We start from the raw sequence: 121,896 nt of genomic DNA on the forward strand, positions 1-121,896 counted from the left end.
AGCTCACAACCATCACAAGACCCCCCCACCCCCCCCCCCCACACTCAAGGTGAGCGCCACTATCCAACACATGCCAAAAGACAAAGAACTGTACGCATTGCACAAACACGGGGGAAAAAGGGGGAAATTACAGATCTTTTGTCCGAAATGCCAGTTCGCTTTTTGTTTCCTGACAGAGAGGGACTGCTTCAAAGATTATCATGACATGCACAAGCTATGGTGAAAGTGAAATCGAATCATCTACACCTGGGATGTAAAAATGAACAAATGCCCTTTGTAAATAGTTCAGCTTATTTTTGCACCTTTTTTAGTGAAGGACACATGTGTAAAGAAGTTTGTTTGAGACATTTTTATATATTTTTTTAATGTATAGTACCAGTCAAAGGTTTGGCCACACCTACTCATTTCAGGGTTTCTTTATTTTTACATTGTAGAATAATAGTGAAGACATCAACACTATGAAATAACTCACATGGAATCATGTAGTAACCAAAACAAGTTTTAAACAATCTTAATTATGTTTTATATTTGAGATACTTAAAAGTACCCACCCTTTGCCTTGACAGCTTTGCACACTTTTGACATTCCCTCAACCTTCAGGAGGTAGTCACCTGGAATGCATTTCAATTAATAGGTGTGCCTTTTAAAGTTAGTTTGTGGAATTTCGTTCCTTCTTAACGGGACGCCTATCCCGAAGAAGTTCTAATGCGTTTCAGCCAATCAGTTGTGACAAGGTAGGGCTGGTATACCAAAGATAGCCCTATTTGGAAAAAGACCAAGTCCATATTATTGCAAGAACAGCCCAAATAAGCAAAGAGAAACAACAGTCCATCATTACTTTAACACATGAAGATCAGTCAATCAGGAAAATGTCAAGAACTTTGAAAGTTCCTTCAATTGCAGTCACAAAAACCATCAGGCTCTATGATGAAACTGGCTCTCATGAGGACCGCCACAGGAAAGGAAGACCCAGAGTTACCTCTGCTGCAGAGGATACGTTCATTAGAGTTACCAGCCTCAGAAATTTCAACCCAAATGCTTCAGAGTTCCAGTAACACACATCTCGACATCAACTGTTCAGAGGAGGCTGTGAATCAGGCCTTCATGGTCAAATTGCTGCAAAGAAAACACTACTAAAGGACACCAATAAGAAGCAGAGACTTACTTGGGCCAAGTACACAAAGGACATTCGACCGATGGGAATCTGTCCTTTGGTCTGATGAGTCCAGATTTGAGGTTTTTGGTTCCAACTGCGTGTCTCTTTGTGAGACGCAGAGTAGGTGAACGGATTATCTCTGCATGTGTGGTTCCCACCATGGAGGAAGAGGCATGTTTGTATGGGGGTGCTTTGCTGGTGACACTGTCTGTGATTTATTTAGAATTCAAGGCACATTTTAACCAGCATGGATACCTTTAACGTCTATTCCCTCTCCGGCGCTCGACGTTGCCAGTTTACTCATCATTACGCCCACCTGCGCCTCACCTGGACGCCATCACCTTTTATGGTTACCTCCCCTATATCTGTCACTCTCTTTGGTTCATTCCCCAAGCAATATTAGTTACGTTTTTCATGTCCAGGCGCTACTCTTGTTTTGTATTGTTCCATGTTTATTTTATTATTAAATTCACCCGCTGTACTTGCTTCTTGACCCCCAGCGTCTGCGTGACAGAATACTGCCTCAACAATTGGAAGTAACAGGGATTTTTCAGCTGGCTCGACGGGCCCCCGCCCTCAGCTGGCTCGACCGGTTCCCTCGCCTCAACAGAAGCGACCGGCCCACTCCTGGCCCTCGGGACTGTGCCTCTGGTCGGCGGTGTCCTGCAACTGGAGCCGTGCTTCGGCGAGGGGTACTGTCACGTCTACTCCCTCTCCAGCGCTCAATGTTGCCAGTTTACTTATCATTACGCACACCTGCCACCATCGTTACACGCACCTGCGCCTCATGAGATTCATCTGGTCTCCATCACTTTATGATTACCTCCCCTATATCTGCCACTCCCTTTGGTTCATTTCCCAGGAAGTATTAGTTGTCTCATGTCCAGATGCTACTCTTGTTTTGTATTGTTCCATGCTTATTATATTATTAAATTCCCTCCGTACTTGCTTCTCGTCTCCCAGTGTTTGCGTTAACTACCACAGCATTCTGCAGTGATACGCCATCCCAACTGGTTTGAGCTTAGTGGGATTATCATTTTGTTTTTTAACAGGACAGTGACCCAAAACACACCTCCAGGAGAGTGATGGAGTGCTGCATCAGATGACCTGGCCTCCAGTGGCAGCCGAAGAACTCAGTGGCCTCCATCATTCTTAAATGGAAGAAGTTTGCAACCACCAAGACTCTTCCTAGAGCTGGCTACCCGGCCAAACAGAGCAATCGGGGGAGAAGGGCCTTGGTCAGGGAGGTGACCAAGAACTCGATGGACACTCTGACAGAGCTCTAGAGTTCCACTGTGGAGATGGGAGAACCTTCCAGAAGGACAACCATCTCTGCAGCACTCCACCAATCAGGCCTTTATGGTACAGTGTCCAGATGGAAGCCATTCCTCAGTAAAAGCACATGACAGCCCGCTTGGAGTTTCCCAAAAGGCACCTAAAGGACTCTGACTATGAGAAACAAGATTCTCTGGTCTAGATGAAACCAAGATTGAACTCCTTGGCCTGAATGCCAAGCGTCACGTCTGGAAGAAACCTGGCACCATCCCTATGGTGAAGCATGGTGGTGGCAGCATCATGCTGGGGGTATGTTTTTCAGCGGCAGGGACTATAACACCAGTCAGGGTTGAGGGAAAGATGAACGAAGCAAAGTACAGAGCGATCCTTGATGAAAACCTGCTCCAGAGCGCTCAGGACGTCCGACTGGGGCGAACAGGACAACGACCCTAAGTACACAGCCAAGAGAACGCAGGAGTGGCTTCAGGACAAATCTCTGAATGTCCAGTCAGAGCCCGGACTTGAATCCGATCGATCATCTCTGGAGAAACCTGAAAATAGCTGTGCAGCAACGCTCCGCATCCAACCTGCCCGTGCTTAAGAGGATTTGGAGATAAGAATGGGAGAAACTCCCCAAATATAGGTGTGCCAAGCTTGTTGCGTCATACCCAAGAAGCCTCAAGACTGTTATCGCTGCCAAAGGTGCTTCAAAGTACTGACTAAACAATCTGAATTGTTATGTAAATGTAATGTTTTTGTCATTATGGGCTATCTTGTGTAGTTTAAAGAAAAAAACTTTTAATCCATTTTACAATAAGGCTGTAACGTAACATGTGGAAAATGTCAAGGGGTCTGAATACTTTCTGAATGCACTGTAGATGCAGAATTTCCACAAATCCACATACAGTATGTGCACTAACACTACAAACTACTTTATAAATGATGCATGTAAGAGAGCGCAAAGAACAATGTGCAGTTCTGGGATGATAGAGCAGAGTGGATGACCGTATCATCGTGGACCAGGTGGCCGGTTGGTGAAGGCAACAGAAGAAACTGTTCAGATGACGGGAGGGTTTTGGTCGTCATTGACCAGAACCTTTGGAAGAGGATGAGGAAGGGGTTTGACGATCTTTATTGCTCGCTTCCTTGCCCTGAAGTCGTGCATGACCTCAATGGAGGGCAGGTGGCAGCCGAAGACTGTCTCAGCAGACCAGACAATCCATTTCAGTGATGGAGGAGGTGAGGATGGACTCAATGATGGTCGCTTAGAACTGAAACAGAACAAACAGCAGTCAAAGGAGGACTAAGGACAAAACAATATCATGCATTCACCAAACATTGCACTGTGGGAAACCGATCTTGTTTTATAGTAATTGTCTGATTGGGAACTACCATTGTCTATCAATTACAGAATCTTATATTATTTCAATTTGTCATTGGAAGTTTTATTGAATACAGTCAGTAATACAGGAGTCAAATCACATATGGAGTCTCATCAGATCAGATGTTTCCAGCAAGCCAGAGCCATCAGTGGAAAGAGCACAAGTCGAACAAACATGTGAGTGAAAACATAATACATGTATCATTCAATGTAAGTTTCTACCTAAAACAATATTATGAGCTTGGTCCCAATTCATCTCTGCCCAGCTCCTCACATCCTTCTCAAACCCCATTGGAGGAGTTCTGAGGCGTGGAACCTTGGGTTGTCTCCTCCAATGGGGTTTTATTAGGCACAATGGTCAGACCTTGCATCCCTAGCTATGTCTTTGAATTTGAGTGGTTACATTTCTCCAGCCAATCCCTCAGATCTTTATTGAAACCGGGGTGGGGAGGTGTTTTTGTTTCAACTGCTGATTTCCACTTTAAGAAACACGTATGTTTAAACATACTTGTATGCTCATTTGACTGTTGGGAGTGCGGTGATATACCTTTAGCTCCCAGGTGCAGCAGAGCTGACACACTATATAGATGAATTTTCAGCAAATGTATTGACCATCCTCTGGCTGTTCTCCAGACAGATGTCTTGACCACCCTCTCTCTGGCTGTTCTCCAGTCAGATGTCTTGACCACCCTCTCTCTGGCTGTTCTCCAGTCAGATGTCTTGACCACCCTCTCTCTGGCTGTTCTCCAGTCAGATGTCTTGACCACCCTCTCTCTGGCTGTTCTCCAGTCAGATGTCTTGACCACCCTCTCTCTGGCTGTTCTCCAGTCAGATGTCTTAACCACCCTCTGGCTGTTCTCCAGACAGATGTAGCACTGGAAGGTGTCCCAGGCATTGTTTGTGGACACATCACCTCCCACAGTACCAGTGAAGATCTCCAGGTTCTTACAGAGGGGCATCAGCATAATCTATAGAGCGTACAGGAGATGGAATTAGATTTGCTATGGAGTCAAAGTCCCAATTTAAAATCATTGTACAATCCATACACGTTGGTGAAAAGGTAAGCAAAAGTAGGGCAGTTGGAGGAAGGTGGAGTGATACATATGTGCTTGAGTTGTGTAAGGCATAAGACCAGTTGGTGACTCACTGGTCCAAACTTGGCGTCCTCTGCCTCATTGGTGTAGTGGTCCAAGGCGATGAAGTAGAAGCCTGACTCCACCTGGTCAAACGTGTTCTCTCTACACATAAACTGACCTCTATCCTGAGAACAACTGGAGTGACCAAGCGGAAAATAAGACGTCAGGAAATGTCTGACGGTTCAATTGTTTTGAAATGTTTTAACATCTTAATGTTGCATTCAAATAAAAGTCCATTTTTAACTCTGGATAATAATTTAGCCAAATAAGTGATGAAACACAATGTGATACTGGACTGAGCACAGCTGTAGGGAAATTCCACGGTACCAGTCATGCTGACGCTCAGTTTCTTATCTTTTAAAAACCAACCTTTGTGGAGAGCTATCCTCCTGTAGGTGTTCACTTCATCCTTTACCTACACTAATGTATTGTTTAGCAATGACTATCACATACATTCATTAAAGAACCATCTTTCTAACCAATAGACCGCAGCTGGTCATCAACGTGACAAATGTCCTATGCACAATGCCTTCACAAATGGAATTCTCAGTATCACTAATGATTAGATTACAGGGATGATTGGTGGATGTCATGGTTACCTGCAGGAAGTCCCCAGAGTGGTGTGCCTAGTGGAGAGCCAAGGTAACCTACTTGGAACAGAATGGACTCCTGTATCTCCTGTCTCTGTCAGCTGAGCAGATAACAACTTCTATTATTAGTGACAATGGACTTGCATGGCAAGAGGGATGGAGAGAGCGAAATGGTTTGAGGTCATTCTCAATTATTTAAAAGTGATCAAATCTTTATTTCAATCAGATTGTATCACAAAGTATGCGGTTTGTGGTTTGGTTCAGAGTCTGACCTCTTGGCTCCCCCTCCTCAGTGAGGGTCTTCCCTGTCTGTTCTCCCCCTGCCTCTCCCTTCTGCCACCCAGTCATGTTGGTCTTCCAAATCCTCCTCTACTAAACCCCCTCCTCGACTTAGGCACAATGCTCTTAGTTAAACCAGAGATGGTATAGAAACCCCCTTGGCTTTGGTTAAACCACATGGTTAGCTTCCTAGCTACCTGACGTTAACCTAGCTTGCCTCATCAATAGCCTGCTTTAATAACAAGATGAAATGACTACTTACTTCAACTTCAAAATTGAAATCATAGTCGATTAGCTAGCTAGTTGGCTAGCTTTATTGTAAATTATTGTAATCAGTTGCAAGAGCAACATTTATTTTGAAGAGATCTCGAAAATTGGTGTGGGGACGTGGTGTTTCCAACGCTGGCCTGCGCTCGCGGGACCCATCCTCTGCTCATTATTCTTTCTCCACTCAAGTGTTTGCTCACACAATGTTTCATTATGATTTTTTTTTTGAACGGGCGCAATCTTGTGCCCGCTGGACTTTTGAATCGTATTTAACACCATAATAGTGCATTAAATTAAACATTAAGAAAATCTATAGTGCATAGCTTTAGCACGGACTACCTCATGAAGCTGGTTGAGAAAATGCCAAGAGTGTACAAAGCTGTCATCAAGGCAAAGGGTGGCTACCTTGAAGAATATAAAATATATTTTGATTTGATTAACAGTTTATTGGTTACTACATGATTCCATGTGTGTTATTTCATAGTTTGATGTCTTCACTATTATTCTACAATGTAGAAAATAAATAAAAACCCTTTAAGTAGGTGTGTCCAAACCTTTGACTGGTACCTACTGTACAGTACATGTATATTTTACCTCGATTAACCTGTACCCCCAAACATTGACTCTACCGGTACCCCCTGTATATAGCCTCACTACTGTTAAATTTTGTAAAGAATGTTTTGCTAATCTTTTTTTTTTTTTTACTTAACCAACAATGCAGTTTTAAGGAAAATAATGTTAAGGACTTGTAAGCATTTCATTGTAAGGTCTACACCGGTTGTATTGGGAGCATGTGACAAATACGATTTGATTGACTGTATATGGCTTTTCAGGGATTGCAAAAGCCAGTACCTGGGGTTTAGTGAGGCTTTCCAGGTTCTCAAAGTCCATTTCACACTTTTCATGCCACCTAGATCTGAAGGGTTTTGAGGACTTAAAGTACACCTAGTATTTAACACGTTGTAAAATTGCTGGTGCTCCAGACATACCCTGCGGCATCCTCTCACACCGGTTAGAATTCAGACAGAAAGCAGTCCTCTCTTTGTCAACTTCACTCATCAGAATTTGATCATATCCACTTCTGAGATCCAATACGCTGAGCCATTTGATTCCATTCAAACTGGTCAGGGAATCTTCAATCCGTGAAACTGTGTATTGGTCTGGAACTACGTCTGAGTGTCCTGTAGTCCACACACATCCGTATGGTTCCGTTCTTCTTCCTCACCACCACAATCTGCAATGCATAGATCATTTCAGCATTCTTCGGGTTCTTCAGGAGTTTCTCACTTCCTCCACATCAGCCGGGGCCAGCTGTCGAGACCTCTCCCTAAACAGTGTGTCATCAGTGACTCTGATGGTATGGTGAGTGCTCTTAGAACAACCAATGTCAAACTCATGAGTTGAGAAAACGCATCTTGTCAGATATAACCTCTTCCATTCTTCAGATACACAGTTGAATCACCAAAGTCGAATGAAATAGGAGTCAGCTTCTCAGGTAAATTGCCCTTATCCCAGCAGGATCTACTACAGTACACATCTACAGGAAACTAGTAAGCAATGGGCATGCTACATTTTATGGTGAATTCCCGTGATGATACATTCATGAATGCAAATGTTATTCTTAGAGACGACACAGCAGTAGACGTCTGCGTTTCAGGTCTCACAAGATGTTATCCTGGAAACTGGGAATCTTCTGGAAACTGGGATTCTTCATCCCTATCCACCAGGAAGGTCTGGGTACATGGTGATCCAAGTAACTTCCGAATTCCAGTTACTCTTGCTAGTCCAACAGGGGGCAATGTTACAGGTTTTGTCTGCGAGAACCAAACTGTTCCTCTTTTCTGGTCATCAACATCAGTTGGGGTCTCTTTCATTTTCTCATAAACCTCTTTGATGGCAGGATGAACTCAGAGTGTGCTCAGGAAGTCTTTACCTCCTTTTTCTTCTCAGGCTGCCATCAGCCTTCTCACCACAGAAGTCTTCATGCCAACCAGCATAGAGACGTCACCTTTTAAGGCCCGGGTCTGGACATACCAACACAAGTGCTTCAATGGTCGCTGCTACCCCGACTACTGATCCTGTGAACTCCAACTTCAGCAACAAATACCCATTTTTGGTTGTTTTTTCTGAACTAAGCCCCCAAATCTCCAAGTGTTTAATGACAAATGCGTCAAGTATTTGTTGTAAAAGGACTGTAGAGTTGAGTAATCTGAGACCCACTACCTAGTAAAGCTTTAGCATAGACTCCTTCAATCTGTAAGGGAAAAATAGAGCTAGAGCCCATTAAACTGGTAAGTAGTATTTATTTTATCTATTCACATTTCTTTTTGTACTTGGTGGAACATACTGTATCATCACCGGGACTTCAGGACGCTCCTTTACTGGGTCCATCTGTAGTTTCCCATCGACTGTTTCTGGATGACGAGACACTTGTTGACTTTCTTCAGATTTTCCAGAACCTCAGTCTCATTTCAAGTATCCATACTCTCCACATATATAGCAGAAGATACCAGGTCTGCCTTCATCCTTGGTAGGACCTTGAGATGGATCAGTGTTCTTCTTTTTGACAGAGGAATCTGACTTTTGAGAGGGCGTGTCATGCTTACTTGTGGCGACAACAGCAGACCTAAGACGAGTCATCTTAATTTTCAAACCATTCAGTTCTTTTCTCAGCAGCTCCATTGCACTGTTCGCTTCTGTGGTTGCAGCAGTATTTGTAGTGACAGCTGGTGACATCACAATACTCGTCTAGAATCATGTCTTCCTTCTCCCTCACCTCGTGAAGCAGTTCAGAGAAAGCAGGTGGCGCACGCAGCTTGTACATAATCCATATGGTTTCTAATTGGCTAAACCAAATCCGGCCATTCTAGCTCGCATCAATGCAAAAGGTCAAACTAATTACGTGGCTGGTACATTAGATAATTCAAGCAACAAAGACTCTCAATGATTGACAGGTTGTTTCTTTGAAGTTTGCACATTAAAGAAACACAAGTATTTGATGCATTGCAAAACCACATAGGCTCAACAGCAAAGGCTGTAGTAAAAACGTGTTTCTAATGTGTCACGGTCATCATAAAGAGGAGACCAAGGCGCAGCGTGGTAAGAAAACATAACTCTTTAATAAAAGAGAACTCAACAACAAAACGAACCATGAAGCAACATGGCTAGTGCAGAACAGGCAACTAAACATAGAATAACAACCCACAAAATACCCATGGAATATGGCTACCTAAATATGGTTCCTAATCAGAGACAACAATAAACAGCTGCCTCTGATTGAGAACCAATCTAGGCAACCATAGACATATAAACACCTAGACTAGAAAAAACCCTAGACAATACAAAAACTAAACAAACCACCCTTGTCACACCCTGACCTAACCAAATAATAAAGAAAACAAAGATAACTAAGGTCAGGGCGTGACATAATGCATGGATTTATCAGGGTATTACAGTTAGTAAATGTGGGAGTAATGATTAATAAGTGGTAAATACACAATTGACAAATGCTTTATAAATGGTTTATTATGGACCGTTACCATGGGTAAATACATGACCAGTTACTCACTGCAACAACAATTTGACAAAGAGAACAGTCCCTGAGCTATATGCGTCTCTGCCAAGAAGATTCCCAGAATGACATCATGTTTCTTGGCACATATTGCGCCTCTATCAGACTTCATATCTACGACTGTTATCAGGCTTTATCTGATTTCCCGCTATTGATCAATAATCTTTTACTGGTTTCTTTCACAACCCCAGGCTCCCATTGTAGTGACATTCATCCACTAACCCTCTAGACAGGAAGCGAGGTTGGAATTTGACTGTTGATGTTATTTCAGACACTTGTTTTCCATTCCAAAAAGCATCCTACTGCTACAGTTTGATGTTTTAAATTCTGTCATTTGCCCCTGGTTTAAAGTCATCCTAAACTGCCATCATACAGAACAGATTTATAGCACCATATTTTATTGTCCAGGGCTTTGCCAGTGCCACTACTCTGGGTAATACCATTGATGTCTATCTATTTCAGAATGTACTGTAAATGAAAGCTTGGTTTTAAGTATCACTTCATTCTAAAATGATCTTTCCAACTCCTTACTTACGTAACATAGGCCCACTAGTGAAACATATTTACAACTAAACTGCATATGTACATTCAACACACTATATTCAATATTACAGAGGACATTTGAGATTAAAGTCTGCAGTAGATTGAAATTCACGAGGTCTATCAATAAAGGTTTTCGTTACCAAGGTTAGGGTGTAAGATCATTTGGTCAGTGGGTACATATTAAGCACCCGAAGATATTCATGGCCCTGAAATAAGAGATGGTGTTCTCAAATTGCACACAGGATTTTTTTTCTATTTTCAGTATTTGAATGACAAATGTAGGATCTGGAAGTCATAGCTCTAGGCAACTCAAACACATTCCATCTCTGTTACCCACACACTGACCCTGGCCTTAACTCCCTCCCAACCCCAAAGGTGATGGACCCTTTTTCAAATAAAGGCCAAGTTATGCATGGACACACACACACACACAATGTCACAAACACGAACATGCAAACAACACACATGCACACACTTGAATAGCATTGCTTACCATATGACACTTTAATAACATAAAAAGGGCAAAGTTCTCAGCTGTTTCAGAAAAATATAGAGCAAACTTTTGCACATTTCCTTTGTTCACATAACTGCTGGTAAAGGATATACACTGTTAGTTAGACTACCAGAACATTGTTATGTCTTGATGTTTACTCCCACCTAGTGGACCCAGGAGGCAAACACTTCCAAAGGGTCAGCTATACTGATGGACTGTAGGGCAGGACAGTCGTTGGTGGTCTGTGGTGGGCCTCTACAGCTGTAAATAATGTCCTGACACGTGTCTGACCACTCCTGTGTCTCTGACCCCTCACCCCTGAATGCTTGGCTTTTCCACCTGGTGGCAGGTTGCTCTTGATCTCCCATCACCTCCCTCATATTAACTGAGAGAAGAGAGCTCACTCCATCTCCCTGTAAAGATTTACAACATCGACCTTATGACACATGACACACAGACAGCTCCTTGTACAGTACCAGTCAAAAGTTTAAGAACACCTACTCATTCAAGGGTTTTTCTTTATTTGTACTATTTTCTACATTGTAAAATAATAGTGAAGACATAAACTATGAAATAACACATATGGAATCATGTAGTAACCAAAACAGTGTTAAACAAATCAAAATATTTTTTTTATTTGAGATTCTTAAAAGTAGCCACCCTTTGCCTTGCTGACAGCTTTGCACACTCTTGGCATTCTCTCAACCAGCTTCATGAGGTAGTCACCTGGAATGCATTTCAATTAGCAGGTGTGCCTTGTTAAAAGTACATTTTTTGAATTTCTTTCCTTCTTAATGCGTTTGAGCCAATCAGTTGTGTTGTGACAAGGTAGGGGTAGTATACAGAATACAGCCCTATTTGGTAAAAGACCAAGTCCATATTATGGCAAGAACAGCTCAAATAAGAGAAACTACAGTACATCATTACTTTAAGTCATGAAGGTCAGTCAACATGGAACATTTCAAGAACTTTGAAAGTTTCTTCAAGTGCAGTCGCAAAAACCGTCAAGCGCTGTGATGAAACTGCCTCTCATGAGGACCGCCACAGGAAAGGAAGACCTAGAGTTACCTCTGCTGCAAACGATAGGTTTATTAGTTACCAGCCTCAGAAATTACAGCACAAATAAATGCTTCAGAGTTCCAGTAACAGACACTCCTTTTAACAGTTGATTGTGAGATGTGTATCAGACCTTCATGGTCAAATTGCTGCAAAGAAAACACTACCAAAGGTAACCAATAATAAGAAGAAACTTGCTTGTGACAAGAAACATGAGCAATGTGGAAATCTGACCGGTGGAAATCTGTCCTTTGGTCTGATGAGTCCAAATGTAGATTTTTGGTTCCAACCGCCATGTCTTTGTGAGACGCAGAGTAGGTGAACAGATGATCTCAGCATGTGTAGTTTCCACCGTGAAGCATGGAGGAGGAGGTGTGATGGTACTTTGTTGGTGACATGACACACATAACCAGCCAAGGCACACTTAACCAGCATGGTTAAGCAATCTTCACAGCATTCTGCAGCAATATGCCATCCCATCTGGTTTGCACTTAGTGGGACTATCATTCAACCGGACAATGACCAAACACACCTCCAGGCTGTGTAAAGGCTATTTGACCAAGAAGGAGAGTGATGGAGTGCTGCATCAGATGATCTGGCTTCCACAATCACCCGACCTCCTCCCAATTGAAATGGTTTGGGATGAGCTGGACTGCAGAGTGAAGGAAAAGCAGCCAACAAGTGCTCAGCATATGTGGGAACTCCTTCAACTGTTGGAAAAGCATTCCAGGTGAAGTTGGTTGAGAGAATGTCAAGATTGTGCAAAGCTCTCATCAAGGCAAAGGGTTGCTACTTTGAAGAATCTCAAATCTATTTTGATTTGTTTAACACTGTTTTGGTTACTACATGATTCCATATGTGTTATTTCATAGTTTTGATTTTTACTATTATTCTACATTGCAGAATATAGTAAAAAGAAATAAAGAAAAACCCTTGAATGAGTAGGTGTCCAAACGTTTGACTGGTACAGTATTTAAAGGGGTACCACTCTCAAAAAGTGGATGGTACATTAGAGGTTAGGTTGTGTTATTCATTTCTGACCTTAAAGGATATCATATGTCTAAGTATTTTACACTTGTTACACACGCCACACATGTCCTTCATAACTTTGTTTAACAGGTTTGTTGTAATCCTAAGTAACTATGTAAAACACTGTTACAATCAGTTACACTAGAGTTTGGTCAAAACCAGGAAAATATCCTAATAAAGAAATGTTTTTGCTTGATATGTAAGATAAGAGAGGACAGCTCTCTCATTCAGTACACACTAATTGCTCTCATTATTTCAGCTGATATCTCTTGATCATTGAGATGAGTTTCAAAAGGTGCCCTCACCATGCCTTGCCCTATAGTTTGCTCAGACTGACTGTATTTCGCCAATCATTGTAAATCTTCCCGAAACAAATACTATGGACTGTAGCTGTTGCTCATTTTGGACTTAAAACACACACACTTCGAGGCCCTCAGCAGACCAGCTGTTTCCAAGTTCACCTTAAACTGACCAAAGACACAGACATCCCCCTCAAGACCTCCATATGTTTGTTCAGGGGCAGGTGATGGTAGTAACAGGTTTGGCAATGTAACCTTCCTATTGAGGTCTGGTCGTACGGCTAATATGGACAGCTACATGCGTGACTGTAGCTGGGCAAATGGCTTCACTAAAACGTCAAAGAAAAGTATTTCTTTGTTGCAGGGGGACTCTTGCATGAAAGCGTATCACAAAGTATAGATTCTAAATGTCTTTGAATATGGTGAGATGGTGATAGGTAAAGAATAGGTTGTCAAAAGTCAAAAGAGAGCGCAGGTGCTTCAAGGTAACTGCACGTAGTCCAGCCATCAATTTTGTCCTGTAGGTGTGTCTTTGTCCATTGCTAATGTGGATATTAAAGGACGACGGGTGAGCAATTGATCAATCTCCAACACTTACATGGTCTGCACACCGCCTTTACATTGCTTCAAAGGAACGCCACCTCCGCCGTGCAACATGTGCAGCCATTCGATCAGCTTTATCTCTCGGTTTATACAAAGATACATCAGCAACAATGGGACAAGGCTCACTCCCACCATCTGCTCTATTGTCAGGAGCATTGTCTCGTCTCTTTTATTCCCCAGCCCACATGCACTATAGTACAATATAGTGCAGGGGAGGACTGCTCTTCACAAGGCTGGTAACATGATGACCCTACAAAGGAGAGGTGAGTAAAATCACCCCCCCCCCCCCACCCCTGCACTGAGACAGTCCAGTCCCCTCTCCACCTTTCTTGTGGTCTCCTGTCTGTGTCCCCCCGCTCTGTGTCTTCTTGCCCCACGGCCACAACGATAAAGCCCCATCTGCTTAAAAGACTCAGGCCTTTCTCTCTCTGTAATGACCCCTTACAGCACATTCCCTTTGACACACACACAGATCACGTATCGCATTTGAAATATTGCTTTCTGGCATGCGGACAGTTGAAGGGATAGCTCTTTTCAGTTGTAATAGCAATGTGTAGAAATAGAAAATAATTGCGCTCCTCATCGGTTTCACCAACAGGGCCCGGTCTGTGTCTGTCTCTCCAAAGCTTTTGCCTCTGGGTGGTAGTGACACCAATCCCCTGGTGAAAACACACAACATTGACATGCAGAAGAAAAGCAGAAAGGAATGCATGAATACAGCATGTTGATCCTACCTGGGAGCTGCATAATTGACCCCTTGGTTGGCTGACCTACACCTGTCTTGGAAAATAAACAGAAATAACGATTTAGTGTTACAACATTCTCTGAAACACAAATACAGTATCTTAAATGTTCACAACATGCATCCAGATTACTCCAGTGCATGCAAATGAAGATGCTGTCAAGTATTTGTTGCCAGAGTATTCCCTCCACTCAGATCACTACGAAGCTCGCTCTCCATCTGCCTATTCATCCATCCATCCATCCCTCCCTTTCTGGACCACAGAGTAATCACAGGTCATTTTTATCATAGTATTTTTCAGCTGTTTCTACACGCCACATAACAGCTGTGTTGTAGGCTACATACAGGGACGCCCCTGATTAGATAGGACTACATAGGTTCAGGCAGCTAGCTCTGCACCGCAGACACCAACTGTTTGACACATGAGACCACAGTTCCAACCCTCTGTCAGTCTGGTCTTCTATCACAGGTCATTGGGGCAGTGGTTTGGGAAATTGACTGGTTACAAACAACGTATGGGCACCGGAGCTGTACAGAAGTACTGTAGCAGCTATAAGTACATCTATATCCTTAAGACGTTCAAGGTTCAGAACTTCAGATTCGCCGTGAGTAATCTGTGACACCTGAACCTTGACCCCTGACTCTAATTCCCTAATCAGTTGGTCAGGTTCTCCTTGCGGTCAGAAAACATGTCCGATACAGTACAAGTGTGACTGCAAACTCCCTGGTGATTGGCTGCTCTTAATCATGGTTTTTCCTCGGGTTATAGTCAGGGTCATCGTCCTTTTAGAGCATGCAGCGATCAGCCTGACGTCCCTGTTCAGATAAAGTAAACAGATGTGGTAATAAACCAAGCCTGCATCCCATTCATTTATCTAATTACCAGACTACATTGTGTTTGTTGTTCCTTTCATCAACAAATGTATTTAGATTGTCCAATGTTGGAGCCCTAATCCCCTTTAAGACCCAGACCCAGCTACTGCGGTTTAATTCCATGTCTAAATATTATCCCTGTGAAATTCCATTAAAGGGGTTTCATGTTTCCCAGTCTATTGTTTGCATGGGGCTGTAGTTGTTTGGTGTGGGAGTCCAGTAGCAAGCTAAATTAACCTGGCCTAGCGACTCCTATTACAACATCTAATTAGGCCACGTCTGATCCTTCCATTCCAGGTGATTTACTACTGTACAACTCCATGGCCTCCAGATTTATCGGAGCCACTTGGAGAGATGCCCATCAAAGCAGTAGGCACTATTTCCCCCTGTACTGAATTGCAGCATTGCTGTCTATATGTAGGCTGTCCCTAACAGTTACAGTCCCAAAAGTTACAGTTATTTTAATTGTTTCTTGGCAAACGTCATTATGAATGATGTCCAAGGCTGTGGCCACATTTAACCCTGCATGAACATTCCATTGACCCATCATAAGCATTCCATTGACCCATTTTGAACATTCCATTGACCCATCATGTGCATTCCATTGACCCATCATGAGCATTCCATTCGCCTATCAGGGGCATTCCATTTGGCAGAACACTAAGGGAAACGCAGGGAGAATCACACAAGGGCTGATCACACTGAGCTACAGTACTGTATAAGGCTTCTGTCTCCACCCAGAACAACAGCTCTGTATTGGAACAGCAGGTGCAGAAATGACCTAGAAATACATACATTTCTCTCCTTTTCAAGTACCCAGTCTAGGCTCAAGTTAACCCCACATACTGTATATCCCCAGTATCCACCAACTTGTAAAGCCATACATGACCAAAGTTACTGCTGGTAATGTGAGAAGCTCATACTTGCAGATTTTTTTTTCTTCATTAATCCCTCAGCTCTTTTCCTTTTAGGTAATTGTAATTTCACATAATTGTTGCTCACCTAATTTGAACGTGTAAAACAACATTCCCATCATAGCGACTGCCAGGATATACAGCAGGGAAGGACATCCAGCTGTAACAACACTGGCATTAGGGCATAATGTACCTTTCTGGTTGGGATCAAAGTGTGTTGAGGTTTCCCAATTTAGCCTATGAAGTATAGATAGGAATGACTGGTCCCACTGTTGTTCTGTGTCAGTGATTTTATGTGGACTAGTGACCCTTTTGGATTGGTGTCAGGTCTCCTCTTTACCCGGTCTCCTCACTGTGATAGTGAGACAAATTTAGCCCTGTTATTAATAGATAAAAACGGACCCCAACTAGAGCACTAGCAATGATATACAGATGGGCAAATTAGTCTCAGAGTGTTACCACATTGGTGGTCATGGACTGTACTGCTGGCTGCAGAATGAGTAAATACAATTTTCTGCAAGTACTCAAAGATTTAGGGTAACCAGGTGCAGATCCACTTATCTAAAACAATGTTGTTTTTCCTGCTGATATACAGTAGTACATTGCACCTGGAAGCATTGTTCATTTGCTGAAATATCTGATTTTGATGAATGTAACCATAACAGTGACTGTAAGCAGCATGTAGTCTGATTGACACCAGTGTTACTGTCATGCTGTCATGACCTGGGGGAGCCAGCTGCTCACTCTGCTGAGAGAGAGAGACATAATATCCTCTGGGTATAAACTGACATGGAGGTTTGGAGGTGTGTGTGTACGAGTTTGTGTGTGCCTGACATCCATCAGGTGCTCTCTGTGTCCAGTGTGAGGGAAACGTTGGAGGAAGTATGGCGTTAGCGACTCTCTTTGCACTGCCACCGGATGGAAGCACACAGCCAATGGCCCCCACCCTGTTCTCAACACATGCTAGGCTGGATTAGAAAGGGGAACCAGAGCAGAGGTGAGCAGAAACAGGATCCGACCCCCTCTCCAATTTCTCGCCGGGGCCACTACCCCTCCCCCAAAAACATCCTCGGCACTTCCTCCTCCAATTAGTGCGACCTTGTTACATTCGGGACGGGTACGCGTTGTGAAAGGTAAGACCGAGCCCCTCGCCTGTCCAACGCTTTTAGCCAGCAGCAGCAGGCCAGCAAGCCTGAAGGCTAGAGGTTATCATTAAAATAGCACTCCTCAGCTCTGTAAAGCGATAGTGTAAAAAGCAGCAGGACAACAAGCAGCGTAATCATTTCCTTTCCCCAGGGGTGTTTTACTCTAAGCCCAGTGAGGCTACTCACTGCTGCTCAGCGCTCTCGCCCGTCCATGTTTGTTTAGTAACAGCAGTAGGAAGAGGGGCCGGCACGGCGACTCTCTTTGAATGGTCAAAGTCATAAAGCCAACGTCGGTTCTAACACGGTGCCACCTCGGGGACCGTCCCACATGTCTCCTATGAGATGGTTCCTCACACTGACAGCTGCTGAAGGTCAGAGGTTAAGCCCATCACAGGTACCGTATCAGCCCAAAGGCATGCTGGCGGCCCATAGAGACCCTCTTAGGGCTGGCTGTGGGCTGAGTTAAAAGGCCCTGCTGGAACACTATCAGCTCTACCACAGACGCGTGCCCTTGACTGCAGCCGCAGGCCGGTGTGTCTGACGGCCTGAGGAAGGCTTAGAGAGCCGGCACACAGCGGACCAAACAGTAGACAAACTCAGCACAGACGCCACTCATTGCCTCCCTGCCGTACAAACCCTGCAGAAACCTCCTGGGAGTCCTAGTTTGACTAATTGATTATGCATCAATTAACAGAGCTGCATTACTTATGACCAGACTAGGGTTACATGGATAGGGTATATTACCGGTAACTTTCTGAGTTTACCAGTATACTACCGGAATTTTGGAAACTCTCAGGATTTTATAGAATTTCCATAACATATAAAGTATATAAAATAATAAATGAAGACAATTTTAACATCCTAAATATAACATCCCTGTTAGTGAGCATTTCTCCTTTACCAAGATAATCCTTCCCTTTGACAGGTGTGGCATATCAGAAGCTGATTAAACAGCATAATCGTGACACATGTGCACCTTGTGCTGGGGACAATACAAGGCCACTCTAAAATGTGTAGTTTTGTCACACAACACCACAGATGTTTCAAATTTTGAGGGAGTGTGCAAATGGCATACTGACTGCAGGAATGTCCACCTGAGCCGTTGCAAGAGAATTGAATCTTAATTTCTCTACGATAAGTCACCTCCAGCATAAGTTTAAAGAATTTGGCAGTACATCCAACCGGCCTCACAACCGCAGACCATGTGTATGGCATAGTGTGAGCGAGCGGATTGCTGATGTCAACGTTCTGAACAGAATGCCCCATGGTGGCGGTGGTGTTATGGTATGGGAAGGCATAAGCTACGGACAACGAACACAATTAATTTTAGCGATGGAAATTTGAATGCACAAAACTACCGTGATTAGATCCTGAAGCCAATTTATTTTTTAAGGTATCTGTGACCTACAGATGCAAATACAGTGGGGAGAACAAGTATTTAATACACTGCCGATTTTGCAGGTTTCCCTACTTACAAAGCATGTAGAGGTCTGTCATTTTTATCATAGGTAAACTTCAACTGTGAGAGACAGAATCTAAAACAAAAATCTAGAAAATCACATTGTATGATTTTTAAGTAATTAATTTGCATTTTATTGCATGACATAAGTATTTGATCACCTACCAACCAGTAAGAATTCCGGCTCTCACAGACCTGTTCGTTTTCACAGCCCTCCTGTTCTCCACTCATTACTTGTATAAACTGCACCTGTTTGAACTCGTTACCTGTATAAAAGACAACTGTCCACACACTCAATCAAACAGACTTCAACATCTCCACAATGGCCAAGACCAGGGAGCTGTGTAAGGACATCAGGGTTAAATTGTAGACCTGCACAAGGCTGGGATGGGCTATAGGACAATAGGCAAGCAGCTTGGTGAGAAGGCAACAACTGCTTGCGCAATTATTAGAAAATGGAAGAAGTTCAAGATGACGGTCAATCACCCTCGGTCTGGGGCTCCATGCAAGATCTCACCTCGTGGGGCATCAATGATCATGAGGAAGGTGAGCGATCAGCCCAGAACTACACGGCAGGACCTGGTCAATGACCTGAAGAGAGCTGGGACCACAGTCTCAAAGAAAATCATTAGTAACACACTACGCCGTCATGGATTAAAATCCTGCAGCGCACGCAAGGTCCCCCTGCTCAAGCCAGCGCATGTCCAGGCCCGTCTGAAGTTTGCCAATGACCATCTGGATGATCCAGAGGAGGAATGGGAGAAGGTCATGTGGTCTGATGAGACAAAAATATAGCTTTTTGGTCTTAACTCCACTCGCCGTGTTTGGAGGAAGACGAAGGATGAGTACAACCCCAAGAACACCATCCCAACCATGAAGCATTGTGGTGGAAACATCATTCTTTGGTGATGCTTTTCTGCAAAGGGGACAGGACGACTGCACCGTATTGAGGGGAGGATGGATGGGTCCATGTATCGCGAGATCATGGCCAACAACCTCCTTCCTTCAGTAAGAGCATTGAAGATGCGTCGTGGCTGGGTCTTCCAGCATGACAATGACCCGAAACACACAGCCAGGGCAACTATGGAGTGGCTCCGTAAGAAGCATCTCAAGGTCCTGGAGTGGCCTAGCCAGTCTCCAGACCTGAACCCAATAGAAAATCTTTGAAGGGAGCTGAAAGTCCGTATTGCCCAGCGACAGCCCCGAAACCTGGATCTGGAGAAGGTCTGTATGGAGGAGTGGGCCAAAATCCCTGCTGCAGTGTGTGCAAACCTGGTCAAGAACTACAGGAAACGTATGATCTCTGTAATTGCAAACAAAGGTTTCTGTACCAAATATTAAGTTCTGCTTTTCTGATGTATCAAATACTTATGTCATGCAATAAAATGCTAATTAATTACTTAAAAATCATACAATGTGATTTTCTGGATTTTTGTTTTAGATTCCGTCTCTCACAGTTGAAGTGTACCTATGATAAAAATTACAGACCTCTCCATGCTTTGTAAGTAGGGAAACCTGCAAAATCGGCAGTGTATCAAAAACTTGTTCTCCAAGTCATGTGAAATCCATAGATTAGGGCCTAATGAATTGATTTAAATGGTTTGATTTCCTCATAAGAACTGTTACTCAGCAAAATCTTTGAAATTGTTTCGTGTTGCGTTTATATTTTTGTTCAGTATTTAGTTTCAGCATAAAATATCTTTTTTTTTTTACACACTTTTCTTTATTTTACCTTGTCAATATGTATTTTGTTGTCAATGTTTTAGTGCCAAACTGGTGGCAGTTGTGATAAAAGTAAAAAGTTAGAGGATTTGCAGAGTTAATTGGAAATTACGTAATGCTTTCATCATTAATTATGCTGTTTTCTCTTGAATTATATGGTCTATCTACTAGAAACTGTTGGACAATATGGACAGGGATATAAAGTTAGAATACCTATGAAAGTTATTACGAGTAGTTATGCAACCCTAGTCCAGACTCTACGTCCACATTTCTGTCATTGTTATAGGACATGCTACTCCAAAAGGAAGGCACATCAATCAACACCCTGTCATGCCCTGGCCATAGAGAGGCTTTTATTCTCTACTTTGGTTAGGCCAGGGTGTGACTAGGGTGGGCATTCTAGTTTCTTTATTTCTATGTTTTCTGTTTCTATGTTTTGGCCGGGTATGGTTCTCAATCAGGGACAGCTGTCTATCGTTGTCTCTGATTGGGAATCATAATTAGGCAGCCTGTTTTGACACCTTAGTTGTGGGTAGTTGTCTTTGTTAGTGGCCTGTATAGCCCTAGGAAGCTTCTCGTTTGTTTTTGGTGTTTCTTGTTTTGTTGGCGACATTCTTAATAAAGGATCATGTACACTCACCACGCTGCACCTTGGTCCGGTCATTTCCCTGACGACGTTCGTGACACACCCCTTGATTATAAACCACATTCAGCACACTCCACCACCTTAACCAAGGACCTTAAAAAATGTCCATCAGAAGCCTATGCGCGCCATAGAATTTTTGCCTTGTATTAAGCTCCTTTGATTCTCATGAGGTGATAATTCACCCTTGACCAATAATGAGCTGTTCCCAGACCTGCCCAGCATGCTGCTCTATAACAGTCAGACAGATCAATCACTGACCTTTATCTCCACTCTACAATCTTCCTGAGGCACAGCTAGAAGACAACTGGACAAAAAGTGAAAGTATAGGAATGGTGATCTTCACCCTCTTGGATAAATGTGTCAATTGGATTCTTTGACACATTTCATCTACAGTATATCGCATTAGAAAATAGAGACAGTATTTCACGGAGTGGTGCGTAGGTTTTTAAAATGTGATCTCTCTCTATATGTTACATTTCTTCGTTTGAAGGATTTAACCTGCACTTCCTCACTTCTATTAATAACGGTGTCATAGTCCTGCCTGCAGTGTGATACTGTGTACTCACACATACATCTCTCTCTCTCTGCAACACCTCAGCTGTTTCAGCAAAGCACAGATGATACTGGGTGGTATCTTACTGTAAGTGACCTAGACTGTTTCTCATAGAGTAACAGTAGATTGTGTCAGTAATACCTGTACACCATCTTGTGTGTATGATCAAAATAATAGGAGAGAACAGGTGGAGATGAAGCACTGTATGGCACTGTATGGCACAGTGAGCAGTAGTATAAGAATCGCCTACTGCTCTAACTGTTACATACTGCTCTCTCAACAGGAACCTGTTGGTTCCACGGGTTATCCAGGGTGGGTTCCTGTGGCAGCTGGGTATTAGTGGAGCCGAGACACTGCCCTCCAGGGTATTAGTGCCCAGGCACACCGCAGAGGATAGAGACTCAAATTCCACCCTTGTCCTGGCTGATCAAGAGTTCCAAAGGGGATTTAGAGACAGGGCCACTATGCAATGCCATGTGACTGTCCCACAGCCACATCAAACAAACACTGCCTGATACTATCTGGCTAGGGTGGGACCAGGTCAGGGTCGGCTCGCTCGGCAGCTCAGAGAGTAGGTGGAGGTACTGTCAGTGATCATGCCACGTTGTTTCACAAGCAAGTAGTTCAAATGAAGCCTACGAACTGCTGAAGCCCCCAAACTGTGCTTTTGTTTTCATCACATGATATGGATGCAGGTCAATCCACCTGTCTCAACTGATTGAATTAAGTCAGCACCATCAAAGGCCTACTGAAGTTGGGACAGAAATGCACACTGCAGTGGCCTCGAGTTCTGTCACCGTATACAGTGTCACGGATCACATCAGAACATAAGGTCCACTCCATGGGTGTAGTGGGAGCGAGGGGTGTATGATGTGTGTGAATTCCATATGCTAGCCTGATAATCCTGCGAACATGCCGACCTTTTAGACAAGCCCACATATCACTGGAGTGGTTACTGTGGTCAGGACCGTAAAACACACCAGACAAAACTCTCAAACAGGCCGATGAGTGGTTAACATGTCAGCCATGTGATAAACACAATGGTGGATCATACTAAAGCCTTCTAGGAATATCTTTAATGTATGTCTGTGACATGGTGATTGTTCATTGTGTATTTGATTCAAGCAGATCAACATTGACATCATGAGTTATCAACCAACTACAGAGTTTAGTATGATGACCCCTGTAATTCCGCATTCCTCTGTCCTCTATGACACACACACACACGATGACACCCACCACCACACAACGAGACCCAAAGCTGTTCAAGAAAAAAGCCCCCAAACTCCCAGTGACTAGCACTATTTAACCCGGGGGTTGAGTTTGAATACTAAAAGGTCAACCAAGAGTCACCCTCATCCTCAGACAGATAAGGCTGTTTGTGTGCTCTGAGGGGTTGGCATTCAAAATAAAGTGGTTTGCCCCGTCGCACTGCACGCCTAATGAGAGAAGAAGGCACTTCCATCTCAGTGACTAGTCCCTTCTGCGAATGACACCCTCAGCCTGTGATGTGTTCTCACACAAAGGAGCTTTCTAAAACAGGGACTATGTTTGGAAGCCATTGCTACCTCGTTTATGTTAGTATCAGAGGTCCAGAGAAACGGTATTATGGAGGGAGTCTTTGGTGTCACCCCAGTTTACCCCAGTGTGGTCCAGTGTTTACCTATCCAGTCCCCGAGTACCCCCAACAGCACACATTTTTGTTGTAGCCCCAGACAAACTCACCTTATTCAACTCACTGAGGTCTTGACGATTAATTGACAAGTTAAATAATGTGTGCTTGTCCGGGTCTACAACTAAATGAATGCTGTTGGGGGTATTAGAGGACTGGAGTTGGGTAACACGGGACAAGTCCACATAACAAAACACACTCTGTCTGGGCCATGAGCTGGCCATGTTCAACTAGTCTGTGACATCAGAGAGCTCTGTGACACACTCCCTTGTAAACGCCGCTAAAAGGAAAAGACCAGTCATCACTGAAAAAGAGTGATTGCTTTTTATGATATGGATGGATTGGATCCCAGTGGAGTCATTACTGGATCTCTTTCGCTCAGTTCTCTGTGACAAGGTTTTGGTATTCCCTCCCTTCTAACCCCACTGGCTCTGTACACTGGCATGACCATCTCCAACCATAAACAGTGTTGTTACATGTACTCACGCCAGTCATGCAAACTTTTGACACAATTTCCCAGTGCCAGCCAGAAGAAGCAATTTTGATATTTCCCAAAGATATCATTCCCTGCGTGGTTGTTTAGTTATCACATCATAACAGCTCCTGAGCTCTGACCCTAGTCTCCTTAATGTCTCCCCCCCCCCCACCACCACCACCACAGGGGATAGCTATTCTCTCCAGTACAACCCCCCGCCTGTAGAATTCTCAGCCCCTCCCCTTAAAAAATGCTCTCAATGTCAGCACTTTAAAAAAAATATATATATTAAAGACCCAGGCTGTAGTTCAGGACCACTGTTGGCTTTATATGTTGGCTTTTTGTCCCCATCTGTTACTGGACATGACTATGACAGTACTGTGCTTGTTGGTAGCAGACAGTATGTTAATCCTTGTTGTCATTACTGTTGATATTCTCATTGACCGTAAAGTGGAAAAGGAGAATTATGCAATCCTGTTTATTCTTGTTTTTATGGTAGTGTTTATTTGTCATGGTCTGTTAGTAACCACTAGTAACCGCTGCTTCCATAAAAGATGAGTGATGCATCTAGGTGTCCATAGCCAATGGGCATCCTTCCTGGAGACACCAGCGCCAAGCTAAACATTTGGACAAACACAGAGAATCAGAGAATCACAGAGGCACACACAGCTTCGACTGTCACTAACACCCAGAGGATAGAACAGTAAACCAACAGTTAAGTTAATTCCTTATGACAAGACCAAAATCAGAGAGGCTGGGCAGAGCACCAATTATGACTGGACCGCTTAAATATAACCCCACTCACATATCTCAATGGAGGAGCAAGAGATAGGACTTCACTACGGAATGAGTGCCTCCCTTCAAATGTCAACTGATTCACCCACGGCAGACACATGGTTCTTCTATCAGCCTGCAGTTAAATGGTTCCGACAGCATTTACTGTCAATATCACTACAAGTTGTAGTACTGTAACCTGACTATCAACCGTTCCTCTATTGACATGACATGAATCAGTTAGTGAATCTGATGGCATCTAACAACCATTTGGATTACCAACAGAAACAAGTAGTGAATACAGATCATCTGGAGACAGGACACATTTTGTCGAGCTTGTGGATGGTAGACTAGACTGTTCAGGTCCGTTAAATTGATCCAGAGTGCAGATTAGTCCATGATTTCTCTCAGGGTTAGAGTAAGTACAGGCAGAATAGATCACATTTGACCCCTTCCCATGAAATCCTAGATGTCAAAGGTCCTAAACCACAGAGGAAAAGCAGGTCAATGGAGTTGTGCAAATCCCTTTTAGCTAACACCAAGAGAGGAACAGAGGAGAGGTGATACTAGGAATGTAAAAATAGGAGAATCCGACCCATCCACCATCAATTCACTGTCGTTTTGTAAAAACAAAAACTAAATGCACATGTCATACTGTAAACTCCCTTAGCCTGCACCTGCACTTAGAAAGTACTGGCTGGTCAAGTGTTCTGTTGTGCAGGACATCACCTCTCTTGGCTTTTAAAACATCTGACATTTTTTACACAGACTGACAGACAGACACTACACTTCGAAGGGATTCACAGAGGAAAAATTGTTATGCTGTGTTACAGGCATGATTATGAGACGCAACATAAGCGGAACACAGTCAGCCAGAGGTGTGCTTTAAAGGCATGGATTTAGACAATTGTATACCTCTCGACCGGTTATTGGAGCGCCCATTAACTCACAGAATGTTACTGATCCAGTAACAATGAAGTGGATAGCTTCTGAAGAGAACACGACAGTGAGGAATCTACAGTATTGTGTACGTAGAAAGGAGTCAATAACAAGAGGAGGCAGATGGTAACCAAGGCAGACACACAAAGAAACGTATTAGAGAATAGATACATTAACGTGTGATCCCAGTCCCGGAGCTAACAAATATGCCCCTTTTAATACCAATGAATGATAAAAACGAGCTAAATCACATCACCAGTCACCTTAGATTGACAGTGTCAACCGTTGAATTTGTATCCGTTGTTTGATTTTTGAATGTGTAAAATATCTGGGTGTATTCTAACTCATCAACACTGAAATGAGTTAAATTCATAAACAGTTGGGTAAAACCATGAAGAATGTAGCTATCCTGAAGATGAAAGAGATCTAGAGTGTAAATGAGGAGGGCTAATGGACAAGGCCTCTCAGGTACCACATCACAGAGGGTTTATAGCCGCTCTATTGTGGGCCACACAGACCCCTGCAGGCAAAACGACACCAAACACGGGTTATTAAGTGACCATTTGCTCCAAGCTATAGTGTGCATCTGAATACTTCCCACTGGCCACAGACTTCAATTCAAAGTCTATTCTACTTTGTTCAACATAATGTCATTGAAATGACATGTAAACAACGGTTGATTCAACCAGTGTGTTCCCAGTGGTTATGTAATGGGTATTCTACAGCTGCTGCACTGCATACAATTTTGGAGAATTATATCGTGTGCCATATGCATAAAATATTAAAGGACTTACATATTTACACCTTTACCCACAAATGCCCATCACACTTATTTTCAAGTCTGTCCTAGTAAATAAGTGTGGTGGGCATCCTAATTTGATCTATGAGTAGCTGGAACCCGACACCCAGTGCGCGCGGTAAAGATCAGTGTATTCAAGGAACATGTATAGCAAACGAACGTCTCCAAATCGCCTTCCACATTACTGAAATCTAACCCCAGGACATTAGGAGAGTGACATACTCCTAAAGAGATCCCAAAACTGCGACCAGCAAATGGAGCGCCAGGGGTGTTTTGGAGATGTGAGTTTGCGTGTACTTCTGTTTGTACTTGCTGTTTGGTTGTGCAGAGGTCGAGAAAAGTAGGGCGGACTCTTCGAAACGTCAGCGCGCTCAAAGCTATAAATCTATCCAGGCGGTCTTCTGCGACTCGTACAGCGTGATGCGCAGACAGCTGCACATCTGTACTGACAGTGCCAGTCTGGAGAGAATATACAGAGCCCGCATGTGGACAACCATCTCACTCCTTGCACGGACACCACTTGGATATAATGGAGAATACACATTGCCCTCGTTTTTTATTAGAATACCAAGTCCATTGGGGATATGAAAACATCAAGTAAATCTTCTTGACTCTATGTTGGTCCGGTGGATGATTTGATTTTCTCTCATTGAAAAAGTTTAAGGTAACACGTAATAAACTGTCTCTCTAAAGCGGATTCGGTGCCGGTAAAGCAATTCGGGGTCGGTAAAGCTGATGTCTTCATTTGACTCCTTGCAGTTGATGATGGTGGATCTCTCTCGGATTTCCAATGTGGAAACCAGCATCCAATTAGTTTGCGATTGAGCGCCTGGATAGACAGCGCAGAGGCTCTTTGGCCAGCTAGCCACTTAAGCGTGTAGCCTACCTGTGGGCAGACGCATGGTTGGGCGCTCTGTAGGGTACAGAGTTCCATTAATTATGAGTGGAATTTTTACTTATTTTTAATTTGTTTTACATTGTCATTTAAATTTAACGCATCGGATCTTGTTTATGTGATCAGATAAAACTGTACAGTCTGAATATATAATTTGGATACAAGTACTTTCATACTCACCACGGAACGTTAAATGCATCGCTGTGTGTTGGACTTTAATACGGATACAATTGCAGGTCTGCAAGGGCCAGATTTAAGGTAAGCACATTCCAATCAGTTATTGATTGTGCAATATTATGTTTTTGTAAATGAGACGCACTTGTGTAGGCTATGTAGGCTGTTAACCTACTATAGTATTGATGAAGGAATTTTGAGGATATCAGAACTATTCTGAATGTCGATCAGCCTACAAAGTAAGCATTCACAATGGATAAAACACGTACAAAAAGGGAAAATAAACATTCTAACACGCATTAACAGTGTGCCAAATGTTCTAGGTATTAGTTGCAAATCGGAAGTCGTTTATTTAATGCATTAAGTCTATTCAAGTACACCCTATGGACATACTTTAGCTGCAGCCAAATGCTCAATTAACAATAGTCACATAAGCAATAGGGATTCACCATCTGGCAAATTTCTACTGAACACAAGCCAATGCTCTATGCATGGTGCGTCCATAAACGAATTTTGGAGTAAAGGCGCACCCTTTGCCTGTGACGGCCATCCATTTCAGTAACACGCACTCGTAAATAATCACTCAAATAGGTCAAAAATGTGTTGTAATCGATGTGTTTTGGATCAGAATGTCCATCATATACAAAAACAATAATTAAAACGACATTATTGTAATATCAATATTTTGTATCATGTAGAAGCTATGGAGGTCCCTAAAAGTAATAGGATAGTTCAGTATGAAATCATATTTATAGATTATATCTAGACCATGTCAACCTAAAGACCATGGGCTAACAGTTTATATTTAGCCTACATATAGCGTTTATAACTTTCAAGCTATATTTGACCTTTTTGTTGAAAGATATACAATTTGATACAATGTAAATAATGGTCTCTGAAGTTTGTTAATTTGGATCCCCAATAGCTGTCCCAAAACACAAAAGCCAACAAAACATCAAGCAAGTTGGCTTGCTTCACTGTTGTTGAATGGGCATAACCTCTTGACATGAAGGATGGTTGCTATTGCCAAATGAATTTCGAAAGATGTCATCATGACTCAAGACTGTTTTCTGCACTGTATCAAAGCAGGTCAACAATGTGCCAGTCAGGAGCTACAGTATCTATTACACCTTATTCCCATCCTTCATAGAATCAACATCAAATATTCATGCTTGTAATATTTTCTTGCAATTCAAAAGATGACCAAACTATGCCCATTTTGGCACTATGTCCTATGTTTCCTGTGTTCACAGCCTACACATATCTTTTAACATTTTCATCTCATTTGTAAATGTAGGATTATTTCAAAGGTTGATCACACGCCTGTTTTGTTTTCTTGCAGCTTCCTTCATAGGAACTGAGTCTAAGATGAAGTTATGGAATGTTTTGGCCACGTGTTTGTTGCTCCTGAGCTCCGTCTCCACACGCCCCCTCTACCAAAACCTTCAGCCAGCCAAGAGAGCTCACTACTCGGATCGGTACAGTGATTCTCTGTCCCTGTCTGTGGAGGAACCAGAGCCAGAGTTCCAGTCAGAGTCTCACAGCCTGCAGGAAATCTCCATGGAGGATAAATGTAAGTCAAGACTCTGATAGTGTTTTATCACCTGCTAAAGTGTGAGTCAAATATACTTTCTTCTGATTAAAGCTCAAATTCTTGGTTGCTACATCTATTTTTGGACTTGTGATATATACCCATTGATTAAATCAAATTTGATTTGATTTGATTATTGGAGAATATAACTTATGAACTGTCGTACCCCATCAGATCCCCAAATACAGTTGAAGTTGAAAGTTTACATACACATACATACACATTAAAACTCATTTTTCAATCACTTCACAAATGTCTTGTTAACAAACTATAGTTTTGGCAAGTCGGTCAAGTCAAATCTACTTTCTGCATGACACAAGTAAGTTTTCCAACAATTGTTTACAGACAGATTATTTCACTTATAATTCACTGTATCACAATTCCAGTGGGTCAGACGTTTACATACACTAAGTTGACTGTGCCTTTAAACAGCTTGGAAAATTCCAGAAAATGATGTCATGGCTTTAGAAGCTTCTGATAGGCTAATTGACATAATATGAGTCAATTGGAGGTGTACCTGTGGATGTATTTCATCCACATGTTCATCCTTATGTTTGGAGGAAAAAGGGGCAGGCTTGCAAACCTGAAGAACACCATCCCAACCGTGAAGCACGGGGGTGGCAGCATCATGTTGTGGGGGTGCTTTGCTGCAGGAGTGGATGGTGCACCTCACAAAATAGATGGCATCATGAGGTTGGAAAAGTATGTGGATATATTGAAGTAATATCTCAAGACATCAGTCAGGAAGTTAAAGCTTGGTCACAAATGGGACTTCCAAATGGACAATGACCCCAAGCATACTTTCAAAGATGTGGCAAAATGGCTTAAGGACAACAAAGTCAAGGTATTGGAGTGGCCATCACAAAGCCCTGACCTCAATCCTATAGATAATTTGTGAGCAGAACTGAAAAAAATGTGTGCGAGCAAGGAGGCCTTCAAACCTGACTCAGTTACACCAACTCTGTCAGGAGGAATGGACCAAAATTCACCCAACTTATTGTGGGAAGCTTGTGGAAGGCTACCCAAAATGTTTGACCTAAGTTAAACAATTTAAAGGCAATGATACTAAATACTAATTGAGTGTATGTTAACTTCTGACCCACTGGGAATGTGATGAAAGAAATAAAAGCTGAAATAAATCATTCTTAAAATAAAGTGGTGATCCTAACTGACCTAAGACAGGGAATTTATACTTGGATTAAATGTCAGGAATTGTGAAAAACTGAGTTTAAATGTATTTGGCTAAGGTGTATGTAAACTTCTGACTTCTACTATATAAGTTTGTTTTACATTGTTTATAATGTAAATGTAAACAAACACTGTATAGCCACAAAACATGGTTAAAACTATCATTTTTATATCTTGGATGGTCAGTCCTTGTATCCATTGCTCTGCATATTAATTTGAGAGTGCTTACATTTCTCCAGGCCAATCCCTGAGCTTTTAACTAAAACAGAGGCGGGGTGAATGCCTTGTTGTTAATTCAATTAAGGACTCTCGCTTTAAGATCAGAAGACTAATAAAGTGGCTTGATGAGGCCCTGTTGCAAAACCATAGCAATAACGTGACTGCAGTACTGAGTAGTCAACTGGTTCTCAGTTCCTTGAAGTGTGTATGGGTTTGAAGAGGGTGACAAACACGACCGCTGGAAAATGCACATTCAACATACCATTTATGGTTTGGTACCCAGTTTGTTCAAAGGCCCGATTATCAAAACAAACGGGGTATACTCCGCCCAAACATTTAACACAAACCTCAGAGAGGATACATATGTTTATGTGATGGCCATAGGTTGCCATGTGTTCCGTATGGCACATACAGGATTATGTGTTTTAAATAGAGTCGGGGGCGCTCCTTTGGTAGGAACACACTTGGGTTAAAGTCTTGCAAGCCATGAACTTTTGCTATGGATCATATTGTAGCAACTAGCAAGGCAAGCTTATCCCATATAAAGGGACAGCAGTCAATGTAATTGAGGGCTGATTGTTTGAGTTTGAGTTGATTATTATTTATTTTTTACAGGGACAGTGCACATTAATCAACATTTCAGTAAAAGTGATGGTTTAGCCAGCCGGCTAATTTTCAACCGCAAGTTGCTGGGCAGATTATTAAAAATAATTACAATAACAGTACAATACAATACAGACAAACAATGAGCAGTGAGCACATGCAGAGCCGCATAGGACAATCAACATGTAGCACGCAGACAGAACAACATAACACAAAAAGCAACAAAACAAAATCCATAAAAGCAACAGTGTTTCCACACCTCACAAGCTACAGACAACATGGAAAGATACAATACACAGCTAGGGAATATGATCACAAGTCTGACTGGCCTTTAGCCATGTCTTTATGTTTTTTTGTGAAGGTGCTATAGGTGGTGCAGTTGATGGCATTGTGTTCCAGACATGGGAAGCTCTCACAGAGAAATCAGATTGACTAAAGGTGCTTTTCCTTAAGGGAACTATACAGTCACCTCGCATGGCAGACCTTGTGGATCTGCTGCCATGGGTTTGGGTTTTCTGTTGAAGAAAAGTACTAAGTGGAGGGGGAGGAGCCGGGCCATTTCGGATCTTGAATACAAGACATGCGTCAGTGTATTGCACAATATTTTTGTGCTTTCTGAGGATGTAACAGTGATGATGGCTATTGGTCTTTCTATCAAGCACTTTGAGAGCCTGTTTGTAGACAGACTGAACGGATTTTCATGTTGTACAGCAAGCTTGGGCCCAACTAGTCAAGCATAATGTTAAGTGGGGGAGTATCATAGATTTGAAGTACAGTTTTGCTACCTATGTAGTCAAACAATTTTGTCTGAATCGGAAATTAGCTAGGTTGAATTTGGTTATTTGAGTTACCTTTTTCACCTACTTTTTAATTGTTGAAGGGCACTTCAACTGAGGCGCCCATGAGGCCAGACTAGTCATTGATAAATCCTGCTGACTACCTACTTCAGAGCAGTTTGTCTAACAGTAGGTTTAATTAAACAGTTCTCTCTACTGCTGTGTGCAGCATCACGCTGATGGTAAATACATCTTCTGCTGTGTGCAGCATCACGCTGATGGTAAATACATCTTCTGCTTTGGGCAGCATCACGCTGATGGTAAATACATCTTCTGCTTTGGGCAGCATCACGCTGATGGTAAATACATCTTCTGCTTTGGGCAGCATCACGCTGATGGTAAATACATCTGCTGTGTGCAGCATCACGCTGATGGTAAAAACATCTTCTGCTGTGTGCAGCATCACGCTGATGGTAAAAACATCTTCTGCTGTGTGCAGCATCACGCTGACGGTAAAAACATATTCTGCTGTGTGCAGCATCACGCTGACGGTAAAAACATTACTGCTGTGGGCAGCATCACGCTGATGGTAAAAACATCTACTGCTGTGGGCAGCATCACACTGATGGTAAAAACATCTACTGCTGTGGGCAGCATCATGCTGATGGTAAAAACATCTACTGTTGTGGGCAGCATCACACTGATGGTTAAAACATCTACTGCTGTGGGCAGCATCACGCTGATGGTAAAAACATCCATGCGGCAGAAGGAGCAAGAAATAGTGAGTGCGGCTCCTCAGTTCCAAACATAGAGGCTAGAGCTGACATTCCTCTTGCTTGTTTATCTTCACCCCCGTCTCTTTGGGACTGCAGGACCTGTGCCCTCTCCCTGTTGTGTTTTATCCCGAACCAAGTTAGAGTAAAGGAACATGGAAACAGATGCAGATCACAGGAGAAAGACTGGACAATACGGCAGAGTCAAAACCAACAAGGGCAAAATAGTGTTTAGGCTCATTTAAGCATCTTCGAGGGCAAGGAATTCCATTTGTTTAAAATAACATAACAGTCTTGACTTTACACAGTAGTAAACTGTGCAGCGCTCTAGATAAGGCATGGAACATTTAGAACAGATAAATGTTTTTCCCCTCACCTCATATTCAGTTAGCGGCGGTGAGTGACATCACCTCAGCCTGTTCTGTAACTTAAGACCGTTAACAATGCACCAAGGTGTAAACAACCCTGGAACTCAATGGGAGGTTTGGCCTTTTGTTTCGGGTGCGATGTCTGTGGTAAGCGATGAATCTTGTACCAGTTCCAAGAAACCTTTGGAGCCAAGTGTCTCTGCAGCTGATCCACTGCCTCTAGAGATACTTGTGTCTGGCTTCTGGTGCATGCTCCACTAGGCTAGAAAAACTATGTGAAGTGAAGTATTTAATACAAACATCTTTTTGTATGCCTTGTCAGGACTTCACTTTGTTCTCAGTGGAGCGTTACACCCGGCAGACGTCAGAACTGATCTCTAAATCATAACAAACGTGATTCTGGAGAACATTTGAAACAGGTGCACGGGGAGAGCCGGGAGGTGTTGCTGTCGTTTGGGCTGTGGAACAATTGTGTCTGACAGCTGGTGTAGAATAGGTGCTATCCCTGTCTGTCTGTCTACTCTATCGTCCATCCGCTGATAGCCACACAATAGAAGGTGCTTAAATCAAAGGGCACAGGGTGTCTAAACAGATTGGTCCCTGGCTCACCCGATCGGTGGTATCGGGTGAGCCAGGGACCAATCTGTTTAGACACCCTTTAGACACTCTGTTTAGACACTCTACTCTATCGTCCATCCGCTGATAGCCACACAATAGAAGGTGCTTAAATCAAAGGGCACAGGGTGTCTAAACAGATTGGTCCCTGGCTCACCCGATACCACCGCGACGGCCCAATCAGCCGTGGAGCTGGGTGGATCAGATGACCTGCACGCTGGCAGTGGGACAGGTAGGCGGGTGACTCCCAACGGCAAGAAGAGGCTGGGCTACTGACACCTCTACCTGGCAGATAGACACACTACACAACCTGCCTGGGTGCCCTGTGCCCGCCACACACAGGCCAGTCTACTGAGGCCTGGAGTAAATCATGCCAAGGCTAGCTTTAAGGGCATTCCTTCTCTACTAACCCCACCTCCACTGAACGAACACACATTAAAACAGAAAAAAAACATCATACACCTGACATTCATATTGGGTAATATGATTAGTGTCATACTAATTGAGTCATTTCACAATAATATTTTCTGTGATCTTCTGAGTGGGTTGCCAGACGTTTAAGCGATGCGGAGAAGGAGGAGGGAGTTTACACTATAATGGAATCACCGTGTATTACATGAGGATCAAAGGGCTCTCTGGGGTTTTGTTTCCCTCTGCAGATGGCGGAGGGCTTCCTGCATGTTTTGAATTTGAAATAGAATAAGTGCTGAAGAGAGATGAAATCGTCTCTCTCCATATCACAATCCATATGATTCCCTTCTAGCGGTGCTTTGAAGCTCTGATTCAGTATTTTAAAAAGGGAAAGAGAAGGTGGTCTGTTCCAAGAAGTATAACTAGAATTACTGAAACAATCTTCTGTATGGAACTGTCAACTGTAACAGTTATTGAAGCATCGCTACATTGTCACAGGGAAACTCTATATTGATTTAACATTCAAATGGATGCCATCACTATTTTTACTTCTATTGTTTATTACTACAGTATATGTTGTCACTTTAATGCATTGACTTTACTATTGCATTAATCAGTCATTTCCTCTATGCATCCTCTCTCTTACAGATGACATCACAGGCCCATATCCGGACCAGTTTGATGACGTAATGGATTTTATCAAGGCTACCATTGGCAGACTGAGGAGATCATCGGAGCCCGCCGGCGGCTCAAGGGAAAGGAGGGAGCAGAGAGAGCAGGAGAGACAGAGAGGAGCAGCAAACACGGACCGAGGAGGAGGAGGGAGAGGAGAGGGGAGAGGAGGACGGGCAAGAGGAGGACGCGCGGAGAAGAAGAAGGGTCGGGGTCGAGGGGGCAAAGGGAGGAGCAGTGAAAGAGGGGAGCAGCGGACGAAGCCGGTTGAAGGCCGTGGCTGCTTGCTAAAAGAGGTCCATCTCAACGTGACCGACTTAGGTCTGGGCTACCAGACCAAAGAGGAGCTGATCTTCCGATACTGCAGCGGCCCCTGTTCAGACGCAGAGACCAACTATGACAAGATCCTCAACAACCTCACCCACAACAAGAAGCTGGTCAAGGACATACCTTCCCGCACCTGCTGTCGACCAATTGCCTTTGACGACGACCTGTCGTTCCTGGATGACAACAACGAGGACTACCACATTCTGAAGAAGCATTCCGCCCGCAAATGTGGTTGTGTTTGACTCTGGGACAGATGAAACGAGAGAGAAAGGCAAAGTGCTGACAGACATAAATGAAGCAGGCAGTGACATAAAGCCTCTCGGAGGCTGGCACTGCCTTTTCAAGGGAAGGAACACAGTGGAAAATAACAGAACGTGAGACGGATAGTCCACTTCAGTGGTGTCCATGGCCAGTGTTAGCGTGTCCTGTCCTACTCCCGAGAAGCTGCAAAGGGGTGAACAGGGATGGTGTAGTCCCCAAACCTCCAGTGATTTAAGCTGATCCAGAGCCCAAGTCAGGTCACAGTGGAGAAGGGACTCCTCTATGTTCTAATGCCAATTGATGACTGACATGAACTTACATTGGAATTCAGTGTAACAGCCCATTAAAGAGACATTGTCAATTCAGCTCAGTATTCACTTCATGGTTGGATCCCGTCCTTGGAGGTCTACACGGATACTGTCTCATTTACCTGTTGAACCATGCTGTTAGACTCAAAGGCTTGCCTGCAATGGAGTTGGTGAGACAGAACCAGACAGAGGAAATCTGGATATTGAAAGCTGGTCTGTTCCTCAAAACGTATGATTCTCCTGGGAGCATCTATTTTCCCAGGAACGTAGTCAGCTCCTGAGGCTCACAGTGAGAACAGACTTCGTCCTGATGAGTATTTTTAGCTGCAGTCCAGTGTGTTCTGGTTCCACTGCACAGACTGGAGCTTAAAGTTTACATTCACAATGAACGGGAGAAAAAAAAGTAGAGAGGACTCTTCAACCTGTTGACTGGCTTAGTCCTACAGCAGAGACTGTCTGGTGCTACACACCAATGTAAAATCCCAAATATTTCAAATTATATATGAGATGTATTTATTAAGATTGAACTAATTTATTGTTATTTATTGCAGTCCATTTGTATGATTTTCCTTATTTATTTGAGCTTTGTTTTGTCCTGGATAGTGCCACAGCAGAGCATGTGTTTTCTAAGGGAAATCAGATTGTGCTGAAACAACTGGGTTCAAGGTGCAGCCATAACCAATCAAACTCATCCTTTTGTTTCCAAACGCTGTACAGTTTGTATCTGAATTCCATGGTAGATAATCCTAAACCCACTGCCGATTCCAAAACATCATGGATTTATGAGAATAACATAAGGTATCAGGTTTAGGGAGGGAAAGCAGAGAGAAAGACAGTGTGGAGTGGACCAATTTCAACCTTTTTCTAAACAAAAAAAATCTTATCTCTGCTTTCCGATCATTTTGAAGGATGCCAGGTTTGAACGTCTTTGACAGTGTTCCTCATTTGTCACTAATGGAAAGCAGAGAGGATGGAGAGGCCTGGGACGTTAAGGGCTGAGGGCTTGGGAGAGACCAGTCAGCTGCTCCTCACTCCTAACTCTATCAAAGTAAAGGGGTAAACAGACTTCTGACAAAACCATGGCATGTTTACAAGGAGCATTCAAACCCTGCATTCTCGTTTTTTTTTTTTAGGACAGAATAAAGTCGTACTGCCGGTGGTTATCCCAGACAGCTGTGCAGCCTTCCCTACAATGATACTCCCCACATTAAAAGAAGACTACGTTGAATTATAGACAAAATAACAAAAGGACCTCAGGAGGTACAGGACAGGTTGGTTATGGGCAGCCTTCAGGACCACTGCTTTCAACGCACTTTCATTCCCGTTCAATCACACCATTTGCAAAGTAATATTTGACTGACCGCTTTACAAAAGACCACAAGAAAATCTCTGATATCATAATGAAAACCTTGAGGGACTAGACTGTGGAAAATGGACCCAGTGTCCTTTGGCCATCACAGTGCAGAAGTTGATGGTATGCATGTATGCTTGGCTGCCAGGATCTTATATCTCAACCCTTCAGCCTGGTCCTGGCTCTACACCAAGTCTGGGCAAAGGCTTTGTAGTGGTTACTGTCCCAGTAGGCTTTAGCGTTCCTGGGAGTGTCTCTGTCTCTGCTGTCTCTGCTCTGACATAGGTCTTTCTCACTGATCTGGGGTTAGTTTGAAAACGATCCTCTAACATGCAGCTTAGCCCACTACTCCCACTGGCAAAGGCACCCTGGTGTTTAAAACCATTTAAGGGAGATCTGGCTCTGTCACTCTTAGCCAAGCCGACATACATGTCTTAGGGCCAGACAGTACAACAAAGAGACGGACATAGATTGTGACATTACTAAAGGGGAGAGAGGGGAGCACTGGGGTAACCAGGCATGCTCAGTGTGAACACTATACAGCATACCATCAATCCTCACCCAAAACAACTACTTAACAGAAAAGAACACGAACAGAGGAATCTTCAGAGCATATTACTATAGTACTATGCCCTTGTCCATATAGAAGAGCTTTTGAGTAAAACCCAGAGAAAGGGAGCCCCAGAACAGGCCTTGATGTTAGCATGGATTATGGACCAGAGTATCTGTGCTCACCCAACAGAAACCAAGCCAGCTTTAGCCCCATAATCTCCCCCAGCACACAGAACAAATCCACGGCATCAAGATGAATTTAGGCCAAACACTGTCGGAGAAAGATCGACCCCTTTAATCACAGCATGCTTTTATCAATCATCATCCCCTTTAATAACTGATTTCTGTGTAAGCCTTTCCGGCAGCCTCTTGGGCCCTTACCTTTCCGTATGTTACTTTTAAGTGTGTGAACTGTGTCTGACCACTCCCCCTCGGTCTTCACATATGGTTGTTTCCTCAACTGTCAGTGTTCCTTTTCCTGTGTGTTCATAACGCTGGCAGTTATTTTGTGAAGGTAAGGTTTGTGTAAAAGCAGAGGAATCTGCAGTGCCAACACCAGGCAGAAAGGATTGCATTTTTTCGTTTTCAGACCCATGTTTGTGTTATAATCGCCTGCGAAAGAAAAGGTGTAATGTTTTGTGTTACTGAACCAAAGCCCTCAACAAACTTTATTTTTGTACAATACTCATTTTATAACTTTTTACAGAATTAAACTCATTTTTATCAAAAATGTCTGTCTGATGGTAATTGAATACTAAATGCTTGTTGCTTCAGTGAGCTGTAGAATCTGAAAAAGATTGCTGGGTTCTCGCCAGCCAGAAAGGTCTTTCATAACATAAGTAGTCTCTCCCCGACATACATTTGTGGAGAAAATAAAGAGAAAAGGAGACTGTTCTAAGACTGTAAGCAAGGCGAGTGCAAAATAATTTCTCATTGTGGAATAATGTATCATCGTGCTGGAGGTTGTCATCAGCACTCGAAGTTAGGGCGGGTCAGGGGAGAGGGTGGTTGAGGGTTGTAGGTGTGTGTAGGGAGTCGTAGGACCGGATTAGAGAGAGGAGATAGAGGCTCTCTAGTGCTTTACTCCTCGTGTTGTGCATTCCTGAACGCTGGCCCAGGGTTGTACGCTAAACAAAAGCTTGCTGTAAAGCGACACCATGCTGTAAATCGAGGCACTCAGCGGGAATGTTTCCACCGTGCAGAGAAGATATGTAAACGCCGATGAGAAAATGGCACAGTTGGCCAGGCGGAGTGAGTCAGTCAACTTCTGCCGGTGTGTATACACCTCAAGGTTGATTTTTTTTCTCCAGTGGATAAAACGAAAGCACTGATTATGTACACACAACTGTCCTGTGAGGATCAAGACTTCACGCCTGGACTACCGGCCAAAACCTGCCCCTCTCTTGAGCTATTGACGGCAAGGAGATGGGGACAAACTTGAGACTAAAACAGAGGAGAGATTTGATCCTCTGACTCCTCCATGACTTATACGGGCCGTGGTGCCAAACAGAGCCCCAACACACCCGTTGCCCACTACTAAAGGAGGCAGATGATCACACTGGGCATGGGTGGACTGTGATATCACCCATAGCTCGCCTGCATTCTAACATTGTGGCATTCCCGGGCCGGTAACAGACACTGCTGGAGCCAGTGGCTGGTGACGTCAGCATTTGGAATAGTAGTGCTGGGCAGGAGGATTGGGGCTTGGCTAAGCCACGCTCCTTTGGGAGTTGTTACGGCCTTCAGGACGTTTGAGGCTTTTTCATGGCGATCTGGCCACAGCCCAGATAATGAGCAGCTTTCGAGGATTTGTGTTAAGAACACGTTTTCTAGTCCAGATCTCTTGGGATGATTGTTTGTGCAGGCCAAAGTGCAGCACACCCTTTGCGATTTCATTCACTAAGAAGGAAAGACAAATCGAACCCTTTCCATGCCTGTCTTCAGTCACACCAGTGAAAGACAACTGACACTTTCTAAAGGCACTATAGTAGAACTGGTTGAAACTGAATGGTCTTCTCAATCCCACACAACTGTTTGGTGGGTTAACCAGAGGCTACATTCCGGGGGATTGTAATGAACACGGACATGTGATCCATGAACTGTATGGCATAGCTTTTTCTGTCACACTAACGTAATTATAGACACTACAGGTTGTACAAGAGATTTAGGACAACACTGCTGACTGTCGTCACTATCTAGTTTCCGGGTGAGGTGAAAGGAAGCGATTCAAGTATATTTAAAAAATGTCTAGCTATGCAGCAGCTTGTTACCCATATAGTTCTATTGGGTATGTATAACAGATATATTACCTGCTGATATGGACAGAAACATAACCTTCTAGTCAATTCATACCCCCCAAACTATTCTCCAACATGATGGATCGTAATTTACACCACATGGCATGGGGTTGTCTTGGTATTTCCGAACACAATCATTCATTTTCATGCAAAATGTTCACTTTTCCCATCAATATTTAGGAATGTTTGAGTCCTGCAAGTGAAACTGCGCACTAGAAATAACATCTAAATAAATATTTATTTGAAGGAGTGACTCACTGAAGAAAACACATGCACGTCCTTCAGTCCATGACTAAGACTGAGTGGACGTCCAAGAGGGTGAACTCTCTGATAGAATCCACCTTGATCTATCTGGTTTCTAAGTGGAGCAGAATGCATCACAATAAAATCTTGATCTGGGTTGATCTTGGACTCTACAGGTCCAAAGACAATGCTATGAGCATCAAAGAGATGAGGTAAAATGAGGTAAAAGAACTGCGAGTGTGACTTGGATGGACTGTCCCTTTTATTACGGTTTCTCAGGAGATCATAAACGGCACTACATTTGATTCAAGTACAGTAAAGTACAAAAACATGCACATATCCAAACACACCAGTGCACACTCGCACAAACACACACAAAGGGGTTGCTGCGGCTCAGATCTTGCGTTTCTTCCACTCTGGTTCCTTGTCAGCTTCTTCATCAGACTCCTCCTCCTCTTGAAAGATGGCATCTGGTTGGGTCCTGGCAGAAGACAGGGAGAAGGGGAGACAACTTACTACACATCTTTTACTTTGGTACAGTACAATACAACCATCCTTATTCAATCCAAATAAGAGGGTCGAATTCAGGGTCAAACCTCAACAGACAATGAAAACAGATGCGGGAGATGGAAGGGACAAGATAAAGAGAGAACGGAGAAGTAGTGAAAGGACATAAACCAGTGCGGCGGGACAGGATGAGATTAAACATTCCTCTATTTTTATCACTGTCTATTCTGAGCAGTGATTAAAAACCAACATCTGTCCTGTGTGAGTTACGGAGGGGATGTAAACACACTCAGTGAAAGACACACACATAAGGTTAGACTATAGGAAGGAGTACGGGAATTAAGAATATGCTCTTCCAAAACCTTCACTAGTTCCAGCACCTCCTAAAACACCTGCAGTATGCCTCCTACTCTGTGACTCTTTCCTAAGGATGTTTTATAGACAACACCCACTCTTCCAGAACTTTCATCCAGGTCATTCAATGATCAGGTGAGGGAGTTGTAATGCAATATCCACTCTGTTCTGTCTCATGTGTGTTCTGATACCAGACGGAACCCATTAAAACAGCCCAACAAAGGGAGTAACCGGTTAATTTGATTATGAAAGTCACAGTACCCTGATCGGAGCTGATCGTGGACTACAGGAAAAGGCGGGCCAGAGGGTAGTGCGAACGGCCCAGTACATTACTGGAGCCAAGCATCCTGCCATCCAGGACCTACATAATAGATGGTGTCAGAGGAAAGGCCATAAAATTGGCAAAGACTCCAGTCACCCAAGTTATAGACTGTTTTCTCTGCTACTGCACGGCAAGCAGTACCAGAGCGCCAAGTCTAGGACCAAAAGGCTATTCAACAGCTTCTACCCCCAGGACAATTTACATTGACCCCCCCCCCCCCCCCCTCTTGTAAACTGCTGCTACTCGCTGTTTGTTGCCTGTGCACTGTCACTTCACCCCCACAGTCGTGGCCAAAAGTTTTGAGAATGACACAAATATACATTTTCACAAAGTCTGCTGCTTCAGTGTCTTTAGATATTTTTGTCAGATGTTACTATGGAATACTGAAGTATAATTACAAGCATTTCATAAGTGTCAACGGCTTCTATTGACAATAACATGAAGTTGATGCAAAAAGTCAATATTTGCAGTTTTGAACCTTCTTTTTCAAGACCTCTGCAATCCGCCCTGGCATGCTGTCAATTAACTTCTCGGCCACATCCTGACTGATGGCAGCCCATTCTTGCATAATCAATGCTTGGAGTTTGTCAGAATTTGCGGGGTTTTGTTTGTCCACCAGCCTCCATCAGATTGACCACAAGTTCTCAATGGGATTAAGGTCTGGGGAGTTTCCTGGCCATGGACCCAAAATATCGATGTTTTGTTCCCAAAGCCACTTAGTTATCACTTTTGCCTTATGGCAAGATGCTCCATCATGCTGGAAAAGGCATTGTTTGTCACCAAACTGTTCCTGGATGGTTGGGAGAAGTTGCTCTCAGAGGATGTGTTGGTAGCATTCTTTATTCATGGCTGTGTTCTTAGGCAAAGTTGTGAGTGAGCCCACTCCCTTGGCTGAGAAGCAACCCCACACATGAATGGTCTCAGGATGCTTTACCATTGGCTTGACACAGGACTGATGGTAGTTCTCACCTTGTCTTCCCCGGACAAGCTTTTTTCCGGATGCCCCAAACAATCGGAAAGGGGATTCATCAGAGAAAATTACTTTACCTTAGTCCTCAGCAGTTCAATCCCTGTACCTTTTGCAGAATATCAGTCTGTCCCTGCTGTTTTTCCTGGAGAGAAGTGGCTTCTTTGCTGCCCTTCTTGACACCAGGCCATCCTCCAAAAGTCTTCGCCTTACTGTTCGTGCAGATGCACTCACACCTGCCTGCTGCCATTCCTGAGCAAGCTCTGTACTGGTGGTTCCCCGATCCCGCAGCTGAATCAACTTTAGGAGACGGTCCTGGCGCTTGCTGGACTTTCTTGGGCGCCCTGAAGCCTTCTTCACAACAATTGAACCGCTCTCCTTGAAGTTCTTGATGATTCGATAAATGGTTGATTTAGGTGCAATCTGACTGGCAGCAATATCCTTGTCTGTGAAGCCCTTTTTGTGGAAAGCAATGATGACAGCACGTGTTTCCTTGCAGGTAATCATGATTGACAGAGGAAGAACAATGATTCCAAGCACCACCCTCCTTTTTGAAGCTTCCAGTCTGTTATTCAAACTCACTCAGCATGACAGAGTGATCTCCAGCCTTGTCCTCGTCAACACTCACACCTGTGTTAATGAGAGAATCACTGACATGATGTCAGCTGGTCCTTTTGTGGCAGGGCTGAAATGCAGTGGAAAGGTTTTTTGGGGATTCAGTTCATTTGCATGGTAAAGAGGGATTTTGCAATGAATTGCAATTCATCTGATCACTCTTCATAACATTCTGGGGTATATGCAAATTGCCATCATACAAACTGAGGCAGCAGACATTGTGAAAATTAATATTTGTGTCATTCAAAACTTTTGGCCACGAGTGTACATGTACAGATTACCTCAACTAACCGGTACCCCCGCACACTGACTCGGTACACCGGTGCCCCCTGTATATAACCTTGTTATTGTTATTGTGTTCATTTTTATTATTACTTTTCATTTTAACCTACTTGGTAAATATTTTCTTCTTCTTGAACTGCACAGTTGGTTAAGGACTTGTAAGTATGCATTTCACGGTAAAGTCTACACTTGTTGTATTTGGCGCATGTGGCAAATAGAGTTTGATTTTATATTATGGCACCTTGGAGTGTCTTACCCTACTGACTAACACTAAATGCTTGCTAAGCACACATACAGGTAACTGCCAAAATAAAGGAAACACTTGAGTAAATGAGGGATACAAAGTATATTGAAAGCAGGTGCTTCCACACTGGTGAGTTAAGAAATTAACTTCCCATCATGCTTAGGGTCATCGTGCTTAGGGTACTGTATACAAATGTCCAGTTGCCCATTATTTTGGCTACCATGGCTAAAAGAGATCAGTGACTTTGAAAGAGGGATCTCAAAGGAACATAGGGGGTTTAAAGTGTGTGTGTGTCTCAGTCACCAGATCTCAACCCAATTGAACACTTATGGGGGATTCTGGAGTGGCGCCTGAGACAGCGGTTTCCACCACCATCAACCATAATTTTCACCCCATTCTGGAACTTTGAGGATTTAGAAATATAGAAATCCTACTAATTACTAGAGGGGCTATGGTCACATCCCTCCAATAGAGTTCCAGACACTTTTAGAATCTATGCCAAGGTGCATTGAAGCTGTTCTGGCTCATGGTGGCTCATCGCCCTATTAGGTTGGCGTTTCCTTTATTTTGGCAGTTACCTGTACCTGTATGGATGACGATGAAGAGGATGATGATAATGATGGTAACATCTCCATCACTCATCTCTGCACCTGTCCACTGGTGAGGTGATAAGCTATTGACAGACAATCAATTGGGATTGTGTCGCTATAATTAGACTGATGCATGATGCATGTGAACACCCAAACAAGCAGAGACCAGGGCCAAGAGAGGTGTGACTGTTGCTGTTACTCCCAGAGGGCCAAACCGGGGCCAGGCTACACTCCAACCTCACTCCCAGAGGGCCAAACCGGGGCCAGGCTACACTCCAACCACCCCCAGAGGGCCAAACCAGGGCCAGGCTACACTCCAACCTCACTCCCAGAGGGCCAAACCAGGGCCAGGCTACACTCCAACCTCTAGAGCAATAGCATCAACACGGGGAAATCTCTCTCAGGGGAGTGACCTATTCTTACACCTGGTCATTTTAGACTTCGATCATTCAATTGAGTTAAAAGGTTATATAAGGTAAAACTGTCAACCTCAATAAGTTCATTCACTCATTTACTGTTCCAACTAAAATACGATGAGCTTATCTCCTGCCAAACACCCTGCCATGAATTACATTGATATGGGCCTGTTCACACCATCAAGAGATCCGATACGTCTACAGAATGTGGAAGTTCTCCTTCAACACCTTTAGATCCTCAGCCAAGAATAGACCCGTTCTTTAGCCAGCGTGTCTGTGGACACTGAGGTGAAACACAAGCCCTCTCAGGTAGCTGATTGGTTGTTGGTGGGCCTCCAGGCCTAGGCTGCAGCTCTTTAAACATTCATGTGTCACCAAGCCAGCCAGGCAGGAAGGCTGGATCCTTAGCACAGCCACACTGCCATAAACTACACCCAGTGCAGACTCACCTTACTGTCTGTCTGCGTCATCCCAGGGGTGTGTGTGTGTGTGTGTGTGTGTGTGTGTGTACGTGTGGCCAGTCTTACTTGGTGTAGGCAGGGGCGACCCAGTAGGGGTTTTCGGAGGCCTCCTTGGCGTGTCGGAGGATGGCCTGGCGAGGATTGCTATCGTCTGTTTTGTCCAGAGCAATGTTCTTCACAATAAAGGAGGACAGAGTACCTCCATGGGCTGCCACGCGACCACCACGACCTGAGAGGAGACGACAACCACTGGATTAGGAACTCATGCACAAGCACAGACAGACACACTGGCAAAAGCATACACACCACCAAATATAGATGACAAAAAAAAGTTGACCACAAATTTAGTGACATGCAAGGAAACACATTCCTCTTGCGCCAAAACATACACACATGAGAACGTTGAGAAAAACATCCTCATCTCCGTAAGAGGGTATTTATGTTGTGTTTAAACATGGACTGGCACACACACACACACACACACACACACACACACACACACACACACACACACACACACACACACACACAGTGAGGCCCAGCTGAAAGAGGAGACTCCAGTGATATCCTGTCTCAGTGGGTTGGTGTCAGAGGTAGCTGTTAGGGGAGGGTTGAAACATTGCACAGTACTTTTAAAAGGTAGGTTAATCAGGATGATAAACAAATGACAGTGAATTAGCCAACAAGTCATTCTCTCTACCTCTTTCTTCCACTTTCTCCGTCTCGAGGAAGAAGATATGGGACGTTTCAAGAGGAAAACTGGGGTGTAAACTTTCTCATAGCATCACAGCTAAACAGACAGCTGGGAGACATTTAGTCAAGAAAGGTTGTGGCAGCACCTCAGCTTATTTAGGGAGGGTCAGGTAGAGCGTAGAGGTTGACTGTATGCAGCGTGGACATAGGAGTTCACCTTAGTGCAGCAGTATGACTAGGCAGTTAGGGAAATGACAGTGGCCAAACGTGTTAGGAGTGAAAATCCCACAGGGGCTTAGAGTGAAAAGTATTTGTCACAGCGTGAAAATCTATACTGCTTTGTGACCTCGAACTGCTGCTGTATTACTGTAGAAAATATAATGTAGTGTATGAGTGGCTTTGGATGAATGTGTCTGCCGTCTGGTAAGCAAAGAATGATGGAGTCAATTCATTTCAAGAGGAAAACACTTCCAACAGTCAAGCCCCTGGATGCACCTGCCTTGGGTAAAGAAGTGTTCCTACCACCAGTAATAACACTAGTAGACAGCTATAGTGGCGTTATTGGTTGTGTAACATTAATAACAGTAGACATATGTAGTGGTACATAACTGCCAAAATAAAGGAAACTCCCAACATAAAGTGTCTTTATAGGGCGTTGGGCCACAACGAGCTAGAACAGCTTCAATGAGCCTTGGCAAAGATTCTCTGTCTCACCAGTCTCCCACAAGAAATTCCATCATTTGGTGTGTTTACGATGGTGGAAACCGCCATCTCAGGCACCTCATAATGACAAACATGTTTTTATTTTTTGTACATTTATTGAAAATGAAATACAAAAATATACGTTTTCACACCCCTGTCAATAATTTGTACAAGCACCTTTGGCTGTGATTACAGCTGTGAGTCTATTTGGGAAAGTCTCTAAATGTCAACTTAGTGCATGTAAACTTCTGACCCACTGGAATTGGGATACTGTGAATTATAAGTGAAAAAATCTGTCTGTAAACAAGTGTTGGTAAAATGACTTGTGTCATGCACGAAGTAGATGTCCTAACCGACTTGCCAAAAGTATAGTTTGTTAACAAGAAATTTGTGGAATGGTTGCAAAACTAGTTTTAATGACTCCAACCTAAATGTATGTAAACTTCCGACTTCAACTGTGTGTGTATATACAGTGCCTTGCGAAAGTATTCGGCCCCCTTGAACTTTGCAACCTTTTGCCACATTTCAGGCTTCAAACATAAAGATATAAAACTGTATTTTTTTGTGAAGAATCAACAACAAGTGGGACACAATCATGAAGTGGAACGACATTTATTGGATATTTCAAACTTTTTTAACAAATCAAAAACTGAAAATTTGGGCGTGCAAAATTATTCAGCCCCTTTACTTTCAGTGCAGCAAACTCTCTCCAGAAGTTCAGTGAGGATCTCTGAATGATCCAATGTTGACCTAAATGACTAATGATGATAAATACAATCCACCTGTGTGTAATCAAGTCTCCGTATAAATGCACCTGCACTGTGATAGTCTCAGAGGTCCGTTAAAAGCGCAGAGAGCATCATGAAGAACAAGGAACACACCAGGCAGGTCCGAGATAAGGTTGTGAAGAAGTTTAAAGCCAGATTTGGATACAAAAAGATTTCCCAAGCTTTAAACATCCCAAAGGAGCACTGTGCAAGCGATAATATTGAAATGGAAGGAGTATCAGACCACTGCAAATCTACCAAGACCTGGCCGTCCCTCTAAACTTTCAGCTCATACAAGGAGAAGACTGATCAGAGATGCAGCCAAGAGGCCCATGATCACTCTAGATGAACTGCAGAGATCTACAGCTGAGGTGGGAGACTCTGTCCATAGGACAACAATCAGTCGTATATTGCACAAATCTGGCCTTTATGTAAGAGTGGCAAGAAGAAAGCCATTTCTTAAAGATATCCATAAAAAGTGTCATTTAAAGTTTGCCACAAGCCACCTGGGAGATACACCAAACATGTGGAAGAAGGTGCTCTGGTCAGATGAAACCAAAATTAAACTTTTTGGCAACAATGCAAAACGTTATGTTTGGCGTAAAAGCAACACAGCGCATCACCCTGAACACACCATCCCCACTGTCAAACATGGTGGTGGCAGCATCATGGTTTGGGCCTGCTTTTCTTCAGCAGGGACAGGGAAGATGGTTAAAATTGATGGGAAGATGGATGGAGCCAAATACAGGACCATTCTGGAAGAAAACCTGATGGAGTCTGCAAAAGACCCGAGACTGGGACGGAGATTTGTCTTCCAACAAGACAATGATCCAAAACATAAAGCAAAATCTACAATCTACAAACATATCCAGGTGTTAGAATGGCCAAGTCAAAGTCCAGACCTGAATCCAATCGAGAATCTGTGGAAAGAACTGAAAACTGCTGTTCACAAATGCTCTCCATCCAACCTCACTGAGCTCGAGCTGTTTTGCAAGGAGGAATGGGAAAAAATGTCAGTCTCTCGATGTGCAAAACTGATAGAGACATACCCCAAGCGACTTACAGCTGTAATCGCAGCAAAAGGTGGCGCTACAAAGTATTAACTTAAGGGGGCTGAATAATTTTGCACGCCCAATTTTTCAGTTTTTGATTTGTTAAAAAAGTTTGAAATATCCAATAAATGTCGTTCCACTTCATGATTGTGTCCCACTTGTTGTTGATTCTTCACAAAAAAATACAGTTTTATATCTTTATGTTTGAAGCCTGAAATGTGGCAAAAGGTCGGAAAGTTCAAGGGGGCCGAATACTTTCGCAAGGCACTGTATATATACTGCTCAGAAAAATAAAGGGAACACTTAAACAACACAATGTTGACTCCAAGTCAATCACACTTCTGTGAAATCAAACTGTCCACTTCGGAAGCAACACTGATTGACAATAAATGTCACATGCTGTTGTGCAAATGGAATAGACAACAGGTGGAAATTATAGGCAATTAGCAAGACACCCCCAATAAAGGAGTGGTTCTGCAGGTGGTGACCACAGACCACCCCACACCATGAGGCTGATGTTTTGGTCACTTTTGAATGCTGGCGGTGCTTTCACTCTAGTGGTAGCATGAGACGGAGTCTACAACCCACACAAGTGGCTCAGGTAGTGCAGCTCATCCAGGATGACACATCAATGCGAGCTGTGGCAAGAAGGTTTGCTGTGTCTGTCAGTGTAGTGTTCAGAGCATGGAGGCGCTACCAGGAGACAGGCCAGTACATCAGGAGACGTGGAGGAGGCCGTAGGAGGGCAACAACCCAGCAGCAGGACCGCTACCTCCGCCTTTGTGCAAGGAGGAGCAGGAGGAGCACTGTCAGAGCCCTGCAAAATGACCTCCAGCAGGCCACAAATGTGCGTGTGTCTGCTCAAACGGTCAGAAACAGACTCCATGGGGGTGGTATGAGGGCCCGACGTCCACAGGTGGGGGTTGTGCTTACAGCCCAACACCGTGCAGGACGTTTGGCATTTGCCAGAGAACACCAAGATTGGCAAATTCGCCACTGGCGCCCTGTGCTCTTCACAGATGAAAGCAGGTTCACACTGAGCACATGTGACAGACGTGACAGAGTCTGGAGACGCCGTGGAGAACGTTCTGCTGCCTGCAACATCCTCCAGCATGACCGGTTTGGCGGTGGGTCAGTCATGGTGTGGGGTGGCATTTCTTTGGGGGGCCGCACAGCCCTCCATGTGCTCGCCAGAGGTAGCCTGACTGCCATTAGGTACCGAGATGAGATCCTCAGACCCCTTGTGAGACCATATGCTGGTGCGGTTGGCCCTGGGTTCCTCCTAATGCAAGACAATGCTAGACCTCATGTGGCTGGAGTGTGTCAGCAGTTCCTGCAAGAGGAAGGCATTGATGCTATGGACTGGCCCTGCCCGTTCCCCAGACCTGAATCCAATTGAGCACATCTGGGACATCATGTCTCGCTCCATCCACCAACGCCACGTTGCACCACAGACTGTCCAGGAGTTGGCAGATGCTTTAGTCCAGGTCTGGGAGGAGATCCCTCAGGAGACCATCCGCCACCTCATCAGGAGCATGCCCAGGCGTTGTAGGGAGGTCATACAGGCACGTGGAGGCCACACACACACTACTGAGCCTCATTTTGACTTGTTTTAAGGACATTACATCAAAGTTGGATCAGCCTGTAGTGTGGTTTTCCACTTTCATTTTGAGTGTGACTCCAAATCCAGACCTCCATGGGTTGATAAATTTGATTTCCATTGATAATTTTTGTGTGATTTTGTTGTGAGCACATTCAACTATGTAAAGAAAAAAGTATTTAATAAGAATATTTCATTCATTCAGATCTAGGATGTGTTATTTTAGTGTTCCCTTTATTTTTTTGAGCAGTGAATATATATATTTTACACCTTTATTTAATTAGGCAAGTCAGTTAAGAACAAATTATTATTTACAATGACGGCCTATAGATTTAAGTAAAAAATTTAACTCGGCCACTCAGTAACATTCAATGTCGTCTTGGTAAGCAACTCCATTGTATATTTGGTCTTATGTTTTAGGTTACTGTCCTGCTGAAAGGTGAATTAGTCTTCCCAGTGTCTGATGGAAAGAAGACTGAACCAGGTTTTTCTCTAGGATTTTGCCTGTGCTCATAGCTGTATTTAGTTATTTTTTATCCTTGCTGATGAAAAGCATACCCATAACATGATGCAGCCACCACCATGCTTGAAAATATGAAGAATAGTACTCATTGATGTGTTGTGTTTGCTCCAAACGTAACACTTTGTATTCAGAACTAAAAGTGAATTTTTGCAAACGAGATGCATGTTTTTGAATATTTGTATTCTGTACAGGTTTTCTACTTTTCACTCTGTCATTTAGGTTAGTATTGTGGAGTAACTACAATGCTGTTGAGCCATCCTCAGTTCTCATATAACAACGATTAAACTCTGTTTATAAGTCACCAATGGCCTCGTGGTGAAATCCCTGAGTGGTTTCCTTCCACCCCGGCAAATGAGTTAAGAATGAGGCATTGGAAAACCTCCCTGGTCTTTGTGGTTGAATCTGTGATTGAAATTCACCACTCGATTGACGGATCTTACAGATAATTATATTTGTGGGGTATAGAGATGGTGTAGTCATTCAAAAATCACGTTACCCTCTATTACTGAACACGGAATGAGTCCATGCAACTTTTCATGTGATTTGTTAAGCACATTTTTTACTCCTGAACTTATTTAGGTGTGCCATAACAGAGTGGTTGAATACTTATTTACTCAAGACATTTAAGCTTTACATTTTGTATTCATTTCTAAAATGTTCTACAAACAAAATGCCACGTTGACATTATGGGGTATTGTGTGTAGATCAGTGACACAAAATCTAAATGTAATCCATTTTAAATTCAGGCATTATCACAACAAAATGCGGAACAAGTAAAGGAGTGTGAATACTTTAAGGCACTGTATAATATAGATGTGTGTATGTAGTGGAATTTTCCGCATAATCTTACCTGGTCCAGTGACAGGGGGTTCAGGCTTGTGGGACTTCATTGGGTCCAGTCTGTCTTTTTCCAGCTGTTTCTTAGTGCTGCGCTGCCGGGCCTCGCGGAACATGGGAAGAGCATGGGCTGGCGGGAGAGAAGAAATGATAAAATATGAGAGAGCGAGAGAGAGAGGGGGGAGAAACAGAAAACGAGTAGAAAACGTATACATTAACAAACACTTCAATAAGCCTAAGTGCAGAGCATAGCGTAAAAGCCAAACACACCAAGTGACCTCTAGTGAGGTCTATAGCACTCTGCCTACTGCCTTGTTGGACACCAACACTATCACGTCCATGTTTATATTTATATTTCACAGTTTGCTGAACACCAGCACAATGCATGTCTTGGGCACTTTACAGTGTAAGTGTGTATTCTATGTCTGCACCTGAGTTATTGCGTGTCCCCAACAGTATGTGTACGCTTGTATAGCTGAGTAAGTACCCGTGTGTGTGTGTGTGTATATGTGTATGTGTGTGTGTTTCCTCAGGGGTTACAAAGGGACACAGAGTGGGCTAGATGAAGTGATTTTCCATTCAGGAGCCCCTGTTGTCACTGCTCAGTGTTAATTCTTCTCCTCCATGCTACATTAAGCAAAAAGGTTACTGTTAACAGATTTCCACTCTTTTCTCAATGGGCCATCACCACGCTTCCTGTCCCCTCTAATTTTCCAGCACTAGGGCACAAGTGCGTCACTCAGCGACCGCGGCCATCAGACACCGGCCAATAGTCTCTCAGCTTGTCGGGGTGGCGGTGAAATCACATGATGGATATTAGAGAAGGGTTCTGTCACCTAAACAATAAGCTGTGTTTCCCTCCTAGTCTATCACGGCACAGCCAGGTGCCATCCAGTTACTGTTCACCCATTACCTCAGTGATAGTGAGAGAGTCTTCTGTATGAGGTTGAGAGAGCCACACGTCGTCCATGCACCATGCAGCTGAGTGACTCGTGTGGAAATGACAGACTGGCTGGGTTAAAGAATGGTCAAGTGTGGTGGGTTGTAGGGAGGGGGGAGTGTGTTGATTCAGGAGAGGGGTGAGTGGGAGTATGATACGGGAGTGTGTGTGTGTGTTAGCGGGGGTATCACGCTGCCGGGGGTGGGCGAGGTGGCTGTCCCTGGCGTGACTGGAGCCCTGGTGGCTGACTGTGGCTGATGCGTGGCATCATGCCCTGTGGCTGTCTGTTCACTCACTCTCACCCCACGCCATCAGCTAATGGCAAAACTCGCTGATGCTGCCTGCCTCTGAAAGCTGTGTGTGTGTGTGTGTGTCAGGGTTTCCGTTAGCTGGTAATAGACGGCTTGTGGATGATAAAAATTTGAAAAGCAGATAAATAAATTTGCCGCCGGACAATTATCTGGGAGACGGAAAAAAATCCCATTGCTAAACAATGCTATTTTTACCTATTCATTAATGGAAATCCCAGTCGATGGAAATACATTTGACATGTCATGCTTATCTGTCTACAGGTTCATTTGCATCATTTTGTGGAATAAAAATGGGGTATGTGTACATTCGGTATGCATCTTATCATATGCGCACAGCGTTACAGCCTTTGAGCGGAAAATCTGTCAAACAGCTCTTCGTTGCTGCTAAGCTCCTCAAACAGCTCTTCGCTGCTGCTAAGCTCCTCAAACAGCTCTTCGCTGCTGCAAGCTCCTCAAACAGCTCTTCCCTGCTGCTAAGCTCCTCAAACAGCTCTTCGCTGCTGCTAAGCTCCTCAAACAGCTCTTCCCTGCTGCTAAGCTCCTCAAACAGCTCTTCGCTGCTGCTAAGCTCCTCAAACAGCTCTTCGCTGCTGCTAAGCTCCTCAAACAGCTCTTCGCTGCTGCTAAGCTCCTCAAACAGCTCTTCCCTGCTGCTAAGCTCCTCAAACAGCTCTTCGCTGCTGCTAAGCTCCTCAAACAGCTCTTCCCTGCTGCTAAGCTCCTCAAACAGCTCTTCCCTGCTGCTAAGCTCCTCAAACAGCTCTTCGCTGCTGCTAAGCTCCTCAAACAGCTCTTCATTGCTACTTAGCTCCTCAAACAGCTCTTCGTTGCTGCTGGAGTGAAACGTGTGCTTTATAAGCCCAACCATTGCTCAACAATTTTAAATGAGTGTTAAAAACTGTTTTGATGGCTATGCCTAAAATAAGCTACTATTTTTATTCCTCAACTAGTAATTGATGCACGCTTCCATTCGGCTTCATCAGCACGTCACACAGCACTTTGCAATGATCTAAAGGCCGTATGGATTTTGAAAACATACTTGTTTGAAACCTGAACGTTCTACTACATATTTTTTTTATTTTACCTCTATTTTAGTAGGCAAGTCAGTTAAGAACAAATTCTTATTTTCAATGACGGCCTAGGAACAGTGGGTTAACTGCCTGTTCAGGGGCAGAACGACAGATTTGTACCTTGTCAGCTCGGGGATTTGAACTTGCAACCTTTCGGTTACTAGTCCAACGCTCTAACCACTAGGCTACCCTAGGCATGTCTTACCTTTCTTCAAAGTGCCCTAGCCAAAATTCGACCATATCTGTGCCGGCAATCATTTTATAAAAGACTTCCATATGACATCGAAACCAGTAGCCTATTTCTCTCATGTTCTATTGGTTTTCAAATCAACTTTCTGTCACCGTTCAGTAGCCGAAGGCACAATCCTGGCCATATTAGCAACCCATGCTAGTTCTTACATCTTTAGATCTCCCCTCTTTCTAGCGGATATTTTCATCTCTGTCACATGAAACCGCTAGCATGTGCAACGAACATTCGTGCATAGCCTACTGAAGACATAACAGTTTATCAACATTTTAAGCTAAATGTTGCATCAGCCTCATTGCTTTTTATAGTTTTTTATATATTTTAATATATATAGCCGAGGCCTACTGGTTCTACTAATTCGGAATAGGCTATTTCCTTCTCAACAAGCTGACCAAAAGAATAGGTCAACTGTTCTACTAAGAGGAATAGTAGATTGACATAGGCTAGTGATTTTGCTGATCGTTACTGGTCTTGTTGTTTGAGAAAAGGTACATGTGGACAGTTTTTCTAACATCTTCAATGTGTGCATGGGAATTCAGTAAGAAGAACGGTCAAATGTCCAGCGCTACATTTTCCTGACAGAAACCCTGGTGTGTGTGTGTATAGTGTTCCGATTGTCTAACAAGCTTTCACAAGCCCCCCCCCACTCCACATCATGCAGTGGCTTTCTGTGTTCTGGTGCAGCGCTTTTTAGACTTGGATGGCTGTCCTTCCTGGAACAGTGACACAGTGACCAGATGGTTGTAGCTGTTTCAAGGTAGCTCCTACCGCTGTAGTACCCTTGAGAAAGGCACTTAAGCCAAATTGCTCTGGTAATTGTCCACCTCGTAAACGGGACTACATTGTATGCCTTGCACAACGACTTACCCTGAGGGAAAGAGGGTCTATAATGCCTATATGACAGTGTTAGGATCGACAGCTACTGTTGAACTTGAGTTATGACTACAAGGAGCTACTAGCTAGGAAATAATTCAGTGATCATGGATGGTATATGGTAGGTGTGTTGTAGATCTCATACTAAATAATGCACAGGTGTGTGCTGAGGTACTTACGTGTGATGATGTAGTCTTGCGTCAGTGTCTCCGCTTGCCTCTCTTTCCTCTTGCTCTTCACCACACACAGCTTAGCTCCCCTACACACAGAGAGATAGAGGAGACACCATATAATATTTCATTATGTGGGAGACACGGTCAGCTTTATACACCGTTCTCAAACGTGGGTGACTGTAGGTTAGATACAGTACCGGCCAGTCTTTTCTGATCGGCTCCTAACAGGATGGAGTCTAGACAACCCACTTCCGACTAGTGTTGGAATATTGACTTCCATACTGATACCAGGTTGAATATCATGATACTCGATACCAAAATGATACTAGATTTTTAAACATTGAACAATATGTATCTTCCGTTCTATATTAAATTGCTTGAAAAATAAAACACCTTATTAAATAACAGAAGAATCTTACATCTTCCTTATGCAAAACCACACCAGACAACAAAATCATTTAAAAAGTACATCTAAACAGTTTTAAAATATAATTTGATACACGTTAAGCTGAAGTTGCTCATCTATGGCCTTAATATGGGGTCAAATGACATTCATTATACCCAAATCATTTAATGTATTATATGAATAGTTTGAGCCAAAACGACATAAAAAACACAGTTTGAAGCTTCTATTCATTTTTTCACCTTTATTTAACCAGGTAGGCCAGTTGAGAACAAGTTCTCATTTACAACTGCGACCTGGCCAAGATAAAGCAAAGCAGTACGACAAAAACAACACAGAGTTACACAAACAAACATACAGTCATAACACAATAGAAAAAAATCTATGTACAGTGAGTGCAAATGAAGAAGATTAGGGAGGTAAGGCAACAAATAGGCCATAGAGGCGAAATAATTACAAGTTATCATTAATACTGGAGTGATAGATGTGCAGATGATGATGTGCAAGTAGAGATACTGGGGTGCAAAAGAGCAAAAGGATAAGTAACAATATGGGGATGAGGTAGTTGGGTGTGCCATTTACAGATTGGCTGTGTACAGGTACAGTGATCGGTAAGCTGCTCTGACAGCTAATGCTTAAAATTAGAGGGGGAGATAAAAGACATCAGCTTCAGTTATTTTTGAAAATCGTTCCAGTCACTGGCAGCAGAGAACTGGAAGGAAAGGCAGCCAAAGGAAGTGTTGGCTTTGGGGATGACCAGTGAACTATACCTGCTGGAGCATGTGCTACGGGTGGGTGTTGCTATGGTGACCAGTGAGCTGAGATAAGGCGGGGCCTTACCTAGCAAAGACTTATAGATGACCTGGAGCCAGTGGGTTTGGCGACGAATATGTAGTGAGGGTCAGCCAACGAGAGCATACAGGTCGCAGTGGTGGGTAGTATATGGGGCTTTGGTGACAAAACGGATGGCACTGTGATAGACTACATCCAGTTTGCTGAGTAGATGTTGGAGGGTGTAACAAGGTTATGTATCGCATCATGAGTGAAGGAGGCTTTGTTGCGAAATAGGAAGCCGATTCTAGATTTAATTTTGGATTGGAGATGCTTAATGTGAGTCTGGAAGGAGAGTTCACAGTCTAACCAGACACCTAGGTGTTTGTAGTTGTCCACATATTCAGAACCGTCCATATTCATAAGTCAGAACCGTCCAGAGTAGTTTATTTTATTTTTTAATTTACCTTTATTTAACTAGGCAAGTCAGTTAAGAACAAATTCTTATTTTCAATGACGGCCTAGGAACAGGGTTAACTGCCTGTTCAGTGGCAGAACGACAGATTTGTAACCTGTCAGCTCGGGGGTTTGAACTTGCAACCTTCCGGTTCCTAGTCCAACGCTCTAACCACTAGGATACCCTGCCACCCTGTGATGTTAGTCGGGCGGGAGGGTGTAGGCAGCAAAAGAGCATGCACTTAGTTTTACTAGCATTTAAAATCAGTTGAAGACTACGGAAGGAGTGTTGTATGGCATTGAAGCTTGTTTGGAGGTTTGTTAGCACAGTGTCCAAAGAAGGGCCAGATGTATACAGAATGGTGTCGTCTGCATAGAGGTGGATCAGAGAATCACCAGCAGCAAGAGCGATGTCATTGATATATACAGAGAAAAGAGTCGGCCCAAGAATTGAACCCTGAGGCACCCCCATAGAGACTGCCAGAGGTCCGGATGGGAGAACAGGCCCTCCGATTTGACACACTGAACTCTATCTGAGAAGTAGTTGGTGAACCAGGCGAGGCAGTCATTTGAGAAGCCAAGGCCATTGAGTCTGTTTGTCAACTGTTTGTTAATTTTCGAAAGGCAGAGCAGGATGAATATAGGTCTATAACAGTTTGGTTCTAGAGTGTCTCCTCCTATGAAGAAGGGGATGACCACGGACGCTTTCCAATCTTTGGGGATCTCAGACGATACGAAAGAGAGGTTGAATAGGCTAGTAATAGGGGTTGCAAAAATTTCTAGATTGTCTAGCCCTGCTGATTTGTAGGGATCCAGATTTTGTAGCTCTTTCAGAACATCAGCTGTCTGGATTTGGGTAAAGGAGAAGCGTGGGGGGGGGGGGGGGGGGCTCTTGAATTATTCCACATTTTGTTGTGTTACAGCCGGAATTCAAAACGTATTAAATATACACAATATACACAGTTTGGGGTCACTTAGTAATGTCCTTGTTTTCCATGAAAACATACATGAAATTAGTTGCAAAATGAATAGGAAATAGTCAAGACGTTGACAAGGACATAAATAATGATTTTTAATAATAATTGTGTACTTCAAACTTTGCTTTTGTCAAAGAATCCTCCATTTGCAGCAATTACAGCCTTGCAGACCTTTGGCATTCTAGTTGTTAATTTGTCGAGGTAATCTGAAGAGATTTCACCCTATGCTTCCTGAAGCACCTCCCACAACTTGGATTGGCTTGATGGGCACTCCTTACGTACCATACAGTCATGCTCCCACAACAGCTCAATAGTGTTGAGATCTGGTGACTGTGCTGGCCACTCCATTATAGGCAGAATACCAGCTTCTTCCCTAAATAATTAATGCACAGTTTGGAGCTGTGCTTTGGGTCATTGTCCTGTTGTAGGAGGAAATTGGCTCCAACCGTCCACAGGACATGGCATGGAGTTACAAAGCGGAGTGATAGCTTCTCCTTCTTCAAGATCCCTTTTACCCTGTACAAATCTCCCACTTTACCACCATCAAAGCACCCCCAGACCATCACAGATGGCGTCAAGAACTCCTCCAGCATCTTTTAATTTTTATTGGGTCTTACGAAAGTTCTTCTTTGTGATCGCAAAACCTTAAACTTAGATTTGTCTGTCCATAAAACTTTTTCCAATCTTCCTCTGTCCAGTGTCTGTGTTCTTTTCCCCATTTTGATCTTTTATTTTTATTGGCCAGTCTGAGATGTGGCTTTTTCTTTGCAACTCTGCCTTGCTGGCCAGCATGTTTCAGTTTTCAGCTGCGCTAACATAATTGCAAAAGGGATTTCTAATGATCAATTAGCCTTTTAAGATGATAAACTTGGATTAGCTAACACAACGTGCCATTGGAACACAGGAGTGATGGTTGCTGATAATGGGCCTCTGTACGCCTATGTAGATATTCCATTAAAAATCTGCCGTTTCCAGCTACAATAGTCATTTACAACATTAACAACGTCTACACGGTAATTCTGATCAATTTGATGTTATTTTAATGGACTTTAAAAATATATTTTCTTTCAAATACAAGGACATTTCTAAGTGACCCCAAACTTTGGAATGGTACTGTATGTTTTTTCTCACCCATCTCCACACAATATCCCATCATTTAAAAAAAATGTTTGCAAATGAAATACAAAAATAACTAATTTGCATAAGTTTTCACACCCTTGAGTCAATATGTTGTAGAAGCACCTTTGGCAGCGATTACTGCTTTGACTATTTCTGGGTAAGTCTCTAAAAGCTTGGATTGTGCGACATTCGCCCATTATTCTTTTCAAAATTCTTCAAGCTCTGTAAAATTGGTTGTTGATCATTAGACAACCATTTTCAGGTCTTGCCATAGATTTTCAAGTAGATTTAAGTCAAAAATGTAACTCGGCCACACAGGAACATTCACTGTCTTCTTGGTAAGCAACTCCAGTGTAGATTTGGCCTTTTAGGTTACTGTCCTGCTGAAAGGTGAATTACTCACCCAGTGTCTGGTGGAAGGCAGACAACCAGATTATCCTATAGGATTTTGCTTGTGCTTAGCTCCATTCCATTTATTTTTTATCCTGAAAAACTCCCAATTCGTTAATGATTACAAGCATACCCATAACATGATGCAGCCACCACTATGCTTGAAAATATGGAGAATGGTACTCAGTAATGTGTTGTATTGGATTTACCCCAAACATAACACTTTGTATTTAGGACAAAAAGTTAATTGCTTTTCCAATTTTTTTGCAGTATTACGTTAGTGCCTTGTTGCAAACAGGATGCATGTTTTTGAATATATATTTATTCTGTACGGGCTTCTTTCTTATCACTGTCAATTAGGTTAGTATTGTGGAGTAACTACCATGTTTTGATCCATGCTCAGTTTTCTCCTATCACAGCCATTAAACAAACTATTTTAAAGTCACCATTGGCCTCAGGGTGAAATAAAAGGGATATACAATGTCTGCTTTTTATTTTTATTTTTTACCCATCTACCAATAGGTGCCCTCTTTGCGAGGCATTGGAAACCTCCCTGGTCTTTGTGGTTGAATCTGTGTTTGAAATTCACTGCTCGACTAAGGGACCTTAAAGATAATTGTATGTGTGGGGTACAGAGATTAGGTAAAAATCTGGTCAAAAACTATTATTGCACACAACTTATTAGGCTTGCTATAAGAAAGGGATTGAATATTTAAGCTTTTTTTTGTGTGTGGGCCAGTGAAAAAAAGTCTAAATTTATTCAATTTTAAATTCAGGCTGTAAAACAACAAAATGTGGAAAAAGTCTCAAGGGGTGTGAAAACTAACTGAAGGCACTGTAGTTACTAGTAGAATAACGTTACAATGCAAATGTCATGTGTGAATATATATATATTTTTAAGTCATTTTGGAACTAAAACTCCCTTGCACTTGACGGCTTTTGCATAGTTGTTTGGGTGGGCTGGCCCTCATCTGCTCTGCAAGGAAAGAATTCCCATATTTCGCTTCAGGAGCCATTTTTGTCAACAAGCTGTGGGCATGGAGGTATGTTTTCGTTAGAAGAAGCCATGCTGTCGGCATTTTCTCTCCCCTCGCTTGCTTCCCAAAAGTGGCACTCGCTGTGTCAGCTGCATGCACAAGCGCAAGTAGCCTGGCTAGCTTACTACTGCCCCCTTGAGAAGACTCAGACAAATTACTAGACAGACTCAAACCTTTCAATCCGTACATGACGTGAGACTTCACATATGACAGAACTACGGAAAGTAACAAAAATTCTAGCGCCGACCCGTTTGTCATGTTCTAGTATCAAAAAAGCACCGACGTTTCAGTATACCGTGCAACACTACTTCAGACCAATTATCAAATGTGCACACTATCATTCCTCAATGGGAGTTTGTACAGTGAAGTCAGAAAAAGACTGATATACAGGACAGCTAAAAACTCGCCATGTAAAAACACAACTTCCGTCCGCAGCTACCGTAAAGGTACGCATTCTCAGCGCAGCGTACCTGTGACTCTTGACAGGGTCGTAGTAGACCTTAGCCAGTCCGTTTCCAGTCCCCACCATAATCTGATTCAGCTTGGGATGCCAGAGACACCGCACCACACCCTGAAAAAGACACAAAGAGAAACAGACAGGAGATGAGCTTTTCAGAAACATGGTGAACATTCGATTGTAACATGAGATTAAAACAATTCTTAGTGATAACCGCTGGAGCGGACACAGGCAGGTTTTTAACTGTCGGAGTGGTCTCTGCATTAGCTGACTATATTTGGTCGTCAGGACGCGGCCTGGATCCTTCAGTCTGTGTATGACAGATGGCTCGCTGCCAAGGGCAAATGTGACCATGCTCATCCAGAGTGTGTGTGTGTAGTGTTTGTGTGTATGCAAAAGTGTTTAGCAGTGATGAAGCACCTACGAGTGCATGTGTGTAGAGACTTCCAGTCGATAGGTTGAAATTCTGAGAGTTGCAAAGCAGATGTGTGGCAGCTAACACAGTAGCGACTGGACGTTGTGATTTTTCTGAATGTAGAGCAGATTCCTCAGGCTATTTTGAGCTCTCTTCATCCCTCTCTCGAAGACCCTATTTGTAACAGCGGGGCCAAAACAGGGGCCAAAACAGAGGAATGGAAGAGGATGCATTGCTCTCATGCATAGGGATGGCACAATTAGCGTACAACCGTGTAACCGACGGTTGTAGACGAAAACCTTAATGAAAATAAAATATCCTTCATAACAGTGAAATGTCAAGTGTTCCATGAGCTGAAATAAAAAGAACCCAGAAATGTTTCATACGCACAAAAAGCTTATTTCTCTCAAACTTTCTGCACAAATGTGTTTACATCCATGTTAGTGAGCATTTCTCGTTTGCCAAGATAATCCTTCCACTTGCATATCATTACACAGATGCATCTTGTGCTGGGGACAATAAAAGGCCACTTTAAAATGTGCAGTTTTGTCACACAACACAATGCCACAGATGGCTCAAGTTTTGGGGGCGTGTACAATTGGTATGCTGACTGCAGGAATGTCCACCAGTGCTACGGCAAGATAATAGAATGTTAATTTCTATTCCATAAGCCGTTGTTTTAGAGAATTTGGCAGTACATCCAACTGGCCTCACAATCGCAGACCACATGTAACCACCCCAGCCCAGGACCACCACATCCGGCTTCTTCACCTGTGGGATCATCTGAGACCAGTCAACTGGACAACAGACAAAACTGTGGGTTTGCACATCAACCAAAGAATTTCTGAACAAACAGAAACCATCTCAGGGAAGCTCATCTGTGTGCTCGTCGTCCTCCTTAGGGTCTTAAAATGACTGCAGTTCGGCATCGTAACCGACTTTAGTGGGAAAATGCTCACCTTCGATGGCCACTGGCATGCTAGAGAAGTGTGTTCTCCACAGATGAATGTATGGCGTCGTTTAGGCGAGCGGTTTACTGATTCCAATGTTGTGAACAGAGTGCCGCATGGTGTCGGTGGGGTTATGGTATGGGCAGGCATAAGCTACGGACAATGAACACAATTGCATTTTATCGATGGCAATTTGATTGCACATAGATACAGTTGACATCCTGAGGCCCATTGTCGTGCCATTCATCCGCTGCCATCACCTCATGTTTCAGCTTGATAAAAGTTCTGTACACAATTCCTGGAAAATGGCCCAGTTCTTCCATGGCATGCATACTCACCAGACATGTCACCCATTGAGCATGTTTGGGATGCTCTGGGTCAATGTGTATGACAGCATGTTCCAGTTCCTGCCAACATCCAGCAACTTCACACTGCCATTGAAGAGGAGTGGGACAACATTCCATAGGCAACGATCAACAGCCTGATCAACTCTATGCGAAAGAGAGGTCGCGCTGCATGAGGAAAATGGTGGTCACACAAGATACTGACTGTTTTTCTGATCCACACCCCAACCTTTTTCATAAGGTATCTGTGACCAACAGATGCATATCTGTATCCCCAGTCGTGAAATCAATAGATTAGGGCCTAATGAATATATTTCAATTGACTGATTTCCTGATATGAACTGCAACTCAGTAAAATCTTTGAAATTGTTGCATGTTGCATTTATATTTGTATTCAATGTACATAGACCGTGGCCATTTGTCTGGCCAATTCCCGTCATCCAAAATTCCATGACCGTCAGAGCCCTACTCGCTCACACTGAGGTGCAATTTCCTCTATGCATGACTGTGTGTGTGACAGAGAGGGAGGAATAATGATGATTTTTTTAGTTCACAAAGGATAGCGTTTTGTATTAAAATAAATCATGAAAACGGTTTATGAATTATGCTGGGCAGTGGGCAGTACTACAAGCAGAGACCATGGATGGAGTATTAGTGTGGATGTGGAAATCAGTGGCCCAGTGGGGGATGGGACAGGATAGGGATGGTTAGGACTAGGGGTGGTGTGCATTGGGGAGGGTCTGTGACAGGTTGAAAGCTGCTTAACGCCCAGCTGTTCAGATTCCCACCGGGCTCCAGTTGATAAGGGGACCAACACACAGCAACCAAAACACACACATACTATTAGGAACTCACCTATTCCCACAATACCTATGCATTACACAACATTCACTTACATAAACACAGTCAGCCAAACAGCCCCTCACCACAACATCCCAGATCCTCAAACACTTGCCTAGCAGACCCCCGAGGCACCTCCAGCAGCTCTGTGGTGACGGATGAGTGAGTGTAGTGGACATGTCAGGGTTAATCTACCCCACTGACCATGTGGCGAAGTAATTGATGATTTAGAAAGATCTAGAAAATGCTCCCAATCAGAACTTTAAGAAATGTGTAAACATGCTGCACAAACGTATCTGGACAGAACTGTGTCAGTGTGTGTGTGTGTATAGCGTAATGAACCAAAGCGCCCCTTGTAGAGATGCTTCAATGACAATCAATGGGCAGTGTGTAAAACAGCCTATCACGGAGCACATCATTCACATCACATGCATAGCATTGAGGAATTCCGTTCCACTCCAGTGGAGCTCAATCACAGTTCAGAGACTTGACCCAGCAGCATCCCAACACAGGCAAGAACCAAGTAGAACCGAGCCTAGCAGAGCTCAGCCCAACACAGGCAAGATCAGCAGAACCAAGACCAGCAGAACAAGTCCGATCCAACCCAACTGACTCAGCCCAGCCAGGTATGGCCCAGCCCAAGCCAGCAGAGCTATGCGGTAGCCTCGCTGAGCAGTAGAGGGTTCCAATGTGGATATTCAGAGCCGTGTGTTTACAGTGTGGGGAATACACTGTTTACACTCCTACTGCACACAAGGTTGTAATGACACATCCATACAAAGCCTAACTATCATCCCCCCTTTTCCCATGCCACAGCTGACTATTTACCCACAGCAGACAGAAATATAGCGCTGGTGCCATCAAATGGGAAAATCTCTATGAAAGTATCCGAGTTTGCCTGAGCACCCCATAACTGAAATCAGAATGACCTCCAGATAGGCCCTTGTGGAGGAGCAACGTACTGAGCCACAAAGAGGAGAACCAGCATGGACATTGTCCCACCTTCCACCCTCCTCACACTAAAGTTGAAAGCATCTCTATCAAAGAGCAGGAGAGGAAGGCTACTGTTTGAGAGCAATCAAGCGTGAGAAGTGAACGTTTTGCGAGTGCAGACATCAACACACAGATGTGACACACACTATGAGAATGTGAGGCTGGGACAACGCCTCACCGACACACAACACCCAGCCACCAGAAATAAATACCCATTACACCCACGGGGTCTTTACCATTTCTCCCCAGAGGAATCTACCGTAGGGTTCCCGGGACTGCTACATCCACCAGTACTCTCACTGATAGGTATGTGATAGGTATATCTCAGAGGTATTTCCCACTGTACCTCAGCTGGAGTGAGTCTGTGAGTCCTCACCTGGTTGATGCCCGTTGTCATCGACAGAGATAAGCTTAGAGTGACTGGAGTATTTACCTAACCCAGGCTAAAAACTCCTCCACGCCATAGCACAGCCTATGCCCCTGGTCCAGGGGTTATGAAGACTGTTTAGTCGGAGATGATTGGTAGCCCTGCCTTTCACTCGACCGTCTGGTACACCGCTTCACATAGACAGCACTTAAATTCTTAACCCATCTCAGAGCGGGGACGGCTGGTGTAAACACAGTAAACAGCTCATTGGTCAGGTCCCTCGAGTGCACGTCGCCCCAGAAATAACTACATCTGCTGCAAAGACAAACGTTTAACACCTCAGAGCTTTGCTTATCTGATTTGGAATGGGGTAGGTACTAAATATACATGGGTAGATGCACTTAAGAGTTGTGTCTCTCTCTCTCTGTAGGATGTGCCAGGCCGGCTGTCAAACATACATGGAGAGGAGACGGCAGCCGGCTGGCAGGTAGGGTGCAACGCGACCGCTGTAAACCCCCAGAGGATAGGAGAACCTAGCTGTCCAGCCTGGACCAGAGGGATACTGAGTTAGCCTCTGTCAAACCTCACTGTTTTGACTACACATACACTCTGATAAATCCACTGGAGGGCCGGGGTGGGCGGGAGAGAGAGAGAGAGCAAGGAGAGGTGGAAAGGGATTGGTAGAAGAGAGGAGAATGGAAAAAGAGCTGCGCTGCGCATACTTCACTGTACCACATGACACAGAGAGAACATTCTTTCAACCTGGGGCTGGCGGTGTGGTTTCAATTCTCCACAGACAGAGCTCTCTCTCTCACAGCAGCCTTCTCATCTGGATCCCCATCTACCCTGGTGAAGGGAGCTATTCTGATCAGCTAATGCTAGACAGACGCTGCAGTGGAGTGTCGGTGAGAAGAGCGTCTGGAGCTGCTGTATCTCCAGAAGATCATTTTTACAGCTACATGCCCTTTGCCTTGGCAACAAGTAGCATGTACAGAAGGTTCCCTACATGCTAGATTGCAGAAGACATTACTTCACATGTACGTTAATATGTGTATGTGAATGGACTATACAATGTTTTGCTAGTTAGACCAATTAATTCTCTATCCAATGTTTAATGAATCAATTGGAAAAGCATCTTCTGCCAATACTTGACGAGGTTGATTGGCAGAGAGTAGGGTTACATTACGCCTCTCTTTCCTGGCTTGGCTCGGCCCCAAACCGTGTTGCTGACTCTTTTCTCCGGGCTTGGATGGGTTGAGCTGGGTTTTCCAGTTGTCCCTGCACTGAAAGATGATCGTGCTACTGGCAAACCACAGAGTTGGGGGAAACATCAGAATTCTGCTCTCATTCAGAGATAGCACAGGTGGCCATGTTTAGACCCACAGCCATAACTCAAGGCAGATGCTTAAAGAGAAAAGGCTAACACTGTTGAAATGTAGCAAGGATACTTGTAGGCTAATTCTGATGTTCAGACACACATGCATGGCTTGAATTAAATGACGTGATACAAAGGTGAAACAAAGCTTAAGGTCACTTGTTCCATGAATTGTTCATAATGAAATCTACATATCAACAGGGACACCTATTGGAGGGGCTGTGTGAGCCTCTATAATAACACACATTTTCAACCAGCAGGACTGTTAAAACAGAACTTGGCCATCAAAAAACCCTCACTGCTACTTACACAAGGCAACAGAACCAGTAGACACCAGGCCTGAGGGATTAAGTTTAGTGTTCAGCAGTATCAGAACATACTAATAGAGTTCAGCAGTATCTACAGGATCAGAACATACTAATAGAGTTCAGCAGTATCTACAGGATCAGAACTTACTAATAGAGTTCAGCAGTATCTACAGGATCAGAACTTACTAATAGAGTATCTACAGTATCAGAACTTACTAATAGAGTTCAGCAGTATCTACAGTATCAGAACATACTAATAAAGTTCAGCAGTATCTACAGTATCAGAACATACTAATAGAGTTCAGCAGTATCTACAGGATCAGAACTTACTAATAGAGTTCAGCAGTATCTACAGGATCATAACTTACTAAGAGTTCAGCAGTATCTACAGTATCAGAACTTACTAAGAGTTCAGCAGTATCTACAGTATCAGAACTTACTAAGAGTTCAGCAGTATCTACAGGATCAGAACTTACTAATAGAGTTCAGCAGTATCTACAGGATCATAACTTACTAAGAGTTCAGCAGTATCTACAGTATCAGAACTTACTAAGAGTTCAGCAGTATCTACAGTATCAGAACTTACTAATAGAGTTCAGCAGTATCTACAGGATCAAAACTTAGTAATATAGTTCAGCAGTATCGACAGTATCAGAACTTACTAATAGAGTTCAGCAGTATCTACAGTATCAGAACTTACTAATAGAGTTCAGCAGTATCTACAATATCAGCACTTACTAAGAGTTCAGCAGTATCTACAGGATCAGAACTTACTAATAGAGTTCAGCAGTATCTACAGTATCAGAACATACTAATAGAGTTCAGCAGTATCTACAGTATCAGAACATACTAATAGAGTTCAGCAGTATCTACAGGATCATAACTTACTAATAGAGTTCAGCAGTATCTACAGTATCAGAACATACTAATAGAGTTCAGCAGTATCTACAGGATCAGAACATACTAAGAGTTCAGCAGTATCTACAGTATCAGAACTTACTAATAGAGTTCAGCAGTATCTACAGTATCAGAACTTACTAATAGAGTTCAGCAGTATCTACAGTATCAGAACATACTAATAGAGTTCAGCAGTATCTACAGTATCAGCACTTACTAAGAGTTCAGCAGTATCTACAGTATCAGAACTTACTAATAGAGTTCAGCAGTATCTACAGTATCAGAACTTACTAAGAGTTCAGCAGTATCTACAGTATCAGAACTTACTAATAGAGTTCAGCAGTATCTACAGTATCAGAACTTACTAATAGAGTTCAGCAGTATCTACAGTATCAGAACATACTAATAGAGTTCAGCAGTATCTACAGTATCAGCACTTACTAAGAGTTCAGCAGTATCTACAGTATCAGAACTTACTAATAGAGTTCAGCAGTATCTACAGTATCAGAACTTACTAAGAGTTCAGCAGTATCTACAGTATCAGCACTTACTAAGAGTTCAGCAGTATCTACAGTATCAGCACTTACTAAGAGTTCAGCAGTATCTACAGTATCAGAACTTACTAATAGAGTATCTACAGTATCAGAACTTACTAATAGAGTTCAGCAGTAACTACAGTATCAGAACTTACTAAGAGTTCAGCAGTATCTACAGTATCATAACTTACTAAGAGTTCAGCAGTATCTACAGTATCAGAACTTACTAAGAGTTCAGCAGTATCTACAGTATCAGAACTTAGTAATATAGTTCAGCAGTATCTACAGTATCAGAACTTACTAATAGAGTTCAGCAGTATCTACAGTATCAGAACTTACTAATAGAGTTCAGCATTGTGCACTATTCCCCAGGATAACCCTCCTATCCTGCCTGTACAGTCACAGTAGTGGTTGTAAAGTAGCTCTAACCCCTGCTGGGGATAATTAATCTTGGGTTAAATGGGAAATTACCTTAAACCCTGTAATCTGAACAGACAAGACTTATTTCCTGCCCAAATGAGAGCTTACACTGATGTAGGAGAGTTTTAAGATGGAACACAAGGACAAACCCCAAATCCTGAGAGAAAATGACATTTCAGGGACTTTCTAGGGAAGTCTGCAATACTGCCTCTGTTGCAATCTACATAAATGAATGTTGCCCCTTCAACCAATTATTACGGTTTGATTATCAATGTACATGTTTTTATTTTAATGTCTGTGAACCAACACAATTAAATTAAACCTGAGGATACGATGTAGTCATTCTGGTCAGTTATTATTAGTGTTGCAGTCAGAGTTAAATAATGTTTCTCACCGCGTTGGTGACATCTATCTCATAAACCTTCTGGAAGGAGGCTCTGTCAAAGAACACCAGCTTCCCGTTGCCCTCGTCCTTCTTCACCGACGTCCCCGTCACCAGCAGCTTGTCATCAGGGCTGAAACAGCAGTCTGTCCTGTTCGGGACACAGTCACACACCACACTTCAGCCAGCTGATACTAGACAAGCACATTATTATTTTTTTTTAAGTCATGTCCTTCAGTTGTTCTCAGGAACTGTACCCTGCACATGTAGGTAGTACCAACCAGTTATATTAAAGTAATCACAGGAAATCCCATAAAGGGTGTTCAAATCACCAATGATTAATCAAGGGAATAACGACAGGAGTACTCACATGGAGAAGAAGGCGGAAAGCCCTGTAGCCACATTCAGAGGCTTCTTGAAGTTACGGATGTCCCAGGTCTTTAGAGTGTCATCACCTGGCAGAGAAAATGGAAGTTATTCAAGAGGTATTGTAATTATTTCACGGTGCACTGATGTACAACTCTCTCCTGTGTTACGCACCATAGGTCACACAGTCTGGTCAGTCATGTACAGTAAAATACCTTTCGTTCTTAACTCAACAGTGACCTTACGGGGAACTATAATGGTTAAGGAACACTGGCACCCTGATGAGAGAGTCAACACAGGCATGATCTAAGGCTGAGGCATCACGAGCCAAGCATACAGCCCACTCAGAGGGACGTACGGCTAGAACAGAACACACGCCAAGACGGAGGAAACCCCTCTGCTTCTGTGTATGGAAGATCTGCATGTGTGCTGCACAGCTTCACTGATGGTGACAGACTGGCTGTCTTTATTTGCACTTTGGGGAAGAGATGAGCTCTTTCCCCGCTGAAACAACAGACTTGTGGATGCGTGTTCAGACATGACATCTCCCCTGAAAGCACGGGGTCAGGGCTGGGGCAGGGGCTCCAACGTATACACACACAGGCACAGAGCTACAGTACAGTGTTGTTGAACGCACAGTCAGGCTACACTGATGTCCATGTTATACTGGTGGTGTACTGTAGTAAGGAGGAAATGGGTAAGTAGTGAGGCAGGCTGATAGATCCCACCTCCTCGAGAGGCCAGTGTTGTCCCGTCGTAGGAGAAGGTGAGACAGGAGGTGTCTGTTCCTGGGGCGTGGGCCTGGCGACAGTGGAACTTGGTGTGGACCTGAGGGTGAAGAGGATAGAGGTGAAAAGGTATGACAAGTAAAGGTGACCCAACATTCACATAGACATCGTATCAGACTGAACATCCCAGGACATCGTCTCAGTGGCGGAAGTGCTGTAGCAAATGCATGTTCCCTAGACTGTCAATCACCTTTGGTGAACTTCTAAACGTTCTTCTAGAAGTTTTCTGTCACCAACGGATGTTGAACTCTTACCACTCCAGTAACATAAAGACTTATTCATGCTCCATCTCTTCAAGACAACATACGGTTTCAATTTGCTCCTAAAACACCATACCCTCAAAACCACCATGTTGTACGATACGCTCAGACCTTTGCAGACGGTACAGACACCGTGTGTGATTTTAGACTCTGGGGGTTTACCTTGGCAAGCTGAGCTGCCCGACTACTAGTCTTTTATTTTTCTAGATTTAAATCCGAAACACATAATCATAACTCAAGACGTATGTCCCACACCACAATACATAGCAGATAAACCACTTTGTCCTAACCCTTTTAAGGCATTTAGGTTGGAAAGCTTACAAGACTTTACACATGACTGGGGTCAGTTATAGTGACGTTAATAACACTGTAAACACCATGTGTCAGGGGCGTCATAAATTTGCACAGACATATCAATACTAAAACGAAAACATGGTTGACGTTGCAGCATGTGACGTGATCAACACGTGCCACTCGCACCATGGAAGCCACATGATTTTTCAGCCCAGAGTCAAATCTATTGAGGGCTCTCAAACGGCCTGACAGTGGTTAAAAAAGCTGATACAACAGAATTTCACTTTGAGTAGTGCTTTTATAGTTCATCTATTGAAAATCTGTTTATGAGTCTCGGGGGGGGGGTTGACGTGTAGTACATTTAAGATACAGATTGTTTAGATAAAAGCCAATCAGACTGACAAGTGGCCATGTGAAGTCAAGTTCATCCACCAACATTCATCTCAGCTCCCTAACCATGTCCAGGCTGAAGCAGACTGCAGCAATCCAAGATAGCCTCCCATCCAACGTGGTTCCTGTGTGCTCCACTGCATCAGCTCCTGTTGCGGCAGAGGCGCTGTGTGTCAAGGTCCACAGGTCTAGACTATTGGCAATTGCCCCAATGTGCCTTCAGCATGGAATGGCAAGGAGAGTTATAGCTTTTGCTCCACAGCACTAAACCAAAGCCACTCAGACCGATGAGAAACAACTTGGAGGAGGAACACATTTGCACAACCCAGCACACACAGAGTAAAAAAATGATATAGAATGATATATTATAAACTGGGTGGTTGGAGCCATGGGTATGACAAAATAGTACTTTGTACTGTTCTAATAATGTTGGTAACCAGTTTATAATAGCATTAAGGCACCTCTGGGGTTTGTGGTATATGGTTAATATACCACGGCTAAGGGCTGTATCCAGGCACTCCTTAGCTGTGGTATATTGGCCATATACCACACCTCCTCGGGCCTTATTGCTTAATTACTGTATATCGTAGCGAATCTCGGCTTTACCTGTGCTGAGTACAACCAGACTACCCACATAAATCACAACCAGACAGCTTTCAGCACTGACGAAAAGGACTTCCCAGCACTCAAACATACACAACCTGGATTTCTGTATGTAAACCTTCAACTCTAAACGATAACCAAATACATCAATGGTAAATTAAATATAGCAACAAAGGAATTTCAGTCAGAGAGCGAGAGAAGGAATTTGAAATGGAGGGATGGTGGGATAAAGTAGAGGGAAAAGATAAGAGAGCTAGAGAAAGAAAGAGCATATATTGCCAGAAAAGGAGACAGAGGAATGAAACAGGTGGTGCTGTATTGACGAGAGAGGGGACAGGGTCATAAGCACCATAGTAAGTGGAGGGAAGTTATTAAGCTGGGAAAGAAATAGAACGCTGCTGTATACTTTCAGCTTCAGATAACACACACATCATCCACTCACTGCGTTTTATCACTCAACGTCTCTCTCCGTCTATTCCAGTCCTCAACTACTTCTTTTCTTTTATCTCTCAAGTATCTCATATCCTCTGGGGCAAATGGTTTTTGAAGAGTGATTGCTAAAAGCTTCGCTTGTATATGTTTGTTTTTTCATGTTCAAAAGTTTAGAATGTTAAATGAACAACAGGGGGAAAACCTCAACACAGAGAGGTATGACCAGGACAATATCTGGAAGCCCAGCACTCTTTTTAACCTACAAATAATTCATTTTGCATACCAGAAAAAGTACATTAGCTTTTCAAGCTGTAATGAATGTGAAAACCAAGCACTAAGTTCATATTTTGGGTCAAATGATCTCATTTACGAGATCCTAGATATTCTTGCAAATTAAGAAGTCCTTACTTTTTGCTAAACAGAGCAATGTGACCCCTGGTTGAGCTATGGGAACTGGGGTCGTTATTCTCCCAGCCCAAAACACAGACATGAGGTAAGCCTTGTTACAGGGAGATTTGATTACTGTTGACATGACATATTCATCCCTTTCCCTGCACCGCTCTCCTCAGTAGAGGAATGGGAAAGGTGAGGGGAGAGACAGAGAGGGGGGGTAGCGACATAGTTACAGCTTCAACCAGGAAAGGGTCTTCTGAGAACTGGGAACCCTGCTGAGATACAGCAGAGCACCAAATTCTTCTCATTTCACTCCTCAGGCTGGAGAAAGAAGCTTCCTAATAGTGATCTAGAATTTGTAAAATTATTTTACCTTTATTTAACTAGGCAAGTCAGTTAAGAACAAATTCTTATTTTCAATGATGGCCTAGGAACAGAATCACACTGACTTATAGGTATCTCACCTAAGGCATGGGGAGTATCAACCGTCATTGTACCAATCAATCACACAATGCATTTGTGTTATTTCAATCCAATCCTATACTGTGTATTTGCCGACTACATTCTTACAGGTTTTAATATGTGTTCATTTCCTGATGTTGGTTTACTTCCAGTGTTAAGCCTAGCTTCCTGTTCTGCACCAGGTTGTGAAACTCGACTCTTCGTTTGAAGCCTGTCTCAGATTTCTCGCTCTCCCCTTCCTCAGTATGGAGCAATAGGTGGCCCCTCTCTATGAATCCCTGTCCCCCACACACACACACACTAAATTATATGCATGGATGAAAACAGATTGGGCTCAGAGCCTACAACTAGAGGTTGACCGATTAATCGGCATGGCTGATTAATTAGGGCCGATTGCAAGTTTTCATATCAATCAGTAATCGGCAATGTAATCGGACTATAGCCGATTACATTGCACTCTGCGAGGAGCCTGCGTGGCAGGTTCACCACCTGTTACGCAAGTGCAGCAATAAGCCAAGGTAAGTTGCTAGCTAGCATTAAACTTATCTTATAAAAACAATCAATCTTAACATAATCACTAGTTACCTACATGGTTGATGATAATACTAATTTAACTTGCTTGTCCTGTGTTGATTAATGCGGTGCCTGTTAATTTATCATCGAATCACAGCCTACGTCGCCAAACGGGTGATGATTTAACAAGCACATTTGCGAAAAAAGCAGTTGTTGCACCAATGTACCGAACCATAAACATCAATGAGTTTCTTAAAATCAATACAAGTATATATATTTTTAAACCTGCATATTTAGTTAAAAGAAATTCATGTTAGCAAGCAATATTAACTAATTATGTCACTTCTCTTGCGTTCCGTGAAAGCAGAGTCAGGGTATATGCAGCAGTTTGAGCTGCCTGGCTCATTGCGAACTGTGTGAAGACCATTTCTTCCTAACAAAGACCGTAATTAATTTTCCACGATTTACATTATTATGACATATCATTGAATGTTGTGCAATGTAACAGCAATATTTAGACTTAGGGTTGCCACCCGTTCAATAATATACGGAACGGTTCCGTATTTCATTGAAATAATAAATTTTTTGTTTTCAAAATGATAGTTTCTGGATTTTACCATATTAATGACCTAAGGCACGTATTTCTGTGTGTTTATTATATTATAATTAAGTCTATGATTTGATATTTGATAGAGCAGTCTGACTGAGCGGTGGTTGGCAGCAGCAGATTCGTAAGCATTCATTCAAACAGCACTTTCCTGCGTTTGCCAGCTACTCTTCGCAATGCTTGAAGCACAGCGCTGTTTATGACTTCAAGCCTATCAACTCCCGAGATTAGGCTGGCAATACTATAGTGCCTATAAGAACATCCATAGTCAAAGGTATATGGAATACAAATGGTAGAGAGAGAAATAGTCCTATAATTTCTCTAATAACTACAACCTAAAACTTCTTAACTGGGAATATTGAAGACTCATGTTAAAAGGAACCACCAGCTTTCATATGTTCTCATGATCTGAGCAAGGAACTTAAATGTTAGCTTTTTTACATGGCACATATACTTTCTCCACCAACACTGTGTTTTTGCATTATTTAAATCAAATTTAACATGTTTCCTAAATTGATTTTATTTATGTAGTATATTAAGTTAAAATAAAAGTGTTCATTCAGTATTGTTGTAATTGTCATTATTACAAATAAATATATTAAAATCGGCCGATTAATCAGTATCGGCTTTTTTTGGTCCTCCAATAATCGGTATCGGCGTTGAAACATCATAATTCGGTCGACCTCTACCTACAACGCTGATCCCTGGGACATCACCAGAGATTTCACACATTTTCATCAAGGGTTGGGGGTGTTGTGGTGTATGACCAGGCCCAGGGTCAGGCCACAGGAGATGGGCTAGGTTTCATCTAGAGGTTGACCGATTTATCGGAATGGCCAATTAATTAGTGCCGATTTCAAGTTTTCATAACAATCGGAAATCAGTATTTTTGGACACTGATAAGGCCGATAAAAAAAACAAAAAAAAACCTTTATTTAACTAGGCAAGTCAGTTAAGAACACATTCTTATTTTCAATGACGGCCTAGGAACGGTGGGTTAACTGCCTTGTTCAGGGGCAGAATGACAGATTTTTACCTTGTCAGCTCGGGGATTCAATCTTGCAACCTTACGGTTAACTAGTCCAACTCTCTAACCACCTGCCTCTCATTGCACTCCACGAGGAGCCTGCCTGTAATGCGAATGCAGTAAGAAGCTATGGTAAGTTGTTAGCTAGCATTAAACATATCTTATAAAAACAAACAACAATCATAATCACTAGTTAACTACACATGGTTGATGATATTACTAGTTTATCTAGCGTGTCCTGTGTTGCATATAATCGATGCGGTGGGCATTCACGGAAAAAGGACTGTCGTTGCTCAAACACGTACCTAACCGTAAACATCAATGCCTTTCTTAAAATCAATACACAGAAGTATATATTTTTTAAACCTGCATATTATGCTAAAAAAAAATCCAGGATAGCAGGCAATATTAACCAGGTGAAATTGTGTCACTTCTCTTGCGTTCATTGCGCGCAGAGTCAGCGTATATGCGATAATAATAAACATTTTGTTTTCGAAATGATAGTTTCCGGATTCGACCATATTACTGACCAAAGTCTCGTATTTCTGTGTGTTATTATGTTATAATTAAGTCTATGATTTGATAAAGCAGTCTGACTGAGCGATGGTAGGCAGCAGCAGGCTCGTAAGCATTCATTCAAACAGCACTTTAGTGCGTTTTGGCAGCAGCTCTTCGCTGTGCTGCAAGCATTGAGCTGTTTATGACTTCAAGCCTATCAACTTCCGAGATTAGGCTGGTGTAACCGATGTGAAATGGCTAGCTAGTTAGCGGGGTGCGCGCTAATATCGTTTCAAACGTCACTCTCTCTGAGACTTGGAGTGGATGTTCCCCTTGCAAGGGCCACAGCTTTTGTGGAGCGATAGGTAACGCTGCTTCGAGGGTGGCTGTTGTCGATGTGTTCCTGGTTTGAAGCCCATGTAGGGGCGAGGAGAGGGACGGAAGCTATACTGTTACACTGGCAATACTAAAGTGCCTATAAGAACATCCAATAGTCAAAGGTATATGAAATACAAATGGTATAGAGAGAAATAGTCCTATAATTCCTATAATAACTACAACCTAAAACTTCTTACCTGGGAATATTGAAGACTCATGTTAAAAGGAACCACCAGCTTTCATATGTTCTCATGTTCTGAGCAAGAATCTTAAATGTTAGCTTTCTTACATGGCACATATTGCACTTTTACTTTCTTCTCCAACACTTTGTTTTTAAACCAAATTGAACATGTTTCATTATTTACTTGAGGCTAAATTGATTTTATTGATGTATTATATTAAGTTCAAATAAGTGTTCATTCAGTATTGTTGTAATTGTCATTATTACAATTGTATTTTATTTTAAATCGGCATCTGCTTTTTTTGGTCCTCCAATAATCGGCATGGGCGTTGAAAAATCATAATCGGTCGACCTCTAGTTTCATCCTTGGAAGAGTCTGATAAAGATCTACCACAAGCACAACTGTTCCTGACCATGTTATCAGAGTAGCGTTATATCAATATTACAACCGCAACACCCAACACACACAATGACACACTACTTCACACACCTGAGCCACCTTGTGAGGACCTCTGTCTAGTCAGCCTTACGATCAGGCTCTGAACTCTTGCCGGTTGTGAGGATCAAGCTGCCCAACTCCATCCCTGAACGGCTGCTTTCTTGTTCATTTCCTTCATGGAAATCAACAAGTCCTACTCTCTCTCTGTGTGTGTGTTTTAGAGAATGATGTCAGTGTGTTTTCTGAGCCAATCTCCTCTACCTTATCTCCCCATCTCCTCCACAAAACATTTCTCTAAGTCATAAAGCCTTAGCCAAAATGCAGGGAATAAAATCTCTTCACTTTAGGGTGTAGAAACAGGTTAAGAACCATATTGGAGGCTGTCAGTGGCATTCCTTTGCCACAAGGCAAATCTCCCAGTTCCCTGACTGGCTGGCTGCTAGTCTACCAGTCCCAGCTGTGATGGAGGCTGTGATATTGTGGTATTGTGTCTGTAGGAGGCAGGATGCATTCAGCCAGCCAGACAGGCCCAGCTGGGGCAGTTTGTTCACACTCCAAAGGGTTCCCTGAAGACAGGATCGTAAAGAACGCTGAGTAGCTGCTCCAGCTTTCTGTCAGGGCCTGGGCTTCTCCTTGAAACATTTTCATTGGGTTTTTAGACCTCTGCAGGCAGTTCCTAGCCAAAGTCCCTGGCCCAATCTTTTATGGCCCCGGGATTTACTGGTTTACAGTGACACTGTGCAGAGTCACATTGCTGCTGCATTGAGGTCCCATTAGGCCAGTGACTGCAAATGATGTGTTGGCCAGCTCTGGTCCATTTACCCAGGCAGGTATACAGTGTGTGATTAGAATAAAAACAGGATGGAGGTTTATCACCAAATTTGACTTCATGCCGTCACAATATGCATATGAACAGTATGGATTGAACACATTAATATCACAAAGGACTGTATGTTCCTCCTCATTATGGTGTGCAGAACTTCACACAGACGTTTCGTAACGGCTCTGTACTACACTAACACTGACCACTGCTTGATTGAAACCACCCCTCGAGTGGACGCACTTTGTACTCTGAAGGGCTTGGAGGAGAACACTGACGACATAACATTCCGTACGTCTCTGTGGGAATGTTCTGGAACCGAGGCCAGCGTCTCCACGCACCGCTTTCACCCGTACGTCACCCATTCTTAGTGTGAAAGGCTTCCCAGCAGCACCCTAAAGTACCACTGCACATTACCTGGCAACCTTGGACATGAAACTGGGTGATTCTGGCACAAATGCAGTAATAACAGCAAGCCACGCAATCACTGCCGACCCTACAGCAGCAAGGCTGAGACCTTTCTTGACTCCCATCACAGGATCAATCAATCCCACGTCAGGGTTCAGGAGCCTGATCTGTCATCCTCAATAATCCTTCTTCGGTCCGAGCACTAGATCAAGGTCGGCTGGATAATTGATATTGTCTGTCGACATTTTCTGCCCATGAGTAATAGAAGTGATATGGCAAGAGATGGACTTGATCCTAACCTCTTCAGAGTGAAGAGGAGTAGCAGTGAAAGGGCATCAGCAGTGAGTTGCTAGGAAGTGGGTCTAAATCTATGCGAGTGATAAGAGTCAAATTGATTACGTTTTGTCATAATGTTTTCTGGGGTCCTCTATTTAAATCACAAACATGTCCTTGTCCCAGGTCTAGAGTTCTTACAAATGTGTAACGGTAAAGGGCATTCAGTGAAAACTTGCCCGTCCAGCCCAGGTGGCCAGGGAACACACAGTGTTATTGTAAGCTGCTATGGGATGCTGGGTAAATATTTAGTCTGGGAGAAGAACCAGTAATAAATTAGAGAGCTTTTACTCAATCTCTCTGAGCCTGCTGTTAAAGCCATGCAGGGGTGGGGGGGGGGCAAGTCTCTGGGATCTGTTAGGGCTGGCAGGACAGGAATATAGCAACAGAAAACTCACTAGCATCACTCAATTCACAGACTCTCTGGCAGACGTGAGAAAATGAGTGAGAAAATGTGAAACTGAAAGCATGTCTGCTACAGATAAAACCAAAGGTTCATGGATCGTAATAATACAAAAAAAGTATTGTTACATTTGTGAATATAAAATGTTATAATCTCTAAACAAATACCGTCCTCTGTCTGAGCCCTGTTTCCCGACCTCACTGCACAGAGAGCCTGCAGATATCAGGCCTGCCTGTCACTGTCTCACAGACGTCCCCTCACACTAAGTAACAGTCACATCACACACACACTACTATTCACACACATTGAGCTACTCAACCCTGTCCACAGAAAGGTCCTCAGCGGAACGGAGGGATCGGGGGAGCTGCTGGAGGCATAAGGGGAAACCCATACGCTCTGTATCATCTCCTAACATTCCTTAAGCCAATTACAACGGTCCAGGATTTAGCTGTTAGCAAGGCAGACGAGCATGAATGACGGTCAACATTTGGATTGATGTTGTCCTGATTTTGTTTTGGTTAAGCGTAAATAGAAGGGGAAAACAAAGCAAAAGCTAACATGGGTAGAATAAATAAAGAGATGATGAAAGTCCAGCGTCAGCCTTGTATACTAGAGTACCTTGTGAATAGTCTACTCTAGTGGGATAACAAGACTTGTGAAATCTGGCAACAAACACTAAGGAAATGGACATAACTAGGAGGAAATCAAACTGGAGTGATGTCCTGACATTCTGACACCTCCTCAAACCTAAAGAGATTGCCTCAGTAGGCCTCTTGCCAGGTCCAGAGTGCTCTCTCTCTCTCTTTCCCCCGCTCGGGGGTCAGGTCTGTCTGTGACAGCTGGAAGTGAGGCTGTGAGCGATAGACTGCCAAACCTGCTCTCTCCACCGATCCCTCCACAGGAAGCTTTGGCGTGTCATTTCTTCCCACCACCCCGACACAGACCAGAGACGTGTCACCCACCGGCCTCAAAAGCCCCCAACAAAGGTAGGATCATGGGTAGACAGTCAGGCAGGACATGGAGAGTCCGGGAAGAGGAGAAGTGAAGATGTGACTGACCGTCTGAGCCGGGGAAAAATGGCCTGTTTCTCCTCAGTCTGTAGCCAGGCAAGAAATTCTACTCTATGAGAGACACTCGACTGAAGCAGATTGAGACATATCCGAGTGCTGAATGCAGGTCATTTTCCTCCACTGTGAAGGGCTCTATAAAATCTGTTGTATTTTTTGGCTGATTCAGTTATTTTCTCCCAAATTCCATTTCATCAGTTTCCGTTTCCCCCTTTTTTTTCTTCTCAGGTTTTCACTCTCAAAATCACACCTTTTTAATAGACAAACAATTCTTAAACGACATCAGGAGACCATTTTTGAGGTCTGGGGAACTATATAAAAAAATCACTTTTGGGTGTAGTTACCCTTTAATTCCAGTGGGCACCTAGCAAGAGGCTGTTTAGCAGTGTTTCTGTTGAGCACAAACAAACACCCACTGGATTGATGCAAATAATCATTATATCCTTCTCCCAGGTAAGCATAGGCTACTTTGTAGTTCATATTTAAATGAGAAGGTTTGTTGGGAAAGCCTTTCCATCTACCAGAAGACTGTTTTCATTAGCATCATCGCTAACGGCTACAAAAAGTGATAGACGTGCACACAACTCACAGACAGGGGCATGCTCGTTGCCTCTTGAAAGTTGCAGGAATTTAATTAATGAATTTAAGACATTTAGTCGATTGCATACTAAGTTCAATAAATATTTGAATATTGTTGAATTTCGTTTTAATGTGATTCCGTCCGCGTTCTCCGCATTGCAGATTTGATAAGGTCCTAACTGTGATGCTTTGTCACGTATCTCCAGAGAAAAACTGAACAGTCAGGCAAATGTGAAGAACGCTTCCCAGGATCCAAAATACACAATTAACCGTGCAGTCGGGATCAGAGAGATGGATGGAATGCACACTTTGATTACTTAATTAAGTAATAGTGGAAAAGTACAGAAGAGAGTGGATTTGATTAGGCCTCCCAGTAACCTCCATGTCTGCCCACTCAATCATCACACCCCACCACAGATAGACTCTTATTACATCACTGGCTATTTTTCACTGGGCTAAGTTCAGGATGACGGATAGTCTGTGGAGCTTCGCTTAGGTTATATACTTTACTACAGCCATGGCTGAGTTATGCCAGAATCAGGCAGCAGTATTGTGTAATAGTGGACTGTTGACCAAAACATGCAGGCTATTTCTGAGGTTAAAACCCCAGGTGGAATATGTTACTCTTCTGTTGTTGTGCAGTTCACATGCACTCGAAAATTCAGTTCGCCATGAATAACATTAGGTGAAACTCTAGGGCCACCCAAATAGAGCTGTACAGCAAGTCTACTAAGCTATGAATTGATTTACTGTTTCAGTGGAAGCATCCTCCATCTAGCTAGTAATTCACAGTATCCTCTCCGCCAAGCTGTTCACACCATTAGTTGAACCCTCGAATGTGACATTATCACTCTAGGAATTCACCCCAGGTGTAGCACTTATTTCTCAATGCCAGAAACGCATATAGTAGTAACTTAGATCACCCCAAGAAAAACATTCCCAAATTACAAACTCTTAAATCAAATTGTTATTATATTAAGTTGTTCTAAAAGCTGGGTTTGAAGTTCTCCCCAAATCAGCTTCAGAAGGAATCCCACAACCCCACTATCTGAAATAGAACAACTATTTGAAATGCCCTCACTTGCACTAGGTTAACGTGGTTTTAGCCACAAGCACAAATATATTATTATGATATTTGTAAAAATGTGGGACATTTGTGAGAATGAGTAAGGCAAATTGGGCGTCTACTCATCAATTTGCAGGGTAATGCAAATTGGAAAGAGTGCTTCAGCAAGAAGTTGCTTCTCAAAGTGGATGCTGTCCCTACCATCAATGTCACTTCTAAAGCATCTCAAACAGCCAGCAGCACCAGCAGAGACTGAGCATTATCATGGGTTTCAGTCAGCATGGAAGTCAATCAGGTAAGTAAAAGTCAAAGAGCTAACTTGCTACCTCTCTGCTAATGTTAGCGAGCGCATTTAGCTCACGTCTTCCATGTAAATAAACACAAATAAAATGAGCCAACGGTAAACATGTCTGCCAGCTCTTCGTAGCCAATTACTGATGCTGTCATACTATAAACAGTACAATCTTAAGGGAAGACATAGTTTTGGCCACGATGGTGGTCACTGTTACTGTACAAAGCAAGTTTTCAAGGTGTTTTGCGCGTTGTGGTAATTCTGTATTTCTGTGGCTCCGGGGGAGTTTTCTACATAGCCTGCCGAGTGTGGGCTAAACTGAAATTTGACGCTTGACACTAGGAGGGGTGGATTTTGCTCAATGGGAAAGTTTAATTTTGGATCTTACGATCAATGTTGTCACAGTTGCTTCTTGTTGAAGAGGCAGCTGCTAACGTTAGCTTGCTACACTTTTACTTTCTTTCTTCTCCAACACTTTGTTTTTGCATTATTTAAACCAAATTGAACATGTTTAATTATTTATTTGAGGCTAAATTGATTTTATTGATGTATTATATTAAGTTTAAATAAGTGTTCATTCAGTATTGTTGTAATTGTCATTATTACAAATAAATGTTAAAAATCGTCCGATCAATCGCTATCGGCTTTTTTTGGTCCTCCAATAATCTGTATCGGCGTTGAAAAATCATAAATCGGTCGACAGCTACCGCACAGTCATGAAAAGGGCAAGGCAGTGCCTCTTCCCCCTGAGGAGGCTGAAAAGATTTGGCATGGGCCCTCAGATCCACAAAAAGTTATACAGCTGAACCATCAAGAGCATCTTGACTGGCTGCATCACCGCTTCGTATGGCAAAGCACCGTCCTTGACTGCAAAGCGCTACAAAGGGTGGTGCTCACAACCCAGTACATCTCTGGGGCCGAGCTCCCTGCCATCCAGGACCTCTATATCAGGCGGTGTCAGAGGAAGGCCGGAAAATTTGCCAAAGACTCCAGCCTGTTCACTATGATATTGTCCAGCAAACAATACCCAGAGTATCGGCTCTCGGACCAACAGGCTCCAAGACAGCTTCTACCCCCAAGCCATAAGACTGCTAAATAGTCAATTAAAGGTACCCAAACAATCTCCATTGACTATCTTGCACAGACCCTACGCACACTCACTAGAATTGAAATACACATCATATACATTTGAAGTCGGAAGTTTACATACACCTTAGCCAAATGCATAAACTCTGTTTTTATTTTTATTTTTTTCAATTCCTGACATTTAATCATAGTAAAATTCCCTGTCTCAGGTCAGTTAGGATCACCACATTATTTTAAGAATGTGAAATGTCAGAAAATTAGTAGAACAAATTATTTATTTCATCATATTCCCAGAGGGTCAGAAGTTTACATACACTCAATTAGTATTTGGCAGCATTGCCTTTAAATGGTTTACCTTGCGTCAAACGTTTCAGGTAGCCTTCCACAAGCTTTTGGCCCATTCCTCCTGACAGAGCTGGTGTAACTGAGTCGGGTTTGTAGCTCTCCTTGCTCGCACACACTTTTTCAGTTCTGCCAACAAATTTCCTATAGGATTGAGGTCAGTGCTTTGTGATAGCCACTCCAATTCCTTTCACTTTGTTGTCCTTAATCCATTTTGCCACAACTTTGGAAGTATGCTTGGGATCATTGATTACCAATTAGTCTGGAGCTAGCCCTTGCTAGGCCCATCTCCCGGCTAGCCGAAGAGGTCCATCAGCAACTTCGGGTACAATACTTACTTTGCCAATTGTCCTAGACCCCTTTTACTGCCGACATGGAGCCCATCTGCTATGCGCGGCCCGCTAGCTGTCTAGAGCCTATCGGACTGGGATATGCATAACACCCGGCCATCCTACAATCTAAGCTTGATGCCCTCAATCTCACACAAATTATCATGGAACCTACCAGGTACAACCCCAAATCCGGAAACTCGGGCACCCTCATAGATATCATCCTAACCAACCTGCCCTCCAAATACACCTCTGCTGTCTTCAACCAGGATCTCAGCGATCACTGCCTGCATCCGTAATGGGTCCGCAGTCAAACGACCACCCCTAAAACACTTCAGAGAGCAGGCCTTTCTATTCGACCTGGCCCGGGTATCCTGGAAGGATATTGATCTCATTCCATCAGTAGAGGATGCCTGGTTATTCTTTAAAAGTGCTATCCTGATAATCTTAAATAAGCATGCCCAATTCAAAAAAGATTAGAACCAGGAACAGACATAGCCCTTGGTTCACTACAGACCTGACTGCCCTTGACCAGCACAAAAACATCTTGTGGTGTACTGCATTAGCATCAAATAGCCCCCACGATATACAACTTTTCAGGGAAATTAGGAACCAATATACACAGGCAGTTAGGAAAGCAAAGGCTAGCTTTTTCAAACAGAAATTTGCATCCTGTAGCACAAACTCCAAAAGGTTCTGGGACACTGAGAAGTCCATGGACAACAAGAGCACCTCTTCCCAGTTGCCCACTGCACTGAGGATAGGAAACACTGTCACCACCGACAAATCCGCGATAATTGAGAATTTCAATCAGCATTTTTCTATGGCTGGCCATGCTTTCCACCTGGCTACACATACCCCGGTCAACAGCAACTTGCCCAAGCCTCCCCATTTCTCCTTCACCCAAATCCAGATAGCTGATGTTCTGAAAGAGTTGAAAAATCTGGACCCCTACAAATCAGCTGGGCTAGACAATCTAGATCCTCTCTTTCTAAAATGATCCTCTAAAATCATTGCAACTCCTATTACTAGCCTGTTCAACCTCTCTTTCGTATCGTCTGAGATCCCCAAAGATTGAAAAGCTGCCGCGGTCATCCCCCTCTTCAAAGGGGGAGACACTCTAGACCCAAACTGCTACAGACCTATATCTATCCTACTATGCCTTTCTAAAGTCTTCAAAAGCCAAGTTAACAAACAGATCACTGACCATTTCAAATCCCAACGTACCTTCTCCGCTATGCAATCAGGTTTCCGAACTGATCATGGGTGCACCTCAGCCACGCACAAGGTCCTAAACGATATCATAAACGCCATCGATAAGAGACAATACTGTGCAGCTGTATTCATCAACCTGGCCAAGGCTTTCGACTCTGTCAATCACCACATTCTTATCGGCAGACTCAACTGACTTGGTTTCTCAAATGACTGCCTCACATGGCTCACTAACTACTTCTCAGAGAGTTCAGTGTGTCAAATCAGAGGGCCTGTTGTCCGGACCTCTGGCAGTCTCGATGAGGGTGCCACAGGGTTCAAGCCTCGGGCAGACTAATTTCTCTGCTGCTGGAGATTCTCTGATCCACCTCTATTGCTCCCAAGGATGAACTAGACTTATGGAGGCCTACAATTATTTTTCTGAGGACTTGGCTGATTTCTTTTGATTTCCCCATGATGTCAAGCAGAGAGGCACTGAGGTTGAAGGTAGGCCTTGAAATACATCCACAGGTACAACTCCAATTGACTCAAATTATGTCAATTAGCCTATCTGAAGCTTCTAAAGCCATGACATCATTTTCTGGAATTTTCCAAGATGTTTAAAGGCACAGTCAACTAGTGTATGTAAACTTCTGACCCACTGGAATTGTGATACAGTGAATTATAAGTTAAATAATCCATCTGTAAACAATTGTTGGAAAAATTACTTGTGTCCTGCAAAGTAGATGTCCTAACGAACTTGCCAAAACGAGAGTTTTAATGACTCCAACCTAAGTGTATGTAAACTTCCGACTTCAACTGTACACACTCGCTCACACACACACTGAACTGTCATTCTTACACAAAACCCTCCCACATTCAAACACACACAGGCATACCGACACAACAAAAACACATACATACCCACACTTCTACACTCATCAGTTGCTGCTGCTACTCTGTTCTTTATTTTACTCATTATTATCTATCCAGATGTCTAGTCATTTTACCCTGTCTTCATGTACATATCTACCTTGTACATTGATCTGGTACTCTCTGTACTGTATATAGCTCCATTATTGTGCATTTTATTCCTCATGTTAGTCACTATTCCATTTTGCATTATTATTTTATAAACTCTGCATTGGAATGGATCCAACTCTGAGTTGGAATGGTTCGTAAGCAAGCACTTCACTGTAAAGTCTACACCAGCATTATTATTAATACAATTTTTAAAAATGGGGGGGGGGGGGGTAGAGGTAATGTAAACGGTTACCCCCACCCCAGTGACCGAAAACAATAAATGTCTGCCTAACAACCAACAATCCTCCATCTCAGCAATGAGGATCAAACCTAACCATCTGTCCCACTAACATATTCACATTCTTATTCAACCATGTCCCCCCACCACACACGTAGAGAGACATCTCCATCCGCATACCACACATCCCTCATGCTATGTCACACCAGATACAAGACAGATGGGAAAAAACAGACAGGATGGTTTGAATTAAGGCTATTTATAAAAACACAAACGCCACCTTCCCACCTATGGCTTTATTTACTGCTGGGTCCTGCTTAGTGTTGGGGACCTTTTGAACTCTGACCCCATCCCCTGGCCTCCTGCTCGGAGTCCTTCATGTGTGACTAACAGTGTGTGCATAAGCTAGTGTGAGACAATGGTGAGGTAGTGTGTGTGTGTTTGTTCGTGCGTGTGGTCGTTTATGCGTGTGCGAGTCAGTGCGTGAGACATAGAGACTCACGCTGAGGTTCCTGTCCCAGATCTGGATGGTTCCGTCCTGGCAGCCGGCTGCCACCAGCTTCCCGTCTCGGCTGTAGGTGCAACATGTGGGCGTGACTTTCTTCCCCTGCAGGGAGCGGGGTTTGAAGCACATCTTGTGCTTCTTGTTAGAGCTCAGGTCCCATGTTCGAACAGTACTGAGAACACAGTGAGAAAGAGTAGAGGTTTATGAACCAACACACCAGATGCTCAAACGACACATGATATTAACATACAGTGTATTCGGAACGTATTCAGACCCCTTGAATTTTTCCACATTGTGTTACTTTACAGCCTTATTCTAAAATGGATTAAATAAATAGAAGATCCTCATCAATCTACACACAATACCCCATAAGGACTAAGTGGAAACAGGTTTTTAGAAATTGTTCAACATTAATTCAAAACAAAAATACCATATTTAAGTATTCAGACCCTTTGCTATGAGACTTCGAAATTGAGCTCAGGTGCATCCATTTTCCATTGATCATCCTTGAGATGTTTCTACAACTTGGATTGGAGTTCACCTGTGGTAAATTCAATTGATTGGAAATTATTTGGTAAGGCACACACCTGTCTATATAAGGTCCCACGGTTGACAGTGCATGTCAGAGCAAAACCAAGCCATGAGGTCGAAGAAATTGTCTGTAGAGCGAGGAGACAGGATTGTGTCGAGGCACAGAACTGGGGAAGGGTACCAAGACATTTCTACAGCATTGAAGGTCCCCAAGAACACAGTGGCCTCCATCATTCTTAAATGGAAGAAGTTTGGAACCACCAAGACTCTTATTAGAGCTGGCAGACTGCTCAAACTGCTCAATCAAGGGAGGAGGGCCTTGGTCTGGGAGGTGACCAAGAACCTGATGGTCACTCTGACAGCGCTCCAACGTTCCTCTGCTGAGATGGGAGAACCTTCCAGAAAGACAACAATCAAGCCTTTATGCTAGAGTTTGACAAAAGTATCCTAAAGAACTCAGACCATGAGAAACAAGATTCTTTGGTCAATTGAACTCTTTGGCCTGAATGGTAAGAGTCACGTCAGGAGGAAACCTCGCACCATCCCTACAGTGAAGCGTGGTGGTAGCAGCATTATGCTGTGGGAATGTTTTTCAGCACCAGGGACTGGGAGAATAGTCAGGATCGAGGGGAAAGATGAACGGAGAATAGTACAGAGAGATCCTTGATGAAAACCTGCTCCAGAGCTTGAGAGGATCTGCAGAGAAGAATGGGAGAACCTCCCCAAATACAGGTGTGCCAAGCTTGAGGTGTCATTCTCAAGAAGAATCATGGCTGTAATCGCTGCCAAAGGTGCTGAGTAAAGGGTCTGAATACTTGTGGTATTTCAGTTTCCTAAAATGTCTCATTATGGGGTGTTGTGTGTTGATTGATGAGGGGAAAATAATAAATGTAATCCATCAAAGAATAAGGCTGTAACGTAACAAACCGTGGAAAAAGTCAAGAGGTCTGAATACTTTCCGGATGCACTGTATCAGCAGTAGCCCGAACCTCTGTCCACAATATCCCCGACTAGAAATTCCTCAAATCCATTAACAATCACAACATACCACCGTTCCATTATCATCCAAGTATTCTGAGAGCTCTCCTATTACAACGCCACAATTCCTATCAGCCAGTAACTCACATCATATAGATGTTCCCTAGTCTCTGAGCCTTCTTCCCATACCCCTCCATATAGTATCAGCCAGATATGTGCTGAAGGATGAGAGGTTATGGAACGGAGCAGAGAGACAGAACACTAGATCAGCCTGACAGGCGTGTCTGAAGCCTCCATGAAGTCCTGATTTTACTCCCTACATCTGCTCAACACATTATTGAACCGTGCAGCAGACAGACGGCGCAGGATGGGAAGAATTAAAAAACAAACATACATATTTCTAACACCGATATGTACACAAACACAGCTGAGCTGGTTGTATACGGTTGAGTCAATTCTAAGTGTTGAACCAAATATTGACTTGGCTACTAGGAGAGGAGTGATACAGGGACAGGGTGGTAAAAGTCAATGGAGGCATATTGAGGGAGGTTGCATATATTCTCTGTAATTCCTTGAAAAGGTGATAAAAAAAACACATACATTAAAATCATCCCACACAATTTTACCCAGGTTAGAAATTCTAAACAAGGGCATGGTCTCTGTTAAAAAAATAATACTTTTTGACGAATAACGGGTTCCGCACGTTCCTGCGTAGTTTGGGAAACATCTTACTAATATTTTGTTATATTCTTATTATAAAATATATGTATGTTGACTGATCAGGTCCTGCTTGAACTAATTAATAACGCATTTCTTTGTGATGGTGTATATTCAATGGGTTTATTAAAATACCCACATCTGCACACCCCTACTCCCACCCGTCACCGGTGTCGGGCTGCACAACACTATGTATAAAAGAAGTATGCTGGTAAAGTGGTGAGAAAAAAAAGACTGTTTGAAAGGGTGTCATATAAACATAGCCAGATTTTTTTTCTACAGGTAACAAACCATAAATTTGATCTGAAATATGTATACGTGTCAGACAGGCTCAAAGCAGGCATTCTGCAGCTTTTAAAACATACCAAAGTGGACACTGGACAGTCATGTGACTGGGACCACCAAGGCCTGTAGGGTCAGAGGGGAAAGGAAGTGTAACCTTTAACCTCAACAACACGGTTGGTTTCCCATCCTAAGGATGCCTTAAGGAGGTAAGTTCCACACGCCTCCTTACCACCTCACTCAACATTTTAACCTTCACCTCACTTAACACAGACGCTCAGTAGTTCACCCTTCTAAAGATGTATAGAGCGAGAAATAGAGATGGAGTAGAGACAGAGGGGACAGTAGAGAGGGGAAAGGAGGATGGGGAAGTGGAAGCCGACTAGCACAAACATGAGTCAGAGGGCAGACACTAGAGGCGCCTGGTGCCATGTGTCAGCCTAGCAGACCAGCCGTGCCAATGTATGTCTCTCTTGCATGTGTGTCTCTCTGACCCACTGCCTGTTTCAACAGGCCTGACCCTTGGGGGTCACAGGGTCAGGAGAGGAGCATAAACACGCAGAGCTGCTACTAACAGCAAGGCATGGATTCCTCCACGGCTCGCTACACACTACAACAGTCAGACACACACTCAACTGTGTTTAGATAAGTTTGACAAGGTGACACAGATGCCAGCCAAAGACAGATCATCTGAGGGAGTATTGGCAGTTGTTTAATAAACCTCAAATTTACAAGTGTTTAATAATGTTGCACAAAGTGCTTTCAGGCTGATCCTCATACTAGCAACACAGTGACCAAGTTAAGTGCATGATGTGAATTCGTATGTGAATGTTGTGTGTGTGTGTGTGTGTGTATGCATTGCATACGTGTCGTGGGTGACAGGAGTGTGCAGGGTGACAGATCGTTCCACCTGCTCGCTCACAGACGTCTCTATTCTGTCTACATAGGAGCCTAGGTGTCTGTCCAGACACTAAAGACAGCAGAAATTTTCACGTAGCAGCACACAACACCAGGAATTCAATTCATCTCAGCCAGCCTCTTTCCAAAACATGGCCTTGATGGCTGACAGGGCAGGAGCAGAGGCCACCGCCACCCCGGCTGGGCCGATCCTGGGTCTCTCACACATCTCAGCAGCTAGGCAAGGATATTCTACCACATATTAGGTGGGAAGTTGTAGGGATTCAAGGAATGGCCGCAAAGTAATGCAAAACCTAGTGGATTGTAAACTACAGGTGCACTCAAGTTATTTAGGAGCTGTTTCTTCGAATAAATTATTTTGGTGACCCTCTAACATCACCCGCTTTAGAAGTGTGCTACGTTCCTGTGTGATGAACGAAGAACTTAGCAACCATCTCACAAGTCGCAACTCAATTCTTTTCAATGAAGTGACAAAACATTCACGTACAGAATAATAAAGAAACCAAAACATGGAGGGGCACACAAAGTATCACGCCACCCTTTCTTTCCCTTCCCCAACAAGCCTGTTTTCGCCTCAATCAGCGCTCCCCTTTTCCTGTGTAAGCGCTTAAAGACCCAGAGGGGTGTTTGTGATAAAAGACGAGAGCCATACAGCCTCAGTCATGCATGTGTGGTTTACTAGGTAAGACAGCCGTTCACACATCAACCCGGGGTTTAGGCCCCCCCCCCCCTACTCTCTGCCTTCAGATGCTATCTGTGGGACAGTCTTTAGGTCTGCCAGGGCCGGGTGGCTGGGATTATGGGAAAGCTCCCCAGATGGAGGGATAAGGAGGAGAGGAATAAAGGACAGTCTGATCAAAGCGCAGGGGCCTCTGTGTGTCAGGCTGTGTTAGAATGGCTGGGGGCCCGGGGATGGGGCCCGGCTGTGAGGCCCGCTGAGGCTCTGTTATAATCACTGATAGGGATTAGAGGGGAAAATGGAAGCTACTCCATCTCAGAGGATGTACAAGATAAGAAGGGGAAAGAAACTGCTGGAAGTGGAGCAGTCAAGACACATAGACGAACACAGGAGGTTCAACCAGACATCCAGGTGAGGCCGGGGAAGATGTTGACTTATTGCCTCCTTCGTGCACAAACATAGTATACAGAATAAAATATACAGCACATTGCTATTATATGATATTCCTGTCATAGCAGCGGAAAGTTGGGGAGCACCCCTTGAAAAATCAGAGTGTACTAGTAAAGCTCTTTGGTCTTGGCCATAGTGGAGTTTGGAGTGTGACTGTTTGAGGTTGTGGACAGGTGTCTTTTATACTGATAACAAGTTCAAACAGGCGCCATTAATACAGGTAACGAGTGGAGGACAGAGGAGCATCTTAAAGAAGAAGTTACAGGTCTGTGAGAGCCAGAAATCTTGCTTGTTTGTAGGTGACCAAATACTTATTTTCCACCATAATTTGCAAATTCATTCATTAAAACTCCTACAATGTGATTTTCTGGATTTTTTTCCCTCATTTTGTCTGTCATAGTTGAAGTGTACCTATGATGAAAATTACAGGCCTCTCATCTTTTTAAGTGGGAGAACTTGCACAATTGGTGGCTGACTAAATACTTTTTTGCCCCACTGTAATTACCAGACTCAAGTTACAAATGCTGGTAAACTCTCAAATACATTTGGTTTAAACATGCTCCACAAAAGAAGTGCACTGGGCATTTACTAGTCCTGCATTAATGGACCGATATAGACATCTTCAGCCTGGGCAAAGAAAACGCAGCACCCCCACCACCACCCTACTTCCCGTGGCTATAATTCCTGTGTGTACGCTGGATTTGAAATCCACGTCAATAGTGAGATAAAAAGGCTTATCAATATTGTCAGCTTGGTTTAATGGATCCTCATTAAGCTCAATAAGTAGGGCAGTGCATCTGCATCCAAAGACCAAATGATAAAGTGACTGTAGCTCATCCAGGTTGATTGGTTGAAAAGTTAAGTAAGCCATTAGCCTAGATCCCACTGGAGTAGCACAGGAGGAAATTACCATGAAAGTCTCTTTTCGCTCCAATAAAACAGGAGTAGCCTCACCATAGCAGCAGGTCGAGGTTATAGAGTTCAACATCCAATCCATTCTGTGCTGTGAGGCAACAGTCTGTACTTGAAAGTATCTGGTTGTGGTATGTATAGTGAACAAAAAAGTGTTGGTCCATGTTTCATGAGCTGAAATAAAAGATCCCAGAAATTTTCCAAACACACAAAAAGCTTATTTCTCAGATTTTGTGCCAAATGTGTTTACATCCATGTTAGTGAGCATTTCTCCTTTGCCAACATAATCCATCCACCTGACAGGTGTGGCATATCAAGAAGCTGAATAAACAGCATTCATTACACAGGTGCACCTTGTGCTGGGTACAAGGCCTACTACAATGTGCAGTTTTGTCACACAACACAACGCCACTGATGTTTTGAGGGCGCATGTAATTGGCATTAGAGGTCGACCGATTAATCGGAATGGCCGATTTCAAGTTTTCAACAATCGGAAATATTTATTTTTGGACACCGATTTGGCAGAAAAAATTAATTAAAAATCCAAGGTCTTGGCTGATTTCTTTTGATTTTCCCATGATGTCAAGCAAAGAGGCACTGAGTTTGAAGGTAGGCCTTGAAATACATCCACAGGTACACCTCCAATTGACTCAAATGATATCAATTAGCCTATCAGAAGCTTCTAAAGCCATGACATCATTTTCTGGAATTTTCCAAGCTGTTTAAAGGCACAGTCAACTAGTGTATGTAAACTTCTGACCCACTGGAATTGTGATACAGTGAATAAGTGAAATAATCCATCTGTAAACAATTGTTGGAAAAATGACTTGTGTCCTGCACAAAGTAGATGTCCTAACCGACTTAACAAAACTATAGTTTGTTAACAAGAAATTTGTGGAGTGGTTGAAAAACAAGTTTTAATGACTTCAACCTAAGTGTATGTAAACTTCCGACTTCAACTGTATGTTTCTATTGACTGGATTCCTTTATTGAACTGTAACTCGAAATTGTTGCATCTTGCGTTCATATTTTTCTTCATTGAATTACATTCCAGGGCAGCAGGATATGGAACACTAGCTCCGTAAGGCAGGCGGGGTGCCGGGCTCTGGGAGACGTGGTGTTAGAGACGCGCTGGACTGTGGATGAACCTGGTGTGTCTGAGTGTCTCAATGCCCAGAGAGGATGAGAAGTTCTCTCAGACCCCTGGGACATCGGTCTGTTCTCACTCCACATCTCCGTATTGCCACGGAGATCACAATTAATAGCCCTGTGATCCTGCACAAGTCCTCCAAAAAGCCCAAATTAGGGTATCTCCAAGCTCCATACTTTGGGCTGAGAGCGTAGGGTTACATATAGAAAAATGGGAAAAATACTCAGTTGACAAGCACAGTATGCCAGAAATGAACAATTAAGAGATAGTGGGATGATCTCAAGAGCAGGGAGGAGTATCAGTTTACATCGAGACGGGACATAAAACACGTGTGAGAGAGCTCAACTCAGAGGCTGCTACAGTGAGAGAAACCCCATAGCAAAGATTTATGGGGTTCGCTCAATTCACACATCCTTTATCATGGTTATTATACTGGTGTGGCCCGAGAGCATGAAGCAGATTCATAATGGTGTCCATTTCCAGAAAGATCATGTACAATGGTGATTCCTTAATGTGCCATCTACACTGAGAGTACAAAACATTAAGAAACCCTTTGTATTATTGAGTTGAAGGCACGCCCCTCCCTCAGTGTAGATCATATACTGTATGGAATGGTGGGGTGTACTGTATGATAAAGACAGCAGACAGGTGAACCTCCAGGACAGGGGCTGACAGAGACATGCTCTCCTCTCCTCTGGGGCCAATCTGAATCCACATCCCAGTCCTGTCCTGCAGCCCAGCATGGAGGTTATCCCTGGCATCCAGCAAAACATTCCTCACAGTTATTAGGGTTATTGTTTGTGTGTGTGTGTGTGTGTGTGTGTGTGTGTGTGTGTGTGTGTCTCCATCCCTATTAATCTGTGTCAAAACATGTCTTACTTAGTAAAACCCATAGCTCAATCTTGGCTCGAAATACTCCCACAGAGGAACAAAGTCTTTACACTTTCCAGGGGCAAACTATTTGGCCTGAAACATATTATTCTCCTTGAGGCTTTCAAACAGGTGTTCTTTCAGCAGAGAATTTGTTTAAGTAACACCGCACTTAGCAGGTATTTGGGCACTATGCTTCAAATATGAGTAATCACTTTGCGTTTAGGTAGCGTGCTATTTGGCATGTATGCCAATTTAATCTCAAACAAGAGTGAGAATGTTGAAAGGGGCTTCAATACGGTCTAACTACAACTGCTGCTCCACGGGGCTACTTTATCGGGAAACGACATCTCTCGTCACATTCCTCTGATAGAAATATGTTGGGATAGTTTAGTCACACTTAAAGAGGACCGCCACAGCCATGGGAAGAGGAATCCACAGAATGTGACAACCAGAGAATATGCTGTAGATCTTAGGCCTAATAACCCACGTAAAAACATACAATAGTATACTATGATATAAATACTGAGTATTCACTGTAGTGTTTTTGCAGACTGTTCTGTAGTATTCACTGTAGAAAGTCTATGAAAAAACTAGTGAATACTGTAATATTTACTGTAGTATTTACAGTTAATAAATACTATAGTTTACAGTAAAATAAAACTCTAGAATATACTGTAGGGTTAAGGGAAAGGGGATACCTAAGTCAGTAACTGAATGCAGTCAACCGAAATGTGTCTTCCGCATTTAGCTAAACCCCTCAGGAAAACTCCACCCCAAAAAATATTTTGGTATTTGTTTCATAAGTCCATTGCTAATATAGTCGCAAAACATTTTGCATGTTAGTATTCAAGCTTTCAAGATATGTAACTTTCAAAATACAGAAATCTGGCTCATATGATGCAAAATGCATCATACAGGCCAGATTTCTGTATGTTGGCAAATTTCTATATTTTGGTCCATTTCTTAGCATCGAAGATAACATTTTGTACCAATATCCATGTGAGCCTCCCAGGCCAATGTTGCCCAGGGTTAATTAAGAACATAATAATATTACATTGTATTGCATTACACACTTAAACTTATTCCACCAATCCCTTGGTCAAAAGTTGTTTGTGTTGTTAGTAATAGTCATTTATTTAGACAGCTGGCTGTGGAACCCACTTTGAGAACCCCTGCTGTAAGGAACACAATATATGGTCTACAGTGCCTTCGGAAAGTATTCAGACCCCTTGACGTTTTCCACATTTTGTTACGTTACAGCCTTATTCTAAAATGGATTAAATTGTTTTTATCCCTCATCAATCCACACACAATACCCTCATAATGACAAAGCAAAAATTGTTTTTGCAAACATTTTTGCAAATTAATTAAAAATAAAATATCACGTTTACATAAGTACTCAGACCCTTTACTCAGTACTTTGTTGAAGCACCTTTGGCAGAGATAACAGCCATGAGCCTTCTTGGGTATGATGCTACAAGCTTGGCACTCTGCAGATCCTCTCAGGCTCTGTCAGGTTGGATTTGGAGCTTCGCTGCACAGCTATTTTCAGGTCTCTCCAGAGATGTTTGATCAGGTTCAAGTCCAGGCTCTGACTGGGCCACTCAAGGACATTCAGAGTCCTATCCCAATTCCACTCCTGCATTGTCTTGGTTGTGTGCTTAGGACCATTGTCCTGTTGGAAGGTGAACCTTCACCCCCGTCTGAGGTCATGAGCGCACTGGAGCAGATCTTTATAAAGGATCTCTCTGTACTTCGCTCTGTTCACCTTTCCCTCAATCTTGAATAGTCTCCCAGTCCCTGCCACTGAAAAACATCCCCACAGCATGATGCTGCCACCACCATGCTTCACAGTAGGGATGGTGCCAGGTTTTTTCCAGACGTGATGTTTAGCATTCAGGCCAAAGAGTTCAGTCTTGGTTTCATCAGACCAGAGAATATTTTTCTCATGGTCTGAGAGTCCTTAGGTGCCTTTTTGAAAACTCTGAGTGGGCTGTCATGGGCCTTTTACTGAGGAGTAGTCTGTCTGGCCACTCTACCATAAAAGGCCTGATTGGTGGAGTGCTGCAGATGGATGTCCTTCTGGAAGGTTCTCCCATCAACACAGAGGAACTCTGGCGCTCAATCAGAGTGACAAATTGGGTTCTTGGTCACCTCCCTGACCAAGGGCCTTCTTCCCCGATTGCTCAGTTTGGCCGTGAGGCCAGCTCTAGGAAGAGTCTTGGTGGTTCCAAACTTCGTCCATTTAAGAATGATGGCCACTGAGTTCTTGGGGACCTTCAATGTTGCACAACATTTTTGGTACCCTTGCACCTTTTATTATTTATTTATTCTATTTAACTAGACAAGTCAGTTAAGAACAAATTCTTATTTTCAATGACGGCCTAGGAACAGTGGGTTAACTGCCTTGTTCAGGGCCAGAACAACTGATTTTTACCTTGTCAGCTCGGGGATTCTTGTGTAGATTGATGAGGGACATTTTCTATTTTATCCATTTTAGAATAAGGCTGTAACGTAACAAAATGTGCAAAAAGTTAAGGTATATGAATACTTTCCGAATGGACTGTATACTTGGCATGTAGGTTTTCCACTAATGAGTGGCACAAATGGGGTTATGGGGGAGGAGAATGGGCAGGGTATATGTTAATTAATAAATACTGTGGTGTTTTGCGGACATTACTGTAGTATTTACTACAGTGTTTGTTTTGCGGATAATACCGTAGTATTTAGTATAGTATTTTTCAACAAGTACTACACCTGATTGAGAGACACTACAGTGCGTAGTATAGTATTCTACAGTTTACTAAAGAATTCTATAGTAATTTGTAATTTGAAGACAAAAAAAATCCCCTAGATGATAATTGTTGCAATGATTACTTCACTGTACCGCAGCCCGAGTGCCATGGAGAATACACTGAGTGCAGATACATGACCATCATGCTTGCACCATTGCTAAAGAAAACGGCTTGTTATCTTAAATATGTGTCATTGTGCTTCTAAATATTTCAACATAGGGGCACACGTGCTCCTTGTAAAAAAAGGTCAGCGTAGAGCCCTGAAAGAGCTAGTACATTAAAGCATCGAAAGAAGCACATCAAAAGCGGCTTCAGAACAATAGAGGGAGAGAGACAGAGAGAGACTATTAAATCTGGGTGTAACACTGGTCTGTTGTCAGGAAAACAGGCGAGCGGCACCAGGCGGTACGGCTGGCCCTCCTCTGGTCTTCAGAAATAGAAGCCCTGGGTCCTGCTTTATCTGGCCCATTGTCAGACAGAGCCACACACACAGCAGCCAAGACATCCAGGCTCCCCACTGGGACCACTGAACGGGAGTGCAGGAGTGGGGAGGAGAGAGACATCATTTCCAATTTAGTCATTCAGCAGGCGCTCATATCCAGGGCGACTTACAGTAGTGAGCGCATACATTTTCATACAACCCCTTCAGAATCACTGGGCCTTTAGATAACTGCCTGAGGTGAAAACCCAGGCTACAGCCCAGCTCCCTGTGCTGTGAGGTCTACTGGGTGTACCTCCCACGCTGATCATCCTTACCCAATGACGACGCATTAACTGTTTCTTACTGTCAGCGGCACTTCATTGAGACTAACACTTCACCGTACGCCTCATTCAGTCCCTTCCAGTTCTGACCTCTGTTACTCATAGTGAACCTCACCTAGCTCACAAGAGGCAGTCATAAAAAGTCCCAAACATCCCCTTTCACAACATCCGCCCGACAATCATCCGTTCCCCGATGCCTTAGAGTGAGACATGTGATTGAGGGAGACCGAGGGGAGGGATGGAGGGAGAGGGAGACTTTGAAAGAAGAGGGACCTCCTGAAAGCAGGCCACTGGACATTCCCTTCCTCTCCTGGTCCCTGTGGCCCAGGGAGCTGTAGTGACCCGCTTCGGACCCTCCCGCTAGGGACCCTTCACATCTACAGCTGGCCGCGGCTGCAAACGGCTCTCTGTCCACTGCTCTGATCTACTCCCAGAACTGGGCTGGCAACCCCCGGTGCTAACGTGCCACGTGAGGATTCCCAGGACCCAAAGTAAAGCTAAATAAAGCAGCTAGCCCCAGCGCCACATCTGGGAGGGAGAAGAGACGGTCAGAGGTGAACACTGGTCCCAGCCCCTACCCTCCTCAGCCTTGTTTTCAGTCCTGATCATGGTGTTGGGTTTCTGCTCCGCTGCCTGTCACACTCACTTAGACTCATCACTGGGGTTCTCTCCCTCTTGCCCTCTCACACATATACACACATACATAAACATGTTCAGAGAAACACACATGGACCCCGCCCCTAAACACAGAAACACTACAGCCCCTGTGATAAGCTCTATGGGGAAACCAATTGGCTAGAGGAACACATAACAAACAGAGGGCTTGTGAAAGTGTAGTAGGTTACATGGATAATTCTGTATTGTATTACCATTGTATTCTGAAAACAGAGATTTTCCCCAATGAAAGCTCCAGGAGGTGACTCCACACTGTGAGAGAGGTGAGGACAGACCAAGGGTCCCAGAGGCATAGCTTAGCCTAGAGGACTCCCTGCTGGTGACAAGTGAGATGATGGGAAACTAAACCCAGCAAAAAAGAAACGTCCCTTTTTCAGGACCCTGTCTTTCAAAGATAATTCGTAAAAATCCAAATAACTTCACAGATCTTCATTGTAAAGAGTTTAAACACGGTTTCCCATGCTTGTTCAATGAACCATAAACAATTCATGAACATGCACCTGTGGAATGGTCGTTAAGACACTAACAGCTTACAGACGGTTGGCAATTAAGGTCACAGTTATGAAAACTTAGGACACTAAAGAGGCCTTTCTATTCACTGAAAAACACCAAAGATACAGAGGGGATCCCTACTCATCTGCGTGAACGTGCCTTAGGCATGCTGCAAGGAGGCATAAGGACTGTAGATGTAGCCAGGTCAATAAATTGCAATGTCCGTACTGTGAGGCGCATAAGACAGCGCTACAGGGAGACAGGACAGACAGCTGATCGTCCTCGCAGTGGAAGACCACGTGTAACAACTCCTGCACAGGATTGGTACATCCGAACATCACACCTGCGGGTCAGGTACAGGATGGCAACAACAACTGCCCGAGGTACACCCGGAATGCACAATCCCTCCATCAGTGCTCAGTCTGTCCGCAATAGGCTGAGAGAGGCTGGACTGAGGGCTTGTAGGCCTGTTGTAAGACAGGTCCTCACCGGACATCACCGGCAACAATGTCGCCTATGGGCACAAACCCACCATCGCTGGACCAGACAGGACTGGCAAAAAGTGCTCTTCTCTGACGAGTCGCGCTTTTGTCTCACCAGGGGTGATGGTCAGATTCCCGTTTATCGTCGAAGGAATGAGCGTTACACCGAGGACTGTACTCTGGAGCGGGATCGATTTGGAGGTGGAGGATCCGTCATGGTCTGGGGCGATGTGTCACAGCATCATCGGACTGAGCTTGTTGTCATTGCAGGCAATCTCAATGCTGTGCGTTACAGGGAAGACATCCTCCTCCCCCATGTGGTACCCTTCCTGCAGGCTTATCCTGACATGACCCTCCAGTATGACAATGCCACCAGCCATACTGCTCGTTCTGTGCGTGATTTCCTGCAAGACAGGAATGTCAGTGTTCTGCCATGGCCAGCGAAGAGCCCGGATCTCAATCCTATTGATCACGTCTAGGACCTGTTGGTTCGGAGGGTGAGGGCTAGGGCCATTACCCCCAGAAATATCTGGGAACTTGCCTTGGTGGAAGAGTGGGGTAACATCTCACAGCAAGAACGTGCAAATCTGGTGCAGTCCATGAGGAGGAGATGCACTGCAGTACTTAATGCAGCTGGTAGCCACACCAGATACTGACTGTTACTTTTGATTTTGACCCCCCCCCCTTTGTTCAGGGACACATTATTCAATTTGTTAGTCACACGTCTGTGGAACTTGTTCAGTTTGTCTCTCAGTTGTTGAATCTTCTGTTCATACAAATATTTACACATGTGAAGTTTGCTGAAAATAAACGCAGTTGACAGTGCGGACGTTTCTTTTTTTCCTGAGTTTATATTGTCAGCAATGATAAACCAGCATTTTTGGAAGCTCAAAATTATAATGCCTAGTAACTGTTGAATTGGAAATAGACTTCAGAGAGGGCCATATTGATGCCCAGGTGATCTCAATGAAAATGAGTCTTAAAGGGATATGTTAATTTGCAATCCTCCAGCTGATCCTGGATAAGCCACTGTACCCCAGCTCAAACAAAGACTCTAGTGATCATACACCGGCATTGCGGTCCTTACATTTCGGTGAGATTATCCGACTAGTTTATTCCCTGTAAGAATCGTTTAGGGTCTTCTTCTCTGGTGGGGGTCCTGATCCACCTAATCCTGCTGTTAGGAAGATTAGTGACCAAGTAGGCATGAGTTGCACGGTGCCATTCTGAGAAAGCAGTGAGACATGGCAGTGCACCCTTATTCAGCTCATTACTGCCTTTTTCAAACCAATCAAGCCACTCATCCCAGCTCTGATAGAGCCCTCCAGCTGTAGGAGACAGCCTAGTGCCGTGTTCATTTAAATCAAATACAATTGTAATGGTCGGGTAACAGCCTAGTGCAGCTGTTATTGCTGGGATAGCGAAAAACATTTAACCAGGAAGGCTAGTTGAGAACAAGTTCTCATTTACAACTGCGACCTGGCCAAGATAAGGCAAAGCAGTGCAACAAAAACAATAACACAGTGTTACACATGGAATAAACAAAAATACAGTCAATAATACAATAGAAAAAGTCTATATACAGTATGTGCAAATGAGGTAGGATAAGGGAGGTAAGGCAATAAATAGGCCATAGCGGCGAAATAATTACAATATAGCAATTAAACACTGGAGTGATAGATGTGCAGAAGATGAGTGTGCAAGTAGAAATACTGTGATGCAAAGGAGCAAAATAAATTAAATAACAGTATGGGGATGAGATAGTTGGATGGGCTATTTACAGATGGGCTATGTACAGGTGCAGTGATCCGTGAGCTGCTCTGACAGCTGGTACTTAAAGTTAGTGGAGGGAGATTTGAGCCTCCAGCTTCAGTGATTTTTGCAATTAGTTCCAGCCATTGGCCGCAGAGAACTGGAAGGAAAGGCGGCCAACGGAGGAATTGGCTTCGGGGGTGACCAGTGAAATATACCTGCTGCAGCGTGCGCTACGGATGGGTGCTGCTATGGTGATCAGTGAGCTGAGATAAGGCGGGGCTTTACCTAGCAAAGACTTATAGATGACCTGGAGCCAGTGGGTTTGGCGACGAATATTAAGCGAGGGCCAGCCAACGAGAGCATACAGGTCGCAGTGGTGGGTAGTATATGGGGCTTTGATGACAAAACGGATGGCACTGTGATAGACTGCATCCAATTTGCTGAGTAGAGTGTTGTAGGCTATTTTGTAAATGACATCGCAGAAGTCAAGGATCGGTAGGATATTCCGTTTTACGAGGATATGTTTGGCAGCATGAGTGAAGGATGCTTTGTTGCGAAATAGGAAGACAATTCTAGATTTAATTTTGGATTGGAGATGCTTAATGTGAGTCTGGAAGGAGAGTTTACAGTCTAACCAGACACCTAGATATTTGTAGTTGTCCACAAGCATCTGTCAGAAGCATCTAGAGTAGTGATGCTGGACGGGCGGGCAGGTGCGGGCAGCGATCGGTTGAAGAGCGTGCATTTAGTTTTACTTGCATTTAAGAGCCGTTGGAGGCCATGGAATGAGAGTTGTATGGCATTGAAGCTTGTCTGGAGGTTAGTTAACACATTGTCCAAAGAAGGACCAGAAGTATACAGAATGGTGTCATCTGCGTAGAGGTGGATCAGAGAATCACCAGCAGCAAGAGCGACATCATTGATGTATACAGAGAAGAGAGTCGGCCCGAGACTCTAATTACCAGTGCAGTAATAACTAACAATGCCAAACAATACATGCAACCCCAAAAATGTAAATAAAGGAATGAAGAAATACTGAAATAGAATGAGCGATGTCAGAGTACGGAATATAAATATATACTGCATGTATATGATGTGTGTATTGTGTGTGTATTGTGTGTGTATTGACATTATGGACAGTATATGAATAGAAAAGGTGTGTACAGCAGTAGATATATACGATGAGCCTTGACTAGAATACAGTTATACATATGAAGTGGGTAAAACAGTATACAAACATTATTAAAGTGACCAGTTTTCAATGACTATGTACATAGGGCAGGGTTGAGTACTGGGTGTTAGCCAGCTTGCAATGGTGTAAAGTACTTGAGTAAAAATACTTTAAAGTACTACTTAAGTCGTTTTGGGGGGTATATGTACTTTACTATTTATATTTTTGGCAACTTTTACTTCACTACATTCCTAAAGAAAATAATGTACTTTTTACTCCATACATTTTCCCTGACACCCAAAAGTACTCGTTACATTTTGACAGGAAAATGGTCCAATTCACACACTTATCAAGAGAACATCCCTGGTCATTCCTACTGCCTCTGATCTGGCGGACTCACTAAACACAAATCCTTCATATGTAAATGATGTCTGAGTGTTGGAGTATGCCCCTGGCTATCCAACCATTTTAAAAAAACATTTTAAATATAAATTGGTGCAGTCTGGTTTACTTAATATAAGGAGTTAGATTTTTTTTTAATACTTCTGGTACATTTTAGTAATTCCATTTACTTTTGATACTTAAGTATATTTAAAACCAACTTTTACTCAAGTGACTTTTACTTGAGTAATTTTCTATTAAGGTACAGTGGGGCAAAAAAGTATTTAGTCAGCCACCAATTGTGCAAGTTCTCCCACTTAAAAAGATGAGGCCTGTAATTTTCATCATAGGTACACTTCAACTATGATAGACAAAGAAAAGAAAATAGAAAAAAATCCTGAAAATCACATTGTAGGATTTTTTATAAATTTATTTGCAAATTATGGTGGAAAATATGTATTTGGTCACCTACAAACAAGCAAGATTTCTGGCTCTCACAGACCTGTAACTTCTGGGGATAGGGCTGATTGCTGCCCCCTTTGGGGTGATTGCGTGCCCATGGTAAACAGAAAAAAAATCTGTCAAAAATTGCTAATATATGCAATTAAAAATTATTATTGAATAGAAAACACTCTAAAGCTTCTAAAACCGTTTAAATTATGTCTGTAAGTAAAGCAGAACTCTCAGGGCACTCATTCTCCCAAACTCTCTCTTGTCATCCAAAAAGTTGGCCCAACTTTGACGTCATCGCCCCCACCCTTCCCAAGCACCTACAGTCCTGGGAACAGTTCCTATGCCTTCAGCGCGGTGTCCGCTTTCAATGGGGCTTCTCATTGTGTGAATCGCGCGCTCACGAGAGTAATGACGGGCCGAAACCTTTCGGTCGCGCGAGAAAACAGGTTACTCTCATGCGCATTCTGCTCCTGTGGTGTCTTTCTTCCAAGATTGATTAAACGATGCGTGTGTTTCTCTTTGTCCTGAGAATTGCTGTGAAGCTATATAACATGCTAACGCTGTGTTCTGAACCAAGTTTGACAAGTTTAGTCGACATATAATATGTAATTTCGACGTTTTGGTGCGAACTAACTTTACTTTTTGGCTGCATTTCAACCGAAATATGTCGTGTTTGATAACCGAAAGACACAGACTTCAAAACTAAAGCTGTTTTTGGTAAGTATAAACCCTTCCAGGTCTTCTGATGGAAGAACAGCAAAGGTAAGGGAACATTTGTGTGTTAAATTTGGGTTTCTGTGGACTCCGAGATAGAGGAGCCAAAATGCTAATTCCTGAGCGCCGACTCACATTATAGCCTAGTGAACGAAATCTGTAAAGTTAAAAATAAATGTAACACAGCGATTGCATTTAGAAGAAGTGTATCTTTCTATATATATGTAGAACATGCATATTTAGTCAAAGTTTATGTTGTGTATTCCATGTTAGCTGACGGCGTGTGCAGAAGCCATCGTCATTTCTCCGGACATTTGAGTAGCATTTTTTTAACAATGCGTCATTGTAAACAGAGGTTTATGGATATTTATGGCATATTATTGAAAAAAACATAAATGTACTGTGTAACATGTTATATTACTGTCATCTGATGAAGATTTCAAAAGGTTAGTGAAATTATTTTTCTTTTAATCCTGCGTTTGATGATTGCATATTTTGTTCAATTTGGCTATGGAAATTAGCTGTGTCTTCGGTGTGTATTCGGTGGTGGTTTGACATAAATATGTGCTATGTTTTCGCCGTAAAACATTTTAGAAATCTGACTTGCTGGATAGATAAACAAGTTGTTTATCTTTCATTTGAGCTATTGGACATGTTAATGTGTGGAGGTTAAATATTTCTACGAATATTTTTGCATTCCGTGCGCCACCGTTCCAGCTGACGGTGGGGGGGCTGGTCCCCAATTGGGAACCAACATCTTTGTCAGGTTAAGAGGCTCCTCTGTCCTCCACTCGTTACCTGTATTAATGGCACCTGTTTGAACTTGTTATCAGTATAAAAGACACCTGTCCACAACCTCAAACAGTCACACTCCAAACTCCACTATGGCCAAGACCAAAGAGCTGTCAAAGGACACCAGAAACAAAATTGTAGACCTGCACCAGGCTGGGAAGACTGAATCTGCAATAGGTAAGCAGCTTCGTTTGAAGATATCAACTGTGAGAGCAATTATTAGGAAATGGAAGACATACAAGACCACTGATAATCTCCCTCGATCTGGGGCTCCACGCAAGATCTCACCCCGTGGGGTCAAAATGATCACAAGAACGGTGAGCACGCGGGGGTACCTAGTGAATGACCTGCAGAGAGCTGGGACCAAAGTAACAAAGCCTACCATCAGGACGACTGATCCGTGTAAAGGAAAGAATGAATGGGGCCATGTATCGTGAGATTTTGAGTGAAAACCTCCTTCAAGGGCATTGAAGATGAAATGTGGCTGGGTCTTTCAGCATGACAATGATCCCAAACACACCGCCCGGGCAACGAAGGAGTGGCTTTGTAAGAAGCATTTCAAGGTCCTGGAGTGGCCTAGCCAGTCTCCAGATCTCAACCCCATAGAAAATCTTTGGAGGGAGTTGAAAGTCCGTGTTGCCCAGCAACAGCCCCAAAACATCACTGCTCTAGAGGAGATCTACATGGAGGAATGGGCCAAGCAACCAGCAACAGTGTGTGAAAACCTTGTGAAGACTTACAGAAAACGTTTGACCTCTGTCATTGCCAACAAAGGGTATATAACAAAGTATTGAGATAAACTTTTGTTATTGACCAAATACTTATTTTCCACCATAATTTGCAAATAAATTAAGTAAAAATCCTACAATGTGACTTTCTGGATTTTTTCCCTCATTTTGTCTGTCATAGTTGAAGTGTACCTATGATGAAAATTACAGGCCTCTCTCTTCTTTTTAAGTGGGAGAACTTGCACAATTGGTGGCTGACTAAATACTTTTTCTCCCACTGTAAAACATATTTTGATTGAACACTTTGGTTACTACATGATTCCATATGTGTTATTTCATAGTTTGTCTTCACTATTATTCTACAATGTAGAAAATAGTTTTCAAAAATTAAGAAAAACCCTTGAATGAGTAGGTATGTCCAAACTTTTGACTGGTACTGTATATGACTCTTTTAAGGTTGCACTAGCTCCAAGCTACCTCAAGCTTTTCCAGCCATTGCGGCTACTGTAATAATAGCCACAGAAGAGAATAGAATCCCCCCTTCCAAAATGAACAAAAAAGTATCCCATTTCCCCAATCCATAGTAAATCCTTAGACAATGATGCTATAATCATGTAACAATGTAACAAAGTATTGGGATAAAGTTTTGTTATTGACCAAATACTTATTTTCCACCATAATTTGCAAATAAATTCATAAAAAATCCTACAATGTGATTTTCTGGATTTTTTTTCTAATTTTGTCTGTCATAGTTGAAGTGTACATATGAAAATTACAGGCCTCTCATCTTTTTAAGTGGGAGAACTTGCACAATTGGTGGCTGACTAAATACTTTTTTGCCCCACTGTATCTTTACTCAAGTATGACAAATGAGTACTTTTCCACCACTGCCAGCTTGTAACAGTGCGTTTGTCTGTTCCTGTGAACCTCAGATTCACCGGCACAGAGAAACGCACACGCACATACAACTCACCCGTCGTTGGAGCAGGTCATAAACTCGTCCTTAATCTTGGGGTGCCAACAGCCGCTGTTCAGCATGGCAGTGTGACCCTGAAATAAAAAGACAGAAACGTAGTTAAATGGCTATAATTTGACCCAATCAGCACTGAGGAATCGGGATTTCAACAAGTAACAACCAAACATCTATTTTACGGAGTGGCACGTCGTGCATAGCAGTCTGATCTCACTGCTCCTAGTTAGTCCTTGGTCCTTCTCCAGAGAAAAGAGATGAACCTACAGGGAAGGAGAACCCCCCCTGACACTGAGCCACTGACCCCTAAACAACAGAGCCAGCCAGGCCCAGTGGAGCTCCCTCTGCCTCAAAACATAGGACTGTGACCTCCAGCAGGGTTCTCCTCTGGTAAAAAAAAGCACTCACAGAAATAGCCATAACAAATAACATCTTCAAAGAGCGACTGCCCAGAGAGAGGCACTCTTGCACCGAGAGGGCAGGGGATTTCTCCGACGTGCAGCCGAGAGTTCAGACATGACGTATCTCAACCTGACAGAAAGGACAGGAGTTGAGCAAAATGACATCAGTGTGTGAATTTTGGAGAGGCCTGCCTGTTAGCCCTTTTACCATGGGACTGGACACGGCCCGGCTTCCACTGTACTATGTTCCCCTTTACCACGACTTATCACACCGTCATTCTCTCTCATTTATAGCATGTAAATGCTATATCTCCCCACACTGTAAAATACAAGGACTACGTTGAATATTCACAGATGGAGAACAAAAAGGTATTGCAACATATACTTGTAATGCTTAGGGTACAGTCCACAAATGGTGTTGTATGTTTAGCACTTATATGGTTTTGTAAATGACTGAATTACTTCCACGTAAGGCAAAAGGCATCAAAACAAACCGCTCCGGTCGTTCACAGTCTTTTAATTGGACTGGAGGAACTACCGTTGCTATGCACCTCGGATTCCCCTCCTCCCCAACAGAACAGGAGAGGACAGCCAACTGCCAATGCCTGATTAGAACCAGACTGACACACATGGGATAAACAAAACATACAGTCAATAATACACATTTGTGCGGCTGGCTTCCGGGTTAAGCGAGCAGTGTGTCAAGCAGCAGTGCAGCATGGCGGGTCGTGTTTTGGGGGACGCACGACACTCAATCTTTGCCTCTCCCGAGTCCGTATGGGAGTTGCAGCGATGAGACAACTACCTGTAACTACCAACTGGACACCACAAAATTGGAGTGAAACATGAAAAAATATATATATATATACGTTTTTATCATGGCTCTCTTGTCCCTCTGCAGCAGACATGATGAGCAGTATGTTTAGAACATCGAATCGCCATAAAATCACAGTATCGAATCGCAATACATATAGAATCGTGAAAATTGCAATGCATATCGTATCGCTAACCAAAGTATCATGATAATTCCCAGCCCTTTCTCTCTCACACACTGTGTGTGTGTGTGTGTGTGAGTGAGTGAGTGATAGAGCATATGGGTGAGTGCTGTGCAAGAGACAGAGAGCAGAAGAGAGTGAGGGAGAAAGAGAGAGACTAGTGTGTGTGTGTGTGTGTGTGTGTGTGTGTGGTGGTGATGTAGGGATGTGAGAGAATTAGTTTTGGACACACTACTGCTGGGTTTGCTGGGTCACCTTCAGCAGAGCTGCAGAGCTTCACTACCCAAAACCCTGCTGCCAGCAACAGCCCCAATGGAGCATTGGATCCACAGGAATGTAGAGAGACAGAGCGACACCCTACAATAGTTCTCCTACTGGGGAAGTCATCTCTATCACATCATTCTCACAGGTGTCTCAGCCACCATGCAGAACATGCTCTGCGAATGGACAATCAGCAACGGCCTTTTCGACAGCAAAAACTGTTCACCCAAGACGCATTGAACGAACGCGACCTTGGTCAGTGGTCGGTCACCACGGCATGATCTAGTTGTGAATGTCATCGTGACCCTCTCCTACTCCACTCTGACTGCTCCCAGCTGGAAGTACAGTACACATCATTACTCCCATACACAAACTAACCTGCAGCTGCAGAACATACAGTGCAGGGGTCATCCCTGACACAAAGCTAAGGTCCAGGCCTGAATGCTTGTTTGAGTGGCCACCGACAGGGGGGCTGGAAGGCCATAGTGTCCGATGGCTATATCTCTTCCCTTCTCAGTAACAGAGGAAGCACATATCAGAGAGTAGGTGGTGGATGAGTGTGTACCTTGGTGTTAGCCATGTCCACGATGTACTGGTCTCCCTTGGGACACTCCATGACCGGGAACCCGTCACGGTCCAACACCTTGGCCTGGGCATTCCCAGAGACCACCAGGATTACATCACCAGTGATGCTGTATTGCAGGGACCTGATCTGGTGGCTGAGAGGGGACACAATGGGAGAGGATGAGAAAGGCAAAGCTTTTTTACTTATCATTCCCGTGGCTACCATGGGTCATTCCTGAAATGCGTGCGGTAAGTGTCTTTGTGGGAGTTTCTGTTGAATTGGTGAGAGACATCTGCTACGTCTGAACGTGTATGGCATCAGAGCTACAGCAATGTCATATAACAGCTTTAAATCCTGAAGCTGTTTTAGACTAAAACCTGTTACCATAGGAACCGTGACAACACACATCACAGAGAGTTAGCGGAAACAGTCAGACGTTTGGCCCATTTGATTTGGACCAGACAGACCAACAGTGGAGATGTCTAGGTCTGGGCCTCTCTCTGTCTTGTCCCTCAGACTCAATACAATGAACAGTCTGTTAGACTGGGACAGAAGAATGTAACACACACACCGAAGCTAACCTTGGCTGCACTACACATAGTTGGGTTTCTTCTTTACAGCAAGAAAAGGAGTGGAGATGTTCAAATATGAGCCTAAAGATTGGGATTTAGCTACACCAGCAACCCATTCACAATACCAATCTATGCGCTGAACTTACCTCCTACTCCACGCACACCACACGTGTCACGCAAACACACACACAAACACACTCACATAACCACTCTCCCAAAGTGCAGATAGCAATTCAGGTCAATATCAAACTGCATTAACCCAGCAGGGGGTAGAGGGGCCAGCCAGGTTTCGTGCGGGGAGCTGAACGCTTAGGGAGTGGGACCATAGTGAAATAAAACTGGGTTAACATCTCTGTTCCTACCTCCAGGGTCTGGAGAACAGACAGCCATCACTACATTTCCTTCGGAGGAAGAGTCGACAACACTGAACCAATCAAGGTTCCTAATTAAGTGGAAATAACCCCTCGTTTTTAACTCTAGCGATGGAGAAACAGTGGGCTTCACACGGCTCCAAATACGGCCTAGTGTGTCAGTGACCGCGGAGACTATTGGACGGCTCTGTAATCAGGCTAAATGTGGCGTGGAGTTCGGCTAATAAGATTCAGGGAAAGCCCGCTCCAGCTCAGCCCATTGGTTCTCAAAACCCCTGAGAGAATGTATTCATTGATGGGTTCCACGAAACAAACATTAAATACACACAGTGATACACATGTACACAAACACATACACAAGCTCTTCCTCTCATCTGCATCCGAGTATACAGTATTTAGGTTAGGTCCATTTAAAGGGAGAAGATCCATTCCTCTGACATGAGGTAGTACAGTTAACATGAGGTGCGCTGAAGCAACACAACAACATGTTTGTGCATGTGTACGAGCATTTTGATAGCAGGGTTTCCTTAGCTGGTAATTGACGTTTTTTTGGCCAATAAAATCAATGAAAAGCCGATAAATACAATTGTAGCAGGACAAATTGGCTAAAAAAATATGTGGCATGAAAAAATCTGTCGTGGCGCACTTAGAACAGGCTAGAACAGGCCACAAATCAGACAAACCATAGTAGAATAGTTGATCTATTTACATAGTCGGCTTGTTGTTGTGTGTTTTATGTGAGATATTCCTCTTGAGGCGCATTTAGGTTACGAGTGCCATAGGGAGGGAAACCTGGATTCTGACAAGAGGTCAATGCACAACAATTCCTCTAATTGTGGGGAAAATAGCCGTTTAAATGGCCTTTGTTAAAAAGGCGATTCCAGCTTTCCATTCCTACGTAATTTATTTGTCAACTCCTAAATATGCTCTAACTGCAGTGTCATGGTTAAGCACCATACACCTCTGCAAATCCCTGTGAGTGCATAGGGGAGAGTGGGGCTAACTAACAGGTCAATTGTAGAGTAACTTTGATTTAAAACGCCACCCTATGAAGTGGTTTCTTGGAGAAGTACAAACAGGGAACGTGTTGCCCCGGGTGGCGGTTTACCCCAAGTTACCTAAACATATTGGCTTACACTATATTCACAGTGTTTATGCAAGATTTTTGGGACATAAAATTCATCAATAGGATGCTAACTAGTTAAAAGATGACATTTGGGATCTAACTAATGATTAGCCCAACAGGGTAAATCCAGACAGGCAACCCCATGCTTCAGCCTATGCTGCATCAGTTGGGCTACAGGTGGTAATGCTTATTCCTAATAGCATACCTAATAATACGGACCGAAATATGGGAAATTGCCACATTCAGCTCTTCGACCCATGGTAATGTTGGAAGATTAGTGTACACAGAATTATAATAGGGAGAATAGCGTACAATAGTAGGCAACATCCATGTCTATTGCCTGCACTAACCACGGGACTGTGTGATGACACGGCCAATTAATTATTGCACCATGCGTCGGGTTCAAACTGTTACGACTTGGTCTGCTCTCCGCTACATAACCATTTAATCACCCTACATGTTTTGTTACTAATGATCCTCAGCAACAACCACACGGCCGTGACGCCGTTTACAGAGGAAGCAAACGAAGGTAATCGAAACATGTCATTAAATGGAATGATGTAGGCTATAGCAACTGAATAGAACTAACAGTAAATTGGCAGTTGAATATATGTGGTTATTAGGCATATTGACAGTCGATACTGATAGAGGCTAATACTTAACATGATACAAATAGGAAACAGAGGAAGTCTGGGTAGCCTAAGTGGCCATCAGTGCAAGTTAAAATGCTGTACAATTTAAATTTAAAACTTTACTTTAAGTTGATTTGCTTCAGGTTGCTGCCATATGAGTGGTTTCACATTTGTCTCCAGCGATTATAAGATAAAAATAGATTTAAAAGTGTAATTTATATTTACAATTCCCTTAGCCAAACAGATTACTCATTTATCAATAGCTCTTATCAAGTTATACACCGAGTGTAAAAAAACATTAGCCCGATACTGCCACGCGCAGCTCCCCCGGGACTGTCCCGCAGAATAAATATCAGCCCACAGAGGAATGCACGAGATTGAACTGGTCGATCTCAAAGGTATTCCTGGTAGATCTGCAAACTTTTCCTAAAAAATACAAATCTTTTTTGGAATCTGTTGGCCGTAAGTGTACCCGATTCAGCTGCCCTGCGCGCCGGGAAGGCAACTGTTGTCATTTTGAACCATTTCATCTGACGGTACAAAGCTACAGCAAAGTTGATTCTGTAAGATTTCATAACATGTAAAGCCATGACTAGAGAAGACTGTCAATGAATATAGCAAAGAGCTGTCTTTATGTTGAAGTTCTTACTCAGCACTGTCAACACTTTGTATCTCTGCAGCAGTAATGAATGAGTAGGAAAGTGTTTCTATAGGCTTGCGTTGTTAATATTAGAGGCTTGGGTCTTTTTATAATATCAAGGAATATTTCACTTCCTTTGTTCATTGGAGTAACAACATGAATTTGTGCATGAGGCAGAAATAATGCGGTGCGACTCGAGTTTTGCCATCAGTTGGAAGACGATGTCCCTTTTTGGTCAGTGTCAGTGGAGGAAAGGGAGAGCGGAGGGATGTTGAGAGACTGACCCTGAGTCTGCTACTCTCTCCCTCTGCTGAGACTGACCATAAGATGCAGGCACCATCAGCCCGGTAAAATAAATAAATAAATGCTAATTATTTAAATGCATGCTCACTCAGGTGTGCCTCACAGGTGAATGCTATGATCCCTTATTGATGTCACCTGTTAAATCCACTTCAATCAGCGTAGATGAAGGGGAGGAGACCGGTTAAAGAAGGATTTTTAAGCCTCAAGACAATTGAGACATGGATTGTATGTGTGCCATTCAGAGGGTGAATGGGCAAGACAAAAGATTCAAGTGCCTTTGAACAGGGTATGGTAGTAGGTGCCAGTGTGTCAAGTACTGCAACGCTGCAGGGTTTTTTCACACTCAGCAGTTTCCCCTGTGCATCACGAATGGTCCACCACCCAAAAGACATCTAGCCAACTTGACACAACTGTGGGATGCATTGGAATCAACATGGGCCAGCATACCTGTGGAATGCTTAATACCATGTAGAGCCCATGCCCCGATGATTTGAGGCTGTTCTGAGGGCAAAAGGGGGTGCAACTCAGTGTATATTAAAGTGCATGGAGAATGGTGTTTATTTCTACCTACAAAAATTCAGTCCATGTTTTTTCCACTTGGAATCGGTAGGTTCACTAGACTTTACTCATGATTTCCTCGCGTGTAAAGGTGTTGGAATTAAGTCAAGGTCAGAATATGGCATATCTGTAGATACCACCACACCTTCATTTATTCCATCTCCACCCCAAACAAATAGCTGGTGAATAGCTTGCTATTCTCATTCTTAAATTCAAGGTCAGAACAGAGAGAAAAGTGCATAGAAAGGGAATTATGTTCCATTTACGTTTGGTTAACTCGGGTCTGAATTCCCCCCACAGTGAAAAGCCTACAAGGGGATACGTTTTACTATTGTAGTGGACAAATATGAGAAGAACGTTGGCGTGGCCAAATGCAGGCAACTGTGCAACTCGCTATTCAGGTAGGATGCTATTTTTTTTAAACGTATTTTTTCATATGAAAAATTTTAACAAAATATCATTATTGTATATCGTTGTTATTATTGTAGGCCTATTTATTGATCTAAACCAGCTCCTTAAGAATGCCGAATGTGTTTTGTGAAGTGAAGTTTGATCTGTCTTTATAATTGTGTGCCCCATATTTAGTTTAAGGTTTAAGTAGGCTTGTTGTAAAATTAATATTATTAGCCTATTGCTATCATTTGTTGGTTACGGTAGGCACCAGCCTTTCTTAGTAATTGCTGCAATTGCGACCAGAGTTACTCCTATTATCTACCAATATAATGCTTATCTTAATAAAGAAAAAATATTTGGATAACAAAATTCATGAATTAGCCTCCTTCTGTACACCTATATCTGTATAGCAGACGCAGTAGTCTATCTGGCAAGGATAAAGAAATGCATGTCGGTGTCGGGCATGCCGCCGGCACATCTATCTCTGGGGCTAGGCCTACATTTCTCTTTCTTCATATATATTAATATCATACAGTGGACTCCTAAGCCTATAGGTGTATGCATGCAATGCCCTGATGCATTTATCACTCTCCGACAGCTGAACCGTGATGTGGACAACTATTGTTTAAGGAAAGTAAAAACCAAGAAGACAACTGGCTGTAAAGTTTTGCATACGCTACATATCACAAACAAGGAATAGTGTTTTTGTCATATGCTTCTTTTTTTAAAAGGTAAAAATGGCTCATTTGGCCAATATCCCTCGTTTATTGATGGCTCTGGCTGCATGGGTGGACGGCCTAATGGGTTACGCTCCCAATGCACTCTGTTTGATAGGCATGTGTATGTTCTAGTCTAGGTGGTGGACACACCATTCGCAGGGCTGTATTGTTCTGAAGGAATTCAGAGCTGCATCCATCCCAGCAAAGTCCCAGAAGCGCACGTCAAAGTCGTATCCCCCGGTGACCAGACGGGCTCCAGAGGGGTCCAATGCCAAGGCCGACACCTGAGGAGGGAGGGAGGGAGCAAACAGAGGTTACTTTCACCTGCCAGGGACCTTAACCCAGTAGCAACTAGGTGTTGGTTAAGTGGTTAACAGGACACTACCTAACCAGCCAGCTTAGTGCACAATGGACACAATCTTGGCTGAGGGTCCCAGTAGTTTGTCTGGATGTGCATTGCCTTGCCTTTTAACGCTAGAACCGCCATAGGCCAACGGCCACTGACATTTGATTTAGTAAATTAAAGAAATCAATCCCCCCAAAAAGCTTTGTCCTGCAGCTTCCCAGACTTTTCTAAATGTTTGTATTTTACACAGCTCATTTGTCAGAATTCTGAAACCACAGAGAAGTATGTAGTGCCTTTTACGTTTTTTTCACACCTATTCCTAACTTAACCCGCAAGACAATGTGCTGTAGGATGTTGGTACCCAGCCAGGCGCTTCACAATTGAAGTTAAATTAGGCCCAACTGAATGTTAAGGAGGGTGAAGAGGTTGATTTAATTGTAAAAAAAATTGTGTAATTTATCAGCATTGGCACTCATGTTAATAATTTGACCGTGCGCCTTGTGAGTTGATACCATTCTCTTTGACATTTGACTTTGTAAAAAGATGCTGTTACGGGACTGTTTTATTTACTGTAACTCTATTACTAATCAAATGTACTGTAAGGGAAATGAAAACATGCTGTGTTGCAGTAGGCCTTTAGAGTAAAGGTTATGTTTCGTATTATTCTATCTAACTTCATGAGTGGGAAACAAACGACGCCAGTGAGCCTGCACAGCCGGCCATCGAAACTACACACTATACCCAAATTTACACACATAAGAGTTAACCTATAGACAGGATTACATTTTTCAATATTCTGATTAGTGACAACATTAGGCCTATCAGTTGTCAAATTGAACATGAAGAGATGGGCACATCTTGTAATTTACAGAGGCAGGGAAAGGATCATCACTTTATTGAATCGTCCTTCAGAGTCACATGCAGGTAAAACACTTTGATTTCTATATAGTATCTGAAAGAAGATATTCTGGCATTTATATTACACTTAACTTTGTCAAATAACTCTCATAATTCAAGAAGTAAAGCTCTATTTCCAAGAATATCAGTGCTGTCCATGTATTCATCACATGACCACACTCGCAGCAGCACTTCTCTGGCTACTGTGCAAAAACGAGTAACATAACAAACTTAAAAATCTAATATGCTGTTTATTTATGCAATTCATCTTTTACAATTGTTCATGCACTGACACTTTTGTTTAGGAATACAGCAAATCATTTAACCTGGCTGACTACTAGAAATACTAATTATACTATTTAATTATAATATTCTTTCATTAATTATACTATTTCATTATACTATACTAATTCATTATACTATTAATTAATTACTCTATTACTAATCAAATCTACAAATAAAGTTGATCAAATGGATTTGTGTATGTGTCTGTGTGTGTGTGATTGTTTGTGTGTATGTGTGCATGTGTCCGTGTGACTGGTCTAAGTCTAAGGTCATTGTAGAAATATACAAAACATATTCTTGACTCAAAACAAATGACTAGTGTGTTTTTTTATTGATCTATTTCCACAAATAATTATTCTTGAAATGAATCCTTTATAATATATAAATACAGTTGAAGTCGGAAGTTTACATACACCTTAGCCGAATACATTTCAACTCAGTTTTTCACAATTCCTGACATTATATCCTAATAAAAATTCCCTGTTTTAGGAAAGTTAAGATAACCACTTTATTTTAAGAATGTGAAATGTCAGAATAATAGTAGAGAGCATTTTTTCAGCATTTATTTCTTTCATCACATTCCCCGAGGGCTAAAAGTTTACATAGACTCAATTAGTATTTGGTAGCATTGCCTTTGAATTATTTAACTTGGGTCAAACGGTTCGGGTAGCCTTCCACAAGCTTCCCACAATAAGTTGGGTGTATTTTGGGCCATTCCTCCTGACAGAGCTGGTGTAACTGAGTCTGGTTTGTAGGCCTCCTTGCTCGCACACACCTTTTCAGTTCTGCACACATTTTCTATGGGATTGAGGTCAGGGCTTTGTGATGGCCACTCCAATACCTTGACTTTGTTGTCCTTAAGCCGTTTTGCCACAACTTTGGAAGTATGCTTGGTGTCATTGTCCATTTGGAAGACCCATTTGCAACCAAGATTTAACTTACTGATGTCTTGAGATGTTGCTTCAATATACCCACCTAATTTTCCAGCCTCATGATGCCATCTATTTTGTGAAGTGCACCAGTCCCTCCTGCAGCAAAGCACCCCCAACATGATGCTGCCACCCCCATGCTTCACTGCTGGGATGGTTTTCTTCAACTTGCACGCCTCCCCCTTTTTCCTCCAAACACAACAATGGTCATTATGGCCAAACAGTTTTATTTCTGTTTCATCAGACCAGAGGACATTTCTTCAAAAAGTATGATCTTTGTCCCCATGTGCAGTTGCAAACCGTAGTCTGGCTTTTTTATGGCGGTTTTGGAGCAGTGGCTTCTTCCTTGTTGAGCAGCCTTTCAGGTTGTGTCGATATAGGACACGTTTTACCATTTCCTCCAGCATCTTCACAATGTCCTTTGTTGTTGCTCTGGGATTGATTTGCACTTTTTGCACCAAAGTACGTTCATCACAGAATGCGTCTCCATCCTGAGCGGTATGACGGCTGCGTGGTCCCATAGTGTTTATAATTGCGTACTATTGTTTGTACAGATGAGCGGGGTACCTTCAGGCATTTGGAAATTGCTCCCAAGGATAAACCAGACTTGTGGAGATCTACGTTTTTTTTCTGAGGTCTTGGCTGATTTCTTTTGATTTTCCCATGATGTCAAGCAAAGAGGCACTGAGTTTGAAGGTAGGCCTTGAAATACATCCACAGGTACACCTCCAATTGACTCAGATGATGTCAATTAGCCTATCAGAAGCTTCTAAAGCCATGACATAATTTTCTGGAATTTGCCAAACTGTTTAAAGGCAGAGTCATCTTAGTGTATGTAAACATCTTACCCACTAGAATTGTGATACAGTGAATCATAAGTAAAATAATCTGACTGTAAACAATTGTTGGAAAAATTACTTGTGTCATGCACACAGTAGATGTCCTAACCGACTTGCCAAAACTATATAATAGTTTGTTAACAAGAAGTATATATATATAATAAATATATATATATATATATATATATATATATATATATATATATATATATATAATAAATAAATAAATAAATATATATATATATATATATATAATAAATAAATATATATATATATATATATATATATATATATATATATATATATATATATATAATGTATATACACACACATATCGGTCAAAAGTTTTAGAACATCTACTCATTCAAGCGTTTTTCTTTATTTTTACCATTTTCTACATTGTAGAATAATAGTGAAGACATGAAAACTATGAACACATATGGAATCATGTAGAAACCAAAAATACTGTAAAACAAATCAAAATATTTGAGATTTGAGATTCTTAAAAGTAGCCACCCTTTGCCTTCATGACAGCTCTGTACACTCTTGGCATTCTCTCAACCAGCTTCATGAGGAATGCTTTTCCAACAGTCATGAAGGATTTCTTACATATGCTGAGCACTTGTTGGCTGTTTTTCTTTCACTCTGTGGTCCAACTCATCCCAAACCATCTCAATTTGGTTGAGGTCGGGTGGTTGTGGAGGCCAGGTCATCTGATGCAGCACTCCATCACTCTCCTTCTTGGTCAAATAGCCCTTACACAACCTGGAGGTGTGTTGGGTCATTGTCCTGTTGAAAAACAAATGATAATCCCACTAAGCGCAAAGCAGATGGGATGGCATATCGCTGCAGAATTGTGTGGTAGCCATGCTGGTTAAGTATGCCATGAATTCCAAATAAATCTCAGTGTCACCAGCAAAGCACCCCCACATCATCACACCTCCTCCATGCTTCACGGTGGGAAACACACGTGCGGAGATCATCAGTTCCCCTACGATAGGAGGTTGGAACCAAAATCTCAAATTTGGACTCATCAGACCAAAGGACAGATTTCCACCGGTCTAATGTCCATTGCTCGCATTTCTTGGTTCAAGCAAGTCTCTTATTATTATTGGTGTCCTTTAGTTGTGGTTTCTTTGGAGCAATTCGACCATGAAGACCTGATTCACAGTCTCCTCTGAACAGTTGATGTTGAGATGTGTCTGTTAATTGAACTCTGTGAAGCATTTATTTGGGCTGCAATCTGAGGTGCAGTTAACTCTAATTAACTTATCCTTCAGGTCTTAAAGTAATGATGGACTGTCATTTCTCTTTGCTTATTTGAGCTGTTCTTGCCATAATATGGACTTGGTATTTTACCAAATAGGGCTCTCTCTGTATACCCCCCAATACATTGTCACAAGACAACTGATTGGCTCAAATGCATTAAGGAAAGAAATTCCTCAGGATGCTTTACCATTGGCTTGACACAGGACTGATGGTAGCGCTCACCTTTTCTTCTCCGGACAAGCTTTTTTCCGGATTCCCCAAACAATCGGAAAGGGGATTCATCAGAGAAAATGTACCCCAGTCCTCAGCAGTCCCTGTACCTTTTGCAGAATATCAGTCTGTCCCTGATGTTTTTCCTGGAGAGAAGTGGCTTCTTTGCTGCCATTCTTGACACCAGGCCATCCTCCAAAAGTCTTTGCCTTACTGTTCGTGCAGATGCACTCACACCTGCCTGCTGCCATTCCTGAGCAAGCTCTGTACTGGTGGTGCCCCGATCCCGCAGCTGAATCAACTTTAGGAGACGGTCCTGGCGCTTGCTGGACTTTCTTGGGTGCCCTGAAGCCTTCTTCACAACAATTGAACCGCTCTCCTTGAAGTTCTTGATGATTCGATAAATGGTTGATTTAGGTGCAATCTTACTGGCAGCAATATCCTTGCCTGTGAAGCCCTTTTTGTGCAAAGCAATGTTGACGGCACGTGTTTCCTTGCAGGTAACCATGACTGACAGAGGAAGAACAAAGATTCCAAGCACCACCCTCCTTTGAAGCTTCCAGTCTGTTATTCAAACTCAATCAGCATGACAGAGTGATCTCCAGCCTTGTCAACACTCACACTTGTGTTAACGAGAGAATCACTGACATGATGTCAGCTGGTCCTTTTGTGGCAGGGCTGAAATGCAGTGGAAATGTTTTTGGGGGATTCAGTTCATTTGCATGGCAAAGCGGGACTTTGCAATTAATTGCAATTCATCTGATCACTCTTCATAACATTCTGGAGTATATGCAATTTGCCATCATACAACCTGAGGCAGCAGACTGTGAAAATTAAAATGTGTGTCATTCTCAAAACATTTGGCCATGACTGTACATACAACAACAAAATATATGGGGGATTGGAAATGATGCAGACAATTACAATGATGGAATCTACAATCTATCTGCAATATTAAAGCTGTTCTACTCCATAAACAAATAATATATGTTTATAATAGTTTATGCACTATTTATCAAGCATTGGTGCTTATGTTTGTTGCACCTTGCAGGTTGATATGCATCTGATGCATATGCTAAAGGAGACGCCCGGCAACGTTCCCTAGCGGGTACTGATAGAAAAAGGCCAGGCAGTTCTATTGTTAATGAGTCCTAGGAGGGAAATATCCAAATTAATGGGTGCTATATTTAAATGGGCTCATGAGTGCAATAAGTAACAATGAGGAGTTTGGAATCCACTTTGGAAAGGTTATAGAACACCGCAGTTAATAAACATAGAGGGGGGTGGGGGTTATAGAGAGGAAAGTTGGAAAATACTTACTGTTTTGGTGCCATGCTGCAGCGTAATCTCATGAGTGTCTGGAATCTTCTTCACTGGATTCTGAGAGAGAGGGACAGGAAGTTGCCTGTCATACATGTGTTGATGAAGGTGGAGTGGCACTCTGTCATACACAATATTTAATCTTTAATGGGCTGTGATATGCTACAGGCTGGTTTTCTCCCACAGCACGGTCCACTAGCTACACCTACACCCAATGGGAGGGCTGCGTTTGGCCTGAGGGCCGTGTTATTACCAGAGGCCGACATGTCACAGGCCACCATCCATCACATAGCCCCACGGCGGCCTCAAATCACACCTGCTCTGAGAACGCTGGGTGTCTGGCCTATATCACCCATAACATACACACAGCAAAGAGACTTTTACTACTCAGAGAGAAAGAGGGGTAGATGAGGGAGAACACTTTTTTTAAGGAGAAAACCATCTGGCCAAGTGTCTTTGGGCGGTGCATTTCGGTGGCCTACATACTTTAAAATGATGTCTTTTTGTTATGGTTTATCAGGAGGTGGTGTGAGAAAGCCAACTCTCGCTTTCCCAAGCAGTACACCAAGATTGCACTGGGTCGACTCACAATACATTATTGTGTAAAAGGGAATGATAAAGCAAGTCTCATGAAATGCTAAGAGTGTACTGGCCTCCAGTGGTATAACATAGTAAGAACACACCATGTAAATAAATATGTGGCTTCAGGACTGTAAAAAATGTTCAGTGTTACAGACTGAAATGTATAAAGATCATAATTATGAATCTATTTGGTGTGCTTATGTAAATTGTTTATTGTTGCAGACAGAAATGTATGTACTCATGTAAAGGTTTAGCAACAGTATGGGAGCAGATGTTTTTAGCCTCAAGCAAATCTACTGTAAAATGTTTAGTCATTTCCTTGTGTCATAAGTGGAAACAGACTTACATCATCTTCCTCATCCTCCATATCATCATCGTCATCGTCATCGTCTTCATCGTCAGCTGTGCTTCCTCTGTACCCTGGTGGTAGTGGTGGCCCCACCAAGTCCTCATCATCCTCCTGACCAGTCAGTTGTTTGGGCACTGGGGGGCCAATAAGCTCCGAGTCAGAGTCTGCGTCACTATTGCCGCTGCCACTACTGCTCTCCTCCTTCTTCCTGTTGGGTAGTATGTAATAGAGACCCATGGGTTTCAATAATCTAGCCAATTCTGCATACTGGTAATAACACTCAATTTGAAATGACCCTCCCACACAGTTAATATAACTCAGAGCATATGAAAGTAATTGGTCAGTTAGGATGGGTGGGATTGTTTGTGTTACCTGGGTGCAGGGGCTCTGTCTCTCTGTTTGGAGCTTGATGCCTTGGCTGTATGGGAGCTGTCCCCAGTTTCCTCTTTCTGCCTCTCCTCTGGAGACACAGCTGAGGTTAGACACTTAAAACACACATACACTGAGTTAAAGGGCACATGGCTATTTGTCACTAACCTAATACTTGTTGACTCCTCTCGATTGCTGTTCTTCGGGTCTGCTCAAAGATGGCATCCAGGTCAAAGGTGCGAGCTTTTTTTCCTGGAGTGAAGAGCGGAACGCTGGTGTGAAAATGCTGTACTCACCTATTAAAATACATTTCTGGTGAACATGTTGTTGACGTCAGGTTGATATGAAGGCCAATGGAAGTAACACTTACCAAAGCCAGAGAATCCCATGACAGAGGCCATATCTCCATCACTCTGGTCAGATGCTAAAAGACAAGGAAAGGATTCAATCACACTAGCTGATTCATTCATTCACTACTTTCTCTCAACATGAAATCACTACCATTGTCACACCAAGAACTAACCAAAAATCTGACAGACTGTATACATAATTTACTGATAGACTGACTACACTCCAGAGTGGCTATTGTATTTCACAAGTTCGCTCAGATATGCACAAACACTTACGACAAGACTTCTATTACATTGCAAAAAATATTGCAAAATTTTAATATTTTGCTAACCATACCCCCTATTGCACATTCAACTATTGTTCTTGTTTGAGTGCCTTTGTATTATATTTTTTCATTCCCATATTTTCATTGAATTTCTATTTGATCGTTATTACTTATTTTTTTTACATATATTATACTGTTGTCGCATTGTTGAGGTGAACCTGCAATTAAGCGTGTCATTGTACTGTGTCTGTGTACATGTGTATCCTGTGCATATGACACATACATTTGACTACCTAGCGCATTACAAACTGCACGAGGATACAAACTTCTGTTGGGTTGAGCTACTTTGCAGTTGGACCCGTTTAATTACGAAAAAATTTCGGCGTGCTTTGTTCATTGAAAGAATAGTCGTAGTCAGAGATGCTGTAGTAGCTAACGTCAGCTAGCTAGCTACCAACCAAACAAGCTAGCTAGCGAGCAGCAACAACAGGATGATTTCTCTCACATTCATTATATTGAATAATCATGCTTACTACGAACATTGTCCCCTGCAACCATTTATTCGCTTAATTATAAAATATAAAAAACAGCTAATAACGTAACATTTACCGTTGCCCGTTGTGTTAGGATCCATGTTTTTTTTAAAGTTTACTTGAACTGTGACCCGGAAGCTGCTTCAATATTTCAACAAAAGCGCCAATACTGCCAAGTAGTTGTCATTTCTAGCTATTGATAATATTGTCACTTCCAGTCATTGACCATTTGTGCAGATTCTGTATCTTAAAAAAAAGAGGCATACTTACCCTTTCTAGTACTATCAAAGTCTTTATAAAAATATTTCAAAAAATATTTGATCTATGCCACAAAGCAAAGACTACATTCAAACTCATTTCATTTCTTTTCCTGAGTGGAAATCAACATGTTTTTTATTTGACCTTTTTTTAACTTGGCAGATCAGTTAAGAACAAATTCTTATTATTTTCAATGACAGCCTAGGAACAGTGGGTTAACTGCCTTGTTCAGGAGAACGACAGATTTTTACCTTGTCAGCTCAGGCTTCGATCGTGTAACCTTTCGGTTACTAGTCCAACACTCGAACCACTAGGCTACCTGCCGCCCACATCAGCTGGTTATATAAGTTCACACAAAAATAAATACATAGGCAGGTATTTAAAACCCAAAACAAAAATGTCATATACACACACTGGATCTCCAAAAATAGACATGACAAACTCATACAATACAAAGATATGGCATGAGTACCAATATGATGATGCTGATTCTCTGGTACAAGCTGGTACCAAGAGGATGCATGACAAGACACACAGTACTGACTACCCTCCACATGCTCCCGTGAACAGTTGAGACGCTTTCAAGT

The 121,896-nt window shown here is 43.0% G+C and overlaps 2 protein-coding genes across 2 annotated transcripts; one reads left to right on the forward strand and one right to left on the reverse strand.

Moving 5' to 3' along the window:
* Positions 1-26,832: 26,832 nt before the first annotated feature.
* On the forward strand, positions 26,833-39,376 carry gdnfa (glial cell derived neurotrophic factor a). Its single transcript, XM_020458163.2, has 3 exons — positions 26,833-27,544; positions 28,803-29,033; positions 34,653-39,376. The coding sequence occupies exons 2-3, from the start codon at positions 28,829-28,831 to the stop codon at positions 35,243-35,245; spliced, it is 798 nt and encodes a 265-aa protein (XP_020313752.1). The 5' UTR covers positions 26,833-27,544; positions 28,803-28,828; the 3' UTR covers positions 35,246-39,376.
* An 877-nt stretch (positions 39,377-40,253) lies between these two features.
* wdr70 (WD repeat domain 70) lies at positions 40,254-121,237 on the reverse strand. The gene is made up of 18 exons (XM_020458065.2): positions 121,128-121,237; positions 120,273-120,326; positions 120,071-120,154; positions 119,906-119,993; positions 119,531-119,741; positions 118,603-118,662; positions 112,658-112,791; positions 107,194-107,347; positions 104,975-105,051; positions 85,309-85,483; positions 69,093-69,192; positions 68,369-68,453; positions 68,011-68,149; positions 60,185-60,285; positions 54,568-54,647; positions 50,961-51,077; positions 44,840-45,002; positions 40,254-40,496 (listed from the first exon to the last, which is right to left on the reverse strand). Exons 1-18 carry the CDS (start codon positions 121,150-121,152, stop codon positions 40,409-40,411), a joined length of 1,935 nt encoding a protein of 644 aa, XP_020313654.1. The 5' UTR covers positions 121,153-121,237; the 3' UTR covers positions 40,254-40,408.
* Positions 121,238-121,896: the final 659 nt, after the last annotated feature.

Source organism: Oncorhynchus kisutch, linkage group LG23 (genome assembly GCF_002021735.2).
Source record: "Oncorhynchus kisutch isolate 150728-3 linkage group LG23, Okis_V2, whole genome shotgun sequence".
Lineage (NCBI taxonomy): Eukaryota > Metazoa > Chordata > Actinopteri > Salmoniformes > Salmonidae > Oncorhynchus > Oncorhynchus kisutch.

What these genes read in the sequence shown, in the direction of transcription:
- gdnfa (XM_020458163.2), top strand. Translation starts at nt 28,829, where the DNA reads ATGAAGTTATGGAATGTTTTGGCCACGTGTTTGTTGCTCCTGAGCTCC. An exon ending in AATCTCCATGGAGGATAAAT is followed by an intron (nt 29,034 to 34,652) that starts GTAAGTCAAGAC and finishes TCTCTCTTACAG; the next exon opens with ATGACATCACAGGCCCATAT.
- wdr70 (XM_020458065.2), bottom strand. Translation starts at nt 121,152, where the DNA reads ATGGATCCTAACACAACGGGCAACG. An exon ending in GACAGAGCCCCTGCACCCAG is followed by an intron (nt 119,742 to 119,905) that starts GTAACACAAACA and finishes ACTACCCAACAG; the next exon opens with GAAGAAGGAGGAGAGCAGTA. An exon ending in TGGAGGATGAGGAAGATGAT is followed by an intron (nt 118,663 to 119,530) that starts GTAAGTCTGTTT and finishes CCTCTCTCTCAG; the next exon opens with AATCCAGTGAAGAAGATTCC.